This window comes from Myxine glutinosa, chromosome 1 (assembly GCF_964187855.1).
Source record: "Myxine glutinosa chromosome 1, kmMyxGlut1.1, whole genome shotgun sequence".
NCBI classification, from domain to species: domain Eukaryota; kingdom Metazoa; phylum Chordata; class Myxini; order Myxiniformes; family Myxinidae; genus Myxine; species Myxine glutinosa.
The window spans coordinates 91,750,406-91,894,584 of record NC_136261.1 but is presented as its reverse complement, the minus strand read 5'-3'; the positions used below and the strand labels follow the sequence as shown (position 1 = coordinate 91,894,584).

The following is a 144,179-nucleotide window of genomic DNA, read 5'->3' as shown; positions in this document are numbered from 1 at the left end:
GCTGTGATGGAGGTGCTGGCTCAGACCGTAAAGGAGGGTTTACCGTGGGAGTTGTTGTATGCAGATGATCTGGTGTTGATTGCGGAAAGTATGGATGGACTGAAGGAAAAGATGAACAAGTGGAAGGAATGTATGGAGACAAAAGGTCTGAAGGTGAATATCGGAAAGACAAAGGTGATGGCAAGTGGTAAAGCATGTGGTGAGGTGGAAAGAACTGGGAAGTGGCCGTGTGCTGTGTGCAGGAAGGGTGTCGGAGTGAACTCCATTCAATGTACAATGTGTGCTGAGTGGGTTCATCAAAAATGTAGTGGTCTGAGAGGGTCATTAACCAGTGTGGCAGCTACATTCAAATGTAAGGTGTGCACAGAGGGAGCTGCAGATGGAGGAAATGTTGAGTTGGATCTTGGAGACGGCGTGAAGCTGGAAGGTGTGAAAACATTTTGCTACCTCGGAGACATGCTGAATGGAGAAGGTGGATCAGACTCGGCAACGGTTGCTCGAGTGAGATGTGCATGGAAGAAGTTTCGGGAACTGAGTGGCGTGCTGATGAGGAGGAGAGTGTCGCTGAAGCTGAAGGGAAAGGTGTATGCTGCATGTGTGAGAAGTGTTATGATTTATGGGAGCGAGACATGGGTAATGAACGTAGAGCAGCAACGAAGGCTGGAAAGGGTGGAAATGCGAATGGTTCGATGGATGTGCGGAGTATCGTTGAGAGAGAGGAAGACAAATGATGAATTGCGAAAGATGATGGGAATATTGCCTGTGATTGATGCTGTGAAGAGGAACAGGTTGAGATGGTTTGGTCATGTATTGAGGAAGGATGAAAGTGACTGGTTGAGAAGAGTGATGGAAGTTAATGTAGAAGGAAGTAGAGGATGGGGAAGACCGAGAAAGACTTGGCTAAAGATGGTGGAAGAAGAAATGCGGGCAAGGGGGTTAACAAGGAGAGATGCAGAAAATAGGGCAAAATGGAGGAGATTGTCATGGGGACCGCAAGGCTAACCCCCGCTCTAGCAGGGAACATGGCCTTAAAATGCATGTTGTATTAATGATAGGCCAACCCCCACTCTAGCAGGGAAATGGCCTTAAAATGCATGTTGTTGTTGTTGTTGTATTAATGATCTCTCCGACTCTCTGGAAAATCCTCTCCATCACGTTGCTGATGACTCCACTCTCTGCCGCTCCACATCTCAACCCTCAGATTGGCAGGCAAAAGCCTCTTCACTCTGCAAAAAAAACCAAAAAAAAAACCACCTTTAGAGGCCATTTTCCCCCCGCAAGCGGGGGTTGGCCTTTTTCGGGGACCGTGGTTGTTGTTTTTCGGTCCCCTTTTTGAAGCAATGTTTTACGACCAGATGCCCTTCCTGCCGCCAACCCTTGTTGTCACCTTTTACGACAAGCAGGGAATTACCAGTGAACTGGTACTCAATTAGCCGACCTCGGAAGGATGACAGGCTGAGTCAACCCCCCTGGCGTTAATTCAGCGATCGACCGGGATTTGAACCCAGGATCCTCGGATCCTAAGCTGGCACCCTAGCCGCTAGCCCAACACCAGGGTTCTCTGCAGACCTGGATAAAATCACACACTGGTCAAACAAGTGGAACACGTCTTTCAATCCTGACAAATCTCACACTCTCACGATGTCTCTCCGAAAAGACCGTCTGGACAACCACCAACCATCCCATCCACTTTCTCAACAATCCTCTCCAAGAAGTTCTGTAACTCAACCTTTTGGGTCTTACTGCCTGCCATGATCTTTCCTGGGAAAAGGAAAGATGACATTTGAAAGCTGGCCTCCAAAGCCAGTCGCCATCTGGGCATCCTCAGTTGTGCGAAGCCCTTTCCGGGCACGTCTGAGCTCCCCACCACATACAAAGCTTTCATCTGCAGCTCAATGGAATACTGCTCTCTCTCCTCTGGGCTGGTGCTCCTGCGTCACACCGAGCTCGGCTTCACGAGGTTGACACCAAAGCATTCAGAATCATTGGTATCTCCCACGATGAAGCTGCGTCTGAGGGCCTATCGCTCGCTCACCACAGGCAGGTTGGTGGTGTTTCTGTCTTCTACCGACTCCTCTCCAGCCTTGCTCCCCCTGCTCTGTCTGTGCTTTGTCCCCTTAATATTCATGCAGGATGCACAAGATCTGCCAGCAACCCTCTGTTGGTGAAACTGCCAAAGTCAGCAAACTCCCACACTCTCTTCAAACTCTCTCCACCGTCCAGGTCTTTATAGGATCTGTCCACCACCATCTCTGGTCTCCCCCCATCCAAAACCTTGATCTTATCTACCCTTGTTAATACACCCCAAATCCACCTTTTTTCAATTTCTGACTTCTTTCCTGAAAGTCCAAGTCATGTCAGTTTGTTTTCTACCGTTTTATCCCCACTCCCGCTAGTCCACCCCCCCACCCCCACCAGCCCTCTCCCTTCCACAGATCAACCGATGTCCCTGTTCTCTACAGTTGTTGTGCTTGTGTGCTTCCCTCTCTCTCCCCGGCTCCCTTTATTGTGTTTTGTTTGATCGCACTTACACGAGCCTCGACTTTGTATTCAAAAAATAATAATAATAAAATAAAATAAAGTAGAATGGCATGCAGCAGCGCATCCTTTTGACGTCAAAAATAGTTGGTGGTTGAATTCAGTTCGCTGATATGAAAATCCTATTCAAAGGTCAAGTCAATCGGATGAATATTGATGACTTTATGCGAACTTGACATTTTGTTCCAAAAAAAACCAACGATAATAAAAAACAACAATCGGCTTCCAGCTTTTCATTTCATTTCATCTCAACGAATACAGTGACCCAAAATGCAAATTCTTAAAATTTCAGGTCAATTGGATGAAAATTTACGATTTTATGGGACACTGACATTTGACCTTTGTACCAAATTATTAATTTGTCTTTCACCAACATAACTGAAATAAAGTTATGTTGAAAGCTTGATGACAAAGCTCAAATGGTAAAAAAAACAAAAAAAAACAAACATGAATGAGCAAGTACATGGATACACCCTGACGCACACATACAAGCATGTCTCATACATCAAAGAAGCTGGCACATAATCTCCTCGTCACACCATCTCACTTTTTTTTTCCTTTTTTTTTTTTATACTGAATCGAGGCTCGTGAAAGAGCTGACAACCGCGAGGGAAAGACAGTACAGGGGGACAGCGAGGGAAAGACAGCACAGGGGGACCGCGAGGGACAGACAGCACAGGGGGCCCTGCGAGGGAAAGACAGCACAGGGGGCCCCGCGAGGGAAAGACAGCACAGGGGGACCCGCGAGGGAAAGACAGCACAGGGGGACCGCGAGGGAAAGACAGCACAGGGGGACCGCGAGGGAAAGACAGCACAGGGGGACCGCGAGGGAAAGACAGCACAGGGGGACCGCGAGGGAAAGACAGCACAGGGGGACCGCGAGGGAAAGACAGCACAGGGGGACCGCGAGGGAAAGACAGGAAAGTGGGACCGCGAGGGAAAGACAGCACAGTGGGACCGCGAGGGAAAGACAGCACAGTGGGACCGCGAGGGAAAGACAGCACAGGGGGACCGCGAGGGAAAGACAGCACAGGGGGACCGCGAGGGAAAGACAGCACAGGGGGCCCGCGAGGGAAAGACAGCACAGGGGGACCGCGAGGGAAAGACAGCACAGGGGGACCGCGAGGGAAAGACAGCACAGGGGGCCCGCGAGGGAAAGGCAGCACAGGGGGACCGCGAGGGAAAGGCAGCACAGGGGGACCACGAGGGAAAGGCAGCACAGGGGGACCGCGAGGGAAAGGCAGCACAGGGGGACCGCGAGGGAAAGACAGCACAGGGGGACCGCGAGGGAAAGACAGCACAGGGGGACCGCGAGGGAGGGGGACAGACAGGGGGACAGACAGGGGGACCGTGAGGGAAACACAGCACAGAGGGACCGCGAGGGAAAGACAGCACAGATGGACCGCGAGGGAAAGACAGCACAGAGGGACCGCAAGGGAAAGACAGCACAGAGGGACTGCGAGGGAAAGACAGCACAGAGGGACCGCGAGGGAAAGACAGCACAGAGAGACCGCGAGGGAAAGACAACACAGAGGGACCGCGAGGGAAAGACAGCACAGAGGGACCACGAGGGAAAGACAGCACAGAGGGACCGCGAGGGGAAGACAGCACAGTGGGACCGCGAGGGAAAGACAGCACAGAGGGACCGCGAGGGAAAGACAGCACAGAGAGACCGCGAGGGAAAGACAACACAGAGGGACCGCGAGGGAAAGACAGCACAGAGGGACCACGAGGGAAAGACAGCACAGAGGGACCGCGAGGGGAAGACAGCACAGTGGGACCGCGAGGGAAAGACAGCACAGTGGGACCGCGAGGGAAAGACAGCACAGTGGGACCGCGAGGGAAAGACAGCACAGTGGGACCGCGAGGGAAAGACAGCACAGTGGGACCGCGAGGGAAAGACAGCACAGTGGGACCGTGAGGGAAAGACAGCACAGTGGGACCACGAGGGAAAGACAGCACAGAGGGACCGCGAGGAAAAGACAGCACAGTGGGACCGCGAGGGAAAGACAGCACAGTGGGACCGCGAGGGAAAGACAGCACAAGGGCATCACAAGTGAAAGACAGCACAGAGGGCCCGCTAGGGAAAGACAGCACAGTGGGACCACGAGGGAAAGACAGCACAGTGGGACCGCGAGGGAAAGACAGCACAGAGGGACCGTGAGGATAAGACAGCACAGTGGGACCGCGAGGGAAAGACAGCACAGTGGGACCGTGAGGGAAAGACAGCACAGTGGGACCGCGAGGGAAAGACAGCACAGGGGGACCGTGGGGGAAAGACAGCACAGGGGGACCACGAGGGAAAGACAGCACAGAGGGACCGCGAGGGAAAGACAGCACAGAGGGACCGCGAGGGAAAGACAGCACAGAGGGACCGCGAGGGAAAGACAGCACAGGGGGACCGCGAGGGAAAGACAGCACAGGGGGCCCACGAGGGAAAGACAGCACAGGGGGACCGTGGGGGAAAGACAGCACAGGGGGATCACGAGGGAAAGACAGCACAGGGGGCCCCGCGAGGGAAAGACAGCACAGGGGGACCCGCGAGGGAAAGACAGTACAGAGGGACCGCGAGGGAAAGACAGTACAGAGGGACCGCGAGGGAAAGACAGTACAGAGGGACCGCGAGGGAAAGAGTACAGAGGGACCGCGAGGGAAAGATAGCACAAGGGCACCACGAGGGAAAGACCAACTTGTAATCACGGCTTCCACCCGCTACCTCCCCTAGTCGACAGACTCCAAAGAGGTTCATGCCTCTGGAGAACCGTGTGGATCCCTGAGCGTTTATGGGAGATTCCAGGACAACGTGGCTGGTAATTTGAGATGGAGCGAGAGGATAACCAAGGAGCAGAGACAAAGCCCAACGTCCACAAACTCCCCCCTCCCCCACATCCTCCCCCCGCCGCCCCACCCATCACTCTCCAAGTCGACGCTCCAAGACTGTTTCTGTCCCCGGAGGAATGGTGAGGACCGGGCTGCGAAGGAAATGCTGAAAAGGGCAAGGAAAAACACTTCGCTGACAAATACTACAGGCTTGGAGATCTGCGAACCCAAACAAGGCCTTGTGGTTGATTGCGTGCTGCATGCAGCCTCAGAGGAACGTTATGCAGAGAATCTATCGGCAAACAATGTTGACCCGCCAGGTCAGGGATCCCTGATGTGAGAAACTGCTTTTGATAGGCCGGAGGAGGGTGGGGAAAGGTAAGAGCCTGCGACAAACGAAATGTGTGTTGGAAATAAAGGAAAAGAAAACAAATTATTGGACACACCACGGTGTGGTGCTAATCTGTGCGGTGGCACTGAGCTCACCCCAAAGAATGAAACCTGCACCTCCTCTCCTGGGCAGAAAGACCAACTCACAATTGAATAGAGATTTGCACCAAGCCAATAGGCTATGGAGGTGCTACCCATCTCAAAAACTAAACTCAAGAAATTGAACCTTGGAGCATGGAGGAGGAGTCCATTTACTCTTCTGAAGTCTATTCACGACATCAACAGTGGGTGATGGCAAGTAGAGGAGCTACATTAATAGACCAGCTGAAGAAGACCAGTTTGACCACCAGAGCAGAGACAAATGAATGAAAGAATGAATGAATGATCATTTCAAGGCTTTTTTTTTTAGCCTTGTTATCCTTTAGCCTTGAGCAAGTTAGCCTTGCGGGCCCCATGACAATCATGGTTCCCTGTTTGAGAAAATGTTTTTTTTATGGCTGGATGCCCTTCCTGACGCCAACCCTTAGTCGCCTCTTACGATGCGCAGGGATACGGCGTACCTATTCTAAATCTGGGTACACACCGGGATCATTCATCCCAGCAAGCTGGTACTCAATTTGCCGACCTCAGAACAATGACAGGCTGAGTCAACATCCCTGGCGTTAATTCAGCGATCGACCGGGATTCAAACTCAGGATCCTAGGATCCCAAGCCGGCACCCTAACCGCGAAGCCAACACCAGGCTCAACTCACAATCAGAGACGGTGTAGGAGGATAGAATCACTCCCCAGGATAACACCACTCGAGAGTGATATTTTCCTCGGAAAAATTCACTCGAGTGGTTTTTATCTCAGGATGAAATCACTCCCCCGAGGATTTTAACACTCCCCCTAGGATTTTAACACTCCCCCTTGCAGGATCAAATGACTCCCCAGGATTATAACACTTCCCCAATATATTTTGTGATTTAAACAATATTTATTGCATGGTAATGACATGCAACCATGACAAAGTTAATGAATATGAACATAAAATGATAAATGAATTGATAAACAGGGCAGAATGATGTCCTTTGTAAACGTCTCTCCCTAAAAATAAAAATACAATGTTTTTCGCATCCCTGTATTAAACTGGGTAAATCAAACAAAGAAAAGTATAAATTTAACATTCAAATAACTATATATTTTGATATTAGAGCATTCGCAGTAATCATTACGATAAATTTACGATGTTTTATACTAAAAGGATATTTTCATTTCAACAGATAATGTCATTTTAAGTTACGTTCTCTAACTTTACCGCACTTTTAAGAAATATTAAATACCGTACGGGTTTTAAAATGTCTCAAACGTTTGTATATTGGCAAAGGTGTGTTCGTGTACTGATAACCAGGAAACAAGCGCTTCTGAGCAGTTCCGAGAACTGGATATAGGCGCTATATAAATGTATAGTATAATAATATTCACATATTTCACAAAATAAAGTTTAATCTAATAGATTTAAGCTATGTTAAATGACTATGTCTTAACTCAACACCTACAATATTTATTGCATTTCCGTACTGTAAACGTCCCAATGTTTCAGTGCTCATTCCATTCATATGTATTTCATTGACATGTTTGCACTGTACATTTGTGGAAATAAATATTGTTTCAATCATTTCGATAAGAATCCAAGAATCGAACTAAGTATGTTGTCAAGAGCATATATAGTGTTCCCATGGGTGCACAAAAGAAATCATACTCATTGTACTGTTATTGAATCGAATGAATGCATTTTAAATGAGGTGACAAACCTTCTTGTGCAGCCATTTATATTGATGAATTTAAGTTATTTCCATGTATCAATGTGAGGGGTTTAATGGAATAAACTTTGACTTGACTGGACTTGACTGTACTTTGACTATACAATGGCCAGATCATGAATACATGATATTCATCTTCAATGCATACACCATCATTAATGCACTGAGATTTAATCCTTAATTGGATTGAGTATAATCCAAGGTAAACTGGTCCACTTTTGCTCCAAGTGAATTAGGATGTTTTGACAAGACAGTTTGCCGATCACTTCATACTAATTGTCAATGATAACGTGAATTGCAGGCTTCCTATATCTTTTGTCTTACAAACTATACCATATCTTACAAACCATGCTCATTGGCGAAGTTATAGTGCTTTCAGTCAACATGAGTACGCGATTTCCTGGAGTGTTCTGACAGTGAGTATCTCAATCGAGGTCTTGTTAAGGAGGGGGGGGGGGTATGTATGTGTTGGAGAAGGGATGGGGGGGGGGGGTGGGGGTATTTTCATCTGTAATTCTATAAAAGTATGAAGCGGCTAATATTTATTTCACTCGATCTTCAATTATGGTTTTCGACGCGAAACGCACGTTCCTGTCTACTCAGGAATACCCTGCAATGTGCATTGGTGATCGTGGAAAGAAGTCAAACTTTCGACAGACAGCGGCAAACTTACAGTCATCAACTCAGAGTTGTTCCACAAGCGCAAGACTAAAACAAACAAGGAAAAGCAAGGTTTGTCCTAGTTTACTGACTATTGATGGACGTCTTTACAAAAATCTTTGTACTCATGTGATATTAAAAACATTCAATCTCAGTTGAAGTACGTCTAGCTATAGTTTATTGAATCATTTGAAAAATATGATCATAAATTAACTCATGTCTTCTTTTGTTGTATTGAAATAATGATGGGCTCAAATATAGTACATGTATTCAACAATTGAATATTAAGATCTGACAATATGATGCACATGCTCACACGGTATACACTAAAATACATAGTAAAAGCTCTGTTGATCATTGCAACGATATCTAACGTCCTGTGAGTTATATTTTCAAAGTAACTAAATATATCTTTCCATTCTTTCTGGGGGATTGACTTTATCCTAAAAGGGAGTGGTTTGATCCTGGAGGGAGTGTGTTGATCCTGACAGGGGGAGTGATTCTGTCCTAGGATAACTACACTCTCGAGTGTGCCAGTCCGAGGATTAGTTCACTCGAGTGATTTTATCTGAGGACAGAATCACTCCAGAGTGAGATTTTAGGGAAGTGAGAGAATCCTGCTACAACGGTGCCATCTAAATTTTTTCAAAAAGTTGTGTGAACGGTACATACAGTCACGTGAAACAGTAAGTACACCCCATGTAAAGTTTTGACTTTTTCAACATATTTCAACATACAGCTATTTGATCTTCATTTCAACAACGTTTAGATAAAGGTGATATAATATAACAAATATCATGAAACATTTACATTTTGTAGTCCATTGTATAATTTAAATTAACATAAATGCAAATTTCGCATGTGGAAAAAGTAAGTACACCCCGACATTTATCACTTCAAATACCTAAAATTAGAATCAGGTGCACCAGCTCAGATGCAAATGATTAGAACATCGTCAGAGACGATCTTGGAGGAACCTGTCTTATTTAAACCTCAGACATTTAGTTTGGTTTGCTCTTTGTTGTTGAAGTGTGCGGCGTCACCATGCCTGGATCAAAAGAGCTCTCTGAGGCCTTCAGAAAGAAGGTTATAGATGCCTACGAGTCTGGGAAGGGATTTAAAAAGATCTCCAAACAATTTGAAATCGATCATTCGACTGTCCGGAAGATCATCTGCAAGTGGAGAAGATTCCAAACAACTGCCAACTTGTTCAGGCCAGGCCGCCTCAGCAAGTTCAGCCCGAGAGCAGACCGCAAGATGCTGAAAGAAGTCTCGAAGAACCCCAGAATGTCATCACGGGACCTACAGGTAGCTCTTGCCACTGTCTATGTCAAAGTGCACGAGCCTATCATTAGAAAGAGGTTGCAGAAATTTGATCTACATGGGAGGTGTGCCAGGAGGAAACCTTTGCTGTCCAGAAAGAACATCAGGGCAAGACTAAAGTTTGTCAATGAACACCTAGGCAAAGACCAGCACCAGCACTTCTGCAACAATGTGCTCTGGACAGATGAGTCAAAGGTAGAGCTGTTTGGCCACAGCACCAGAAGAGATGTTTGGCGAAAACCAAAGACAGCATTTGACCACAACAACCTGATACCAACTGTAATGCATGGTGGTGGAAATATTATGGTTTGGGGCAGCTTTGCTGCATCAGGGCCTGGGCAGCTCACCATCACAGAATCCACTATGAATTCTTCATTGTACCAGAGGGTGCTTGAGAATAATGTGAGACCATCTGTCGAAAAGTTGAAGCTCAACCGAAGGTGGACCTTCCAACATGACAATGACCCTAAACATACCAGTAAATCCACCAAGGAATGGCTGAAAAGAAAGAAATGGAGGGTTCTGGAATGTCCAAGTCAAAGCCCGGGTCTAAATCCCATCGATATGTTGTGTGGGGATTTGAAGCGAGCTGTGCATGCAAGAAACCCCTCAAACATCGCACAGCTGAAAGAATTCTGCATGGAGGAGTGGGCAAACATTTCTCCCAGTCGATGTCAGAGACTGGTAGACAGTTGTAAGAAACGCCGACATGAGGTTTTTTCTGCCAAAGGAGGCAATACCACCTATTAGAGCCAAGGGTGTACTTACTTTTTCCTCATGCGAAATTTGCATTTGTGTTCATTTAAATTATACAATGGACGACAAAATGTAAATGTTTGATGATATTTGTGATGTTATATCACCTTTATCTATCAATATTGTTGAAATGAAGATCAAATAGCTGCATGTTGAAATATGTTGAAAAAGTCAAAACTTTACATGGGGTGTACTTACTTTTTCCACATGCGAAATTTGCATTTATGTTTATTTAAATTATACAATGGACTACAAAATGTAAATGTTTCATGATATTTGTTATTTTATATCACCTTTATCTATCAATATTGTTGAAATGAAGATCAAATAGCTGCATGTTGAAATATGTTGAAAAAGTCAAAACTTTACATGGGGAGTACTTACTTTTTCACATGACTGTAAATCCGAAAAAATATATATAAAAAATAAGAGATAACGGTGAAGGGGATGGGGAAACAGACCCGACTTGCAATCATGGACCGAATGAAAACACCAACACAATTGAATGTGATGAAAATGAGAACAGCGGATGATAACAAACAGAAGGACAGAAGGAAACAGGGAAGTGAAGGAGAGAGGGAGTGTAAGGATGATGAGGAAAAGCGAAGACTGGAATAAGAGTTGGCAAACAAAATAGTGGAGATGAGATTGCACCATTTGGGGAAAGACCACAAAAAAACGAGAAAACAACCGACGGACAAAAATGCTCTTTGGGTGACACCCAAATAAAAAACAAGGAATGTGGAGTAATCCATTAACCCATCTGCAAAAGTCTCAATATTCCAGTTCCAGAAAACGAATGGAAACATTATCCAAAAGCAATCACTGAAAATAATGAAGTAATCCCTGGCTCAGGTACAACCTAATTATCCCATCGAGCATAAAAAACGAAGCCTTGTGACCGGATATCATACTTGGGTACAACAACAGAAAAGAGGGCACTGCTAATTAGAGGTGTCAAGACCCAGCCAAATTGGCCTCAATAGCAAAGGACTCAAGAAAATGATGAAATAGGAAGATCGCAAAAAACAAAAGTGAAAAGACGAGGAGCACTGAAATTGTACCAGTGATTATTAGAGCAATGGAAATGGTTAAAAAAAAAAGAACCATGCAGAGATCTTTAAAATGATCTCTGGGAATATTACAACAAACAAACTGCAGTCGGCAGCTGTTTGGGGCTCAGTGACGATCCTCAAAAGAGCCCTCGGAAAAAAACTTTGAGAACAAGAAAACTTCACAACTTTGGCCGTGAAACATGGTTTTGGTTTCCTGAAGGGTGTAAAACATGATTATCATGATATATGGGTTTTATATGCATAGGGGACATGATTATCTACAATTTGTTAACATCTCTGTCTATCTTGAGTAAATATAGGTGCCTGTATGTAAAATTTAACAAATTAAGAAAGATCGCGAATCGCGTACACGACGAGCCAAATTAATATGATCACAACTCTTTTGTGTAAACCTTCAGATAATAACAACTGGGCATTTCTTATCCCCAATAGTCTCCTTGGGGGAAGGGTGGGGGGGACGATATGGAGACAAAACCAACGACTGCAAAACCCCATCTCCTGCTGTGCAGCGCAAGGGCTAATTATAGGATCCGCATCCGGATATTCCCCAAAATCGAACCGATACGTCCTTGTCACACATGCAACCTGTCCACAAAGTTTCGTCAGAATCCATCCATAATGTTTTGAGATATTCTGCTCACAGACAAACAGACAGGGGTGAAAACATAACCTCCAACCACCTTCGGTTGCAGAGGTAAAAATAAAAAATAAATCAAAGAACATAAAGGTGACTTCTTGACATGCGATGTTGTATTTAAAAAATAAGTCACGTCCCAGACTTGGGTGTTAATCCATCATCCTGAAAATGGAGACTGCGGAAACCACAGAGCCCGATTCCACAGAAACCAGAAACGTTGTCCCGGTGCACATTTTGGGATCCGAAAATCTTTTCACAGAAACTGGAAAGTTCCCGAATAACATTCTCCAAGTTGACGAAAATACTTCCCAAAAGAGAAGAACCTGCAATCTGGACATCTTGCGGCTTCGAAAAAGAATTCATAAATTTACAGAAGTCAGCATACATTGCAAATTGTAATTTCTCTTTGGAGAGAGAGAGGAGCTCGGTCCGCAATGCATCCGACTCAGTACAAGCTCGAATAACCATCCGATTCTCAATTCCAAGCTTATCGATCACTGCTTGGGCTGTTTCTGCTCTCAGGCCTTGGGACTTGAGCCATTCCAAGAAGCTCGCCATTTCACCGATGACCTGCCAGGGATACAATGCTTATGTTAATCACAGAAAAGTTATACATGTTATTTTCTTTCCTCAGTTTGGAATGTTTTGTGAGTTATTATCTTATCCAATTTGATCATGTCTCAAGCTAAATGGTAAACTTATCCAGCTTGATCACCACATTTAGACTGACAGTATATGAAAGAGACAGCCACACTCGCCTTTGAGCTGTGAAGCATGGTCACAAATAAATGATTTGCCAGTACATTATCCTGCTGAGCCCATAATAAGATAAGTATAATAAGATAAGTTGAGATAAGTTGGATCGGCCACCCTAATTCCATGCACCGGTGGAGTTTGAGGGGTGCATGGCTGGGGGGTGAGGGGGGGGCAATGCCCTGCCCTTAATTTGTTTCAATAGTTCACATTTAAGATAAAAACATCCCATATTTAAACGTGAGAAACAAAGCGAAACCGAACCAAAGTGCGTGAATTTATTCCCCCAGCCACGGCAAATATCGCGGTATTTGTATAGAGTGACGTGATTGGCTGCATCCTTTTTCAAATCAGATTAACAACTTTTGAAATTTGTAATTTTTCACAAAGGAAGCCATTTCCAAACAAAGCTTTTCTGCAATGAGACGGATTAGAAACTCTTTGTGCTCAATCATGGGTGAAGAAAGATTTTCTTCACTGACACTTCTTCACATAAAGCCTGGTGTTGACTTAGGCCTTAGCGGTTAGGGTGCCGGCATGGGATCCTTGGATCCTGGGTTCGAATCCCGGTCGATCGCTGAATTAACGCCAGGGGGGTTGACGCAGCCTGTCATCCTTCCGAGGTCGGCAAATTGAGTACCAGTTCACTGGTAATTCCCTGTGTGTCGCAAGAGGTGATTAACAGGGTTGGCGGCAGGAAGGGTATCCGGCCACAAAACATTGCTTCAAAAAGGGGACCACGGTGCCAGGAAAAGGCCAACCCCTGCTCTGCGGGGAAAAAGGCCTCCAAAGGTGGTTCTACACTTCTTCACATATAAGGCAATTTAACTGTGAAGCGCTAGGGGTATTTCCCCTATGTTTTATTTTCCTCTCACTGCCATTGTCTCAAAACGTGCACCAAAGAATCTCCACTTTCCGAGAAATTAAACTTTTCAGGTTCAACACACATAATCCTGTCATCTCTGAAACTTAGTTAAATGTAGCTGTCCGCAACAATGGATTAAATAAAATACAATAATAATAATAATAACAACAATAATAATAATAACAACTTCATTTGGTTCCTTATTTAAGACATTTAAGCCTTAAATACAAAGTGCTGCTTAAGTCAGTGGGATACTTGGGTTTGCTTCTGAGAACCATTCAGATCAATCCGAGTTGAGAGGCTGACTCGCAGAGTACCATTCAAAGTTGCTTTCAGTATATTCCTGGTTTTTGATTTTGTGCGAGTCACAAGTGAAATCCCTGACTCACACAGGTATGTGGTGGTGAAAGGTAACAGGAGCTTGATTTCCCACTCCAACTGAAATCCCTGCTACCGTAAATCCAAACTTAATATATCCAGGGTCGTAATTTCTGACGATGCGTTTCACCTCCTTTTAGCAACTCCTTAAGTTTCGCCACCATCATCGGTTTTTCTTTTCAGTTAAAGGTCCATGTTTGTCCAAATAAAATACAGCAAAAGTAAAATACAGCAGTTTACCTTTTCGTGTGAACACGAGATACCCGAGACACCCGAGACGTTCTTCATACCGGAAACACCTTCGATCAACCAAATACAGCCAATGGCGAAACTGCAAATACCGAATCCGCGAATGTTAAGGATGGAAACCCTCATGTCATTCCCTAATTCACCTTTAAACTCAATCTCTCCATATTTTCATTTTAAACAGCATCATTCCAATCACAAATTAATACAATAACAAAAATAGAATTTCTTTTTTGAGGTAAATTTTGCGAACACTCATGAGGTAAACTAATCACCTACCTTCTCAGGTGGGTATGATATCTGCGGACCACGTGGTTGCACCTTCCGACCCACCGATGGTCGTGGCCGACCGGTTGAGAATCTCTGACCTAAACGACTTGTTAGAGAAATAGTCCAACTTTAGTTTTGGATGCAGTAGATGGGACCGACATTTTTTTCGATACCAACGCGACATAGATCCCTCATCTATCCATCTACAACCTTTACAACACCTCCTCATTTGAAGGTGACATTGGATATACAAGTTAATTATAAAAACTTTCTGCCAGGTTTGTAGTTAAAAGGAAGAATGAGGTTTAACCATCGTTGTATGAAGTTTCGTGATGACGTCATATTAAACAATGCAGTGAATAAAACAAAACGAGTGAAAAACACTTCATTATATGAACAATCAAATACCTCAGCATACATTTAATAAAAACTCGTTTAACTTATCTTCATTCCCATCATCAACGAACAGAAAATTATTTTATCTTTAAATAAACGTTTTACAGATCTTTCTCAGTATTAACAATAAAATGAGAATCTCCCAACAAACCTCTACAGATCAGATTCGATTCGATCCGATAACGTGAACCTTGGTCACAGTAACAGTCACACCACGCGGTTCACAAGATCACCCGGAAGGTCTTCATATTTTGAAGACTGCATGTTTACGGATATCGTTCCTCTTCCTCTTTGTAAGAAGATTACAACGGGAAATTGCTGACGTTTGTGACGTCAGCAATTTGTACGCGCCGCCGCCGCCACATTACAGTGCAAAAAAAAGGTGAAGACAAAGAAGAAGCAGGAATGCAGCTTCCGTGTTGGGAATGAACCACGTGCGAGTGAACACTGCTCCGTCCGCAATGCCCAGGCCCCCAAATTCAATGGCGTCACGTAATCAGTGCAACCCGAGATCAAGAGAGATGAGAGATAACGCGAGACCGGTCGTGGTCCACATTGTTGAAAGATGAGCCCGAGGGTGGGTCTCACTTTACCCACAAAACATATCACCTTGTGAGTGGTGGTAAACACAGCGGAAAGGGAATGGTCCATCTCGAGGAAAGAAAGCATTGTCACGTGTTCATCGATTTTAAAAAACGTTTTTCCCTGATGTTTAACTGGACGAGACTATTATAAAATGAAGGGGGTGATGTTAGTGTTGGTAAAAAAGCAGGTTAAGTGGAATAATGAAAAACTCATTGAATGTAAACAAATGCAGCAATAATCACATTAATCTTACTATAATTCACCAAACACGATGAAATAACATTTACCGATATGAACAGTGATGTGGCTTTTGTTGAAATTCTACAAATACTGTTTATTCTACGTACCAGGAGAGAGTAGATCGACTCCTGACGAACTCTTCCTATATGAACGTGCGGCTCCGAAGTAACCAGGCAGCGTGTGCAACGCGACTGAGAAAGACGTGTAGCGGCCGCTTCCGTTTTGCAGAAATCAATCTTTTTTCAACATGGGCGCCATGTACTCTTTAGATTTTGATGATTTGCATGTGATATGATTCAACGGATGTTTATATGAATAGTTTAAAATAAAAAAAGGCTTCAATTTCTGATATTTGAACTTTTCATTTGGGCTTCCCAAATGAAGCTCCGCCCATAGGGTTGGTACCGTTGCAAGTATTCTATAATTGCTATTGTTAAGACATCGATATTGTTTATCAAATGCACATTATAATATATTGTACAATGACAAAAGAAGGTTCATTCGTAAATGTAATAACCCATGAGTTTGGTGGAACTTTGTGGTTTTTTAAAAATCAGAACTTCTGTCCCGAGGATGATGATGCAACCAAAACTACCCGAGCGGTGATGATGCAACCAAACTACCCGAGGATGATGATGCAACCAAACTACCCCAGCAGTGATGATGCAATCAAACTACCCGAGGATGATGATGCAACCAAACTACCCGAGGATGAATACGCAACCAAACTACATGAGGATTAATACGCAACCAAACTACCCGAGGATGATGATGCAACCAAACTACCTGAGCGGTGATGATGCAATCAAACTACCAGATGATGATGCAACCAAGCTACCCAAGGATGATTACGCAACCAAACTACCCGAGGATGATGATGCAACCAAGCTACCCGAAGATGATGAATTCGGCGACATTTTGGGCGCGAACAAGATGAGGTCTGGCGATCTGTGAATTGAATGCAAATCGGCGCTCAGCAGGACGAGGTGTTGAGCGGGAAATTTGGCAAATATTTAATTATTTGGCATGGGGGCGGTGTACTTTGAATGTATCTTTACTTGTTGTGCACCGCACCTTTCCGATGCCATCTCCAGGCATTGCAAATCGTCATTGCAGGGCACCGAAGGGGGCTCGGCAGTGACGCATGCTGAAAGGGAGTACTCAGTTTTCACTCGGGTTGTTTGTTTGTTTTTGTACACCGCACCTTTCCTATGCCATCTCCAGGCATTGCAAATCGTCATTGCCGGGCACCGAAGGGGGATCGGCAGTGACGCACGCTTAAAGGGAGTACTCAGTTTTCACTCTGGTTGTTTGTTTGTTTTCTTGCTTTCTTGTTTTTTTTTTTTCCGGACGATATCTCAGCTATCCTTTGAGCTAGGAAGCTGAAATTTCGGCACAGTAGTGAACAAGTCCTTTGTCAAAAAGTGTATTTTTTGTTTTTTGAATAATCAATGAATTGAGGAGTTATTTAATTATTAGCGATTAATTTATCAAGCGACAAAATCCACCCATAACTTTGCCCCCAACATCGACGGTATCCCAGTATCCACCTCCCCTCTCATCCGGAATCTTGGCGTCATCTTTGACCAAACCCTCTCCTTCGACAAATACACTAAACAGATCACAAAGACAGCCTTCTTTCACCTGAAAAACATTGCCCGTCTCCGCTCATCCCTCTCCTCCACGGCTGCAGAAACCCTCATCCACGCCTTCATCACCTCCCGTCTGGACTACTGCAATAGCCTCCTCTATGGTTCACCCTCAACAATCACCAATAAACTCCAATACATTCAGAACTCCGCTGCCCGTCTACTCACCCATTCCCAGACCCGTGACCACATCACCCCCGTCCTTTACAAGCTTCACTGGCTCCCCATCTCCCAGAGAATCCAGTACAAAATCCTCCTCTTGACCTACAAAGCCCTCCATAACCTGGCCCCATCCTACCTGGCTGACCTCCTCTCCAGACACACTCCCACCCGCAACCTCCCCTCTGCTGGTACCAACCTCTTGACCCCCCCCCCCCCCCATCCGGACCAAATTCAGATCCTGGGGGGACAGGGCCTTCTCCATCGCTGCTCCCACCCTCTGGAACTCACTACCTCACACCATCAGAGACTCCTCCTCACTCACCACATTCAAAACATCACTCAAGACCCACCTGTTCAGCACTGCATTCAACATTCAACCCACAGCATTTAACCCCTGACTATCACTTCTTCTTCTCCCTCCTTTTGCTTTAAATATTTCCCTGTTGATTCTTGTCTTTTTGCAATTGTTGTTTTCATGTTTTGTTATGCATTATGTTTTGCACTCTGTCAAAGCGCCTTTGGGCTTCATGAAAAGCACTATACAAAATAAATGAATTATTATTATTATTATAATTAAGTACTTATTTAATTAATCAAATTTCCTTTCTCTTCTGACCATTAACTCAGGCACCTTTTGAGTTAGGAAGCTGATATTTGGACATGCCAATGACCAGGTGATTTGGCTGCAAAGGCTATTTTTGATTTATTAATTAATCAATTAATCGATTAATTATTTAATTATTCGATTAATGACTAATTTTTTTTTTTTTTTAAGTTACAGATTCTGATGAAATGGTGGTGGTTTATGTGTTCTCTGACCGAATTGATTAATAATTTAATTTTTTTATGATTATTATTTATTTATTTTCATTATTAATCATTTATTTGTTTTCTTTCTCATTTGGCCAATATCTCAGGCACCTTTTGAGCTAGGAAGCTAATATTTGGACATGACAGTGACCAGGTGATGTGGCTATCAAGGATATTTTTGATTTATTGATTAATCATTTAATCGATTAATTATTTATTGATTAATCAATTAATTATTTAATCGATTAATTATTTAATTATTCGAATAATTACTAAAAAAAAAAAATAATCTGTTACAGATTCTGATGAAATGGTGGTGGTTTATGTGTTCTTTGACCGAATTGATTTATAATTTCATTTTTTTATGATTATTATTTATTTTTTTTAATTATTAATCATTTCTTTATTTTCTTTCTTATTTGGCCAATATCTCAGGTACCTTTTGAGCTGGGAAGCTAATATTTGGACATGACAGTGACCAATGATGTGGCTGTCAAGGATATTTTTGATCTATTGATTAATCATTTCATCGATTAATTATTTAATTATTCGATGAATAATCTAATTAATTAATTTTTTAAGTTACAGATTCGGATGAAATGGTGGTGGTTTATGTATTCTACGAGGCAATTGATGAACTATTTAATTTTTTCATGATTATTATTTATTTATTTTCATTATTAATCATTTATTTTCTTTCTCATTTGGCCAATATCTCAGGCACCTTTTGAGCTGGGAAGCTAATATTTGGACATGACAGTGACCAAGTGATGTGGCTATAAAGGCGATTTTTGATTTATTGATTTATCAATTAATGGATTCATTATTCAATGATTTGATTCATTACTTAATTGTTTTTAATTTAAATTACAGATTCGGGTGAAACGGTGGTGGTTTAGGTATTCTATTAGCCAATTGATTAATTATTTAATTATTTTATGATTATTATTTATTTATTTTCATTGTTAATCATTGATTTATCTCCTTTTTCATCTGGGTAATATTTCAGGTACGTTTTGAGCTGGGGAAGCTGATATTTGGAAAGACAGTGACCAAGTGATGTGGCTCTAAAATATATTTTTGATTTTTTGATTGATCAACTAATTGATTAATTAATTATTGATTTATCAATTAATTAATTTTTTCAATTAATGGCTTTTTTAATTAATTTTCAAAAAGTTACAGCTTCGGATGAAGCACTGGTGGTTTAGGTATGCTATTAGCCAATTGATTAAGAAAACATTTTATGATCGTTTATTTATTTATTTTAATTTCACAATTAATCAATCAATTATTGTACTCCTCTCCCTCCCAATTCCGTCTCCAAGTGGCTGCCATATTTACCCCTGCCACCGAAGGTGGATGGAGGTTGTGTTTTTGCCAATGTCTGTCTGTTTGTCTGTGAACAAGATATCTCAAAAAGTTGTGGACGGATTCGGACGAAATTTGGAGGAGAGGTAGCATATGTGACAAGGACGAAATGATTAGATTTTGGTGAAGATCCGGTTTCGGATCCGGCTGGTAGAATTTTTTTTTAATGATTCTGCACCATTGGGAGATAGGGCCAAAAACGATACATAGCAGGATATTTCAAAAAGTTGTGGACGGATTCGGACAAACTTGGTGGAAAGGTTGGATGTCTGACATGGAAGAAGTGATTCAATTTTGATGACGTTTCGAATCCGAATACGGATCAGATAATTTTAAAGTGATTTTTCACCATTGAGTTGTAGGGCTAAAATCGATAGATATCGATAAACACGATATCTCAAAAAAGTTATGGACGGATTTGGACGAAAATTGATGGACAGGTTGGGTGTGTGACAAGACAGAATCGATGCGATTTTGGTGAAGATGTGGATATGGATTCGGATACAAGTATTATTTAATTTCCAAAGTAATTCTTCACCATTGAGAGATCGGACCAAAAGCGATATATAACATGATATTTAAAAAATAATGGATGAGTTATGACTAAACTAGGTGGATGAGTTGGTTCAGTGACAAGAACAAGCCGATTCGATTTTGGTTCAGGTCCGAATCCAGATCTGGTCTATCAGTGCATACAAACATAAACTGTTTAGCCTGGCAGGGGTCGTTCTACCAAGTGCCGTTCTCGTTCACCATATTTTGGATAACGCAGCCTTAGGCTCAGGCATTATACATGGAAACGCAAATCGATTACAACCCGCCACGGAGGGAGGCAAAACGCTGATGCAGAGACCGGAAAGGACGTTAATGACACCACCCAGTCATAGCCATGGTGAAGCTCGTGACTGAAACACGCGAGGAAATCGTGGGAAATTGTGAGACTGCAGCCAAGAGGCAGGCTTGTCTTCGACTACGGAAAAGGGGTTTCCTGCAATAAGTGTCTTCAATTCGGTAAATTTGTTTCACCTTAACAGTTGATGAAGCACACCTGTAAAGAAATGATCTGTAAAGATGACACATCAGAAATGCTTTTACACACATTCACGTCAGAAATGCTTTTATTTTTATAGGCCTACACATTCACCTCAGAAATGCTTTTATACACATTCACGTCAGAAATGCTTTTTTTTTTTATAGGCCGACACATTCACCTCAGTAAAGCTTTTATACACATTCACCTCATAAATGCTTTTTTTTATAGGCCTACACATTCACCTCAGAAATGCTTTTACACACATTCACGTCAGAAATGCTTTTTAGCCGCGTCGCAGACGCTGCTCATAGAGTGCCCTCTGCTGTTGTTCTTGTTCTTGTTCTTGTTCTTCTTCTTCTTGTTCTTGTTGTTCTTGCAGAGAAGACAAAACCTCAAAGCTCCACCCATTCTGGGAACCATAGCTCCACCCATTGTGGGAGAGGCTTCATATAAACAAATATCCACCATTTTATTAACTCACATAGCTTTGAGGCCTGTTTTGTAGGCCTGTTGTGTCTTGCTCTCTCACACAGTTTTCTTTCAAATCAAATTCGATATATCATTTCATTTTTCACAGTCGCTAACATAGTTTTAGACTCGGTTGAAAAAAAACGGGAGGAAAATCCGATGAAAGTTGCCCTTTATAGAACGAAATGAATTCTCAAAGGCCTGTAACTTCAAGTCCATTGAGATTTTTTTTTTTAAATCGCGGCATGGTCAGTCATACACCGCCCGAAATAACAGACGGGAAAATGCCGAGATATATATATTTTGTTTAAATCGCGGCATGGTCAGTCATACACCGCCTGAAATAACAGACGGGAAAATGCCGAGATATATTAAAAATTCGTCCATTTGATGACAATCATCACGATGAAATATTTAATTTATACGTCGTCACAATAATGTGGAGAGAGGAGCATAGCTTCGTTCACGTGTCGCCACACACGGGAAATTGGCGTGATTTTTTTTTTTAAATTGCGGCATGGTCAGTCATACACCGCCTGAAATAACAGATGGGAAAATGCCGAGATATATTAAAAATTCGTCGCCACACGGGAAATTGCCGAGATATATTTTCACTTTGCACAAAAATAACATCAAGTAATCGAATCAATAGGAATGTCCTGTGCCTATAACATCGACGTTATAGGCACAGCTGCATCTCGGCATTGTGTAACATCGACGCGGCTTTTGTTTTAATTAAAACTTTTTGTACTTGTTTTTTTTATAGGCCTACACATTCACGTCAGAAATGCTTTTTTTTTGGATGAAATTGTGGTGGTTTACGTGTTCTCTGACCGAATTGATTAATAATTTGATTTTTTATGATTATTATTAATTTATTCTCATTATTAATCATTTATCTTTTATTGATTTTAATTATACAATCAATGAATCAATTAGTGTACACCTCTCCCTCCCAATGCAGCCTCTATGAGCTGCACTGCGGTATTGCCTGGCGCCGGAGGCACCCCGGCAATGCCGCGCTGTAGGATATTTAATTATTTGGCGTGGGGGCGGTGTACTTTGAATGTATGTGTACTTGGTTTTCTTTCTTGTTTGTTTGTTTGTCCGGGCGATATCTCAGCCATCCTTTGAGCGAGGAAGCTGAAATTTCGGCACAATAGTGAGCAAGTCCTTTAATCAAAAAACAAAAAATACCGTTTTTGACAATCAATTAATTGATGAGTTATTTTATTATTAGCGATTAATTAAGTACTTATACATTTCCTTTCTCTTCTGCCCATTATCTCAGGCATCTTTTGAGCTATGAAGCTGATATTTGGACATGCCAATGACCACGTGATTTGGCTGCAAAGGCTATTTTTGATTTATTGATTAATCAATTAATCAATTAATCGATTAATTATTTAATTATTTGATTAATGACTAAAGTTTTTTTTTAAGTTAAAGATTCTGATGAAATGGTGGTGGTTTATGTGTTATATTAGTGAATCGATTAATTGTTTCATTTTTTTATGATTATTATTTATTTATTTTCATTATTAATTATTTAATTATTTTCTTTCTCATCTGGGCAATATCACAGACCGTTTGAGCTAGGAAGCTACTATTTGGACATGACAGTGACCAAGTGATGTGGCTACAATGGATATTTTTGATTTATTGATTAATCACTTAATCGATTCATTATTTATTGATTAATCAATTAATTATTTAATTTTTATTAATGATTTATTTAATTAAATTTCTAAAAGATACATCTTCGGATGAAGCAGTAGTGGTTTAGTTATGCCATAAGCCAATTGATTAAGAAAATATTTTGTGATAATCTTTTATTGATTTTAATTATACAATTAATCAATCAATTATTGCACACCTCTCCCTCCCAATGCAGTCTCTATGAGCTGCACTGCGGTGTTGCCAGGCGCCGGAGGCGCCGAGGCAATGCCGCGCTGTAGGATATTTAATTATTTGGCATGGGGGCGGTGTACTTTGAATGTATCTGTACTTGTTCGATTAATGACTAAAAATTTTTTTTGGGGGGGAAGTTACAGATTCTGATGAAATGGTGGTGGTTTATGTGTTCTATGACCGAATTGATTAATAATTAAATTTTTTAATGATTTTTATTTATTTATTTTCATTATTAATCATTTACTTATTTTCTTTCTCATTGTCCCCAGTCTTTGGCCAATATCTCAGGCACCTTTTGAGCTCGGAAGCTAATATTTGGACATGACAGTGACCAAGTGATGTGGCTGTCAATGATATTTTTCATTTATTGATTAATCATTTAATCGATCAATTATTCATTGATTAATCAATTAATTATTAAAAATTTTTATTAATGGCTTCCTTAATTAAATTTTAAAAAGATGCATCTTCGGATGAAGCACAAGTGGTTTAGTTATGCTATTAGCCAATTGATTAAGAAAATATTTTGTGATCATTTATTGATTTTAATTATGCAATTAATCCATCAATTATTGTGCACCTCTCCCTCCCAATGCAATCTCTATGAGCTGCACTGCGGTGTTGCCGGGTGCCGGAGGCGCCGAGGCAATGCCGCGCTGTAGGATATTTAATTATTGGGCATGGGGGCGGTGTACTTTGAATGTATCTGTACTTGTTGTACACCGCTCCTTTCCCACGCCATCTCAATGCATTGCAAAACGTCATTGCCGGGCACCAAAGGGGGCTCGGCAGTGACGCACGCTGAAAGGGAGTACTCAGTTTTCACTCTGGTTGTTTGTTTATTTGTTTTCTTTCTTGTTTGTTTGTTTGTCCGGGCGATATCTCAGCCATCCTTTGAGCTCGGAAGCTGAAATTTCGGCACAATAGTGAGCAAGTCCTTTGTCAAAAAAGATATTTTTTGTTTTTTGATTAATCAATAAATTGATGAGTTATTTTATTATTCGCGATTAATTAAGTACTTATACATTTCCTTTCTCTTCTGCCCATTATCTCAGGCACCTTTTGAGCTATGAAGCTGATATTTGGACATGCCAATGATCACGTGATTTGGCTGCAAAGGCTATTTTTGATTTATTGATTAATCAATTAATCGATTATTTAATTATTTGATTAATGACTAAAAAAATTTTTTTAACGTTAAAGATTCTGATGAAATGGTGGTGGTTTATGTGTTATATCAGTGAATCGATGAATTATTTCATTTTTTTTTATTATTATTTATTTATTTTCATTATAAATTATTTATTTATTTTCTTTCTCATCTGGGCAATATCACAGGCACCTTTTGAGCTAGGAAGCTAATATTTGGACATGACAGTGACCAAGTTACGTGGCTACAAAGGATATTTTTGATTTATTGATTAATCATTTAATCGATTCATTATTTATTGATTAATCAATTAATTTTTTAATTTTTTTAATTAATGCCTTATTTAATTACATTTCTAAAAGATACATCTTCGGATGAAGCAGTAGTGGTTTAGTTATGCTATTAGCCAATTGATTAAGAAAATATTTTATGATAATCTTTTCTTGATTTTAATTATGCAATTAATCAATCAATTATTGCACACCTCTCCCTCCAAATACAGTCTCTATCAGCTGTACAGCGGCATTGCTGGGCCCCGGAGGCACCCCGGCAATGCTGCGCTGGAGGATATTTAATTATTTGGCCTGTACTTTGAATGTATCTGTACTTTTTTTCTTTCTTGTTCTGTTCCTTTTTCATCTTTTCAATAACATCGGCTTTCATCAAATGTACTTTAATGACATTAAGAATTTCTTCAAACATTGCTATTGTTTTTGTTTCCGCCATCGTCATGGGTACTCGAGAATTATACATAACAAGGGGCAACGAATATGATTCAACTATGCTCCCCTTCGCACAATTTTTATTTCCAATAATACCCCATGAAAACAACGTTGGTGTTTCGATAAACAGTTTTCTAATGTCACCTTGTGGGCGATTATGATCGAAATTATATTTAATCACAATGCGGTGAAAGGTAACCCCCTTATTCTTATAATATTGTGGTTTTTCAAAAATAATATTCTTTATATCAAAATTCGGGTAAGTCAATGCCATATACAGTCACGTGAAAAAGTAAGTACACCCCATGTAAAGTTTTGACTTTTTCAACATATTTCTACATACAGCTATTTGATCTTCATTTCAACAATATTGATAGATAAAGGTGATATAATATAACAAATATCATGAAACATTTACATTTTGTAGTCCATTGTATAATTAAAAAAAACATAAATGCAAATTTCGCATGTGGAAAAAGTAAGTACACCCCTACATTTATCACTACTTCAAACACCTAAAATTAGAATCAGGTGCACCAGCTCAGGTGCAAATGATTAGAACATCGTTAGAGAGGATCTTGGAGGAACCTGTCTTATTTAAATCTCAGACATTTAGTTTGGTTTGCTCTTTGTTGTTGAAGTGTGTGGCGTCACCATGCCAAGATCAAAAGACCTCTCTGAGGCCTTCAGAAAGAAGGTTTTAGATGCCTACGAGTCTGGGAAGGGATTTGAAAAGATCTCCAAACAATTTGAAATCAATCATTCGACTGTCCGGAAGATCATCGAGAAGTGGAGAAGATTCCAAACAACTGCCAACTTGTTCAGGCCAGGCCGCCCCAGCAAGTTCAGCCCGAGAGCAGACCGCAAGCTGCTGAAAGAAGTCTCTAAGAACCCCAGAATGTCATCACGGGACCGACAGGTAGCTCTTGCCACTGTTGATGTCAAAGTGCACGAGTCTACCATTAGAAAGAGGCTGCACAAGTTTGATCTACATGGGAGGTGAGCCAGGAGGAAACCATTGCTGTCCAGGAAGAACATCAGGGCAAGACTAAAGTTTGCCAATGAACACCTCGGCAAAGACCAGCACTCCTGGAACAATGTGCTCTGGACAGATGAGTCAAAGGTAGAGCTATTTGGCCACAGTACCAGAAGACATGTTGGGCGAAAACCAAACACAGCATTTGACCACAAGAACCTGATACCAACTGTAAAGCATGGTGGTGGAAATATTATAGTTTGGGGCAGCTTTGCGGCATCAGGGCCTGGGCAGCTCACCATCATAGAATCCACTATGAATTCTTCATTGCACCATAGGGTGCTTGAGGATAATGTGAGGCCATCTGTCGGAAAGTTGAAGCTCAACCGAAAGTGGACCTCGCAACATCACAATGACCCAAAACATACCAGTAAATCCACCAAGGAATGGCTGAAAAGAAAGAAATGGAGGGTTCTGGAATGGCCAAGTCAAAGCCCGGATCTAAATCCCATCGAGATGTTGTGGGGCTGTGGGGCTGTGGGGCTGTTGTGGGGGGATTTGAAACGAGCTGTGCATGCAAGAAACCCCTCAAACATCGCACAGCTGAAAGAATTCTGTATGGAGGAGTGGGCAAAAATTTCTCCCAGTCGATCTCAGAGACTGGTAGACAGTTATAAGAAACGGTCCCTGCCAACTGTCTCTCGGTCCCTGCTCTCAAATGTTGTGTTTGTGTCCTTCCCCCTCTCTCCCCATCTTGTCTACCGCTCCCGATGTTATTTGTTTTATGTGTCTGTTTGTCTTTCTGTGTGATTAATGTTCGCTCTTTCACGAGCCTCGATCTTGTATACAAAAAAAAAAAAAAAAAAAAAAAAAAAAAACTCCTACTTGAGGTTGTTTCTGCCAAAGGGGGCAATACCACCTATTAGAGCCAAGGGTGAACTTACTTTTTCCACATGCGAAATTTGCATTTATGTTTTTTAAAATAATACAATGGACTACAAAATGTAAATGTTTCATGATATTTGTTATATTATACCACCTTTATCTATCAATATTGTTGAAATGAAGATCAAATAGCTGTATGTTGAAATATGTTGAAAAAGGCAAAACTTTACATGGGGTGTACTTACTTTTTCACGTGACTGTATATATATATATTTTATATAGGGAAAGTATTTCTTTAAATCAATTTTTTATTTAAAAGTATTAATTTGTAATAGTAAGGAGTGAGAGTTCCTATATGGCGGGTCTACCGACCACGTGGATCTCGGATTGCGATGAGGTTCCTTGTTTGTCCACACCATGGGAGCTCTCATTCACCGTCACAAATGTTTGTAAACGTTCACAAGCTTACAATAATTCAATGTTCGCAAAATATTTTTTTAACCATTTGGGTAAAAAATTGGTTGTTGTAATTATTTTAGAAATTTTGGAAAATTGAGAAAATCATGAAAATTTGGAAAAATGACATCAGAAATTTTGAAAATCTTTTTTTTTTTTTTTTCGGAAAATCGTAAAATATGAAAATTGTAAAATATGAAAATTTGAGAAAATGATTCATTAACTCACTTCCGGTTTGTGGTCGGGTCATTCCCGGTTTGAGGTGAATTCGTTTCGGTTTTGGGGCACTTCCTCATTTTGATACAGATGGAGAATATACAACACACACACACACACACACACACACACACACACACACACACCTTATCTGTTATGTAGTGTGGATATCAACCTGTATAAACCAGTTTAAGCAATGTGGCAGCTACATTCAAGTGTGAGGTGTGCACAGAGGGAGCTGCAGATGGAGGAAATGTTGAGTTGGATCTTGGAGACGGCGTGAAGCTGGAAGGTGTGAAAACATTTTGTTACCTAGGAGACATGCTGAATGGAGGAGGTGGATCAGACTCGGCAACGGTTGCGAGAGCGAGATGTGCATGGAAGAAGTTTCGGGAACTGAGTGTTGTGCTGATGAGGAGGGGAGTGTCATTGAAGCTGAAGGGAATGGTGTATGCTGCATGTGTGAGAAGTGTTATGATTTATGGGAGCGAGACATGGGTGATGAACGTAGAGCAGCAACGAAGGTTGGAAAAGGTGGAAATGCGAATGGTTCGGTGGATGTGTGGAGTATCGTTGAGAGAGAGGAAGACAAATGATGAATTGCGAAAGATGATGGGAATAGAGCCTGTGATTGATGCCGTGAAGAGAAACAGTTTGAGATGGTTTGGTCACGTGTTGAGGAAGGATGAAAGTGACTGGTTGAGAAGAGTGATGGAAATGAATGTAGAAGGAAGTAGAGGACGGGGAAGACCGAGAAAGACTTGGCCAAAGATGGTCGAAGAAGAAATGCGGGAAAGGGGGTTAACAAGGGGATGCAGAAAATAGGGCAAAATGGAGAAGATTGTCATGGGGGACCGCAAGGCTAACCCCCGCTCTTGCAGGGAAAATGGCCTTAAAATGCCTGTTGTTGTTGTTGTTGTTGTTGTATAAACCACACGACAAACAGCGTTTCTTACCTGTTATGCACACGAAGCCAAAACTACTCCTCACTGACACATCCACAGTGATGCTTTATCACTCATATCGGTTTAACTACAAACATTTGATGTCGATTCTCGAGGTAAAACAAGTGCACAAAAAACGGAGTGTCAGGTATTCCCACAATTTGATGTGTAATGTTACTTCATTCCATAAATACTACAATGTATATCGGGAATAACAATGTACGAAATGGACAAACCTCAGTGGCAGCTCACAGCAAGTGGTTTGCAGTCTTAATAATCTATCATATAGTTTATATTACTGATACATTCGGCATGAACATGGCATCTTAAACACAATTACGGTGATTGCAGCATGATAACAGGTGATCTGGTTTAACATCTACGTGTTTGAAACTGCTGTAGTTATCTTGTAAATTGATAACCATTTCACATCCCAAGTGATGCTCGGCAGGACACCTGCAACATAGTGTTGGTACACTTTGGCCGACACGTCCCCATGACTAAATTACATTTCAACACGATGTGAGAACAACGACAAACTAGAAAGAGCAATCAGAGATTGCAGACCTTCGCCATGACGTGTTTTTAAAGCTTTTGTGGTCTCATGTTTTTCTATGAAGCGCTTTCGGAGATGTGGAGGTGCAGTTTTCCCAAGATGGCGCCTATACCACGTGACCTATGACGTTATAATTATTATTAAAAATTATACAGGTGGAGTTGCACCTGTGGTGAAAATTTATTGTCAATAGGACCAACGGTTGCAGAGAAGATCATATTTATTCTGTGCAGACAAATAAAAAGAGACAGACAGACAGGCAGACAAACAGACTCAAACGGAATACCCTCTCCTCAAGCGAGGGTAATAAATCACTGAATAACGATCATCCATCCATGGAAATAATATCAAACAATGAAATGTTTAAACCATTCGGTTCATTTGTAAAGATATTAAATAGATTGATTCATCTGTACGATGTCAAATAACGACACAGGGAAATCTCGTTACGTTTGTGCCTTAAAAAAATACTCATATATCGAGATAAATGTTTTTATTGAGTTAAAATAAATAAGTTTTAGAAAGTTATTGATGTAAAGAGGAGTTTTTGAGATAAACAATATGATACAGCTGGGGCCAGGTTGTCTGACCCTGTAAGGAAGTTTTAAAACCGGTTTAACATTTTCATTGTACCTGGTAATTATAATCTCCATTGAGACAATACAAAGCATTGGCAACGATTGTTTGTCTTTGGCAAAACAAGCTGCGTTTCATTGTACCTGTTTCAGGTGGTCAAATCAACTCAGTGTGTGGTCTGGAACAAACATTGTCAACTCTATCCAGATTATCTACATCACAGTAAGACACAATAAACTGTTTCTAAATTATAATTTTTGGGAGACGACGTGTCCCTCCCACCTATGGGAATGAATGGTTTTGCTCACGTGACCTATGGGGGATGGGCTTACCTGTGTTTCTTTTCCCTCCCAGTAGATGATAAATGTTGCTTCTGGGACACCTCCGTTTAACATGGGAAATCCCTATCTAATGTCATTTACCCCCTTGCCTTTTTCAAAAATCATAAACACCTCTATTTCTCCCTCTATGAACCTATAATCCTTCTCACTTTATGAACCTATAATCCTTCTCACTTTATGAACCTATAATCCTTCTCACTTTATGAACCTATAATCCTTCTCACTTTATGAACCTATAATCCTTCTCGCCTTATGAACCTATGATTTTCTTCCTTTATGAACCTATAATCCTTCTAGCCTTATGAACCTATGATTTTCTTCCTTTATGAACCTATAATCCTTCTAGCCTTATGAACCTATGATTTTCTTCCTTTATGAACCTATAATCCTTCTAGCCTTATGAACCTATGATCCTTCTCACTTACATGTAATTTTTACCCTATTCCCCCACTAGCCCCTTAATGTAGTTCCTTAGACCACTCTACTAATGAGCCTATAAATATATTATCTCTTTCTAACTTTTTAAAGAGTTCCATTCTCCTATAGAACTCATCCCCATCAAGTATATTTATAAAGTATACAGGTTCCTTAACCTTTTGTTGTGAAAGTATAAAGTGGTATGTTTCATGGAGGGTTCTTGTTTGACCTCCTCTCCCACATACCATTTTAAAATTATAATATTTATTATCCGATTGATAACCATTAAAGTTCTCACTCCACTCTAATATATTTTTCTTCCCGCCCTCCATTACCCCACTTAACAAATGAATACATTTATCCGTCTTGAGAACCTTCTGACCAGTGATTCTCTCAACCTCTTGAATCTGAAATTTTTCACATTCGTTATGTTTTCCATTTATATACCAAGGTTGATTACACCTCCACTCTTTAGTCTGGTTGATACTTGGTTCTGTCATTTATATAATAGTAAAAAAGGTGGCAGTAGCCCGTTAAAATCCCTAACCCCCCTTTTTAACTTATCACTTATATATATCTTATCACTTATATATCTTATCACTTATATATCTTATCACTTATATATCTTATCACTTATATCTTATCACTTATATATCTTATCACTTATATATCTTATCACTTATATATCTTATCACTTATATATCTTATCACTTATATATCTTATCACTTATATATCTTATCACTTATATATCTTATCACTTATATATCTTATCACTTATATATCTTATCACTTATATATCTTATCACTTATATATCTTATCACTTATATATCTTATCACTTATATATCTTATCACTTATATCTTATCACTTATATATATCTTATCACTTATATATCTTATCACTTATATATCTTATCACTTATATCTTATCACTTATATATCTTATCACTTATATATCTTATCACTTATATATCATCACTTATATAGCTTATCACTTATATCTTATCACTTATATATCTTATCACTTATATATCTTATCACTTATATATCATCACTTATATATCTTATCACTTATATCTTATCACTTATATATCATCACTTATATATCTTATCACTTATATATCATCACTTATATATCTTATCACTTATATATCTTATCACTTATATATCATCACTTATATATCTTATCACTTATATATCATCACTTATATATCTTATCACTTATATCTTATCACTTATATATCTTATCACTTATATATCTTATCACTTATATATCTTATCACTTATATCTTATCACTTATATATCTTATCACTTATATATCTTATCACTTATATATCATCACTTATATATCTTATCACTTATATATCATCACTTATATATCTTATCACTTATATATCTTATCACTTATATATCATCACTTATATATCTTATCACTTATATCTTATCACTTATATATCTTATCACTTATATATCTTATCACTTATATATCATCACTTATATATCTTATCACTTATATCTTATCACTTATATATCATCACTTATATATCTTATCACTTATATATCATCACTTATATATCTTATCACTTATATCTTATCACTTATATATCTTATCACTTATATATCTTATCACTTATATATCTTATCACTTATATCTTATCACTTATATATCTTATCACTTATATATCTTATCACTTATATATCATCACTTATATATCTTATCACTTATATATCATCACTTATATATCTTATCACTTACATATCATCACTTATATATCTTATCACTTATATCTTATCACTTATATATCTTATCACTTATATATCTTATCACTTATATATCTTATCACTTATATCTTATCACTTATATATCTTATCACTTATATATCTTATCACTTATATATCTTATCACTTATATACTTATATAACCATAAGGGAGACTATCAATTCCATTTTCTAAAATAAACCTCATCATCAAAAGCCCCCAATGCTTTCTTATTCACCTCTTCTGAATATAATTGATGTTTATAACTTCTTATTCCATTAATCTTTCTAAACTCTTCTTTCTTTGTTGTTAAACAGTTATAATAATCCTTAAAGTTTATTGTTTCTTTAATGACATTTTTCTTTACACCTTTTAACTTCTTATCAGTCTTTTCAACGTTATTCACAATGTATTTATAAGCATAAGCCTTCGACCTCAATCCCACAAATTCACTCATAACATTTCCTCCCAATTCATCCTTGAACTTTCCAATCACCTTTTTATTTTTAGAAGAGAACAACTCACTCTCTGGACTGTAATTACTTGTATCATAGATATTAATGTCCTTTTTCATGTCTGAATAAACATCATCAGTATTAATTTTCAAAATAAAACTATCAGTATCCATATACAACAATGACACATTATCCTTATACTTTGATTTTAGATTAATATAAAAGTAATCATACATTAATGACTTTGACAAGTCAAGAATTGATGTTCCAATGTAAATAGGTTTGTCCATTTCAATACTCTCTTTAACCAAATGGATCGCACAAAAGTTCTCAGTAAAGACCTCAGCTCTAGTAAAACTCGGTCTATTAATTAATTTTGATGCTTGTTCCCAAGATGTTGCTAGTCTGATATTTTGTCTTTTCCTCACATTCTCCATGGTCTTACCAAAGACCGCATTATTCATCAATTTATAAAAGTCTTTCTCAAAATTTGTTTTTGACTCTGTTCTTCTTTGTGTATTAAAATCAATGTACCCCTTTAACCAATGACTTTGATTGAACTTTAGAACCCTGTGGATCTTCTCTACTCTTAGACCTTTTGATAAATATTGTCGCAAATTTCTTTGGTGTAGTACATAATTTTTCTTGTTATATAATGTAGTAAGTAATTTTTCTGTTGATTCACCTATATCAAATGATCGTTGATAATCACTCAACCATTCTTTCTTTGGACTTTCTTTCTCACAAGCAAATGGAAGATCTTTATGTTTGATATGAAGTTCTTCAGGATATTTTAAATCGACCTCAAAATAATAACCAACCTTTGAATCATCCAATTCTTTTTGTGTAGAGATACATACATCTTGTAAAACCTTTGTGTAGTCTTTTTCCTTTACCCATATTAGTTTCCCATAAGGAAGAGCTTGAGACATTGCCCAGCCATACAAGTTGTTTGCGTCATAGTACATCAAGTAAGAACTCTCTTTCGTTGAATCATAATTTGGAAGATATTTGTTATTTGCTTTTGCGTATTTGCTCGAGCATACTTGTGAAATTCCACCTCTTTTTGCCTTTTCAATCATCAAAAGCATATCGACATCGGTTATCAAATCCAAAACTTGTTTTGTCATTTTCAACATCGCGCTCCAAGCCAATCCAGGTGCTGTGTAGTAGTGAGCAGGATCCAATCCATATCCAGTGCGACAAACAGATCTAAAGGCTTCAAATACATCGGCCAATAAAAGCACATCAGTTTTGAGATACAAATCGTGATACTCGCCAAGATTCTTGATGTTATATTTTTCCCAAACATTTTGTGCATGTGTCAGGTAGCTGATTTGTTACTGCATAAGCTCTGTTATAAATGTTGTTTGACTGATTTGTTACTGCATAAGCTCTGTTATAAATGTTGTTTGAAAATGTTATTTCATCTATCTATAATTCCATTAATCTCTGTATGTGTGTATGTTTGTCTGTGACCGCTGTTTCTCGACAACCACGGGTCCGATATACTTTAAACTTGCCAGGTATATTGCTGGGGACCCGAGGATGTGCCTTTTCAAGGTTTCATATTAATCGGACAAGTACTTACCGAGCTATGTCCAAAAAACGATTCAACCAATCAGAGAGCAGCGAGCTATCGCGTGTGCCGAACATGGCGAACACACTCTGCCTCGGACGGCACATTTGAGAGCGTATTCATTTATTTCACGTTGGCAAACTATGTTGGCGTTAAACTATGTTTTAAAACTAATTAAAACTAATTTGCGATTCTTTCGCTTTCCTGCGCGTTTGTGCACGCTATGGCGATTTCTTTACCAAACTCCGCAAGCCGTTCGCTTTGGACCAAACCATTTCATGTAAATAGAGGGGGGGGGGGTTCTGTGGTCGTTGCGAATGGACCAAACCATTTCATGTAAATAGAGGGGGGGGGGATTGTCACTGTACTCGCAAGCCGTTCGCCGTTCGCTTTGGCGTTGCGAATGGACCAAAACCTTTCATGGACCAAACCATTTCATGTAAATAGAGGGGGGGGGATTGTCACCGTACTCGCACCCACGTACCCACGTACCCACGTACGGGCATTGCACCCACGTACGGGCATGCCCCAGTAGTTAATAAAAAGGTTTTCGCTTTGCCATAGTTTAAAATGAGAAAATACTCGCTTCATCTGTGCAGAACAGATGGCTTCGTTGTATACGTGCGTTCTTTACAGGCCAGATAGCCTGGTCATAAAACTCTCTCCTTGATCCTCAAACGGCGCCTCGAGCCGCGGGCAGGAAGGCGGATTATATGTGTGTGAAATGTGAACCTTACGTAGGATGCTTGGATTGTAGACATAGGCCTTTTTGGTAGACTGTTAAAACATTAACTATATTTCGTATAATCAAAGTGACGCTTGAGTTACGATAAATATGCTCTGGATTTAAGTTTAAATGAGAAAGTGAGCTGAAAGGTACATTCAACACCTGGAACTCATCAGAACGCCCTCATACATTTTATGGTCTTATCAGGACCAGGAATGCAATCCCCCTTCAGTGAGTTATATTTCCTGTCACCTCGGAGCCTTGAAAACACATCTGGTCCGGATCCTAACGGTGCGTGCTTCACTCCTCCAAGACGAAAGGACGGATGACGGTGGGGAACATGGCCCACTGGGGATGACGGTGGGAGGACCCTTTGCCAGTTCCTTTGTCCTCCCGGACTCTAGCGGAGATTCTCTGATAAAGCGTGTCCCTATATAAATGAACTGCGAATCGATGTGTCTTTAGGAAGGTTGACATGGCATGATGTTCCTTCATGCTGTAGACGTCTTCGTTTTCCTCACAGCTGTGTAATTGGTATTTAATAAAAGTTTGTCATTCTCAATCTGTTGGTGGAATTCTGTTACGATCAAGGAGTCCCTCCCGACATTTTATGGTGCCATGACTCGGATTGCAGCAGCGAGAGGACGAGAGGAGCGGACCCCGAACGACAGGAGGGAGGCTGCCTGAGACCTTGGCCGGCACGCTGATTTGTTTTAAGGTGAGCATTGTCTTGTATTAAAGGGCTACTTTTCCAAATTCGAACCTCCCTCCCTCGAACGGGTTCAGTCCGCTCCCTTGTCATCTGCCCTGCCTGCTCTCCGAACGAAAATTGTAAGTAAAGGCTATTTTCAAGCCTCAGTATGACAAGCCTTTGTTAAATTCACCAGGATAACGTTAAGGATAGAATTTGCGCAGGATAACATTAAGGATAACGTTAAGGGTAGAATTTGCGCAGGATAACAGTAAGGATAACGTTACAGTTAGCAAGGAGGAGGGGGAAATGTGAGGTCGGACAGCCATAAGGCTGCGCCGGTGGCCAATAACTTTCCAGGAAGGATCAGCCCAGAGACAAGATGGGGTATGCCATTGCATGCCAGGGAAAGAAGGGCTGTGGCTAACGTAGAGGGCCAAAGGAACATGGCCAGGAATAGGGAAACGCGCAGGTACCAGACAAGCTGGACAAGAGGGTAGTGACGACTACTAGGTCAAGCCAGGAAGCTCTAGACAAAGTTCTAGACAGGAGGGCAGGAAAGGAGCTAAAACTTTAGGGACAGAGGGAATAAGCAGCAGAAATCCAGGTAGAAAGAACGGAAGTGGGTTTTGAAATATTGAAAATTGAAGCAGGAGCTGCATTGTAGGAATTTGAAGCTTCAGAGCCAAAGGAAGCAAGCAGACAAAGTTCAGGATAAACAATCAGGGAGGTAGTTAAGCAAGCAAATAAGCGGCTGATGCCTCTGGTCCAAGATCCGGACCAAGACCCCCCACCCCCCCAAGACCTGAGCTCAGTCCCGGGGCTCTAGGCAACACCCCAACACCCCCCGCCCTGCCATACCATTTCCACCTCAACCCACCCCGTCCAACCCGTCCCAAAAATCCTTTTTCCTTGAATGAGAGACGTAATATGAATGAACAAAGATTGTACATGGGAGTGGCTGGAGGAGGGGCATGATTTGAGTCGATCTGGTGTTCGCGCGACGTCTGGGAGACTCACTGGTATACGAATGAGGAATGAATGTATATTGGGATATTAATTGACGTGTGTATCTGGCCAATGTATTTGTCTGTATGACATATGCAAAGCAGAGGGTTTCGGTGTGAAGCTTTGTAAGTGGTCTGCTTGACATGCAGGAAATCCAGGCCGGGAATGTCGATTTTAGCGTCTATCCGAGGGACCAGGTGAGGTCCTTAACTGAGTCTGGATTTTCATTTGTTTGGGAGTGTTTGGGAGCGATTTGATATAAATCGGGTCAGGAGAGCACTCGGAGGAACGTTGATATGAAGTGGTTTCTTGGAGATGGTTACAAGATGGGTTGCCTTTGCCTTTCGAGCGGCAGTCGGGCAGAAATTTGGAGTTTGTTGAATTAAATCCAGAATTTGAATCGAATCGTATGTTTGACTTGAATTGAAGAGTTCATTCAATGACAGAGTGAAGAATTCAGTCAACTCAACTGAATTCAGAAGTTGAATTTAGAATACGGAGTTTGCTCAGAGTGCAGGTGATAACCTGCCTACTCAAAAAGGATGTGCCCCGCACGGTGGGAGGTCCGTGAATGGTTGACAAAAGGTTTCTTGAATTGCCTGCAGGAATTATGCGATTAACGAGTATATTGTGTATTGGTGACTTGTGGATTGTATGAGTATATCCCTGAGGCCGATGTGACCTTGGGAGTAAATGGGTCGTGTAATGAGAAAGATTACAGTTTTGCTGGTGTGAAATTATGTCATGGTGTGAAATGCGTTCAGAGGTGCGAAATACACACCTTTGATCTGAAGGGAGAGCGGAGGTTGTGGTTTCATTGCTGTGTCTGTCTGTGGAGTTATATTTCTGAGGCATGGATTTCAAGGAGGAGGTGTGTGCCCTGAGAAGATTGTGGGTCGTGGATTGGGCACTCTGGGTGGGCACTGGCGGCTGCAGTTGTGTGGGCGCACAGGAGAGTGCAGGGGGAGTGGGCGCGAGGAGGTGTGTTGATGAAGTGTGCGAACGAGGAGGGACGTGCGAAAAGTGTGCACCAGGTAGTGAGGGTGCTGCATGGTAGAGCACGCCTCCCACGGAAGTTCCTGGGCGGATTGTTGACGGTTGTTTGATTCGTAGGGTGTTAGCATTTTGCAATGTGGAGCCTCAATAATGGTCGTTTGTCTGTCCGGATGTGGAGTTCTTGCAGGGGCGGGATGTCGCCGGACTTGTATTATTTGTGGGATGAAAGCGCTGGTTACCCCAATTCGACGTTTGTACCACCTTTCTTCGTTTGAAGTTTGACCTTTTGAAGTTTATTTGACCTTTGTTCGAGATATGCAAGAGAAAGAGGTCAGAGGTAATTCACTAACCTTGGAAGAACGACAGGCTGAGCCAATCTACTGGGTGTTGCTTTAACGGCAGGATATAGAACTTAAATCTGGAAAGAAAGGACATATATTGTTGGTTAAAACTGAAATCATGTACGTAATTAGTGAACAGAGAATATCGAGTTCTGTTTTTTGTTGTTGTGGTTGTCGTTGACGTCTCAATAGGTGATTCAGGGGACTCAAGAAATAAACAGATTTCCGGTGCCGACCGGAAGCGTCAGGTACAGTATGCTTTGAATTTAATTTAACCGGGCCGAGTACAGTGACGTGTTTGATCGAGCTCTGGGGATAGTCATGTTAAATGGAGGATATTTGGGAGGATGCAAAGAGATGCAATTAACATGGATTAAGTTGTGGTATCAAGAGGTGGGTGCCCAGGTGTATTGTGGTTATTATAACTTGCTGATTATGGGGGGCGCACCAAGTAGAGATCGGGTTGCATGGTGGAGCATGCATGGAGCATGGAGCTTGGTGGAGCTTGGAGCATGCATGGAGCATGGAGCAGGGTGGAACACCCCGTGTAGTTGGAGGTTGCAATTGCGTGAAATGCAGTGAACATGCCCGACTTTTGGCTTTGCGAGGCTCCAGATAGAAGTTGGCATTTCGATAGTGTGGATTATATTGTGCCTGTCTGGAGAGGTGATGTCCTGTGCTGAGGCTGGTGACACGCCTCTGTTATTTGTCTGTCTGTCTGTCTGATTGTAAGTCAGTGGTACGATCCTATGGAGGGCTAATTGAGTGCTCAGGCGTCATTGTTCCATGGAGGTAAGGTGTGAAATATAGCATAAATAAGCTATAGGTAATGGAAATATGGCAGTGTAAGCTCGCTGAGGAAGAGTTACCTGTAGTAGGGGACGTAACAGATTGGTGGATTATAATGACGGGGGAGCGCAATAGTATAAGAGGCGACTGGGAAGCGCAAGTCTCAGAAGGGAGTAGTCAGCTTAAATGATGCAGTGTGTGGGAAGGAGGTGATGAAAGCATGGATGAGGGTTTCTGCAGCCGTGGAGGAGAGGGATGGACGGAGACGGGCGATGTTTTTAAGGTGAAAGAAGGCTGTCTTTATGATCTGTTTGGTGTATTTGTCAAAGGAGAGGGTTTGGTCAATGATGATGCCAAGATTCCGGATGTGAGGGAAGGTGGATACTGGGAAACCATCAATGTTGAGGGCAGAGTTATGGGTGGTTGAGGTCGTTGTTGGTTGTTGTTGATCTGAAGCCAGGATTTTATTTCAGTGATGCAGTTTGTCAGGATAGAGCGGGTTGTGGTGATTGAGCCATTGTAGATGTCATCAATTTTGCTTTGGATGAATGAAAGGAAGGAGATGCAGTTGTCTACTGTGAATGACAGGTGGTGTGTGTTATCGTTGTTGTCTTGGAAGTTCAGTTGTTGACATAGTCCGGAGTGCTCTAATTTGCACAGGGAATGACAATTGGGATGACAATTGAAAAGAAAAAATTGAGTAAGTTCCAAGTTTTGTTTTGTTGATCTGGGGACAAGCTAGTTTGATGGGTACCTTGGGGTCTTTGGCGTGTCTATGTGTTTGTCTGTCTGTTACACTTGAATGTAATGTTACACTCTTGAATGGGTTTTCATGAGACGAATTTCAGACATAACAACAGTGAGAATCTATTTTGAGCGAATCACAGTGGGTGAGAAAAACATTGTGTGTGACCAGACACCAGAACTGACCAGAATTGGAATTGGAATTGACCAGACAGTAAGACATATTTCCAATAAATAGACCAGGTTATTTCTATTATTTGTTTATTCGCGAAAATAAATAAATAATAGGGGGAGGTTAATGGAGGTTAATGGTGGTTTGTTTGTGGTAATTCTAGTTGAAACTCTAGCTGAAATAATTTTCGTTTATTTTTTATTTATTATTGATGTAGGAAACAGGCAAATGGGATGCTGAGAGAAGGATTAGAGAAAATTGGATTGAATTTAAAATCGAATATTGGATAAAATTGGATCCACTTGGAAAAAGTGGATTAGGAAATTGGTGACCAGGTGTTCCCAGGGCGCTTGTGGACCAGGTGTTCCACCAGAGGAAAAAGACCAGGTGTTCGTGGAGCACTTCACCTGCAAGAACGCCCTGGAAAAGGTGGACGGAACCATTCCAGGTATTGCCGACTACACCAACCGCTGTCTTTTGCGAGGGCAAGACCTCGTGGATCCACACCACACATTGTAAGTTGGCCCTACCCACACCCACCGTCACACAGGATGGGGCAGGAGCTGCACAGACATATAGGACTAATTACACTTGCACTGCTAGGATTATACCACCTCGCCAGCACAGCGCCCACCACCCCACACCTCAAGTGGGCGGACATGGTGGCATATGTTGAAGAATTATATGAAAACCTAACCTCTAAGTCTCACGTCCATTATCAAAGCGTTACTTGGGGACAGAAGATAAACGTACCATGTTGTCTAATACCACCAAAGGACCCCCCATGGATATATATAATGTGGAGGGCGGAAAGGACAAATCCAAACGGAACGAAGTCAACACAAGTTGCCCTCTCTCGTTGGAGGCAAGTAAAACGGGAGGAAAGGTTGGACCAACAGTAAGTTCCGCCAGAGCAGGATTCGAATGGGGAAAAGGTCCGAACATTTTAACCACGGACGCTTTACTAGAAAGAAATACCACCCTGATTTTGATATGTGAAGTTACGACCATACAATTATTGACTCCCCGACCACCATGCATTGAATACATACTCACGCCGCACCCCCAGGACAAGGCCCCAAAGAAGGGTGAAAACACATATTGGAAAGTGGCAAGAGAGGTGGCGACAATTCAAAATAGGACACACTGCTGGTCGTGCATGCACTTTCCCCAAGCAGGCACCACAGGAATACACATGATAGTGTTACCTCTGTCCCTCAATGACCTTTGCTCACAACCTATCGATTCCCCATGTTTAGTCACCACGCTGGAAAGAGAAGGGGTTGGCAACGGCAAGAGTTGCAATCGACAATTTAATTATCGCCCTTCAATGATTGCCCATGTGGCCGAGAGGCCTGCCCCCATCTGGGTCAAACCACAGAAAGGGATGGTCTGCCTCCAGGGTTCCGGCCACTTGCTTATGGGAGAATCAGAATGCGCCTCCACTCTCCCCGGGAAGCTGGGACAAGGGAGCGCTGGGATTACATTACGAATAGTACTGCAAGATAAACACAACCACAACATAACGGCTATAACATTCTCTAGGGGGGTTAGTAGGATTAATGGGGTGATAAAGGGACTCCAGTGCTTATCCACCCACCTGGTCCCACCCCATGGGACAATGTTTATATGCGGCGACAAGGCTTACCCCTATTTACCAAATAATTGGGGGGGGCACATGTTATCTTGGTTCAGTCCTTCCTGACATTGAGATACTGGATGAGCTAGACCCAAAGTCCTTGGACAGGCGACATAAGAGGTCAGTCATGAACGAAGATGGAACCACTAAACTACACGGGAGCCTATGGGAAAAGGTGTTAGGTTTCTTCTTCCCAGGTGCGGGCACAGCCATGAACAGCTTCCGGATAGATAAATTGGCTTTGGCCCTAGAAAAGGTGGCAAACGACACCGCTACGGCTCACGACATACTATTGGACACGGTAGTTCACATGCGTACAATGGTGATGCAGAATCGGGTGGCTTTGGACATGCTCCTGGCAGAGAAAGGAGGGGTATGCGGAATAATAGAGGGAAATGTTGCACTTACATACCTGATCCATCCGAAGGAGTGTCAGCCGCAATAGTGAGACTATGGGAAACTAGCCACGCCCTGACGATCGATCGGATCGCGCGCGAGAACTCTTATAAATTTAGCTGGCTCACTGACTGGTTCCGGGGATGGACAGGCACTATAGTGAAGTGGTTATTGACCGCACTGGCCGTGATAATCGGGGTAGTAATTTGGGGGGCACTAATGAAATCTTTAGTCCTCCTCTGTATGAGAAAGTACTTTACAGGATGGAAAATGAAGAAGCCGCCGACAACGACTATGGTTCTGACCACAGAGGCCGTCGACCTGAATGGGTCCTTCAACAAGGCAGATGTGACCGGCGCTTCAGAAGATTGTATTGATTTTTGTGATGACTGTGATACTTGTGTTGAAAATCCCTTGTGGGAACTGGCTGCTGCCTGTATTGATGTTTGTGATGACTGTGATACTTGTGTTGTAAACCCCTTGCGTGTACTGGCTAATGCCTCTTATGTATTACAAGCTCACAGCGGTACACCCCCTTCCGACCCAACTATGGATCTGATTGCGACGCTGGGTCTGGCAGTCGAGGGACCCGACATGGATATCCTAGACCCGCAAGCCGACCAGGCATCCATGGGAGACTTTGACATAAAGGAAGTCCCTCTCTTTGCTTCAAATGTTTCGGATCTCTTTGCTTCAAGTGATTCGGATTTTAACGCTCTGTACCCTGACCAGGAACATGAAACACAAGATACTGACAACATTATGTATTCCCCAGAACAGCAGCACGTGAGAGATCTCATGGGCATGATCGTTGATTAACTTCGAAGATCTGCAAGGACCGCGTCTGCAAAGGGTGGGGGGAGCAAGTTCCGCAGGGGAGGTGGTTGGCCCCCTGGCGGGGCAGAACCTCATCTGGACCAGACGCCTTCGTTGTGGATCCGAAACGTTAATGGACTTTCATGTTCTGAGCCCTCAGGTTCCAAGCACGCACCACACGACACGTTCCCCAAATGCACGGGCGAGGCGCTATGGGCGCACGGTACGCCCTTGGGAGATACCCGCATTACACGATTGTCTTTCAATAAAGCCCGATGCGGCATGTTGTCTCTTGAGATACTTTGTCTCGACGAGACAAGAGGAAGGTTAATTGTCAGGTAGCTGATTTGTTACTGCATAAGCTCTGTTATAAATGTTGTTTGACTGATTTGTTACTGCATAAGCTCTGTTATAAATGTTGTTTGAAAATGTTATTTCATAGTTAATAAAAAGGTTTTCGCTTTGCCATAGTTTAAAATGAGAAAATACTCGCTTCATCTGTGCAGAACAGATGGCTTCGTTGTATACGTGCGTTCTTTACAGGCCAGATAGCCTGGTCATAAAACTCTCTCCTTGATCCTCAAACGGCGCCTCGAGCCGCGGGCAGGAAGGCGGATTATATGTGTGTGAAATGTGAACCTTACGTAGGATGCTTGGATTGTAGACATAGGCCTTTTTGGTAGACTGTTAAAACATTAACTATATTTCGTATAATCAAAGTGACGCTTGAGTTACGATAAATATGCTCTGGATTTAAGTTTAAATGAGAAAGTGAGCTGAAAGGTACATTCAACACCTGGAACTCATCAGAACGCCCTCATACATTTTATGGTCTTATCAGGACCAGGAATGCAATCCCCCTTCAGTGAGTTATATTTCCTGTCACCTCGGAGCCTTGAAAACACATCTGGTCCGGATCCTAACGGTGCGTGCTTCACTCCTCCAAGACGAAAGGACGGATGACGGTGGGGAACATGGCCCACTGGGGATGACGGTGGGAGGACCCTTTGCCAGTTCCTTTGTCCTCCCGGACTCTAGCGGAGATTCTCTGATAAAGCGTGTCCCTATATAAATGAACTGCGAATCGATGTGTCTTTAGGAAGGTTGACATGGCATGATGTTCCTTCATGCTGTAGACATCTTCGTTTTCCTCCCAGCTGTGTAATTGGTATTTAATAAAAGTTTGTCATTCTCAATCTGTTGGTGGAATTCTGTTACGATCAAGGAGTCCCTCCCGACATTTTATGGTGCCATGACTCGGATTGCAGCAGCGAGAGGACGAGAAGAGCGGACCCCGAACGACAGGAGGGAGGCTGCCTGAGACCTTGGCCGGCACGCTGATTTGTTTTAAGGTGAGCATTGTCTTGTATTAAAGGGCTACTTTTCCAAATTCGAACCTCCCTCCCTCGAACGGTTCAGTCCGCTCCCTTGTCATCTGCCCTGCCTGCTCTCCGAACGAAAATTGTAAGTAAAGGCTATTTTCAAGCCTCAGAATGACAAGCCTTTGTTAAATTCACCAGGATAACGTTAACGATAGAATTTGCGCAGGATAACATTAAGGATAACGTTAAGGGTAGAATTTGCGCAGGATAACAGTAAGGATAACGTTACAGTTAGCAAGGAGGAGGGGGAAATGTGAGGTCGGACAGCCATAAGGCTGCGCCGGTGGCCAATAACTTTCCAGGAAGGATCAGCCCAGAGACAAGATGGGGTATGCCATTGCATGCCAGGGAAAGAAGGGCTGTGGCTAACGTAGAGGGCCAAAGGAACATGGCCAGGAATAGGGAAACGCGCAGGTACCAGACAAGCTGGACAAGAGGGTAGTGACGACTACTAGGTCAAGCCAGGAAGCTCTAGACAAAGTTCTAGACAGGAGGGCAGGAAAGGAGCTAAAACTTTAGGGACAGAGGGAATAAGCAGCAGAAATCCAGGTAGAAAGAACGGAAGTGGGTTTTGAAATATTGAAAATTGAAGCAGGAGCTGCATTGTAGGAATTTGAAGCTTCAGAGCCAAAGGAAGCAAGCAGACAAAGTTCAGGATAAACAATCAGGGAGGTAGTTAAGCAAGCAAATAAGCGGCTGATGCCTCTGGTCCAAGATCCGGACCAAGACCCCCCACCCCCCCAAGACCTGAGCTCAGTCCCGGGGCTCTAGGCAACACCCCAACACCCCCCGCCCTGCCATACCCTTTCCACCTCAACCCACCCCGTCCAACCCGTCCCAAAAATCCTTTTTCCTTGAATGAGAGACGTAATATGAATGAACAAAGATTGTACATGGGAGTGGCTGGAGGAGGGGCATGATTTGAGTCGATCTGGTGTTCGCGCGACGTCTGGGAGACTCACTGGTATACGAATGAGGAATGAATGTATATTGGGATATTAATTGACGTGTGTATCTGGCCAATGTATTTGTCTGTATGACATATGCAAAGCAGAGGGTTTCGGTGTGAAGCTTTGTAAGTGGTCTGCTTGACGTGCAGGAAATCCAGGCCGGGAATGTCGATTTTAGCGTCTATCCGAGGGACCAGGTGAGGTCCTTAACTGAGTCTGGATTTTCATTTGTTTGGGAGTGTTTGGGAGCGATTTGATATAAATCGGGTCAGGAGAGCACTCGGAGGAACGTTGATATGAAGTGGTTTCTTGGAGATGGTTATAAGATGGGTTGCCTTTGCCTTTCGAGCGGCAGTCGGGCAGAAATTTGGAATTTGTTGAATTAAATCCAGAATTTGAATCGAATCGTATGTTTGACTTGAATTGAAGAGTTCATTCAATGACAGAGTGAAGAATTCAGTCAACTCAACTGAATTCAGAAGTTGAATTTAGAATACGGAGTTTGCTCAGAGTGCAGGTGATAACCTGCCTACTCAAAAAGGATGTGCCCCGCACGGTGGGAGGTCCGTGAATGGTTGACAAAAGGTTTCTTGAATTGCCTGCAGGAATTATGCGATTAACGAGTATATTGTGTATTGGTGACTTGTGGATTGTATGAGTATATCCCTGAGGCCGATGTGACCTTGGGAGTCAATGGGTCGTGTAATGAGAAAGATTACAGTTTTGCTGGTGTGAAATTATGTCATGGTGTGAAATGCGGTCAGAGGTGCGAAATACACACCTTTGATCTGAAGGGAGAGCGGAGGTTGTGGTTTCATTGCTGTGTCTGTCTGTGGAGTTATATTTCTGAGGCATGGATTTCAAGGAGGAGGTGTGTGCCCTGAGAAGATTGTGGGTCGTGGATTGGGCACTCTGGGTGGGCACTGGGGGCTGCAGTTGTGTGGGCGCACAGGAGAGTGCAGGGGGAGTGGGCGCGAGGAGGTGTGTTGATGAAGTGTGCGAACGAGGAGGGACGTGCAAAAAGTGTGCACCAGGTAGTGAGGGTGCTGCATGGTAGAGCACGCCTCCCACGGAAGTTCCTGGGCGGATTGTTGACGGTTGTTTGATTCGTAGGGTGTTAGCATTTTGCAATGTGGAGCCTCAATAATGGTCGTTTGTCTGTCCGGATGTGGAGTTCTTGCAGGGGCGGGATGTCGCCGGACTTGTATTATTTGTGGGATGAAAGCGCTGGTTACCCCAATTCGACGTTTGTACCACCTTTCTTGTTTGAAGTTTGACCTTTTGAAGTTTATTTGACCTTTGTTCGAGATATGCAAGGGAAAGAGGTCAGAGGTAGTTCACTAACCTTGGAAGAACGACAGGCTGAGCCAATCTACTGGGTGTTGCTTTAACGGCAGGATATAGAACTTAAATCTGGAAAGAAAGGACATATATTGTTGGTTAAAACTGAAATCATGTACGTAATTAGTGAACAGAGAATATCGAGTTCTGTTTTTTGTTGTTGTGGTTGTCGTTGACGTCTCAATAGGTGATTCAGGGGACTCAAGAAATAAACAGATTTCCGGTGCCGACCGGAAGCGTCAGGTACAGTATGCTTTGAATTTAATTTAACCGGGCCGAGTACAGTGACGTGTTTGATCGAGCTCTGGGGATAGTCATGTTAAATGGAGGACATTTGGGAGGATGCAAAGAGATGCAATTAACATGGATTAAGTTGTGGTATCAAGAGGTGGGTGCCCAGGTGTATTGTGGTTATTATAACTTGCTGATTATGGGGGGCGCACCAAGTAGAGATCGGGTTGCATGGTGGAGCATGCATGGAGCATGGAGCTTGGTGGAGCTTGGAGCATGCATGGAGCATGGAGCAGGGTGGAACACCCCGTGTAGTTGGAGGTTGCAATTGCGTGAAATGCAGTGAACATGCCCGACTTTTGGCTTTGCGAGGCTCCAGATAGAAGTTGGCATTTCGATACTGTGGATTATATTGTGCCTGTCTGGAGAGGTGATGTCCTGTGCTGAGGCTGGTGACACGCCTCTGTTATTTGTCTGTCTGTCTGTCTGATTGTAAGTCAGTGGTACGATCCTATGGAGGGCTAATTGAGTGCTCAGGCGTCATTGTTCCATGGAGGTAAGGTGTGAAATATAGCATAAATAAGCTATAGGTAATGGAAATATGGCAGTGTAAGCTCGCTGAGGAAGAGTTACCTGTAGTAGGGGACGTAACAGATTGGTGGATTATAATGACGGGGGAGCGCAATAGTATAAGAGGCGACTGGGAAGCGCAAGTCTCAGAAGGGAGTAGTCAGCTTAAATGATGCAGTGTGTGGGAAGGAGGTGATGAAAGCATGGATGAGGGTTTCTGCAGCCGTGGAGGAGAGGGATGGACGGAGACGGGCGATGTTTTTAAGGTGAAAGAAGGCTGTCTTTATGATCTGTTTAGTGTATTTGTCAAAGGAGAGGGTTTGGTCAATGATGATGCCAAGATTCCGATGTGAGGGAAGGTGGATACTGGGAAACCATCAATGTTGAGGGCAGAGTTATGGGTGGTTGAGGTCGTTGTTGGTTGTTGTTGATCTGAAGCCAGGATTTTATTTCAGTGATGCAGTTTGTCAGGATAGAGCGGGTTGTGGTGATTGAGCCATTGTAGATGTCATCAATTTTGCTTTGGATGAATGAAAGGAAGGAGATGCAGTTGTCTACTGTGAATGACAGGTGGTGTGTGTTATCGTTGTTGTCTTGGAAGTTCAGTTGTTGACATAGTCCGGAGTGCTCTAATTTGCACAGGGAATGACAATTGGGATGACAATTGAAAAGAAAAAATTGAGTAAGTTACAAGTTTTGTTTTGTTGATCTGGGGACAAGCTAGTTTGATGGGTACCCTGGGGTCTTCGGCGTGTCTATGTGTTTGTCTGTCTGTTACACTTGAATGTAATGTTACACTCTTGAATGGGTTTTCATGAGACGAATTTCAGACATAACAACAGTGAAAATCTATTTTGAGCGAATCACAGTGGGTGAGAAAAACATTGTGTGTGACCAGACACCAGAACTGACCAGAATTGGAATTGGAATTGACCAGACAGTAAGACATATTTCCAATAAATAGACCAGGTTATTTCTATTATTTGTTTATTCGCGAAAATAAATAAATAATAGGGGGAGGTTAATGGAGGTTAATGGTGGTTTGTTTGTGGTAATTCTAGTTGAAACTCTAGCTGAAATAATTTTCGTTTATTTTTTATTTATTATTGATGTAGGAAACAGGCAAATGGGATGCTGAGAGAAGGATTAGAGAAAATTGGATTGAATTTAAAATCGAATATTGGATAAAATTGGATCCACTTGGAAAAAGTGGATTAGGAAATTGGTGACCAGGTGTTCCCAGGGCGCTTGTGGACCAGGTGTTCCACCAGAGGAAAAAGACCAGGTGTTCGTGGAGCACTTCACCTGCAAGAACGCCCTGGAAAAGGTGGACGGAACCATTCCAGGTATTGCCGACTACACCAACCGCTGTCTTTTGCGAGGGCAAGACCTCGTGGATCCACACCACACATTGTAAGTTGGCCCTACCCACACCCACCGTCACACAGGATGGGGCAGGAGCTGCACAGACATATAGGACTAATTACACTTGCACTGCTAGGATTATACCACCTCGCCAGCACAGCGCCCACCACCCCACCCCTCAAGTGGGCGGACATGGTGGCATATGTTGAAGAATTATATGAAAACCTAACCTCTAAGTCTCACGTCCATTATCAAAGCGTTACTTGGGGACAGAAGATAAACGTACCATGTTGTCTAATACCACCAAAGGACCCCCCGTGGATATATATAATGTGGAGGGCGGAAAGGACAAATCCAAACGGAACGAAGTCAACACAAGTTGCCCTCTCTCGTCGGAGGCAAGTAAAACGGGAGGAAAGGTTGGACCAACAGTAAGTTCCGCCAGAGCAGGATTCGAATGGGGAAAAGGTCCGAACACTTTAACCACGGACGCTTTACTAGAAAGAAATACCACCCTGATTTTGATATGTGAAGTTACGACCATACAATTATTGACTCCCTGACCACCATGCATTGAATACATACTCACGCCGCACCCCCAGGACAAGGCCCCAAAGAAGGGTGAAAACACATATTGGAAAGTGGCAAGAGAGGTGGCGACAATTCAAAATAGGACACACTGCTGGTCGTGCATGCACTTTCCCCAAGCAGGCACCACAGGAATACACATGATAGTGTTACCTCTGTCCCTCAATGACCTTTGCTCACAACCTATCGATTCCCCATGTTTAGTCACCACGCTGGAAAGAGAAGGGGTTGGCAACAGCAAGAGTTGCAATCGACAATTTAATTATCGCCCTTCAATGATTGCCCATGTGGCCGAGAGGCCTGCCCCCGTCTGGGTCAAACCACAGAAAGGGATGGTCTGCCTCCAGGGTTCCGGCCACTTGCTTATGGGAGAATCAGAATGCGCCTACACTCTCCCCGGGAAGCTGGGACAAGGGAGCGCTGGGATTACATTACGAATAGTACTGCAAGATAAACACAACCACAACATAACGGCTATAACATTCTCTAGGGGGGTTAGTAGGATTAATGGGGTGATAAAGGGACTCCAGTGCTTATCCACCCACCTGGTCCCACCCCATGGGACAATGTTTATATGCGGCGACAAGGCTTACCCCTATTTACCAAATAATTGGGGGGGGGGGCACATGTTATCTTGGTTCAGTCCTTCCTGACGTTGAGATACTGGATGAGCTAGACCCAAAGTCCTTGGACAGGCGACATAAGAGGTCAGTCATGAACGAAGATGGAACCACTAAACTACACGGGAGCCTATGGGAAAAGGTGTTAGGTTTCTTCTTCCCAGGTGCGGGCACAGCCATGAACAGCTTCCGGATAGATAAATTGGCTTTGGCCCTAGAAAAGGTGGCAAACGACACCGCTACGGCTCACGACATACTATTGGACACGGTAGTTCGCATGCGTACAATGGTGATGCAGAATCGGGTGGCTTTGGACATGCACCTGGCAGAGAAAGGAGGGGTATGCGGAATAATAGAGGGAAATGTTGCACTTACATACCTGATCCATCCGAAGGAGTGTCAGCCGCAATAGTGAGACTAAGGGAAACTAGCCACGCCCTGACGATCGATCGGATCGCGCGCGAGAACTCTTATAAATTTAGCTGGCTCACTGACTGGTTCCGGGGATGGACAGGCACTATAGTGAAGTGGTTATTGACCGCACTGGCCGTGATAATCGGGGTAGTAATTTGGGGGGCACTAATGAAATCTTTAGTCCTCCTCTGTATGAGAAAGTACTTTACAGGATGGAAAATGAAGAAGCCGCCGACAACGACTATGGTTCTGACCACAGAGGCCGTCGACCTGAATGGGTCCTTCAACAAGGCAGATGTGACCGGCGCTTCAGAAGATTGTATTGATTTTTGTGATGACTGTGATCCTTGTGTTGAAAATCCCTTGTGGGAACTGGCTGCTGCCTGTATTGATGTTTGTGATGACTGTGATACTTGTGTTGTAAACCCCTTGCGCGTACTGGCTAATGCCTCTTATGTATTACAAGCTCACAGCGGTACACCCCCTTCCGACCCAACTATGGATCTGATTGCGACGCTGGGTCTGGCAGTCGAGGGACCCGACATGGATATCCTAGACCCGCAAGCCGACCAGGCGTCCATGGGAGACTTTGACATAAAGGAAGTCCCTCTCTTTGCTTCAAATGTTTCGGATCTCTTTGCTTCAAGTGATTCGGATTTTAACGCTCTGTACCCTGACCAGGAACATGAGACACAAGATACTGACAACATTATGTATTCCCCAGAACAGCAGCACGTGAGAGATCTCATGGGCATGATCGTTGATTAACTTCAAAGATCTGCAAGGACCGCGTCTGCAAAGGGTGGGGGGAGCAAGTTCCGCAGGGGAGGTGGTTGGCCCCCTGGCGGGGCAGAACCTCATCTGGACCAGACGCCTTCGTTGTGGATCCGAAACGTTAATGGACTTTCATGTTCTGAGCCCTCAGGTTCCAAGCACGCACCACACGACACGTTCCCCAAATGCACGGGCGAGGCGCTATGGGCGCACGGTACGCCCTTGGGAGATACCCGCATTACACGATTGTCTTTCAATAAAGCCCGATGCGGCATGTTGTCTCTTGAGATACTTTGTCTCGACGAGACAAGAGGAAGGTTAATTGTCAGGTAGCTGATTTGTTACTGCATAAGCTCTGTTATAAATGTTGTTTGACTGATTTGTTACTGCATAAGCTCTGTTATAAATGTTGTTTGAAAATGTTATTTCATAGTTAATAAAAAGGTTTTCGCTTTGCCATAGTTTAAAATGAGAAAATACTCGCTTCATCTGTGCAGAACAGATGGCTTCGTTGTATACGTGCGTTCTTTACAGGCCAGATAGCCTGGTCATAAAACTCTCTCCTTGATCCTCAAACGGCGCCTCGAGCCGCGGGCAGGAAGGCGGATTATATGTGTGTGAAATGTGAACCTTACGTAGGATGCTTGGATTGTAGACATAGGCCTTTTTGGTAGACTGTTAAAACATTAACTATATTTCGTATAATCAAAGTGACGCTTGAGTTACGATAAATATGCTCTGGATTTAAGTTTAAATGAGAAAGTGAGCTGAAAGGTACATTCAACACCTGGAACTCATCAGAACGCCCTCATACATTTTATGGTCTTATCAGGACCAGGAATGCAATCCCCCTTCAGTGAGTTATATTTCCTGTCACCTCGGAGCCTTGAAAACACATCTGGTCTGGATCCTAACGGTGCGTGCTTCACTCCTCCAAGACGAAAGGACGGATGACGGTGGGGAACATGGCCCACTGGGGATGACGGTGGGAGGACCCTTTGCCAGTTCCTTTGTCCTCCCGGACTCTAGCGGAGATTCTCTGATAAAGCGTGTCCCTATATAAATGAACTGCGAATCGATGTGTCTTTAGGAAGGTTGACATGGCATGATGTTCCTTCATGCTGTAGACGTCTTCGTTTTCCTCCCAGCTGTGTAATTGGTATTTAATAAAAGTTTGTCATTCTCAATCTGTTGGTGGAATTCTGTTACGATCAAGGAGTCCCTCCCGCCACATGTACATAATCTTTATCAGATATATGACTGTTGTTTAATTTGTTATCGAAATTTTCTTTTAAAGGAAGTTGTGTTTCATTGAATCTCTCAAATGAGTCCATATAGTCATAGGGGTAAATTCCCTTTTGTGTTAGAAAATCTTTATCTGAAAAATACTCTGAAAGACATGGAAACTCTTTTAGATTTTGAACCAAGTTAGCCAATGGACTTGCCATGAATTTAAATGTATCAAGATATCTGATATGAGTAATAGGAGATGTGTGAATTGTTTTTGTGAATGAAATGTATTTCTGATCCGTGTTAGGAATTGCTGAAATGTGTCCAGATGTCTTTGAAAGTTCATTAATAAATAGATGCGTATCATAATGAGCGTTGTTATGAAGAAAGACAGGAATGAAAGAGGAGAGTTAATAATTAATATTACAACTTTGATGAGCTGGACCTCTATATTTACCAGTGAGATGACAATGATCTCTAACCTTTAGACCTTCACCAATTTTTTCCTCACAAATATGACAAACATTGTTTTTTCTAAATTCCCTTTTCTGTTCACTCGTCAAGGACATTGGTTTATTAGTTTCTCTCATTATCTTGGTTAATCGGACACAGTCTTTTTCTAGTCGTTTCACAAACTCCTCTGGGGTATTTGAGCCTCTATACTCCTCTAACTTGTTATATTTATCACCAACGGATGATTTGATACAATAACAAAAACCGCAAGGAGTATGTTTTTGATATTTATTTGTGTATGATTCTTTTGGATCTGGAGAAGCAGTATCTATTATTTCTAGAATACTTTCAAAATCAGCATATAAAACAAATGGATGTTTGAGCTTTTTCTTTTCATCTTTGAATGTGATATTTGAGCCTTCTTTAGGCATATTGTTTACCGTTGATTTATGTTCACCACAATAATTTGAATGTTTATCTAATCTTTCTTGTGTATGGAAGAAGTTAAGACAACGCAAACAAATATAGATTTTATTTGTTCTTTTACATACTTGTGGTTTTATTAATTTAGCAATATCTTTAATGGATGTATAATGTGAATTTTCCTCTGAATTAAAATATAGAAGATTAATATGAGTTTGTTTACAATTGTCAGAAAGCTTTAAAACCTGAATGCTGTTTGTTTCTGTTAGACCATAAACATTAACTGATAAATTATTTATCTTTTCAAATTTAGGAATATCATTTGAAGCCATAGGAAACTTTAGATCTTTCGTATTTAATGTATTCTCATATTTTTTATAATGAGATACTCTTTCATCATGAAAATGTGGAGGATGTAAGTGTGCTAGAATAGACCAGAGAAAACATTTATTGTCTTTATTTTTGATATTGATAACTGCTTTTCTATTTTTGATAACCCTGGGTAAATCAATGTAGGAAGAAGCTTTTAGAGGATCTGATTTAAGAATATGAATGTCGATGTAAATAATTTTTCCTATATTGAATCCACTTCCTACGATTGAATTATCCACATCTTGCTCTTGTTTAATAAGTTCATCATAGACTCCTGATGTTTTAAAATCTTGATATGAAGATATAAAGTGTGGCTCAGTTCTCATGTATGGTGTATCTATAAATCCTTCGTCCTTTGTCATTTCTAATTTCGGCTAAAGATGGTGGAAGAAGAAATGCGGGCAAGGGGGTTAACAAGGAGAGATGCAGAAAATAGGGCAAGATGGAGAAGATTGTCATGGGGACCGCAAGGCTAACCCCTGCTCTGGCAGGGAAAATGGCCTTAAAATGCATGTTGTTGTGTTGTTGTATGTGGTTCGCTATGTATGTATGTATGTTTATATGCGATGAAAACGTCTTCTTATTCTTCAAATAAAATTACCACCCTTTTAATTGCGTTAAAACTGCTGAAACCTCTCAGACCTTTGATGACCCTTTAATTCCCCCCAAGACCCTTCAGACCCCAAATACCCGAAGCCCCAAATGACCCTGAAGACCCAAAACACCTCAAAGACCCAAAATACCCTTAAAGGCCCAGAGGATCCAAAAGACCCTGAAGACCCAAATGGCCCTGAAGACCCAAAACACCATGAAACCCAAAATACACCGAAATGGTCAAAGATGCCTACCCCTCTGAAACGACGTGTGGTGAGGCATGCGGAGCTCGCCGAGTCACGCTAGTTCTCATTATGGAGAATTGTCAAAAAATTGATGCCAAAAACTCAAATGGTAACAGAACTTAATCTCTCAATCTGATCTTTGATCTCATCGTGCTTCTTTCAGGGCCTAACTTAGGTTGTCAGTTTGCAATTATTGTCTCTGTCCTTGCCATGTATCTAGCCAAGTTCCATTTGAGTTTTTGATTGTGATGAGTGTTTAGGAATTTTGTTTTCTTTCTGATTTTGTTGTTTTTCTTGTCCCTTTTTGGTTATGCTCAGATGGCATCTTTCCATGGAAGTTTGAACATTAATTTTTACTCGATATTTGCTGTAGTCCGTATTTTATTGCCATGTGTGATATGGGGAGAACACCCTTGTTGTAAAATTGTTTAACAGAAGAAGACTCCTGCCTATGTTTTTCATGAAACTTGAAATTGTGAAGGGTTTCTCAATAAAGAGAGGTCCTCAAAGCACAAATGCACTGCCTGTGTTATTGTGAATATGTAATGGCACATTATGATCATTTATCAGTCAGTGCAGAGTTTGGAGTTGTCCATATCTCCGTAAGTGATCCTGACAATGCAAGAGGTGTTCACCAAACCAGTTGAAAACGTTGCATAGCATTTACTATCTTGACATGACTGCACTTCATGCCATCACTGATTGCTGCCAAGCAGCTCGGTTACACAGGTCCCAATGTGGAAGGCCACACAGCTGGTTGCTACCACATGTTTCTCAAAATCAATGGTAATGCATTGTTAATGGAGGAAATCCTTTGAACACAGACGTCCAAAGAAGAGAGGAGGGGAACAAACTCTTCCCCCCACCCCCTCCCAAAAAGCTTGAGATTCAAGTCGATGTGGCCACTGACCAGACCAAGCAGTAAGAATTATTCCAAAAAAAAAATCCCAAAAACAGATCCTTGCAACTACAAACCAATCAGTCTGCTCCCAATCATCAGCAAGGTCATGGAATCCATCATCACTTCTGACATTAAATCCTTCCTCTTCTCCAATGGTTTGATCTCTGATCATCAATATGGATTCAGACCAGGCCACTGTTCTCTGGACATGCTGCATCTGCTGTCTCAACAATGGATGGAGGTCCTCAATGCCAAACAGGAAATCAGAGCCGTCTCCCTTGACATATCTTGTGTTTTCGATACGGTCTGGTACCCCGCCCTGCTCACCAAACTCTCCTCTGATGGTATCCATGGAAATCTCCACGCATGGCTCAGGGATTTTCTCCTGTCATATTAAACGTGGGGCTTGTCGAAGAAAAACCACTTCAAAATAGGTTCAAAAGTACAATCTATTCGTAACACAGTGACAGCATCCAAATAATAATAAAATAATATCGTGCACATGAGACGAAATAACAACAGTTCGCCGAGCAAAGCATGAAGCAATTTATTCTGCCTCCTGATTGTGGAACCCGATTTAAATACTCGCTACTTCAAAGGCTGATGTGATTGAAGAGACACAGCTGCATGGCCTTGTCGGGGCTGTGGTCTTGATAATGAGGAGTGAAACACAGAAGGGACATTCAAGTCTCGACAGCAAGAAGATTAATGCACCAGAGAAAACATTTGAGATGCTAAAGCATATTTTACTTGAGAACTGCAACATACTGTGATGTCATATCCTTTTTCCGGGCTCTGCCACCTGTTGGGCGCCCGGAGGGCTTTTTCCTGTATGTCACATCCAGAAATAAACCGCTGTTTGGACGCTTGCTTTGTATCGCTGAATCACATCACCCTGTCATGTGACCAGATCCTCAGCTCTGATTGGTATACGTTTGAGGGGACATACATACAGACGGACAAACACTGTTCTAGATGGCTTTGCCCGATGGACGATGCCATAAAAAGTTTCACTCTCTCCCCTTCTGGCCAGCACTGTTCTTGGTCAGTTTGTCACAGTGTGGGTCTTTTGTTTACAAGTGGATGAGCACAAGCATCAGGCATATTTGTTGTTCTCCCATGAAGAAACTGCGTGTGGCGACAGTCAGTACACATGGAAACTGGTCCCTCCTCTCGATTCTGCACATTCACGTTCGCTGTACAGCCATGTGAAAAAGTAAGTACACCCCATGTAAAGTTTTGACTTTTTCAACATATTTCAACATACAGCTATTTGATCTTCATTTCAACAATATTGATAGATGAAGGTGATATAATATAACAAATATCATGAAACATTTACATTTTGTAGTCCATTGTACAATTTAAATAAACATAAATGCAAAATTCGCATGTGGAAAAAGTAAGTACACCCCTACATTTATCACTACTTCAAATACCTAAAATTAGAATCAGGTGCACAAGCTCAGGTGCAAATTATTAGAAAATCATTAGAGAGGATCTTGGAGGAACCTGTCTTATTTAAACCTCAGACATTTAGTTTGGTTTGCTTGTTGTTGTTGAAGTGTGCGGCGTCACCATGCCTAAATCAAAAGAGCTCTCTGGTGCCTTCAGAAAGAAGGTTATCGATGCCTTCGAGTCTGGGAAGGGATTTAAAAAGATCTCCAAACAATTTGAAATCAACCATCCGACTGTCCGGAAGATCATCTGTAAGTGGAGAAGATTCCAAACAACTGCCAACTTGTTCAGGCCAGGCCGCCCCAGCAAGTTCAGCCCGAGAGCAGACGCAAGATGCTGAAAGAAGTCTCGAAGAACCCCAGAATGTCATCACGGGACCTACAGGTAGCTCTTGCCACTGTTGATGTCAAAGTGCACGAGTCTACCATTAGAAAGAGGCTGCACAAATTTGTTCTGCATGGGAGGTGTGCCAGGAGGAAACCTTTGCTGTCCAGAAAGAACATCAGGGCCAGACTAAAGTTTGCCCATGAACACCTCGGGAATGACCAGCACTTCTGGAACAATGTGTTCTGGACAGATGAGTCAAAGGTAGAGCTATTTGGCCACAGTATCAGAAGACATGTTTGGCGAAAACCAAAGACAGCATTTGACCACAAGAACCTGATACCAACTGTAAAGCATGGTGGTGGAAATATTATGGTTTGGGGCAGCTTTGCTGCATCAGGGCCTGGGCAGCTCACCATCATATAATCCACTATGAATTCTTCATTGTACCAGAGGGTGCTTGAGGATAATGTGAGGCCATCTGTCGGAAAGTTGAAGCTCAACCGAAGGTGGACCTTGCAACATGACAATGACCCTGAACATACCAGTAAATCCACCAAGGAATAGCTGAAAAGAAAGAAATGGGGGGTTTTGGAATGGCCAAGTCAAAGCCCGGATCTAAATCCCATTGAGATGTTGTGGGGGGATTTGAAACGAGCTGTGCATGCAAGAAACCCCTCAAACATCGCACAGCTGAAAGAATTCTGCATGGAGGAGTGGGCAAAAATTTCTCCCAGTTGATGTCAGTGACTGGAAGACAGTTATAAGAAACGCCTACTTGAGGTTGTTTCTGCCAAAGGGGGCAATACCACCTATTAGAGCCAAGGGTGTACTTACTTTTTCCACATGTGAAATTTGCATTTATGTTCATTTAAATTATACAATGGACGACAAAATGTAAATGTTTCATGATATTTGTTATATTATATCACCTATATCTATCAATATTGTTGAAATGAAGATGAAATAGCTGTATGTTGAAATATGTTGAAAAAGTCAAAACTTTACATGGGGTGTACTTACTTTTTCCACATGCGATATTTGCATTTATGTTTATTTAAATTATACAATGGACTACAAAATGTAAATGTTTCATGATATTTGTTATATTATATCACCTTTATCTATCAATATTGTTGAAATGAAGATGAAATAGCTGTATGTTGAAATATGTTGAAAAAGTCAAAACTTTACATGGGGTGCACTTACTTTTCACGTGACTGTATATATTCTTGGGAAAAATGGCAGGGGCATAGAAAAGGCCTCTCTCTCCATATCGTATGTGCTATGTGGCAAAGTAGAGAAAAGAAGGAGCATTCCATAATTTGTCGAAAACGCGAAACAATAGAAAATAAGTTACATTCAAAAAATCTCGTGTGCATGCTAGACTTTCCTTTTTCTTAGGAGGAACCAAGCACTGCTCTAGAAAAGTTCATATAAATGGGCGCCCCACATGTCCAGGTTAAAACCCATCAGTACGTAAAGTTTTCTGTGTACCTTGAAAACGAAAACGTGTCAGATAATGTGCATGTGTGTGATAAATTTGTTTAAAAAAACTTATAAATTTAGTATGTTTGTATGTACTATGTCCCAACCAATTTCAGACATGTTGGGTGTGATGTATTCTCTGGGACAAGTGTTGGACGAGCGCGATGTGTGTACACATAGGCAACAATTGGATTAGATGAAAGAATTGTAGGGTGCAGTGCGGCCTATTTTACCAATCCCTTTTGAACCATAATTGCACATTATATAAACTTGCAAGTGTTGACATTGCAGACATATTGGACAAACGTGATATGTACATGATGAACACTGATAATAAGTAGAGATGATGGATGAATTGCATCTGGACACCTACTCTGTAATAGAACAGAAAATTTATATTATGTTTGGCATTTCAATTTATTTTTTTTTACTGAAAAAGACCACGAAGAGGTTCCTTTGAAACCATGAGACTGTAACTGCATTGAAAATACATTTACTTTTTCATATAGCTGTATGAATCAAATTGGCGCTGCTTTACATGAACTTTTTAGTGCAGTGCTTGGTTCCTCTGAAGAAAAAAGGGAGTCCAGCATGCACACAAGATTTATTGAATGTCCCTTCTTTTCTATTGTTTGACATTTCCGACCAGCGATGGAATGTGGCTTATTTTGTATAGTTTACCACATGGCACATACCATATAAAGGGGTATTTTCTGTGCTCCTGCCATTTTTCCCAGGAATTGTTGTGTAGATCATGCTCAATAAATTGAAAACTGATCGGACAAAGCATTGTACTTGTGAAATTATGACATCATAATTAAGGCACCAATGATATCATCATTAACACTTATTCTCCATGTTGAGTTATTTACAATGAGCCACGTTTCAATTTTTTCCATTGAGCGGTTTTGGAGATATAGAGGTGCAACGGTTTTTGTTTTTTTTCCATGATGGCGACTTCTACCACGTGACATTTGACGTCGTACTTATTAAAAAATGATATTGAAGGAGGCAATCTTATGATGAAAATTTCCTGTTCTTCGGACCAACAGTGGCAGAGAAACAAAATTAATACTGAGTGGATCAAGCATTATACTTGTTGAATTATGACGTCACAATGAAGACACTCGATGACATGATCATTAACATAGTATTGCCCATTGGGACTACTTGACAATGAGCCATGTTTAAATATTTTCCATTGAGCGGTTTGGGAGATATGGAGGGTCAAGTTTAGTGATGGACATTATATATATATTTTTTGTAAAACATTCGAATACAAGGAGGGAATAACTCTCCGGATATGACGTAACAGATTACCGCTCCTCGGCCAGGAAGTGCTTGACTGGGTGCCAGTTGGACGGTGACTGTGATGCAATTCAAAGAAAAGGTGGATGAATTCGATGTTTTGCAAACTGTTTATGGTAAGAGTTTCGTTTTTACCTCGTTGTAAATACCAAACGAGTAGAGATACTGTTGAAGGAAAAACTCAAGAATACATGCAAGTTCGACCCTTACAAGATTGAACTATTTATGACAAGCTGAACCATGTGCACATAAACAGGAGATGCAAATCACAATGGAAATTCTGATCTGTTCTGACGACGTCTCTCAGCGCAGACTTTATACAGGATCATGACCGCAGGTGGGAGGGTGATGGCAGAGGCCATCACCCATCATCATCAAGGTGATAAATGTTGCTTCTGGGACACCTCTGTTTAACATGGGAAATCCCTATCTAATGTCATTTACCCCCTTGTCTTTTTCAAAAATCATAAACACCTCTATTTCTCCCTCTATGAACCTATAATCCTTCTCACCTTATGAACCTATGATTTTCTTCCTTTATGAACCTATAATCCTTCTAGCCTTATGAACCTATGATTTTCTTCCTTTATGAACCTATAATCCTTCTAGCCTTATGAACCTATGATTTTCTTCCTTTATGAACCTACTAGGACGTGCCCGTACGTGGGTGCCCGTTCCTTGCCAAAAAAAAATCAAAAAAATTTTTGCCAAATTTAAATCAAGTTTACCTCCCTGTCTTTGCTAGCCATGACATTCGATGCCATTGACCATTGCCACTCCTACGCCACGGTGAGGCGACAGGGTAGGATTTGTAGGAGACCTGAAAGTGCAGTGTCAGTATGTATTCCATGTTCGAATTGTTGTAGTTTTAAAATAGTTTAAAAAAAAAAAGGTTTGCAAAGCATATCACCAAATTGAAACAGAATTGAAACAGAGCAGAATTCGTTATTATTATTATATTATATTACTACAAATTATTACAAATTATTACATTACAAATTTTATTCGTTAATGTTAATTCCCTGCCATCACCCTCTGCCATCACCCTCTGCCATCACCCTCCCATCACCCTCCCATCACCCTGCCATCACCCTCCCATCACCCTGCCCCATCACCCTGCCCCATCACCCTCCCATCTCCCCCCCATCACCCTCCCATCTCCCCCCCATCACCCTGCCATCTCCCTCCCACCACCCTCTGCCATCACCCTCTGCCATAACCCTCTGCCATCACCCTGCCATCACCCTGCCATCACCCTGCCATCACCCTGCCATCACCCTCTGCCATCACCCTCTGCCATCACCCTCTGCCATCACCCTCTGCAATCACCCTCTGCCATCACCCTCTGCCATCACCCTCCCATCACCCTGCCATCACCCTCCCATCACCCTGCCATCACCCTGCCATCACCCTGCCCCATCACCCTGCCATCACCCTGCCCCATCACCCTGCCCCATCACCCTCCCATCTCCCCCCCCCCATCACCCTCCCATCACCCTCTGCCATCACCCTCTGCCATCACCCTCCCATCACCCTGCCATCACCCTGCCATCACCCTGCCCCATCACCCTGCCATCACCCTGCCATCACCCTGCCCCATCACCCTGCCCCATCACCCTGCCCCATCACCCTCCCATCTCCCCCCCATCACCCTCCCATCACCCTCCCATCACCCTCTGCCATATCACCCTGCCATCACCCTGCCATCACCCTCTGCCATCACCCTCTGCCATCACCCTCTGCCATCACCCTCTGCCATCACCCTCTGCCATCACCCTCTGCAATCACCCTCAGCCATCACCCTCTGCCATCACCCTCCCATCACCCTGCCATCACCCTCCCATCACCCTGCCATCACCCTGCCATCACCCTGCCATCACCCTGCCCCATCACCCTGCCATCACCCTGCCATCACCCTGCCCCATCACCCTGCCCCATCACCCTCCCATCTCCCTCCCAAACAAAGAATAATAAAAATTGTCTACATGTACATTGTACACACCTTTATGTCGTTAGCACCTCTTCATAAACAACATTGCAGAGGAAACGGCGCTTCTTCTTTGTTTCCTCATCCTGGGCAAGAATGCGGAGGCTGCTGGATCTGCCAACCCTACAGGCCGCCACGTAGAACTGGCAATGGCTGAAGAAGTCTCTTGGGCAGAAGATCCCAACATGGTGTAGCGACTGCCAAAAGAAGTTGTGCACTTATTTTGATGAATTCTTTTCGTAACAATTTTTCTTCAATCTATCTATATCAATAAATAAATAATAAGAATTGTCCACATGTACACACCTGTATGTCGTTAGCAGCTCTTCATAAACAACATTGCTGAGGAAACGGCACTTCTCCAGGAGACCCTAACATGGTGTACGACTGGCAAAAGAAGTTGTGCACTTTTTTTGATGAATTCGTTTCGAAACAATTTTTCTTCAAGAAATAAATAATAATAAAAATTGTCTACATGTACATTGTACACACCTTTATCTCGTTAGCACCTCTTCATAAACAGCATTGCAGAGGAAACGGCGCTGCTTCTTTGTTTCCTCGTCCTGGGCAAGAATGCGGAGGCTGCAGGATCTGCCAACCCTACAGGCCGCCACGTAGAACTGACAATGGCTGAAGAAGTCTCTTGGGCAGAAGATCCCAACATGGTGTAGCGACTGCCAAAAGAAGTTGTGCACTTATTTTGATGAATTCTTTTCGAAACAATGTTTCTTCAATCAATAAATAAATAATAAGAATTGTCCACATGTACACACCTGTATGTCGTTAGCAGCTCTTCATAAACAACATTGCTGAGGAAACGGCACTTCTCCAGGAGATCCTAACATGGTGTACGACTGCCAAAAAAAGTTGTGCATTTTTTTTGATGAATTCTTTTCGAAACAATTGTTCTTCAATAAATAAATAATAATAAAAATTGTCTACATGTACATTGTACACTCCTTTATCTCGTTAGCACCTCTTCATAAACAACGTTGCTGAGGAAACGGCGCTTCTTCTTTGTTTCCTCGTCCAGGGCAAGAATGCGGAGGCTGCTGGATCTGCCAACCCTACTGGCCGCCACGTAGAACTGACCATGGCTGAAGAAGTCTCGTGTGCAGAAGATCCCAACATGGTGTAGCGACTGTCCTTGGGATTTATTCACAGTCATGGCAAAGCAGGGTCGTACCGGAAACTGCCGACGCCGCAGAGTGAACGGGAACATGTTGTCAGATGGACTCAAGGTTATGCGTGGAATGAGCAATGTGCGTCCAGAATTGACACCCATCACAGATTGTGCAACCAACAGATTTGGAAGGATCTGAAGTATGATGTACCTTGAGCCATTGCAGTGCCCGCTTTGCTGGTCGAAGTTTCGCAGCAGCATGATTACCATACCCACCTTGAGAGAGATTCGATGTGGCGGCATACCAGATGGACAGAGGGTGTTCAGGAACTCAGGCGGATACAAATGATCACCCTCAGATTCCACTGTATCGACGCTACAGCAAACATGTTCCTCCCCTGGAAATATGGTCGTCATGTAGGCATTTATCTGATCGACTTCGGAAATTGGTCGGACATAGTATAACACGCTCGCATAGCCACTTGGGGTTGCTAATGTTGTTATGCAAGTCTTCGTACACCCAAGTGACAATATCCTGAAGTTTTTCACCTGGAAGAATGAGCGGTTCCCTGAGCTCAATAGCAAATTCACCCTCTTCTGGATTGACAGGAATCTTCCCTTCACCCAGATCCAGCAGGAATTTTGCAAAATCAGATTCGTCCTGTTGTTCTCCAGCACCCTGCATGATCCTCATGTTTACTCTGAGACGAAGTATCTGCACTTTTCTCCACAGGTATGAGCTCTTGAAGCACCTTCCAACTATGTCAATACGGCTACCGTGTGGCACAACAGTAAGGATCTGCCTCCAGTCACCACTGAAAACCATTGCGATGCCGCCAAATGGTTCCTCTGAGCCCCGAAGCCACTGGAATGTTCGATCTGCTGCCTCCAATGCGCGACGATCCATCATTGAAACCTCATCCACCACCATTAGATTAGTCATGCGTATGAGTGCTGCAGTGGTGTCATTTTCACTGATGTTGCAAGTGGACTCATCAGTGAGAATGAGAGGACACTTGGTCCTACTATGGAAGGTGGCCCCTTTAGGCAGCAGCGTAGCTGCAATACCACTTGCAGCAGTTGCAAGAGCCACTTTGCCCATTGCTCGCACTTTGTTGAGTATATGAGACAATGTGAATGTTTTCCCAGTCCCACCACTTGCATCAACTGCAAGCATGCAGCCATGTCCGTGTTCCACACTCCGCATCACTTTCTTCGACAACAACGCGCTGCTCGTCATTAAGAAGGCACTCTGTTTGAGCGATGTGAGCCTCAAGTTCTCCTATATTGTGCACTGTTTCGTGCTCGATGACGCGCGGAATGCGAGACTGGAAATGAACTGGTTCAGGCTCAGGAAGGCCAAAGGTCTTACTGAGCGAAAAGCCGTGGCACTCAACTTTGTTCCTCAGCTCTAGTAGCACTGCACTCACAATGCGTCCATTTGGTTCATTCACACCTGCTTCACGCATGAAGTCCTCGCACAGCACATACTTGTGCCTTTCCCAGAACTGCACGTGGTTGCCTCTGAGAACGAATATGAGCATGTTGGCAAATACTTCGCGGACTGCAGGGCCAAATGCAATATTTGCAGCCTCTTCCATAACAGAATCCACCTCCTGGTCATTGTCAACGATGCCATATGCAATGCAGGCTGCCAGATAGGTCTCCATGACCCTACCACCAACACGACGGAGATCCTGAAAGCATGTGGGGCCAGGCACGCGGTACAGTAGCATGCGGAGATAGTACAACTCGGCAGTATGTGAGTTGACGGGAATAATGGGGAGCCGCCCAACCGTATCAGCCTTATGGTTATCCTGGAAACTCAGCCTTCTCTTCCGCAATTGAAACCTTTTCCTCAAGTAGGTGAAGTGTTGGAATACATCGGGATATAGAACATGACGCATGTGTGGATGGAGATTCATGGCTTCGAAAAAGGCGGTGAGGGTTGTTGCAGGGGGTCCTGACTCTGCCACGTTCTGTACGGCACCTTCGTCATTGAACGTGATCACCTGCTCATCCTGTAGATGGAGTGCCAGCATCTCGACTGGTGGGTACTTGCGTTGAATGGGGAAATCGTATATGCGCCAGTATCCCTCAGATGCGGTGATGTAACACCCTAGTTCGTAGCGTGCCACTTCATCATGTCGTAATGCCTCTCGCATCCTCTCATGAGGCTCTAGTCTGACCAGGCACTGGTCCGGGCCCTTTTCAAGGTATTTGTACAGGTACTTGACACAGGTGACAGCACAGACGATCTCAAGGTTGATGTGAGCATCGTACCTGAGGACAATATATGGATTGTAAGGCACAACCCATGCATTGTTAACTAATACGTTAGCACCGCCTCGTATTGTCTTCATGATGGGATCACCAGGTGCTGCTTCTGCCCGTCTTCTGTACAGGGGATAGGAGTCATCAGAGAAGCTTGTCGTTTGTCGTAGGGCTTTGGGATAGTCCTTTGTGCACTTCCGGTCTGCCATGCAAGGGCTCAAGATGTTCCATTCCCCACATGGGCCGTGAATCATGTGTGATGTCACGATACGGTGTAGTTCCGGATTTGTGAGTCTGTCAGGAATCTCAGCAGAGACCACGCGATCGACATCTGCTGGTGTTCTGGGCTTGTCGCGAGGTACCACGGTCAGGAGCATGTGTATATGGGGAAGGTGACGCTTTTGCGTTTCCTTCACCATCACGTAAGCGTCCACATGCCCCAAGATGTCATGCTTGAGGATGTCTGCGAGGAGTGCTTCCACCTTCATATGAAACACCCGGGCGATGATATCAGGTCTTGCATTGGGTGGCTGACCCTCAAAAACCGATTCTTTAATTTCTGGCCACTTTGGGTTGCAGGTGAATGTTAGGAAAAAGTCTGGTTTTCCCTTGACTCGGACTAAAGCCATTGCATCCTGAAACTCTTTGGCATACCAACGTGGCGACCCATAAATTGACGGTGGCAGAATGGTGAGGCGTCCAGGTAGCACCTCAGCATCACTGTTCAACGCATCAACGATGATCTTATACTTTTCTGCCTTAATTGACTTCTGGTTGCAGCGAATCCAATTGAGACGGTGTGACTCAATTTTTGCCATCATGTCGCATACGTACTGCTGTGTCAACCTTCCACCACGAAGCAGTAGATTGAAGTGATGAGTAGGATCACGTACTTGTAGATGGTAGCGGTAGAAAGTTGTTGGCGTTGTCCCTGCCAACTCAGTGTGGTACCCCTGAGAGCCGCAGGGTAGCAGAAGTATGTATGATAGTGGGTCATACGCTGGATGCATGGCGTCTATTGTCTGTAAACCTCCTCCTCTGAGGTGAACAGCGACTGCCAGCCTTCCAAACTGCTCTGTTGTCATTGCCCCTGGAGCAATGACAGCCACATCGCTGTCTGGTGAGGGAAGGTTGACGGTACCATGATGAAGGTCTCGGCGCCGCGTGCGACCTGTTAACACAATATTCAGTTCATTGGTGCTATCATTATGAACCACATACTCAATGGCTGATTTGAATTGCTGGACGTATGGGTTGCACTCATGAATGGCCTGTTGTGCTCTTAGCAAAAACTGTTCATTCAGGCCACTGTTCGAGGTGTGGGCACGACGATAATCCAGCTCATGGGCTGGATCGTGAAAGTAGATCTGAGCAAAGCGTGGGGTACAACCCAGATCGGCAAGAGGAGCACCAATGTAATGGTAAACCTTACCTTGTATGCGCACTCCAGGATTGAAGCCAGGCATACGTATCTCTCGGACACCGATACTTGCCATTGCCAGCGCGTTGTTGTACTGTTTCGCGTGCTTCACAAAGGCCTGGTTAAGGAAAAGGTTTTTAATAGCATCTGGAGGTTGTGATGGAATTGAACCGGGTTTTGGATTCGTAGGATCATGCATAAGATCGACCTTGCCATCGTTGCAGCAAAATCCTCTTCTCTCCTCATTCCACACCAAAGCAGCACAATGCGAGCATTTAGTGCATTGAAATATTGAGGTCCTGCTCAGCGCGTGCCTGTACTCACCATGAAGTACCTCTCGGAAGAAATCGGTATCATCGTATCGAGCAAGGTTGCGATTGTCATGGCGAGCCTGCTCTAGTCTCACACGGTGTACATCCTGATGGCGCAGGGCATCCCTTACTTGCCGGTCTTCTCGCTGGTGAGGGATTTCTTCTGCACGACGCCTTGTCTCGTGTCCAGTGTTGTCTGCCAAGCGAGCAGTCCGTTCCTCATCCGTTTCTTCTGCACGACGACTTGTTATGCGTCGAGTGTTGTCTGCCAAGCGAGCAGTCCGTTCTTCATCCGTTTCTTCTGCACAACGACTTGTTATGCGTCGAGTGTTGTCTGCCAAGCGAGCAGTCCGTTCCTCATCCGTTTCTTCTGCACGACGACTTGTTATGCGTCGAGTGTTGTCTGCCAAGCGAGCAGTCCGTTCTTCATCCGTTTCTTCTGCACGACGACTTGTTATGCGTCGAGTGTTGTCTGCCAAGCGAGCAGTCCGTTCTTCATCCGTTTCTTCTGCACGACGACTTGTTATGCGTCGAGTGTTGTCTGCCAAGCGAGCAGTCCGTTCTTCATCCGTTTCTTCTGCACGACGACTTGTTATGCGTCGAGTGTTGTCTGCCAAGCTAGCAGTCCGTTCTTCATCCGTTTCTTCTGCACGACGACTTGTTATGCGTCGAGTGTTGTCTGCCAAGCGAGCAGTCCGTTCTTCATCCGTTTCTTCTGCACGACGACTTGTTATGCATCGAGTGTTGTCTGCCAAGCGAGCAGTCCGTTCTTCATCCGTTTCTTCTGCACGACGACTTGTTATGCGTCGAGTGTTGTCTGCCAAGCGAGCAGTCCGTTCTTCATCCGTTTCAGCTGCACGACGACTTGTCACGCGCGTAACGTCGCGTGTCAGGCGAGCAGCTCGTTCTTCGGCAGATTCCATTGCGCGTGCACGCCGTGCTGCTTCGTTCCTTCGTTCTCGTAAACGACGACTCGATTGGGGCATTGTCTTTATCTACAATCTATCTATAAGATAGACAGTAAGTATATAGACGGTAAGTATAATATAGATAAGATAGAATAGATAGATCTAACAATAAGACAGTGGGAAGATCCAATCGAGACAGTAAGTCGGCACTTTCGTAAGGCCGGAAGTGAAGTCCTCACTGTCCGGAAGTTCGCATGTCGCAGTTACGATTATTCGCCATTGAGTGTTAATGCCCAATTATTCAATTAGCGCCAACGTATTTTGGCTGTTTGCAATTTAAGCGCAAGGAATCAATCAATTCAATGAAAAAAATGAAAAGGAAAAACATTAATAGCCTGCGCAACAACGCGTTCTGTGATTGGCTGCCGGAAGTGAAGTCTTCACTTTCCGGAAGGTCGCAAATCGCAGTTACGATGAATCGCAAATTAGTTTTAATTAGTTTTAAAACATAGTTTAACGCCAACATAGTTTGCCAACGTGAAATAAATGAATACGCTCTCAAATGTGCCGTCCGAGGCAGAGTGTGTTCGCCACGTTCGGCACACGCGATAACTCGCTGCTCTCTGATTGGTTGAATCGTTTTTTGGACATAGCTCGGTAAGTACTTGTCCGATTAATATGAAACCTTGAAAAGGCACATCCTCGGGTCCCCAGCAATATACCTGGCAAGTTTAAAGTATATCGGACCCGTGGTTGTTGAAAAACAGCGGTCACAGACATACAAACATACAAACATACAAACAAACAAACATACACACAGAGATTAATGGAATTATAGATAGACTAGGGCATGCCCGTACTATATCTATATCTAAAATTATATCCCCCCCCTCTATTTACATGAAATGGTTTGGTCCAAAGCGAACGGCTTGCGAGTGGTGACAATCCCCCCCCCCTCTATTTACATGAAATGGTTTGGTCCAAAGCGAACGGCTTGCGAGTGGTGACAATCCCCCCCCCTCTATTTACATGCAATGGTTTGGTCCAAAGCGAACGGCTTCCGGAGTTTGGTAAAGAAATCGCCATCGCGTGCACAAACGCGCAGGAAAGCGAATGAATCGCAAATTCGTTTTTATTAGTTGTAAAACATAGTTTAACGCCAACATAGGTTGCAAACGTGAAATAAATGAATACGCTCTCAAATGTGCCATCCGAGGCAGAGTGTGCCCGCCACGTTCGGCACACGCGATCGTTCGCTGCTCTCTGATTGGTTGAATCGTTTTTTGGACATAGCTCGGTAAGTAATTGTCCGATTAATATGAAACCTTGAAAAGGCACATCCTCGGGTCCCCAGCAATATACCTGGCAAGTTAAAAGTATATCGGACCCGTGGTTGTCGAGAAACAGCGGTCACAGACAAACAAACGTACAGACAGAGATTACTGGAATTATAGATAGATAATCCTTCTAGCCTTATGAACCTATGATCCTTCTCAGTTACATGTAATTTTTACCCTATTCCCCCACTAGCCCCTTAATGTAGTTCCTTAGACCACTCTACTAATGAGCCTATAAATATATTATCTCTTTCTAACTTTTTAAAGAGGTCCATTCTCCTATAGAACTCATCCCCATCAAGTATATTTATAAAGTATACAGGTTCCTTAACCTTTTGTTGTGAAAGTATAAAGTGGTATGTTTCACGGAGGGTTCTTGTTTGACCTCCTCCTCTCCCACATACACAACACACAACATGCATTTTAAGGCCATGTTTCCTGCTAGAGCGGGGGTTAGCCTTACGGTCCCCATGACAATCTTCTCCATTTTGCCCTATTTTCTGCATCTCTCCTTGTTAACTCCCTTGCCCGCATTTCTTCTTCCACCATCTTTAGCCAAGTCTTTCTCGGTCTTCCCCGTCCTCTACTTCCTTCTACATTAACTTCCATCACTCTTCTCAACCAGTCACTTTCATCCTTCCTCAACACATGACCAAACCATCTCAACCTTTTCTCTTCACAGCATCAATCACAGGCAATATTCCCATCATCTTTCGCAATTCATCATTTGTCTTCCTCTCTCTCAACGATACTCCGCACATCCATCGAACCATTCGCATTTCCACCCTTTCCAGCCTTCGTTGCTGCTCTACGTTCATTACCCATGTCTCGCTCCCATAAATCATAACACTTCTCACACATGCAGCATACACCTTTCCCTTCAGCTTCAGCGACACTCTCCTCATCAACACGCCACTCAGTTCCCGAAACTTCTTCCATGCACATCTCACTCGAGCAACCATTGCCGAGTCTGATCCGCCTTCTCCATTCAGCATGTCTCCGAGGTAGCAAAATGTTTTCACACCTTCCAGCTTCACGCCGTCTCCAAGATCCAACTCAACATTTCCTCCATCTGCAGCTCCCTCTGTGCACACCTTACATTTGAATGTAGCTGCCACACTGGTTAATGACCCTCTCAGACCACTACATTTTTGATGAACCCACTCAGCACACATTGTACATTGAATGGAGTTCACTCTGCCACCCTTCCTACACACAGCACACGGCCACTTCCCAGTTCTTTCCACCTCACCACATGCTTTACCACTTGCCATCACCTTTGTCTTTCCGATATTCACCTTCAGACCTTTTGTCTCCATACATTCCTTCCACTTGTTCATCTTTTCCTTCAGTCCATCCATACTTTCCGCAATCAACACCAGATCATCTGCATACAACAACTCCCACGGTAAACCCTCCTTTACGGTCTGATCCAGCACCTCCATCACAGCTACAAATAGTAGTGGACATAGTACCGACCCCTGATGCACTCCCACCTTCACCTCAAACTCACCACTGTTCCCGTCCTTCGTCCTTACAGCTGTGCGTGCTCTTTTGTACACTGCCATCACTACTCTGATCAACCATTCCTCCACTCCTAACTTCCTCAATGCCCATGTCAATACTTTGCGTGGAACCCTATCGAATGCTTTCTCCAGATCAACAAACCCAAAAAACAACTTCTTCCTCTTATCCATGTACTTCTCCTGCAACTGCCTCACAATGAAAAGCGCATCTGTCGTTCCTCTTCCTGGCATAAATCCAAACTGCATTTCGTCGATCTTCACTTTCTTCCTTATCCTCCTCTCCAACACCCTTTCCAATACCTTCATTCCATGCTCCAATAACTTTATCGCTCGGTACGAGCCACACTCCAGAGGGTCACCTTTCCCCTTGTATAGAGGGACGAGGGTACTCAGTTCCCAATCCACTGGAATGCGGCCTTCTTTCACCACCAAATTACAGATCTCTGTCATTCTCTTCACACCCCAACTTCCTGCTGCCTTCAACATATCTCCCACAACTCCCGTCGGCCCTCCCGCTTTTCCACTCTTCATTGCTTTTATCGCTTCCTCAACTTCCTTCTCAGTTATCTTCTCTGCCGGTCCTAAAACTGGGTTACTCTCTATGTTTCCATCCCATTCATTCTCTGTATTCAACAGCATTTCCATATATCTTTTCCATCTTCCATTAATTCCATCTGGGTCGACAACAATTTGTCCCACTTCATCCTTCAAGCAACTCACCCCCATCACATCACACCTCTCTTTCGCTATCTGCTTTGCAATCCTGAATACTGCTTTCTGACCCTCTTCCGAATCCAAGCGTTCTCCGAACATTTTCCTACATGCCTCCTCCGCCTTTGCTACCTCTTTCTTTGCAGCCTTCCTGGCTGCCTTATAACTTTCATGCTCTGCTGTTTCTGCTCCCGTACCCTTCGCCTTCTGCCACTCTTTGAACTTCTTCCTCTTCTCATCAATCCTCTTTCCAACCTCAACATCCCACCACCATGTTTCCGAGTGCCTCGGTGGTCCTTTTGTCCATCCACATACCTCACCAACGGCTCCCAACAGACTAGCTTTCATTGACATCCAACCACTTTCAAGCTCAACCACATCATCCTCTACCCTACTCAGCCTCTCTTTTAATACCTCCATTACTGTCACCTCTTTCAACCTCCACACCTTCATTCTCGGTTGGTACTTCACCCGCCGAGCTCTCCTCGCACCTTTCACCCTTATGTCGCAGACAACCAAGTGGTGCTGTGAAACAGCCTCCTCCCCCAGGATCACCTTTGTGTCCCGTAGGTGCCCCCTATCTCGCCGACGCACCATCAGGTAGTCAACGGTTGTCGTTGACCCACCTGACGTGTATGTAACAAGCTTATTGTCCTCTTTCTGGAACTGAGTATTACAAATCAACAAATCAGCTCCATCAGCAAACTCCAAAATCCTTTCACCTTCTCCATTTCTCACACCATATCCGTAACCCCCATGAACTCCCTCAAAACCATCCATACTCCTTCCCACATGTCCATTCAGGTCTCCTCCCACCACAACAACTTCCTCATCTTTCACGTTTTCCATCAGCTTCTCTATCGCACACCAGAACTTGTCCTTCTCTTCATCGCTTCGACCAACCTGCGGAGCATATCCCGAGATGACGTTCACCAAGAGCTTTCCAATCATCATTTTCACCATCATCAACCTATCACTCACTCGAGTCACACTCACCACACTGTCTACAAACTCCTCAGAAAACAGGACACCAACACCATTCACACCCTCCGGGCACCCTTTCCACACAAACTTGTATTTCTGTCCCTGCCTACCCTTCACCATTCTCACACCACTTCCCTTCCATCTCGTCCCTTGCACACAACATATGTCCACTCTTCAACATACTCTCCCACATACCATTTTAAAATTATAATATTTATTATCCGATTGATAACCATTAAAGTTCTCACTCCACTCTAATATATTTTTCTTCCCGCCCTCCATTACCCCACTTAACAAATGAATACGTTTATCCGTCTTGAGAACCTTCTGACCAGTGATTCTCTCAACCTCTTGAATCTGAAATTTTTCACATTCGTTATGTTTTCCATTTATATACCAAGGTTGATTACACCTCCACTCTTTAGTCTGGTTGATACTTGGTTCTGTCATTTACATAATAGTAAAAAAGGTGGCAGTAGCCCATTAAAATCCCTAACCCCCCTTTTTAACTTATCACTTATATATATATCTTATCACTTATATATATCTTATCACTTATATATCTTATCACTTATATATCTTATCACTTATATACTTATATAACCATATGGGAGACTATCAATTCCATTTTCTAAAATAAACCTCATCATCAAAAGCCCCCAATGCTTTCTTATTCACCTCTTCTGAATATAATTGATGTTTATAACTTCTTATTCCATTAAGCTTTCTAAACTCTTCTTTCTTTGTTGTTAAACAGTTATAATAATCCTTAAAGTTTATTGTTTCTTTAATGACATTTTTCTTTACACCTTTTAACTTCTTATCAGTCTTTTCAACGTTATTCACAATGTATTTATAAGCATAAGCCTTCGACCTCAATCCCACAAATTCACTCATAACATTTCCTTCCAATTCATCCTTGAACTTTCCAATCACCTTTTTATTTTTAGAAGAGAACAACTCACTCTCTGGACTGTAATTACTTGTATCATAGATATTAATGTCCTTTTTCATGTCTGAATAAACATCATCAGTATTAATTTTCAAAATAAAACTATCAGTATCCATATACAACAATGACACATTATCCTTATACTTTGATTTTAGATTAATATAAAAGTAATCATACATTAATGACTTTGACAAGTCAAGAATTGATGTTCCAATGTAAATAGGTTTGTCCATTTCAATACTCTCTTTAACCAAATGGATCGCACAAAAGTTCTCAGTAAAGACCTCAGCTCTAGTAAAACTCGGTCTATTAATTAATTTTGATGCTTGTTCCCAAGATGTTGCTAGTCTGATATTTTGTCTTTTCCTCACATTCTCCATGGTCTTACCAAACACCGCATTATTCATCAATTTATAAAAGTCTTTCCCAAAATTTGTTTTTGACTCTGTTCTTCTTTGTGTATTAAAATCAATGTACCCCTTTAACCAATGACTTTGATTGAACTTTAGCACCCTGTGGATCTTCTCTACTCTTAGACCTTTTGATAAATATTGTCGCAAATTTCTTTGGTGTAGTACATAATTTTTCTTGTTATATAATGTAGTAAGTAATTTTTCTGTTGATTCACCTATATCAAACGATCGTTGATAAATCACTCAACCATTCTTTCTTTGGACTTTCTTTCACACAAGCAAATGGAAGATCTTTATGTTTGATATGAAGTTCTTCAGGATATTTTAAATCGACCTCAAAATAATAACCAACCTTTGAATCATCCAATTCTTTTTGTGTAGAGATACATACATCTTGTAAAACCTTTGTGTAGTCTTTTTCCTTTACCCATCTTAGTTTCCCATAAGGAAGAGCTTGAGACATTGCCCAGCCATACAAGTACTTTGCGTCATAGTACATCAAGTAAGAACTCTCTTTCGTTGAATCATAATTTGGAAGATATTTGTTATTTGCTTTTGCGTATTTGCTCGAGCATACTTGTGAAATTCCACCTCTTTTTGCCTTTTCAATCATCAAAAGCATATCGACATCGGTTATCAAATCCAAAACTTGTTTTGTCATTTTCAACATCGCGCTCCAAGCCAATCCAGGTGCTGTGTAGTAGTGAGCAGGATCCAATCCAGGTGCTGTGTAGTAGTGAGCAGGATCCAATCCATATCCAGTGCGACAAACAGATGTAAAGGCTTCAAATACATCGGCCAATAAAAGCACATCAGTTTTGAGATACAAATCGTGATACTCGCCAAGATTCTTGATGTTATATTTTTCCCAAACATTTTGTGCATGTACATAATCTTTATCAGATATATGACTGTTGTTTAATTTGTTATCGAAATTTTCTTTTGAAGGAAGTTGTGTTTCATTGAATCTCTCAAATGAGTCCATATAGTCATAGGGGTAAATTCCCTTTTGTGTTAGAAAATCTTTATCTGAAAAATACTCTGAAAGACATGGAAACTCTTTTAGATTTTGAACCAAGTTAGCCAATGGACTTGCCATGAATTTAAATGTATCAAGAAATCTGATATGAGTAATAGGAGATGTGTGAATTGTTTTTGTGAATGAAATGTATTTCTGATCCGTGTTAGGAATTGCTGAAATGTGTCCAGATGTCTTTGAAAGTTCTTTAATAAATAGATGCGTATCATAATGAGCGTTGTTATGAAGAAAGACAGGAATGAAAGAGGGGAGTTGATAATTAATATTACAACTTTGATGAGCTGGACCTCTATATTTACCAGTGAGATGACAATGATCTCTAACCTTTAGACCTTCACCAATTTTTTCCTCACAAATATGACAAACATTGTTTTTTCTAAATTCCCTTTTCTGTTCACTCATCAAGGACATTGGTTTATTAGTTTCTCTCATTATCTTGGTTAATCGGACACAGTCTTTTTCTAGTCGTTTCACAAACTCCTCTGGGGTATTTGAGCCTCTATACTCCTCTAACTTGTTATATTTCCTTTCTTGAGGATATTTTTATTACATGCAGAACAGTGTTTTGTTTCCTTCTGAATAGGAGATAGTAGTATAGGTGAAGTAGATTAAATGTGTGTTTGTTAGTTTTAAGGTGTCTTTTGTATTGTTTATATTCTTGTTCACAAACGTTGCAATACGGGGCTTTGATCATATTTATTTATAAAGTAAAATTATACTTAAAACAAAGTGCCTTTTTTAGAGGCTTTTAAAAAGATGAAACTGTGCTTAAAGTAAAACACCTTTGAGCTTTTCAACTCGTTTTATGTATATAACTTTACTTAAAGTAAAACACCTTTGAGCTTTTCAACTCGTTTTATGTATATAACTTTACTTAAAGTAAAACACCTTTGAGCTTTTCAACTCGTTTTATGTATATAACTTTACTTAAAGTAAAACACCTTTGAGCTTTTCAACTCGTTTTATGTATATAACTTTACTTAAAGTAAAACACTTTTGAGCTTTTCAACTCGTTTTATGTATATAACTTTACTTAAAGTAAAACACCTTTGAGCTTTTCAACATGTTTTATGTATATAACTTTACTTAAAGTAAAGCGTCTATGTATTAGCCAGAAAGTTTAGATACTCTAGTTCATCAATTTCAATTTCACTATCTGAGTCATCAATAAAGCTACTCTCATAACTATCATTTGAACACAAACTATTAGTATCATAACTATCTTCAGATCCTAGACTCTCAGTATAATAACTCTCAGAGTATTGACTGTTAATATCACTCATTTACATACCATTAAACTTCCATCAATATCTATATATTTTCTTTCATTAGAACGAATAACCACAATATTTTTTACATTAAATGTTATTTTCAAATAATCTCTAATAATCAGAGTACGGAATGATAGTTCACCACTAATATTCATATTATTAATTTCACCCACATCTTTGGGTCTATTAAAGAATATACAAATGTTTCCTCTAGAATCGTTGATGGTCTTATCATTCATTTTCAAAGCTTCTTTATCAATGACCTTTTCAAGCTTTGAGTAAATTGTTAGTAGTAGTGGAGAAACTTTTGTCAAATTTACTTTAATAGAGTTATTCATTAACATAGCTTGTCCCATAAATTTAATAAAAGGACACATGTTATTCTCCATGATGGGTTTAATCCAAAAATTTCCATATTTATCTTTGTTCAATTTAACATCTTTGACATATTTTTCTATATCTTCCACCGAAGTAGAGATTGATTGAAATTTGTCTTTTGTGTTTTACTTTAAGCACAGTTTCATCTTTAAAAAAGCCTCTAAAAAAGGCACTTTGTTTTAAGTATAATTTTACTTTATAAATATGATAAATTCTGAAGGATATTTAGAATTTCCAGACTCTCCATATGATAAATTAGAAATCTGCCACCATTGTGGTAGAATAGGGCTTAATAATGAGGGTTCATACAAACAATGTATTTTCTGTGATTTAATTTTAATTAATGATAATAAAAAATATAGAAAAATATATAACTCTTTTAAATTAGAACCAAAAATGAATTACTTTACAAGATTAATAAGAGAGATGAATGTTAAGTATTATGGTGATAATACACCATTTCTTACAAGGGAAGAGACTATTTGTATTGAGGAAATGTATAAGGGTTTAATGATATTTATTATTCAAAATAATTTCAATGGAAATGTTAATACAAGATACTATATAAACAAAATAATGGATTATTTTGAAATTAAACCTGAACTCAGGATAAAATATAGAGTTTCTCAAAAAACTCAAAAAAAGTTAGATGACTTGTTTTCCAAATATATAAATGAATGATTTTTTACCCGTTTGGGAAAATAAGATAAAATTTAATAACCATCAAAATCTTCCAAATTCATTGAGATGTCTAATAGTCAGTTCAAGCGGATGTGGAAAAACCTGTTTACTTTTAAAGATGCTCCTTAGTCCTAATTTTTTAGATTATGATAATTTAATAATTTTTACAAAGTCAAGTTTTCAACCCGAGTATCAACTACTCTCACAGGGTTTTAATGCGGGTCTTAAAAAGGAAGACATTATCGGTTTATTTAAACTTCAAAACAAACTAAATGATTATAATATTGATAATATAATACAATTATTTTGTGATACACAGAAATCAAAATCAAAACCAAAACCCATAACTTGTATTCTCAGTGATAATACGGATGATATACCTTCACCTCAAGATTTAGATAAATCAAAAAAGAACCTCGTTATCTTTGATGATTGTGTTAATGAGAGAAACCAAACAGTAATGGATAGCTACTATACAAGAGGGAGACATTCTTCTTGTAATTGTATTTATCTTAGTCAGTCATATTTTCAACTCCCTCGGCGCTCAATAAGAAACAATGCTAATACTTTTATTTTATTTAAGTTAAATTCAATAGATACAAATAATTTTTGGAGAGATAATTGTTCTACATTATGTAGTAAGAAGGAATTTGAAAATAATATGAAACACACGATTGGAAAATATAAATATATTGTTGTGAAACAAGATGAGATACTAAATGATATTTTTCAATAAATAAATACAGAAAATGAATACCGAAGAAAGAGTAAGAAAGTTTAAAGAACATCAAGAGTTGGTTTCAAAAGTTGTAAAGCAACAGGAAGACATAAATAAGAAAAGGAGACAGAAACTAACTGGTGAAGAAGCCTTTGAAAGAAAACAAGAGAAATTTTTTAAACCACTTTTAAAAACTTAACAAACGATTTCACCTACAGTTCCCATGGTAGAATTTACTCCGAAAAAATTTCAAATGCTCAAAGATTTTAGTCAAATGACAGAGCAAGAACTTGGAGAATTAGAATATGATGATGAAGGATTATTTCGGCATCTTGAGAAGGTAAATAAACTTTCCAATTATATTGTAGAAGCTCTTCAAAACAATGAATATTTGAAGGGTTCAAAAACCAGAGCAGGTCTCATTCCAACAGAAGAACCAGCACAGTTCCATCTTGTGAAAGAAAAGTTATTGATATTTAATGATAAATTGGTGTTCTTAAGTTCTGACCAACCAAATGTTGAATTAACCCCAACATTAATGTTTCTTCTAACAAAAGATGGACATGCTAATTCACCTTATTTTGATGAACCGCTTGATATGGAAAGAGAGGAAGATAGAGAGTATATCGAGTTGCTAAACGCACTTGATTATGGAGTTTCTGTTGCTGGTAAAAGTAAGAAGAATGAGAAGGAGAAACATATTATTGATGCTTTAAGTAAGCTTGGTTCGGGTGTTAGTTTTCTTCCAAATAACCCATCACAATTAGTTAATAGGTTATTATTGTTGTGAGGTAGTAAGAAGGCTGGAAACAACAATTGTTTTAATGAAGCATCCGCCATTTTAGATCAGTTGATGAATATGAAAATAATTAATAAATGTCAATACAAAGATATTTTATTAGATATTAAATAAGATGAGAAGCACAATTCTTAGTTTTAATTTCACAACGAGTGATTACACAGCTTCATTCCCTTACCCACTACAACTTGACCCCACAAAAGAATATGAGGCTTCTTTGTTGTCAATGGAGACTTACAATACCCTTTTTAATATCACAGAGAAAAACAACAAGTTTAGTTATAATCCAGGAAGTGGATATAAAACTATAACCGTTTCACCCGGTGCTTACGAGATTTCTCAAATATCTTCAGAAGTCTCTCGCCTTATGAAAGAAAAAGGTGATGAGCCAAAAAATATTGTCATAGATATTCAAAAACACACTTCAAAATCAACTATTAAACTTAAAAATAATTATAAAGTTGATTTCACGATTGAAAATTCGTTCAGAGAGCTATTGGGTTTCTCTTCTAAAAAGATTGAAATTAACGGGACGTCTTACAGTGATAATGTCATTCAAATATCCTCCGGTATAAATTCAGTATTAATTCATTGTGATTTGATTGATGGTGCTTATAACGATGGAATAAGAACAAATACAATATTTTCATTCAGTGCATACTCAACCCCGATTGGTTATAAATTTAATATGGAACCAAAAAATCTTGTCTATTTACCTGTGTCAGGAAAAACCATATACAGAGTAAATTTTAGGATAACCGACCAAGATAATCGTATGATATCCTTTAATGATGAAATTATATCCATCAGAATTCACCGACGTGAAGTTTTTCAATAAATAAATAATGGTTATTGTGAGAAAACACGAGTTGGGAAAATATAAAATAATTACAGGGGATGGGATGTTCCTTTCACCATACTATAAGGGTGAAGGTATGTTTCTTGGTAGAGGATACTATAAACCAAAGAGACAATGGGGTGTGGGACATCAATTCAGAAATAAAGGAGATGGGATAATTGATACTCTAATGGGTATTGGTTCAACCATCCTTAAACATAAAGACCTAATTGGTTCAACTGCTTCAGCCGTGGGCTCAGTTGCGGGTGCTATAAAGCATATAAAAGATGCTCAAAAGGAGTCTCATAAATTACAAGCAATCAAAGAAATAAAAAAAGGTAAAACTCAACTATCTTCACAAGAACGACAAAAAATCATTAAAATACTTGGGTCAGGGTTTCAACGATTTTAATGCTATATAAATACAAGTATGGAAGCGATTGATAGTATCTATGATTTGGATGATACGATTATCATTTCAAACTCTACTAAAAAGGAAGACTATTTTAAGGTAAATGCTATAACAGGAACAGACTGGAATTCAAACGGAACAAAAAGTTTTGAAATAAATAATCAACAAACTTACTTGAATATAGCTGATAGTTTCTTGCTGTGTAAATTTAAATTCACTAAGGCTGCGAATAATACTAATGCTACACTCGTAAATGATTTCTTCTGGAAAATGTTTGATAGTGTCCGCCTGTATATTGGAACACAAGAGGTTGAAGCGGTTGATTATGTCTCTGCTATATCTGAAATGATGAAATTTACACTATATTCCTTTAGTGATAGAATGGGTAAGGGAGCTGTTGAAGGTTTTATTCCTGATATGTCAACGGGAACAAATGCTGACCCTGGTTATAGTCAAAGGAAGTCAATGTTTAATGATGATACAAAAGCAGAGAATAGTTTTACCGTAGCAGTACCTCTGAAAGGTATATTTGGATTTTGTGATTATGATAAAGTTTTGTATGGTCTTAAAATTAGATTTCAACTACAAAGGAATGATAATGTAAATAGATTGCTTTTTGGGGCTGAAAATGCTTTTGGCGACAATAATAAATTTGTTATTAATGATTTGTGTTGGTATATTAGTGAATATACTCCTAATCTTAAAATGGAAGAGATGTTAAATAGAAGACTTAACTCAAAGAAACCGCTAAATGTATCATACCTTAAAAGAAGATGTCAACACGTTAAACTGGAACACACTACCTACACTTGGAATTTGGGTGTTCTTGAAGGAAAGCCACGATACCTATGGCTCATTTTTAAGAAACCAGATGGAGAGGAGGGTACTGATAAGAATAATGCGCTGAGTGATAATGCTAAGGTGAAACAACTTCGGGTTTCTCTTGATGGAACATTTTATCCGCGAGATAGATTGGAAATTGATTGGGAAAAAAATGATTATGCGGAAGCCTACAAGTCTTACCAAAAGGTGTGTGAAAGCAACGGTAATAATGAACCTATTTTGGATATGGTTGCGTTTCAAAAACTTTATACAATCTACACAATTGACCTGAGTTCTCAAAAGGAAACTATAAAGTCTAATAGAGTGGATACTTCTCTATACATTGAAAGAGGAGAGAATGAAGAAGTTGATGCTTATTGTTTGCTTTTGGAGGAAACAGAATTATAGATTAATACAGATAATGGTGTTATGATTAATATCACATAGGTTTTTTCTCATAAATAAATGAGTAGGAAAGAACTGGTATATGTTAATCAAATCAATCTTAATAAATTAACATCTTGTATTCAAAATCAAAAGCCTTGTATTATTAACGTTAATACAATTCAAAGAAAAGGAGCAGTAAGAATTGATGTTTTACTCACAAGAGAGCAGGTAAAAACACTAAATGATGCTGGTTCACTTAAAATTAAAATGACAAAACCTATGTTAAAGAAATATTCAATACAAGAGGGAGGATTTCTCCCGTTTCTAATTCCTTTATTTGCTGGTTTAAGTGCGGCGGGAGCATTGACTGGTGGTATTTCAGCAGCGGTAAAAACTGCTAACGAAAGGAAGGCACAACTAAAAGCTCAAAAAGAATTGGAAAGACATAACAAGGAGTTGGAGAAACAAATTAGTGGAAGTGGTGTAATTGGGGATTTTGCTCAAAAACTTGAAAGTCTACCTGATAAAGCGAGATTGTTAGTTGGAGATATGCTTTCCTCTATCGCTCAAGCGGGTGTTAAACTAACTAAAAGGGGTAATGGGTTATATCTTTCTCATAAATAAATGGATAAATGGTTTAAACAATTTGGAAAGAATACAACGTCAAATATAGAACTTACTAAATATTGTAAAAAACAAAAAATTGATAATGTGGTTATTTGTATGAGAGATGAATTTAAAAAGTTGTCCAAGAATACAATGAATATTATTATGAATTTAGACACAGAATGGTTCTCATTGGGTTTGTATTCATAATAGTCAGGATAAATATTATTTTGATAGTTATGGTATGCCACCGCCTGTTGAAGTAATACAATTCTTACAGAATGGTGTTTATCAAACATTTCAAGTTCAAGAAATTAATTCTAAATGTTGTGGTCAATTATGTTTATATGTATTATTTCAACTCAACAATAATGAAAATTTTTATGATATCATTTTTAATCTAATATAAATGACTTATGTTGGAAAAGATGGTTCTATCTTTGGAAAATCCTTTCAGGATATTGATTTATCAAATTATTATACAAAGGCACAGGCTGAACGACAAAAATATAGTGTTGCGGATATGAGGACTGTATTTATTTATTGTGTGCTTTATTATTATTATTGTTTATTCTGCGCCTCCTGCCTCCGGAGTTGTGTAAAGATAAAAAGGGCATCTCGGTAGTTATTCCATAAACACCACATTGCAGGACCCGATAAAACCCTTGTTCAGTAGCTTATATCTTATTATGTGTCTTAGGGTAAGGCTGTGTCTCCCATTAAGTTAAATACTCCATTGCACCGAGTGAAATAAGAGTAGATTCCCTTCATTCCCATTCCCAAAACCTCCATTTCCCCTTTCGTCATTGCCAGGCCTCAATTGCCATTGCCAATTACATCCCCTCCAATTGCCGCCATTGACCACGAGGCAGGGTCGGAGGAGAAGGGCGTGTCTCCACCTCGTCATAGAGGGGAGGAGTGAGCCAGCCCCGAACAACCAACCGAGCATGAGGGGTTTGGTTTGAGAGGGCGGAGGAAGAGCGTTTGGGGGAGGTTCGAAAAGGTTGAGGGGCGGGGCCTATATAACCCACCGCGGGGCGTTCCCCGAGGAGACAAGCAGATGAGTCCAAGAGAGGAGCTGAAAGGCTGAGCTGAGCTGCGTGGTGAGGTACAAAAGAAAGAGATGAGCTGAAAGGCTGAGCAGGGCGCGTAGAGAGGTCCATGACAAGAGCTGAGTTGGTCGTCAGGGGTGGTCAGTGGTTGCGTTGAGTGGTTATGTTGAGTTGTCGGTGGAGAAAGAGTGGTTGGACCAAGAAAGAGAGAGGAGAGAACCCGTCACGCCAGACCCCCCACCAGCGCGTCGGCTCCACCAAGCAGCTCCGACCCGTGATTCCGCGCACACGACAGGATCGGTGGCATCAGCGGCCGTCGAGGTCCAGCCCGGCGTCCCGTGCAGGATCAAGCTCCAGCCAGCTCCGTGCCGTCCTCCCCCTCCAGGCACACACCTCCTTCCAGCCAATCCACTCTGCAATTCCCCGCGTGAGTCTGTGTCTTTGTTTGTTCTGTCCTGGGTAGTAAGTAATCCTGTTAGATAAGCTAGTATTTTCCCTGTGTCTCTAAAAGCTTCTGTATATTATTTTATTATCTTTCCTTCTCCTTGGTTACTTTGAGCCTGTAAATAATAATAAATAGTAATCGTATTTCAAACCTTTCTTTGCCTTCGTCTTCCTTTTCTTCACATCCGTATCGTCTTAGTCTTTTCCCGATTGAATAGCGGTGGCGCGATACGGCCAATGTTTGGGTAAATCAGGTGAATCGGGGAAGAACAGTTCGGCCACGGTTATACCTCCGCTCGGTAAAAATAACATCCTAATCCGCGGACCGTAACAATAGTATAAGTAAAAATATTAATATGAAGAATACTTCTAAATTAATCAATTATCCAAACCCTACAGATGCGAATAACTTAATTAGATTCAGTGATTTGTCACAATATATATTGTTGCGGATATGGGATTTGCATCCATCCATATCCGCTTGTAAATATTCCCCTATTTCCTCAATACTTACCAACTATCCCCAATCCCCCATTCCCTAGTCCCATTTTCTGTAAACAACACTCTGTAGACCCGACCTCCCACTATTTCCCCCATCAAATGTCGCACCCAGGTTCACCGCATCTCATGTAAGACAACTATAGGACATCGTGCTAGTTATTCTTAGTCTATGTCAGTTAAGGACTCGTTTCCATTAATTCTGACTCTTCGTTGCACCAGAATGTGATTGTATGGCACCGTTAGGAAGTTTAGGACCTCCCAATACCTCCCCGCAGCTCTTCCTCACGGTTCAGCAACAACAACACCAACAACAACAGCAGCAGCGGCGAGCACGGGGAGTGCGCGTCCTCACTCCGGCTTGGTTGGTATGGGGTGTTGGGAGGGCACCAGGCCTTTCCAACGAGCCGCCATCGAACATGTGCTCGACGGGGTTACCAAATAGGGGCTCCCTGTCAGCTCCTCGTCAAGGGCGGAGCCCGGTAACCCCCGCACCCAATGGGAGCGGCGGACCGGTCCCATCTGGGGCGGAGCCAACCAGCCGAGGGCGTGTGACTCCCCGCTGAGCATGCGCAGGAAGAGGGAGGTGACATCAGATGCGCGCTGAGCTTGGAGAAAGAAAGACGCCACCTCCGAGCGCTGTGAGGCCTCCCTGCAACTTCTGGACCGTGCTTGATCCTGTCCCCGAGCCAAGGTGCACCTTGTGCTATCGAACTACCTGTCCTTCCTGCCATCAATCCCTGTGTAAGTCAGCCTTGTCCCGTTTGTCTGTGGTCTGTCTGGGATAAAATAAGATTGTATTTAAGTGCCCATCTCTTCTGTGTCTTTTACCTCACTCTACCTTGTAATCTACCCCTTTTCCCCACCACTAATTATATCCTCCTCCGGAGGTCTTGAGAACTGTACCCCTTGCGTCGTTTCATCTATCCCAGTCGTTGTGTCCTTTCCATCATTGATTTAGCGTAGCGCGATTTGGCCAACGTTCGAGTGGAATCGGGTGAGTTGGGGAAGAATCGGGGGAACTGTTAGGTCGCGGTGGACCATCCGCTCGGCCCATCATAACATCTAACCGCGATCCGTAACAATTGGTGTCGAGGAGTGAGATACGAGGCCCGAAGCGTGCTTAACGCGCTCAAAATTACAAGCAGTTGGAAATTGTTTTGTTTTAAAAGGAAAACCCGAATTTTGAAAGTCGCGCTATGGCAGATCAAGACGGCTGGGTTCCGGTAGAGGAGAGTGAGGCAGGGTCGATCCAGGACCAAATTGAGGGACATGAGGAGAGCGAAGCAGTGAGGGCGGCAGGTTTGCAAAATGGCGTCCTGGCGCACGAGGTTACGGGCGCGCAAAATGGCGCCTCGCACATGGCTACGGTGGCCGCACCCGCTGCACAAGTGGGAGGAATGGCCCAAATGCAGGCCCTCATGGAGCAATTTATGGTACAAATGCAGGCGTCCCTCAACCTGCAGAAGGACGAGATGAGGGCTGATAGTGAGCGATTGGGGGGCAGAATGGGGGGCAAAATGGGAGAAATGGGGGAACGGTTAGAACAAAAGATGGGGTCCAATAGCGAGAAATTGAGGAATGACATGGGGGCCCAGATCGGAGGGTTAGGGAGTAGAATAGAGGGATTAGACAATAGATAAGGGGAAATAAAGGAGGGGTTAACGGGGGTAGAAAACAGAATGGCCGCTCAAGAGAATCAAATGGAAGGGATGAAAAAGGGGTTAGAGGGGGTTAGAAAACAGTATGGAAGGCAAATTGAGGGACATGAGGGACCAAGCGGAAAGGGAAGTTAAAAAAATGGGGCAGCAGATAGAGGGGGTCAGAATGGGGGTAGAAACTAAATTGGATGCTCACAGGGAGGAAATGGAGCAGATGAGGGTGGCATCTGGGCAGGAGATGCAAGTGATGGGAGAAGAGATCAGAAGAGGTGTGAGTGAGGAGGTCGGAGGAGTGCGCGAGGAGGTGAGGCACTGTAAGGAGCGCATGGAGAAGGAGGTGAGAAAGGGGACTGTAAAATTGCAAGGTGGTATAGAGGAGTTGACGCTGGGAGTAGAACAACTGACAGTGGGACAAAAGGAGTTGGGGGACCAGGTAAAGAAGAACACAGCGGTAATAGAGGGTTTAAAATCGACACAGAAGGAGATGAAAAAGGACGTAGGGGTAATTAAAAAAGAGTGTCAGACGGTACATGAGGACCTGACGAGGAAAATGAACAAGGTGGTAGAGGTGATGGAGGTTAAAGAGCGGGAGGTGCGGGAGCACATAGAAAAAAATAAGGTGGAGTTAGAGGAAGAACTTAAGGGGGCGCACGAGGAGATGAAGGAGGTGAAGCAGAAATTAGAAGAAGTGGAAGAAGGGGTGAGCGAAATTAAGAAGCAACGGAGAGACGATAAGAAAGAGATAAAGGAGGAAGTAAAAGAATTGGTCCAAAGTCTGTGTTCGGATCGTGATGATGTGCTCATTAACCGGATGAGGGATTCGCAGGTGATGGAGGAGAAGCGAAGAGAAAGAGGACCCGGTGTAAGTGGTGACCAATATGGTCGTGCGTATGATGCGCCAGGTGATTTAATAAGCTTGGGGGTCGAGATAGACCCGGATGTTCGTGAGAGGCCAAGAGTGAGGTGTATGGCTGGTCCGGAGGGTATGGAACGAGGGTGCGAGCGAGAGGGTCCGGTGATGGGAGAGGTGCGAGGTGTGAGTGAGCAAGGTTGTGGTGGTATGGAATGGGTAGCGGGTTGCGGAAGTGTGACCCATGCATCGACACCAACAGGGGGGTAGTTTTTAGAGGGACAGGGGAGGCACGGGAGCCCCTTGGGGGTAATGTACTGTGGGGGCCCGGCCGGTTCGGCCCCGCGCTGACCCCGCAAGGGGCGACGCACGGGGTCCGGCAGGCAGGCAACGACTCGCATACGAGGTGGTCCCACAAGGTCCCACTCGCGCCGTATGACGGCAAGAGTGATCTACGCGCGTACCTGGCGCAGTTTGACTGTGTGTGTAAGGGCAACGGTTGGGGTGAGGACGAAGGTGGAGTACACCTGGTGGCCGCATTGCACGGCGCGGCGGCGGAGGTGCTGACGGCATTACCACCGGGTGCTCTCACCCTGCCAGCCCTCCGCGATGCCCTAATTAATCGATTCGGCATTGAACAGCAGAGCAAGCTTGTTAAAGCTCAGCTCGTGCTGCGAAAACGCAAGCCCCAGGAAGCCATCGGGGAACTTGCCCACGACATTCGCCGCGCAGTGGGGATCGCACATGCTAACATGGCAGCGGATTCCCGGGAAAGCCTGGCACTGGACCATTTTATCCAGGCCCTCCCGGATATTGAGCTCCGGCAACAGCTCGCCATGTGGCGCCCGCAGACTCTGAGCCAGGCGGCTGATGCTGCAGCCCGTTGGGAAGCAGCGAGGCCCCTGGCCCGGGGGAGCGAGCGTCACGCAGTGGCGGTCCGCCAGGTGGGACCCCCGATGGAGGGAGGACCCCCTTGGGGGCTCGCCCCCGACGTGAGTCCTGACCTGGCGGGCATGGTCCGGAGGCTGGTGGACCAGCGCCTGGCGGGACCTGGACTATGGCAGGCGGCCCCGGAAGTGGCCCGCGGTGGACCACGAGCGGGTAATCCAATTCGGACCTTCAGGGGGGGGAATTTGGAATTCCGGAGACAAGCACCTTATCAGGTGAGGTGCTATACTTGCAACCGTCTGGGTCACCTGGCGCGGCACTGTCGAGCCACGCGCCGGGATGATCCCCGGCGGTTGAGGTCCTTAACTCCGCCCAGGGGGGAGCGGGTTAGCTGACCCCAGACACCCCCCCCCCCCCCCCCCGCCGCCAGACCCCGGGAAACTAGAAGGCCTTACACCGGCGAGCAGGCGCCCCCGTGGATTGCCTAGGCTTTAGATGCCGAGGCGGGACCCAGTACCTCTGAATAAGGGGGGCTTATTAGTGCCAGAGGACTGGGGGATTGATGAGCGATGGGCCCGGTAGGTAAGGGTGGCATCCCTGCCACCCTTCCCATGAAGGGGGGCAAAGGGAGCACTATGTTTATGGGGTTTATGGCAGTGAAAACTAGCCCGGGTGGGTTAGGATATTGTGTGTAGGGATCTAGCGAAGATGACATTAGGCAACGTTAAGGTTAGTTAGTGACAAGGATACCTGTAGAGGGGACGCAGGTAGATTAGAGTGGATGATAATGACGAGGGAGCGCAATAGTTTAAAGGGACGACTGGGAAGCGCAAGTTTCAGAGGGGAGTAGTTAGATGAGATGATGCTGTGTGAGAACTGGACAGGTGTGTGGAGCAGTGTATGAGTAGTGAGTGTTGTGGATCAGCGCGAATGCGCTTGGGGGAGAGAAGGGTGCAGGCGGCACCAAGTATGAGAGCACAGGTGTGCAAGTGCAGGTGTGTGGAATATATGGAGCAGAGAATGAGTGGTGTGGAGAGAGTTGGAGTAAGTGGTACGGAGTGGTGTGCATGGTGCGAAGGTGTGGATGGGGGAAGAGTGGACCCCTTTTCACGAGTACCCGGGGAGGGTAGTTTAAAGAATAGTTAGAAGGTATAGGTAAATTGTGGTTGGATATTGGCATTTGTGGTGCGGATGCAGAATGGTATTGTGGATGGGTGCATTGGTGTGGTGAAATTGGCTGGTCGTGTGGCCTGTTAGTATGAGTGTGAATGGTTGGGCACTCCTCCACTGTTAGATGTCGGCCAGGTGAGGCCGCAGGTGGGCTCTGGGAGCCGTTAGTGTCAGTGGGTGCCTGAGGATCCCGGGTGTGGATCGGGCAGGCCGTGCCAGAGAGGGCACTGAGGGGGTGAGAGTGCGAGAGGGCCTTCCCCAGTTAGTTAGGTTAGGGTGAGGAGCAGGTGAGCTCGGTAGGCAACAACAGTGGTGGAGGGGTGCAGGTGGGCGGACCAGCTAGGAGCGTCACACGACCCAGCCACCGAAATTGTGCGGGGGCACCGAGTGATGAATCGGGGGAGTGAGACCCCAACTTGAGAAGCACCACAGTTTGGTCAATGGGAATTGGTTTTTAGAACCCATAGTGTAAGTTGGCCAATGGATTGGCAGGGAAAGACCCCGGGTAATGTAAAGTTGTTAAAGTCATTTAGGAAATAGTTAGGATTGATGAACCTGTCGCACCATACGCAGCCACTTACCTGAGGTGATGATGATGACTCCACACCTGTGTTCCTTTGTTTTGTGTTGCAGGAAATGAGAATTGCTGTTTGGATTTGTGAGACGCATCACGACGTGGATAAGACATTGGGGTGATTCCATCTCTCCCTCCTTAGGAGGGACTGATGATGAATTGGTGATGGCAGATGTTGATGTTGAGTTGGAGATGGCAAATTTTGATGAGAGTTGGAAATGGCAAATTTGATTGGTTAGGAGGGAGAGAAGACGAATTTGGTTTATGGGAGGAACGGGGAAGACAGTAGGGACGTTTGTTGATGTGTAAAGTAGATGTTTATGGGTAGTGTTGTGTTTTGTGGATACAGTAAGGGGTAAGGGAGGGGCAATGTAGGTTACCTGGTGGGGGGGGGGGGGCGTACGGTAGGAACGTACCTGTCTCACCTGGTTCCCATGTGCCCCCAGTGTGCATTACCTTGCATTGCGTGCACTTTTGCACCCTTACCACCTTACTCACTTGTCTTCTTTTGTCTCCCACCTCCGAGGATCTGGCTTTGGGGCAGAGAGAGAGAGGAGAGAGAGGTGCTGGCTCCGCAGTTGTGGGCCTGTACTTCCGCTGCTTGCTGCCTGGATCGATGCACCATATGGACCGCAATTTTTGTGGCCGCCCACAATGGACCGCAGTTCTTTTGCAGTCAAGCACCACCCGTGGATGGACCTCTGGGTCAACGTGGCACCTATGCCATACAGGTGAACCACTTTTAGTTGGCCCCCCTGACGGCCACAATTTAGAAATGGACGCGGTTGGCGCCTTTCTTTATTTCTAAAGAAGCCAGAAGGCCAAGTGCACTCCATGAAGGCAAGACCAGCGGCAGAACATCGGCCGGCTGCGACACCACCGGTGACCAGGGACACTTGATTGTGCATTTATTATTGAACACTTTAATGGTGCACCGGATGGTGCTGACTGTGCATAAGGGGGTGGTGCTTTTGGTGCTTGGACGGGGTGCTCTGCACATTATTAAAGGCCGTAGGGCCACAGGGCACTCGTGGGTTGGTGTATCGATGCTGGCATGCGTGCTCTCTCTCTATGCATAACATCTGCATGTGTTCCTCAAAGAACAGGTCCTGGATCGTAGTGTAAATATCAGTGTAGTCTTGTGTAAATGATGCTCCCTACCGGCTGTATGTTTAGTTTGAGGATGCTTTCCGCGATTCGGTTATCCTGTGGGTGTGTTTCTGTTAGGAGAAGGGTGCAACGTCGCAGGGGGACATATTTACTCATTTGTGAACATCTGTAAAACTGTCGCACTCAGGGTTGAGTTAATAGTAGAGGGAACTACATCTGAGTGCCACAATAAAGTAGGTAAAAATTTATCGGGTCGGGACGCCCTGAGGTAGAGAAGGGTGCAATGTTGCGGATATGGGATTTGCATCCATCCATATCCGCTTGTAAATATTCCCCTATTTCCTCAATACTTCCCAACTATCCCCAATCCCCCATTCCCTCGTCCCATTTTCTGTAAACAACACTCTGTAGACCCGACCTCCCCCTATTTCCCCCATTAAATGTCGCACCCAGGTTCACCGCATCTCATGTAAGACAACTATAGGACATCTTGCTAGTTATTCTTAGTCTATGTCAGTTAAGGACTCGTTTCCATTAATTCTGACTCTTCGTTGCACCAGAATGTGATTGTATGGCACCGTTAGGAAGTTTAGGACCTCCCAATACCTCCCCGCAGCTCTTCCTCACGGTTCAGCAACAACAACACCAACAACAACAGCAGCGGCGAGCGCGGGGAGTGCGCGTCCTCACTCCGGCTTGGTTGGTAGGGGGTGTTGGGAGGGCACCAGGCCTTTCCAACGAGCCGCCATCGAACATGTGCTCGACGGGGTTACCAAATAGGGGCTCCCTGTCAGCTCCTCGTCAAGGGCGGAGCCCGGTAACCCCCGCACCCAATGGGAGCGGCGGACCGGTCCCATCTGGGGCGGAGCCAACCAGCCGAGGGTGTGTGACTCCCCGCTGAGCATGCGCAGGAAGAGGGAGGTGATGTCAGATGCGCGCTGAGCTTGGAGAAAGAAAGACACCACCTCCGAGCGCTGTGAGGCCTCCCTGCATCTTTTGGACCGTGCTTGATCCTGTCCCCGAGCCAAGGTGCACCTTGTGCTATCGAACTACCTGTCCTTCCTGCCATCAATCCCTGTGTAAGTCAGCCTTGTCCCATTTGTCTGTGGTCTGTCTGGGATAAAATAAGATTGTATTTAAGTGCCCATCTCTTCTGTGTCTTTTACCTCACTCTACCTTGTAATCTACCCCTTTTCTCCACCACTAATTATATCCTCCTCCGGAGGTCTTGAGAAGTGTACCCCTTGCGTCGTTTCATCTATCCCAGTCGTTGTGTCCTTTCCATCATTGATTTAGCGTAGCGCGATTTGGCCAACGTTCGAGTGGAATCGGGTGAGTTGGGGAAGAATCGGGGGAACTGTGAGGTCGCGGTGGACCATCCGCTCGGCCCATCATAACATCTAACCGCGATCTGTAACAATATATTTAAATAAAACAGCACGTTTTGTTAAACAAGTAAAATTTACAACCACAACACCCGGTTATACTGACCATACACCTTTCCTCATTCAATTTAACTATCTGCTTACAATTGAATTTTATAAAGAAGGACATATAGTTAATATGCGAATCAATAAATGGGAGTATGATATGCCTGATTTAAGGTATAATTGGTATTTTTCAATAAACTTAGAAGACCTACATGATTTGAATCAGTCTCGTAAAGAAGAATATTATCCGCTTGGTGAGGATAAGGATTTATGTGGAAGTACAATTAGTAAACAACAAATACATGATTTTAAGAAAAGAAAAATATATGATAGTATAGCGATGGTTAACATGACAAAGAAGGAAGGTAATGAGATAAGGATAGAAAGCCGAGGAATACAAACCGATTTGGTCGTGGGAAGATGGGGTGGTATTACCTGTTATAATATTAATCTCACATATATTTCTGATACATAAATGGCAGGAAAAAGACTACAAGAGAATTATAATTTTTGTATTCAGGGATACCTACAAGAAAAGGGTGCTCGGTATTACATACCTTATGATTTGGAGCATATACATGGAAATTTTGTCATTAAAAACTGGCCATATACTGATATTGCTAAACCCACAAATAGAGACTTGTTTAAAATATTAAATAAAAATGAACTTCTCAAAGTTATGAAATATAAAACTCTTTTAGAAACAGTCAACAAATCTTATTGGTATCCTATTATGAGAAAAATAATTATAGATACAAGAATATCTCAAAATCCAGATGAGTATATGTATAATATTCTTTGGGGCTCAAGCTCAAGGGTAGCAAGGGATGAGGAAGGAGTTAAAGAAGAGAAGGAGGAAGGAGTTGAAGAAGAGGAGGAAAGAGAGAAGGAGGAGAAGGAGGAGAAGGAGGAAAGGGAGAAGGAGGAGAGGGAGAAAAAGGAGAAGGAGGAGAAGGATGAAAGGGAGAAAAAGGAGAAGGAGGAGAGGGAGGAAAGGGAGAAAAAGGAGAAAAAGGAGGAGGAGGAGAGGGAGGAAAGAGAGAGGGGGGAAAAATATAAAAATATGACCATTCCTAAGATTAATGAAAGATTGAAGTTATTACGACAAATAAATCAATCTCAACGCACCGAAGAGGAAAATAAAGAACTAATGACTCTTATGAAGATATTGGTTTTTAAATTTGCTATAATAAATTCAGAGAGCAGATATAAAACATATAGTTGATGATGTTGGTGTTATTGACTTTAGTTAGTTTTATTTGTAAATAAATGGAGGAGAGAGTGAAGGCATTCCTAAGGATTCTTTATGTTTTAAAAATCAAGATAGAAATGTATATGTTGAAAACCCAAAAGGCTTTGGCACTATGTAGGACTTTTTCTCATAAATAAATATGAGTTATTGTCTCAAATGTAAAAAGAAAACTAAATCTAAAAATATCTCCTTTGTTAAAGCTAAAAATAATAGTTTATCAAAAAGGAATATGTCAAGTGTGTGGCTCTAAAAAGTGCCAATTCATCTCTCCTAAAAGTGGAGGAGACATACAAAAGTTTTTGTCAGGAAGTAAATTTACAACAACTGGAATTCCAGGGGAACTACATCTACCTGGATATTCTTTCTGTGGTCCTGGAACAAACCTGGATAAAAGATTAGATGAGGCTGACAATCCTAAACCTTGGTCTAATCCTACAAATAGGGTTGACGAAGTGTGTATGAAGCATGATATTGCTTATGGGAAAACCACTACGTTGACTGAAAAACATAAAGCCGACAGAGAAATGTTGTATAATTTGTCTTTGATACAAAATCCAACCTTGAGAGAGAAGGTTGATAGGTTTATTGTGAGAAATTTGATAAATGCTAAATTGAAACTTGGCCTTGGTTATTCACCCTCAAAAAACTATTAGGCTCTAATGATGTCATCAAGACTGAGGAGCTTTTGGCTGATGAATTACATAAACCTATAATCACAAAGTTTAAAAGAAGGAAAGTTTATTCTAAATACACCGATTACATATGGTCCGCTGATTTAATCGAACTAAAAAATGATAAGGGATACAAGTATGCTTTAACCGTTATTGATTTGAGGAGTAGATTTGCTTGGGTTGTTCCTTTGAAAAACAAGAGAGGTTATACTTTGATGTTCGCCTTCCAACAGATATTTAATAAAAGTAAAAGAAAACCAAAGAAACTGTGGACCGATGAAGGAACAGAGTTCTATAACAAAATATTTATGAAATTTCTTAAGGGGGAGGGTATTAAATTATACAGCACCTTTAATGAAGGAAAAGCAGTTGTTATTGAGCGTTTTAATCGTACTTTAAAAGAGAAATTATATAAAAAATTCACACAACTCGGTTCCCAAAAATGGGTGTATTTTATTCAGGATATTGTAGATAATTACAATAATACAGTTCATTCATCAACAAAATCAAAACCATCAGAAACATTTACAAAATTAGAATATGAAAAGGAGATTAATTTGAGAAAGCCCAAGCTCAAAGTTGGTGATATTGTAAGAATATACAGATGGAAAAGTCATTTTGAGAAAGGTTATACAAAGAGATGGACTAATGAATTATTCAAAATCGTTGATGTAATGGATACTATGCCTTGGACTTACAAATTATATGATATGAATTGGGAAGAAATCTTGGGTTCATTTTACTCACAAGAATTACAAAAAACAAAACTGATAATTCATTAAACAACAACCATCCATACTTTCATCCACCCAGATTACCTAATTTAATTAGTAGTAATAAAAAATATTAAATAAATAAATAAAAATCATAAGCCACACCCACACAGACCCCACCCACAAACCCCACCCACACAGACCCTGCCCACACAGACCACACCCACACAGACCACACCCACACAGACCACACCCATCATCCCCCACCCCTGTGCACCCCCATCCTTGATCCCCCCCTCATCCCACCCCCACCTTCCCCACACACACACAAGGGGAGGGGAGGGGTGGGATGAGGGGGGGATCAAGGGTGGGGGATGCACGTTCCCATCTTTTTTCCTTTATTCTCTTTTTATAATTAAGAATTAAAAAATTGTATACAAAGCAAATATAATCTTCCATAAATACAGTTTCTTCCAAGGCATCATGAGGTATAAATACAGTTTCTTCCAAGGCAGTCCAACAGAATGTTGTCTCCCATGTTGGCTTCACCAACACCTTCACACCTATTGGCTGTTTGGCCAATGGTGATAAAAATTGCATTGGTTGTGTCTGCAAGGCACAAAAGGGATGTTAAATTAAGTCAACTAACAACAGTACCCGCCCATATCCCAAATATCACACACAAATCCGTTAGATCATCATTATCAAATCACATCGCAGCAGTATCTTACTATAATTCACCAAACACACACAAACACACACATACACACATTGTAAGATGGAAATTTTAAACTCACATGGGCAGGAAATGAGTTGACACTCCTCCCAACTATCATCTCTGCTATTGATCTATCATCATCCTTCGGAACTCCAGGTAATTCTGTAAGGGGTTCATTCAGATCCTCCCTTTGTTGGTGATAATCATTGGTTTCATCATCAAAGTTCATGTTGTTTGGTTGGCTTTTAATGCTGAAATAAAACAAACAGTTGACATTTAAATACCAACTCACTGGTGATATCAAAATCGCAAGACAGTATCCAAGTATCAACCAAACCGTTTAATAACACACATACACACAGTATCAAAGTTTGTGAAGAATTAATTATATATCTTACCTCAAATCCCAGGTCTTTATGAAGTCATCGATCTCATCTATTATCTCTGCTATTGATCTATCATCATCCTTCGGAACTCCAGGTAATTCTGTAAGGGGTTCATTCAGATCCTCCCTTTGTTGGTGATAATCATTGGTTTCATCGTCAAAGTTCATGTTGTTTGGTTGGCTTTTAATGCTGAAATAAAACAGTTGACATTTAAATACCAACTCACTGGTGATATCAAAATCGCAAGACAGTATCCAAGTATCAACCAAACCGTTTAATAACACACATACACACAGTATCAAAGTTTGTGAAGAATTAATCATATATCTTACCTCTCACATAACATCCCAAACAAGGTGTTTAATTCATTGTCAGTCATTTGTTCATTTGTAGAGACAACTTTGGGTAATATTAATGGGTGAGAGAGGCTGTCCAAACATTCAACCATCTCATTATGAAGACCCCTCCGAACTTCAGTGAATTCTGTAAGCGTTTCATTCAACTCCTTCCTTTGTTGGTGAAAATCATTGACTTCATTTTCAACATCAATCACCAGGTTTGATTTATTTTGTGTCTGCAAGGCACAAAATGGATTTTAAATTAAATTCACCAAACACAGTATTTGCCTGCTGTGTCATCCCAAAACCACATGAGGGCAGTCTAGGACCATAAATGAGAAACTCCATTTTTCCAAACAACTCACATGAGCAGGAAATGGGTTGACACTCCTCCGGTCGTCGAAGTTGTGAAATCCCTGGGTTTCATCAAACTTCATGTTGCTTGGTTGGTTTTTCATGCTGGAATAAAACAAACAGTTAGTTAAAGGAAATAACACACAGCTCACTTTGCAACCAGCTGCTCCTTTAACACACAGTTATTCAACCACCAACTTTGATAAAAAGGAGAAAATTAATGGATTGAAGTTTGTGAATAATTAATTATATCTCTTACCTCTCGCATAGAATTTCAAACAAGGTGTTTAATTCGTTGTCAGTCATTGGTTCTGTTGTTGAGACAACCTTGGAGAATATTAACGGGTGAGAGAGGCTTTCTAAACACTCAACCATCTCATTATGAAGACCCCTCCGAACTTCAGTGAATTCTGTAAGCGTTTCATTCAACTCCTTCCTTTGTTGGTGAAAATCATTGACTTCATTTTCAACATCAATCACAAGTTTTGATAAAGATAAACTGTAAAAGAGAAAAAACAATAATTATTGAGAGGCTGTTAATGATGTTCCATATAAGACAATGAATAATTAATCGAGAGAACAAAAAAAAAAACTTACCTGTCTTCTGATAAAGCTTCATCCTCCATCCTCCAGAGAAACATAACGTGTGTTTAAAAAAGCAAGGTGTGGTTAGAGCCTTTATAGGCAAGGCTGAGTCATTGGCAAGGCTGTCATTTCCTGTGCCACGTTGGCAACTGGCTCAACAAAAGATGATGCAATGTTTCGCCATAAATGATAGAACCAAGTATGAGCCAGACTAAAGAGTGGAGGTGAGAAGGATTATAGGTTCATAAAGGAAGGAAATCATATGTTCATAAGGCTTGAAGGATTATAGGTTCATAAAGGAAGAAAATCATAGGTTCATAAGGCGAGAAGGATTATAGGTTCATAAAGGAAGAAAATCATAGGTTCATAAGGCGAGAAGGATTATAGGTTCATAAGGTGAGAAGGATTATAGGTTCATAGAGGGAGAAATAGAGATGTTTATGATTTTTGAAAAAGACAAGGGGGGTAAATGACATTAGATAGGGATTTCCCATGTTAAACGGAGGTGTCCCAGAAGCAACATTTATCACCTACTCCTCCCACCTGCGGTCATGATCCTGTATAAAGTCTGCGCTGAGAGACGTCGTCAGAACAGATCAGAATTTCCATTGTGATTTGCATCTCCTGTTTATGTGCACATGGTTCAGCTTGCCATAAATAGTTCAATCTTGTAAGGGTCGAACTTGCATGCATTCTTGACTTTTTCCTTCAACAGTATCTCTACTCGTTTGGTATTTACAACGAGGTAAAAACGAAACTCTTACCATAAACAGTTCGCAAAACATCGAATTCATCCACCTTTTCTTTGAATTGCATCACAGTCACCGTCCAACTGCCACCCAGTCAAGCACTTCCTGTCCGAGGAGCGGTAATCTGTTACGTCATATCCGGAGAGTTATTCCCTCCTTGTATTCGAATGTTTTACAAAAAATATATATATAATGTCCATCACTAAACTTGACCCTCCATATCTCCCAAACCGCTCAATGGAAAATATTTAAACATGGCTCATTGTCAAGTAGTCCCAATGGGCAATACTATGTTAATGATCATGTCATCGAGTGCCTTCATTGTGACGTCATAATTCAACAAGTATAATGCTTGATCCACTCAGTATTAATTTTGTTTCTCTGCCACTGTTGGTCCAAAGAACAGGAAATTTTCATCATAAGATTGCCTCCTTCAATATCATTTTAAAATAAGTATGACGTCAAATGTCACGTGGTAGAAGTCGCCATCATGGAAAAAAACCAAAAAACGTTGCACCTCTATATCTCCAAAACCGCTCAATGGAAAAAATTGAAACGTGGCTCATTGTAAATAACTCAACATGGAGAATAAGTGTTAATGATGATATCATTGGTGCCTTAATTATGATGTCATAATTTCACAAGTACAATGCTTTGTCCGATCAGTTTTAAATTTATTGAGCATGATCTACACAACAATTCCTGGGAAAAATGGCAGGAGCACAGAAAATACCCCTTTATATGGTATGTGCCATGTGGTAAACTATACAAAATAAGCCACATTCCATCGCTGGTCGGAAATGTCAAACAATAGAAAAGAAGGGACATTCAATAAATCTTGTGAGCATGCTGGACTCCCTTTTTTCTTCAGAGGAACCAAGCACTGCACTAAAAAGTTCATGTAAAGCGGCACCAATTTGATTCATACAGCTATATGAAAAAGTAAATGTATTTTCAATGCAGTTACAGTCTCATGGTTTCAAAGGAACCTCTTCGTGGTCTTTTTCAGTAAAAAAAAAAAAAATTGAAATGCCAAACATGATATAAATTTTCTGTTCTATTACAGAGTAGGTGTCCAGATACAATTCATCCATCATCTCTACTTATTATCAGTGTTCATCATGTACATATCACGTTTGTCCAATATGTCTGCAATGTCAACACTTGCAAGTTTATATAATGTGCAATTATGGTTCAAAAGGGATTGGTAAAATAGGCTGCACTGCACCCTACAATTCTTTCATCTAATCCAATTGTTGCCTATGTGTACACACATCGCGCTCGTCCAACACTTGTCCCAGAGAATACATCACACCCAACATGTCTGAAATTGGTTGGGACATAGTACATACAAACATACTAAATTTATAAGTTTTTTTAAACAAATTTATCACACACATGCACATTATCTGACGCGTTTTCGTTTTCAAGGTGCACAGAAAACTTTACGTACTGATGGGTTTTAACCTGGACATGTGGGGCGCCCATTTATATGAACTTTTCTAGAGCAGTGCTTGGTTCCTCCTAAGAAAAAGGAAAGTCTAGCATGCATACGAGATTTTTTGAATGTAACTTATTTTCTATTGTTTCGCGTTTTCGACAAACTATGGAATGCTCCTTCTTTTCTCTACTTTGCCACATAGCACATACGATATGGAGAGAGAGGCCTTTTCTATGCCCCTGCCATTTTTCCCAAGAATATATAGTCACGTGAAAAGTAAGTGCACCACATGTAAAGTTTTGACTTTTTCAACATATTTCAACAAACAGCTATTTGATCTTCATTTCAACAATATTGACAAATAAAGGTGATATAATATAACAAATATCATGAAACATTTACAATTTGTAGTCCATTGTATAATTTAAATAAACATAAATGCAAATATCGCATGTGGAAAAAGTAAGTACACCCCCATGTAAAGTTTTGACTTTTTCAACATATTTCAACATACAGCTATTTCATCTTCATTTCAACAATATTGATAGATATAGGTGATATAATATAACAAATATCATGAAACATTTACAATTTGTAGTCCATTGTATAATTTAAATGAACATAAATGCAAATTTCACATGTGGAAAAAGTAAGTACACCCTTGGCTCTAATAGGTGGTATTGCCCCCTTTGGCAGAAACAACCTCAAGTAGGCGTTTCTTATAACTGTCTTCCAGTCACTGACATCAACTGGGAGAAATTTTTGCCCACTCCTCCATGCAGAATTCTTTCAGCTGTGCGATGTTTGAGGGGTTTCTTGCATGCACAGCTCGTTTCAAATCCCCCCACAACATCCCAATGGGATTTAGATCCGGGCTTTGACATGGCCATTCCGAAACCCCCCTTTTCTTTCTTTTCAGCTATTCCTTGGTGGATTTACTGGTATGTTCAGGGTCATTGTCATGTTGCAAGGTCCACCTTCGGTTGAGCTTCAACTTTCCGACAGATGGCCTCACATTATCCTCAAGCACCCTCTGGTACAATGAAGAATTCATAGTGGATTATATGATGGTGAGCTGCCCAGGCCCTGATGCAGCAAAGCTGCCCCAAACCATAATATTTCCACCACCATGCTTTACAGTTGGTATCCGGTTCTTGTGGTCAAATGCTGTCTTTGGTTTTCGCCAAACATGTCTTCTGATACTGTGGCCAAATAGCTCTACCTTTGACTCATCTGTCCAGAACACATTGTTCCAGAAGTGCTGGTCATTCCCGAGGTGTTCATTGGCAAACTTTAGTCTTGCCCTGATGTTCTTTCTGGACAGCAAAGGTTTCCTCCTGGCACACCTCCCATGCAGATCAAATTTGTGCAGCCTCTTTCTAATGGTAGACTCGTGCACTTTGACATCAACAGTGGCAAGAGCTACCTGTAGGTCCCGTGATGACATTCTGGGGTTCTTCGAGACTTCTTTCAGCATCTTGCGTCTGCTCTCGGGCTGAACTTGCTGGGGCGGCCTGGCCTGAACAAGTTGGCAGTTGTTTGGAATCTTCTCCACTTGCAGATGATCTTCCGGACAGTCAAATGATTAATTTCAAATTGTTTGGAGATCTTTTTAAATCCCTTCCCAGACTCGAAGGCATCGCTAACCTTCTTTCTGAAGGCACCAGAGAGCTCTTTTGATTTAGGCATGGTGACGCCGCACACGTCAACAACAAGCAAACCAAACTAAATGTCTGAGGTTTAAATAAGACAGGTTCCTCCAAGATCCTCTCTAATGATGTTCTAATAATTTGCACTTGAGCTTGTGCACCTGATTCTAATTTTAGGTATTTGAAGTAGTGATAAATGTAGGGGTGTACTTACTTTTTCCACATGCAAATTTTGCATTTATGTTTATTTAAATTGTACAATGGACTACAAAATGTAAATGTTTCATGATATTTGTTATATTATATCACCTTCATCTATCAATATTGTTGACGTGAAGATCAAATAGCTGTATGTTGAAATATGTTGAAAAATTCAAAACTTTACATGGGGTGTACTTACTTTTTCACATGGCTGTACAGCGAACGAGAATGTGCAGAATCGAGAGGAGGGACCAGTTTCCATGTGTACTGACTGTCGCCACACGCAGTTTCTTCATGGGAGAACAACAAATATGCCTGATGCTTGTGCTCATCCACTTGTAAACAAAAGACCCACACTGTGACAAACTGACCAAGAACAGTGCTGGCCAGAAGGGGAGACAGTGAAACTTTTTACGGCATCGTCCATCGGGCAAAGCCATCTAGAACAGTGTTTGTCCGTCTGTATGTATGTCCCCTCAAACGTATACCAATCAGAGCTGAGGATCTGGTCACATGACAGGGTGATGTGATTCAGCGATACAAAGCAAGCGTCCAAACAGCGGTTTATTTCTGGATGTGACATACAGGAAAAAGCCCTCCGGGCACCCAACAGGTGGCAGAGCCCGGAAAAAGGATATGCCATCACAGTATGTTGCAGTTCTCAAGTAAAATATGCTTTAGCATCTCAAATGTTTTCTCTGGTACATTAATCTTCTTGCTGTCGAGACTTGAATGTCCCTTCTGTGTTTCACTCCTCATTATCAAGACCACAGCCCCGACAAGGCCATGCAGCTGTGTCTCTTCAATCACATCAGCCTTTGAAGTAGAGAGTATTTAAATCGGGTTCCACAATCAGGAGGCAGAATAAATTGCTTCATGCTTTGCTCGGCGAACTGTTGTTATTTCGTCTCATGTGCACGATATTATTTTATTATTATTTGGATGCTGTCACTGTGTTACGAATAGATTGTACTTTTGAACCTATTTTGAAGTGGTTTTTCTTCGACAAGCCCCACGTTTAATATGACAGGAGAAAATCCCTGAGCCATGCGTGGAGATTTCCATGGATACCATCAGAGGAGAGTTTGGTGAGCAGGGTGGGGTACCAGACCGTATCGAAAACACAAGATATGTCAAGGGAGACGGCTCTGATTTCCTGTTTGGCATTGAGGACCTCCATCCATTGTTGAGACAGCAGATGCAGCATGTCCAGAGAACAGTGGCCTGGTCTGAATCCATATTGATGATCAGAGATCAAACCATTGGAGAAGAGGAAGGATTTAATGTCAGAAGTGATGATGGATTCCATGACCTTGCTGATGATTGGGAGCAGACTGATTGGTTTGTAGTTGCAAGGATCTGTTTTTGGGATTTTTTTTTTTGGAATAATTCTTACTGCTTGGTCTGGTCAGTGGCCACATCGACTTGAATCTCAAGCTTTTTGGGAGGGGGTGGGGGGAAGAGTTTGTTCCCCTCCTCTCTTCTTTGGACGTCTGTGTTCAAAGGATTTCCTCCATTAACAATGCATTACCATTGATGTTGAGAAACATGTCGTAGCAACCAGCTGTGTGGCCTTCCACATTGGGACCTGTGTAACAGAGCTGCTTGGCAGCAATCAGTGATGGCATGAAGTGCAGTCATGTCAAGATAGTAAATGCTATGCAACGTTTTCAACTGGTTTGGTGAATACCTCTTGCATTGTCAGGATCACTTACGGAGATATGGACAACTCCAAACTCTGCACTGACTGATAAATGATCATAATGTGCCATTACATATTCACAATAACACAGGCAGTGCATTTGTGCTTTGAGGACCTCTCTTTATTGAGAAACCCTTCACAATTTCAAGTTTCATGAAAAACATAGGCAGGAGTCTTCTTCTGTTAAACAATTTTACAACAAGGGTGTTCTCCCCATATCACACATGGCAATAAAACACGGACTACAGCAAATATCGAGTAAAAATTAATGTTCAAACTTCCATGGAAAGATGCCATCTGAGCATAACCAAAAAGGGACAAGAAAAACAACAAAATCAGAAAGAAAACAAAATTCCTAAACACTCATCACAATCAAAAAACTCAAATGGAACTTGGCTAGATACATGGCAAGGACAGAGACAATAATTGCAAACTGACAACCTAAGTTAGGCCCTGAAAAAAGCACGATGAGATCAAAGATCAGATTGAGAGATTAAGTTCTGTTACCATTTGAGTTTTTGGCATCAAATTTTCGACAATTCTCCATCATGAGAACTAGTGTGACTCGGCGAGCTCCGCATGCCTCACCACACGTCGTTTCAGAGGGGTAGGCATCATTGACCATTTCGGTGTATTTTGGGTTTCATGGTGTTTTGGGTCTTCAGGGTCATTTGGGGCTTCGGGTATTTGGGGTCTGAAGGGTCTTGGGGGGAATTAAAGGGTCATCAAAGGTCTGAGAGGTTTCAGCAGTTTTAACGCAATTAAAAGGGTGGTAATTTTATTTGAAGAATAAGAAGACGTTTTCATCGCATATAAACATACATACATACATAGCGAACCATATACAACAACACAACAACATGCATTTTAAGGCCATTTTCCCTGCCAGAGCAGGGGTTAGCCTTGTGGTCCCCATGACAATCTTCTCCATCTTGCCCTATTTTCTGCATCTCTCCTTGTTAACCCCCTTGCCCGCATTTCTTCTTCCACCATCTTTAGCCAAGTCTTTCTCGGTCTTCCCAGTCCTCTACTTCCTTCTACATTCATTTCCATCACTCTTCTCAACCAGTCACTTTCATCCTTCAACACATGACCAAACCATCTCAACCTGTTCCTCTTCACAACATCAATCACAGGCTCTATTCCCATCATTTTTCGCAATTCATCATTTGTCTTCCCCTCTCTCAACGATACTCCGCATATCCATCGAACCATTCGCATTTCCACCCTTTCCAACCATATAACGTTATACCATATACGAACCATATACGTTTGCTCTATTATAATAAATAGATATGGAGAACCGGATTAATAAATTTTACATTTATTTTTAAAGCCGTCATTTTCTTTAAACTTGGTTTGAGGATGCGGATGGGCTTAGCATTTTGAGATTTTTCTTGCCTTCTGAAACCAGTTTGCAATCATTGTTGTGGACATTCTGGTGACAGCCAACCTTACGGCTTTCATCAAGGGGCTCCAGGGGTGCCGGCTGGTTGTCAAGGGTTAAAGATGGTACTCTGAGAAGTTGCGTTTACAAGGTACATGCCCAAACCTGTACGCTTTCACTATAGCTTTCTCCCTACTGGTTCACTGAATAACTTGCCAACTGCTGCAGATCGCTTACTCCAGCATGGGTTGCAGTGTGGAAGTTCAAGATCAGTTTAGAAATGAAATCCTTGTCACAAATACAACATTTGTAAGGATGCTCTCTTCGGTTGTTATTTCCATAGGCGAGTACTAGGAGGTGGGAGGAAGTTCTCCCAGAACTCAAAATCTCCACCTTCTTTTTTGGATCAGAAACTTCATTGTCATCGTTTCGTTCCAAAGGCTCCTTTTAGAATCCTCAGTGAACAACTGACAGCCTTGACCTGCAGCTTCTTTGTCATTATATTCTCCAGAATGCTTTTTAAGTACTCAGTTTGGGTTTTCTTGATCATCTGGATTCCCTGTTGCTCTGACTATCACTGGTACAATTTCAGGTTTCTTCAATTTTGAAATCCTCTGAACCTCATTTTTCATATTGAGGTATTTCAGATTTCAGCTCTCTTGTATGGATCTTCATATGTGATTTCAAATTGCTTTTTTGAGAGACAACTTTATCACATATCAAGCAGTTGTAAGGTCGCTCCCCTGTGTGGATCCTCAAGTGCGATTTCAAACTGCCGGTATGAGAGAAACCTTTATCACATATCGAGCATTTGTAAGGACGCTCGCCTGTATGGATCCTCATATGTGATTTCAAATAGGTGCTATGAGAGAAACCTTTATCACATATCGAGCATTTGTAAGGACGCTCCCCTGTGTGGATCCTCAAGTGCGATTTCAAACTGCCACGATGAGAGAAACCTTTATCACATATCGAGCATATGTAAGGTCGCTCTCCTGTATGGATCCTCAAATGTGATTTCAAATCGCTGTTTTGAGAGAAATCTTTGTCACATATCGAGCAATTGTAAGGTCGCTCCCCTGTGTGGATCCTCAAGTGCCATTTCAAATTGCCTTTACGAGAGAAACCTTTATCACATATCGAGCATTTGTAAGGTCGCTCTCCTGTATGGATCCTCATATGTTCTTTCAAAGCATCTTTTCGAGAGAAACCTTTATCACATAACGAGCATTTGTAAGGTCGCTCTCCTGTATGGATCCTCATATGTAATTTCAAATTGCTTTTTTGAGAGAAACCTTTATCACATATCGAGCATTTGTAAGGTCGCTCCCCTGTGTGGATCCTCAAGTGCCATTTCAAATTGCCTTTATGAGAGAAACCTTTATCACATATTGAGCATTTGTAAGGTCGCTCTCCTGTATGGATCCTCATATGTAATTTCAAACTGTTGCTGTGAGAGAAACCTTTATCACATATCGAGCATTTGTGTGGACACTCTCCTGTATGGATCTTCATATGTAATTTCGAATTGCTTTTTGTCAAGAAACCTTTATCACAGACAGAGCACTTGTGGGGGTGTTTTCCAGTGTGGATCCTCATGTGTATTTTGATTTCACTCAAAGCAAAATCCATTCTGCACACATTACACTTATAATGTATTCGCCTTTTTTGAACCTTTTTGTTTTTGTTTAATTTCATATTAATCTTGGTGCTGCGAGGCCCAGACATGCCCTTGCATTTTATGGAAAGCAAGTCTTGATCCCGTGATTGTTTCTTCAAAAAAGGATTCTTCTTCACTGTCAAGCAGTGACTGGACCTTCTTTGTCCCATATTCGTTTTGAATTGTTCTACAGAAACAAAGAACACTCATAAGAGATTTCCTTTTTTGACAAAATCAAAATGCAAAACATTTAACACATTTCCGAAAATTATATATTTTCTCAACACAAAAGATTGGATGTTAATTTGTTACGTTTCCACTCACCAGTTGCAAAACAGGAAGCACTTCCGTTTGTCATGTGAATATCGTCTGAACCTTCCTTTGCAGGACATTTTGAATCTTCTGTGACAGATGAATCCTTGTTGTGTTGTCTGCCTTCCACATTTACAGGATAGACATCACCTGTGTACAAATCAGCGTCAGTCTTTTGAGGGGAAATGAGATTGAGAGCCATCTTGAGAGTTCATAGAACATGTTACATCATGGAATGTGTTCTTCAATTTAAATATAATAATGAAGTTAAACATTGATAAAAAGAAAAATTCTGGATGTTAAGCACCATTGAAGCAGTCTTCTACATCACCCATATTCACCACCCTTTTCAACATGTCCAAGTACTGCTAAACTGGAGGTTAGTGGAAGTAACAAGAAGGCAATTTGTGTTCAACAGTGTTCAAGTATTTAATTCAATTTAAATGAAATAAAGATTGTAAAATTCGTCAAACAAAACTTCTGGAATTTACTGGCGTTAACAAATTCTCAAAATTTCCTTTAACAAAGCTAGAACCAAGTGTGGGTATATCCTCGGGAGAGCCAGGAAATAATATATCTCTACTCTCAAGACTGAACAGTGAACTCTCAATCCTGTCTACCTCATCCAAGTCCTGGTGGCTTCAGGTCAAATGTGTTTGTGGTGTTTGTTCCCCTTCCATCCCCTCTATTGCCTCAAAAGGCTGCACACCTGCCACTGCACATGAAAAAGATGAAAGCCTCAACTCTATATTTGCCGAAATATATTGTGTCCCAAACCCACCTCTCTCTTTTACCACCTTAACCAGTTGTACCCAGCTGCTCCTGGATTCTGTGTCCTTCCCTCCCGACAATGTGGAGAAGTTTCTTTCAAACCTCGACTCTGATTCCACAACTGAACCAGAGGGAATTATCCCACGGGTCCCAAAATCCTGCTCTGCTGAGCCATCACACCACACCCTCTCTCTGTTCTCTTCACCCTCTCTTTTGCTCCATGTCATCTGCCATCTGCTTGGAAATCAGACAACATTACCGCTTTCCACAAAAAGGTGCAAAAACATATTCCTGCAACGGCTGACCAATCAGCCTACTTACAATCATCAGCAAGGTCATGGAATCCATCATCGTTTCTGATATTAAATCTTTCCTCTTCTCCAGTGGCTTGATCTCTGATCATCATTTTGTATTCAGACCAGGCCACTCTTCACTGGACATTCTGCTTCTGCTGTCTCAACAATGGATGGAGGTCCTCAATGCTAAACAGGAAATTAGAGACATCTCCTTTGACATATCCCGTGCCTTCGATATGGTCTGCCACCGCGCCCTGCTCACAAAACGCTCCTCCTATGTTATCCAAGGAAACTCCCACGCATGGCTTGCGGACTTCCTCTTCGGTCGCAGTCAACATATGGCCCTGAATGGAATTCTCTCATCTCCCCTTCCTGTCCAGGCTGGAGTTCCTCAAGGCAGTGTTCCGGGCCCTGTGCTTTTTTTGGTATTCATTAATGATAGGCCAACCCCCACTCTAGCAGGGAAATGGCCTTAAAATGCATGTTGTTGTTGTTGTTGTATTAATGCTCTCCGACTCTCTGTCAAATCCTCTCCATCACGTTGCTGATGACTCCACTCTCTGCCGCTCCACATCTCAACCCTCAGATCGGCAGGCAAAAGCCTCTTCACTCTCTGCAAAAAAAACCAAAAAAAAAAAACACCTTTAGAGGCCATTTTTCCCCCGCAAGCGGGGGTTGGCCTTTTTCGGGGACCGTGGTTGTTGTTTTTCGGTCCCCTTTTTGAAGCAATGTTTTACGACCAGATGCCCTTCCTGCCGCCAACCCTTTTTGTCGCCTTTTACGACAAGCAGGGAATTACCAGTGAACTGGTACTCAATTAGCCGACCTCGGAAGGATGACAGGCTGAGTCAACCCCCCTGGCGTTAATTCAGCGATCGACCGGGATTCGAACCCAGGATCCTAGGATCCTAAGCTGGCACCCTAGCCGCTAGCCCAACACCAGGGTTCTCTGCAGACCTGAATAAAATCACACACTGGTCAAACAAGTGGAACACGTCTTTCAATCCTGACAAATCTCACACTCTCACGATGTCTCTCCGAAAAGACCGTCTGGACAACCACCAACCATCCCATCCACTTTCTCAACAATCCTCTCCAAGAAGTTCTTTAACTCAACCTTTTGGGTCTCACTGCCTGCCATGATCTTTCCTGGGAAAAGGAAAGATGATATTTCAAAGCTGGCCTCCAAAGCCAGTCGCCATCTGGGCATCCTCAGTTGTGCGAAGCCCTTTCCGGGCACGTCTGAGCTCCCCACCACATACAAAGCTTTCATCTGCAGCTCAATGGAATACTGCTCTCTCTCCTCTGGGCTGGTGTTCCTGCGTCACACCGAGCTCGGCTTCACGAGGTTGACACCAAAGCATTCAGAATCATTGGTATCTCCCACGATGAAGCTGCGTCTGAGGGCCTATCGCTCGCTCACCACAGGCAGGTTGGTGGTGTTTCTGTCTTCTACCGACTCCTCTCCAGCCTTGCTCCCCCTGCTCTGTCTGTGCTTTGTCCCCTTAATATTCATGCAGGATGCACAAGATCTGCCAGCAACCCTCTGTTGGTGAAACAGCCAAAGTCAGCAAACTCCCACACTCTCTTCAAACTCTCTCCACTGTCCAGGTCTTTATAGGATCTGTCCACCACCATCTCTGGTCTCCCCCCATCCAAAACCTTGATCTTATCTGCCCTTGTTAATACACACCAAATCCACCTTTTTTCAATTTCTGACTTCTTTCCTGAAAGTCCAAGTCATGTCAGTTTGTTTTCTACCGTTTTATCCCCACTCCCCCTCCTCCACCCCCCACCCCCACCAGCCCTCTCCCTTCCACAGATCAACCGATGTCCCTGTTCTCTACAGTTGTTGTGCTTGTGTGCTTCCCTCTCTCTCCCCAGCTCCCTTTATTGTGTTTTGTTTGATCGCACTTACACGAGCCTCGACTTTGTATTCAAAAAATAATAATAATAAAATAAAATAAAGTAGAATGGCATGCAGCAGCACATCCTTTTGACGTCAAAAATAGTTGGTGGTTGAATTCAGTTCGCTGATATGAAAATCCTATTCAAAGGTCAAGTTAATCGGATGAATATTGATGACTTTATGCGAACTTGACATTTTGTTCCAAAAAAAAACAACGATAATAAAAAACAACAATTGGCTTCCAGCTTTTCATTTCATTTCATCTCAACGAATACAGTGACCCAAAATGCAAATACTTAAAATTTCAGGTCAATTGGATGAAAATTTACGATTTTATGTGACACTGACAACATTTGACCTTTGTACCAAATTATTAATTTGTCTTTCACCAACATAACTGAAATAAAGTTATGTTGAAAGCTTGATGACAAAGCTCAAATGGTTAAAAAAAAACAAAAAAAAAAACATGAATGAGCAAGTACATGGATACACCCTGACGCACACATACAAGCATGTCTCATACATCAAAGAAGCTGGCACATAATCTCCTCGTCACACCATCTCACTTTTTTTTTCCTTTTTTTTATTTATACTGAATCGAGGCTCGTGAAAGAGCTGACAACCGCGAGGGAAAGACAGTACAGGGGGACTGCGAGGGAAAGACAGCACAGGGGGACCGCGAGGGAAAGACAGCACAGGGGGCCCCGCAAGGGAAAGACAGCACAGGGGGTCCCACGAGGGAAAGACAGCACGGGGGGACCCGCGAGGGAAAGACAGCACGGGGGGACCGTGAGGGAAAGACAGCACGGGGGGACCGTGAGGGAAAGACAGCACAGGGGGACCGCGAGGGAAAGACAGCACAGGGGGACCGCGAGGGAAAGACAGCACAGGGGGACCGCAAGGGAAAGACAGCACAGGGGGACCGCGAGGGAAAGACAGCACAGGGGGACCGCGAGGGAAAGACAGCACAGGAGGACCCCGAGGGAAAGGCAGCACAGGGGGACCGCGAGGGAAAGGCAGCACAGGGGGACCGCGAGGGAAAGGCAGCACAGGGGGACCGCGAGGGAAAGGCAGCACAGGGGGACCACGAGGGAAAGACAGCACAGGGGGACCGCGAGGGAAAGACAGCACAGGGGGACCGCGAGGGAAAGACAGCACAGGGGGACCGCGAGGGAAAGACAGCACAGGGGGACCGCGAGGGAAAGACAGCACAGGGGGACCGCGAGGGAAAGACAGCACAGGGGGACCACGAGGGAAAGACAGCACAGGGGGACCGCGAGGGCAAGACAGCACAGGGGGACAGACAGGGGGACAGACAGGGGGACAGACAGGGGGACCACGAGGGAAACACAGCACAGAGGGAACGCGAGGGAAACACAGCACAGAGGGACCGCGAGGGAAACACAGCACAGAGGGACCGCGACGAAAAGACAGCACAGAGGGACCGCGAGGAAAAAAAAGCACAGTGGGACCGCGAGGGAAAGACAGCACAGTGGGACCGCGAGGGAAAGACAGCACAGTGGGACCGCGAGGGAAAGACAGCACAAGGGCACCACGAGGGAAAGACAGCACAGAGGGACCGCGAGGGAAAGACAGCACAGTGGGACCGTGAGGGAAAGATAGCACAGTGGGACCGCGAGGGAAAGACAGCACAGTGGGACCGCGAGGGAAAGACAGCACAGTGGGACCGCGAGGGAAAGACAGCACAGTGGGACCGCGAGGGAAAGACAGCACAGAGGGACCGCGAGGAAAAGACAGCACAGTGGGACCGCGAGGGAAAGACAGCACAGTGGGACCGCGAGGGAAAGACAGCACAGTGGGACCGCGAGGGAAAGACAGCACAGGGGGACCGCGGGGGAAAGACAGCACAGGGGGACCGCGAGGGAAAGACAGCACAGAGGGACCACGAGGGAAAGACAGCACAGAGGGACCGCGAGGGAAAGACAGCACAGAGGGACCGCAAGGGAAAGACAGCACAGAGGGACCGCGAGGGAAAGACAGCACAGGGGGACCGCGGGGGAAAGACAGCACAGGGGGACCACGATGGAAAGACAGCACAGAGGGACCCGCGAGGGAAAGACAGCACAGGGGGCCCCGCGAGGGAAAGACAGCACAGGGGGCCCCGCGAGGGAAAGACAGCACAGGGGGCCCCGCGAGGGAAAGACAGCACAGGGGGACCCGCGAGGGAAAGACAGCACAGGGGGACCCGCGAGGGAAAGACAGCACAGGGTGAACCGCAAGGGAAAGACAGCACAGGGGGACCCGCGAGGGAAAGACAGCACAGGGGGAACCGCGAGGGAAAGACAGCACAGGGGGACCGCGAGGGAAAGACAGTACAGTTGGGACCGCGAGGGAAAGACAGTACAGTTGGGACCGCGAGGGAAAGACAGTACAGAGGGACCGCGAGGGAAAGACAGTCCAGTTGGGACCGCGAGGGAAAGACAGTACAGAGGGACCGCGAGGGAAAGACAGTACAGAGGGACCGCGAGGGAAAGACAGTACAGAGGGACCGTGAGGGAAAGACAGTACAGAGGGACCGCGAGGGAAAGACAGTACAGAGGGACCGCGAGGGAAAGACAGTACAGAGGGACCGCGAGGGAAAGACAGTACAGAGGGACCGCGAGGGAAAGACAGTACAGAGGGACCGCGAGGGAAAGACAGTACAGAGGGACCGCGAGGGAAAGACAGTAGAGAGGGACCGCGAGGGAAAGAGTACAGAGGGACCGCGAGGGAAAGACAGCACAAGGGCACCACGAGGGAAAGACCAACTTGTAATCACGGCTTCCACCCGCTACCTCCCCGAGTCGACAGACTCCAAAGAGGTTCATGCCTCTGGAGAACCGTGTGGATCCCTTAGCGTTTACGGGAGATTCCAGGACAACGTGGCTGGTAATTTGAGATGGAGCGAGAGGATAACCAAGGAGCAGAGACAAAGCCCAACTCCACAAACTCCCCCCTCCCTCCCCGCCCCCACATCCTCCCCCTCCCCCCCCCCCCCGCCCCCACATCCTCCCCCCGCCGCCCCACCCATCACTCTCCAAGTCGACGCTCCAAGACTGTTTCTGTCCCCGGAGGAATGATGAGGACCGGGCTGGGAAGGAAATGCTGAAAAGGGCAAGGAAAAACACTTCGCTGACAAATACTACAGGCTTGGAGATCTGCGAACAAAACAAGGCCTTGTGGTTGATTGCGTGCTGCATGCAGCCTCAGAGGAACGTTATGCAGAGAATCTATCGGCAAACAATGTTGACCCGCCAGGTCAGGGATCCCTGATGTGAGAAACTGCTTTTGATAGGCCGGAGGAGGGTGGGGAAAGGTTAGAGCCTGCGACAAACGAAATGTGTGTTGGAAATAAAGGAAAAGAAAACAAATTATTGGACACACCACGGTGTGGTGCTAATCTGTGCGGTGGCACTGAGCTCACCCCAAAGAATGAAACCTGCACCTCCTCTCCTGGGCAGAAAGACCAACTCACAATTGAATAGAGATTTGCACCAAGCCAATAGGCTGTGGAGGTGCTCCCCATCTCAAAAACTAAACTCAAGAAATTGAACCTTGGAGCATGGAGGAGGAGTCCATTTACTCTTCTGAAGTCTATTCACGACATCAACAGTGGGTGATGGCAAGTAGAGGAGCTACATTAATAGACCAGCTGAAGAAGACCAGTTTGACCACCAGAGCAGAGACAAATGAATGAAAGAATGAATGAATGATCGTTTCAAGGCCATTTTTTTTTAGCCTTGTTATCCTTTAGCATTGAGCAAGTTAGCCTTGCGGGCCCCATGACAATCATGGTTCCCTGTTTGAGAAAATGTTTTTTTTATGGCTGGATGCCCTTCCTGACGCCAACCCTTAGTCGCCTCTTACGATGCGCAGGGATACGGCGTACCTATTCTAAATCTGGGTACACACCGGGATCATTCATCCCAGCAAGCTGGTACTCAATTTGCCGACCTCAGAACAATGACAGGCTGAGTCAACATCCCTGGCGTTAATTCAGCGATCGACCGGGATTCAAACTCAGGATCCTCGGATCCCAAGCCGGCACCCTAACCGCGAAGCCAACACCAGGCTCAACTCACAATCAGAGACGGTGTTGGAGGATAGAATCACTCCCCAGGATAACACCACTCGAGAGTGATATTTTCCTCGGAAAAATTCACTCTAGAGTGGTTTTTATCTTAGGATGAAATCACTCCCCCCAGGATTTTAACACTCCCCCTAGGATTTTAACACTCCCCCTTGCAGGATCAAATGACTCCCCAGGATTATAACACTTCCCCAATATATTTTGTGATTTAAACAATGTTTATTGCATGGTAATGACATGCAACCATGACAAAGTCAATGAATATGAACATAAAATGATAAATGAATTGATAAACAGGGCAGAATGATGTCCTTTGTAAACGTCTCTCCCTAAAAATAAAAATACAATGTTTTTCGCATCCCTGTATTAAACTGGGTAAATCAAACAAAGAAAAGTATAAATTTAACATTCAAATAACTATATATTTTGATATTAGAGCATTCGCAGTAATCATTACGATAAATTTACGATGTTTTATACGAAAAGGATATTTTCATTTCAACATATAATGTCATTTTAAGTTACGTTCTCTAACTTTACCGCACTTTTAAGAAATATTAAATACCGTACGGGTTTTAAAATGTCTCAAACGTTTGTATATTGGCAAAGGTGTGTTCGTGTACTGATAACCAGGAAACAAGCGCTTCTGAGCAGTTCCGAGAACTGGATATAGGCGCTATATAAATGTATAGTATAATAATATTCACATATTTCACAAAATAAAGTTTAATCTAAAAGATTTAAGCTTTGTTAAATGACTGTGTCTTAACTCAACACCTACAATATTTATTGCATTTCCGTACTGTAAACGTCCCAATGTTTCAGTGCTCATTCCATTCATATGTATTTCATTGACATGTTTGCACTGTACATTTGTGGAAATAAATATTGTTTCAATCATTTCGATAAGAATCCAAGAATCGAACTAAGTATGTTGTCAAGAGCATATATAGTGTTCCCATGGGTGTACAAAATAAATCATACTCATTGTACTGTTATTGAATCGAATGAATGCATTTTAAATGAGGTGACAAACCTTCTTGTGCAGCCATTTATATTGATGAATTTAAGTTATTTCCATGTATCAATGTGAGTGGTTTAATGGAATAAACTTTGACTTGACTGTACTTTGACTATACAATGGCCAGATCATGAATACATGATATTCATCTTCAATGCATACACCATCATTAATGCACTGAGATTTAATCCTTAATTGGATTGAGTATAATCCAAGGTAGACTGGTCCACTTTTGCTCCAAGTGAATTAGGATGTTTTGACAAGACAGTTTGCCGATCACTTCATACTAATTGTCAATGATAACGTGAATTGCAGGCTTCCTATATCTTTTGTCTTACAAACTATACCATATCTTACAAACCATGATCATTGGCGAAGTTGGTGTGCTTTCAGACAACATGAGTACGCGATTTCCTGGAGTGTTGTTCTGACAGTGAGTATCTCAATCGAGGTCTTGTTAAGGAGGGGGGGGGGGGGGGGGTGGGGGTATTTTCATCTGTAATTCTATAAAAGTATGAAGCAGCTAATATTTATTTCACTCGATCTTCAATTATGGTTTTCGACGCGAAACGCACGTTCCTGTCTACTCAGGAATACCCTGCAATGTACATTGGTGATCGTGGAAAGAAGTCAAACTTTCGACAGACAGCGGCAAACTTACAGTCATCAACTCAGAGTTGTTCCACAAGCGCAAGACTAAAAGAAACAAGGAAAAGCAAGGTTGGTCCTAGTTTACTGACTATTGATGGACGTCTTTACAAAAATCTTTGTACTCATGCGATTTTAAAAACATTCAATCTCAGTTGAAGTACGTCTCGCTATAGTTTATTGAATCATCTATCTATAATTCCAGTAATCTCTGCGTGTTTGTTTGTACGTTTGTCTGTGACCGCTGTTTCTCGACAACCACGGGTCCGATATACTTTAAACTTGCCAGGTATATTGCTGGGGACCCAAGGATGTGCCTTTTCAAGGTTTCATATTAATCGGACAATTACTTACCGAGCTATGTCCAAAAAACGATTCAACCAATCAGCGAGCAGCGAGTTATCGCGTGTGCCGAACGTGCCGAACACACGCTGCCTCGGACGGCACATTTGAGAGCGTATTCATTTATTTCACGTTGGCAAACTATGTTGCCGCTATGTTGGCGTTAAACTATGTTTTAAAACTAATTAAAACTAATTTGCGATTCATTCGCTTTCCTGCGCGTTTGTGCACGCGATGGCGATTTCTTTACCAAACTCCGGAAGCCGTTCGCTTTGGACCAAACCATTTCATGTAAATAGAGGGGGGGGATTGTCACTGTACTCGCAAGCCGTTCGCCGTTCGCTTTGGCTTTGCGAATGGACCAAACCATTTCATGTAAATAGAGGGGGGGGATATAATTTTAGATATAGATATAGTACGGGCAATGCCCTAGTTTGAAAAATATGATGATCATAAATTAACTCATGTCTTCTTTTGTTGTATTGAAATAATGATGGGCTCAAATACAGTACATGTATTCAACAATTGAATATTAAGATCTGACAATATGATGCACATGCTCACACGGTATACACTAAAATACATAGTAAAAGCTCTGTTGATCATTGCAACGATATCTAACATCCTGTGAGTTATATTTTCAAAGTAACTAAATATATCTTTCCATTCTTTCTGGGGGATTGACTTTATCCTAAAAGGGAGTGGTTTGATCCTGGAGGGAGTGTGTTGATCCTGACAGGGGGAGTGATTCTGTCCTAGGATAATTACACTCTCGAGTGTGCCAGTCCGAGGATTAGTTCACTCGAGTGATTTTATCTGAGGACAGAATCACTCCAGAGTGATATTTTAGGGGAGTGAGAGAATCCTGCTACAACGGTGCCATCTAAATTTTTTCAAAAAGTTGTGTGAACGGTACATACAGTCACGTGAAACAGTAAGTACACCCCATGTAAAGTTTTGACTTTTTCAACATATTTCAACATACAGCTATTTGATCTTCATTTCAACAACGTTTAGATAAAGGTGATATAATATAACAAATATCATGAAACATTTACATTTTGTAGTCCATTGTTACATATTTATGTGAATGTATGTGAATTACTATTCAGGTCTTTGCTTATCAATGTGTAGTCGATTAAGGGTTGTTGTGATTAAAGGGTCAGGAGCCCTTCTGGGAAAAAGGAGACCGGAAACGGAAGAAGAAAAGACACGAGGTCCGGGAGAAGCGACGATTCTTCTTCTTCCTCACCCAGCTCCGAAGAGAGTTGGGATCGATATTGAGCAGCGTGGAAAAGCTGCGTTCCCAAGCCTGTCTGGCGAGAGGAGTTACCGGGACGTGTAACTACCCTTTTGACATGTCAAGTTGCCGTGGGGCCGTGCACAGACCCAGCGTCCGGCACAGTTCGCCGCACCGTCTACAAGGACGCGTACGGGTCGCACTTTGGGGCCTCGCGCGCGTTGCAAGCGGCGCTTGCTTTGCCCGCTTTGCTTGGCCAGGAGGTGTGCGCTGCAGCCGTGGTTCCCGGTACGGTACGTGCCCGGTGGAAGCACGTCCGCCCGGGGTTCGTTCAACCGCCCGTGTGCGGCGAAGCCGACCATAACCTTGTTCAGGAGGGGCCCAGAGACATTGTGAGGGACAGAGACCAAAGGGGTCGTGAGTACCCAAGGGGTCGGGAGTGGGGAAAGGGGACACACATATATAAGATGGCCATCTTAATCATCTCGGGGATTGATTGTTGATTGTGGATTGCTGATGGTTGTTGATTGTTGATTCCTTGGGGGAATATATTATTGATTACTCGGATTTCCTTGGTGTGGGGTTTCTTATGGACTGGAATTCATCTTGATTGCGTTACGAAAGCGTATAAATCATATATCTTTCTGGCGGGGTGCCTCCCACGGTCCGGGGGTCACCGAGACCAGGTAGTTACCGGGAGGACCACGTAACAATTGTATAATTTAAATTAACATAAATGCAAATTTCGCATGTGGAAAAAGTAAGCACACCCCGACATTCATCACTTCAAATACCTAAAATTAGAATCAGGTGTACCAGCTTAGATGCAAATGATTAGAACATCGTCAGAGACGATCTTGGAGGAACCTGTCATATTTAAACCTCAGACATTTAGTTTGGTTTGCTCTTTGTTGTTGAAGTGTGCGGCGTCACCATGCCTGGATCAAAAGAGCTCTCTGAGGCCTTCAGAAAGAAGGTTATAGATGCCTACGAGTCTGGGAAGGGATTTAAAAAGATCTCCAAACAATTTGAAATCGATCATTCGACTGTCCGGAAGATCATCTGCAAGTGGAGAAGATTCCAAACAACTGCCAACTTGTTCAGGCCAGGCCGCCTCAGCAAGTTCAGCCCGAGAGCAGACCGCAAGATGCTGAAAGAAGTCTCGAAGAACCCCAGAATGTCATCACGGGACCTACAGGTAGCTCTTGCCACTGTCTATGTCAAAGTGCACGAGCCTATCATTAGAAAGAGGTTGCAGAAATTTGATCTACATGGGAGGTGTGCCAGGAGGAAACCTTTGCTGTCCAGAAAGAACATCAGGGCAAGACTAAAGTTTGTCAATGAACACCTAGGCAAAGACCAGCACCAGCACTTCTGCAACAATGTGCTCTGGACAGATGAGTCAAAGGTAGACCTGTTTGGCCACAGCACCAGAAGACATGTTTGGCGAAAACCAAAGACAGCAATTGACCACAACAACCTGATACCAACTGTAATGCATGGTGGTGGAAATATTATGGTTTGGGGCAGCTTTGCTGCATCAGGGCCTGGGCAGCTCACCATCACAGAATCCACTATGAATTCTTCATTGTACCAGAGGGTGCTTGAGAATAATGTGAGACCATCTGTCGAAAAGTTGAAGCTCAACCGAAGGTGGACCTTCCAACATGACAATGACCCTAAACATACCAGTAAATCCACCAAGGAATGGCTGAAAAGAAAGAAATGGAGGGTTCTGGAATGGCCAAGTCAAAGCCCGGATCTAAATCCCATCGATATGTTGTGTGGGGATTTGAAGCGAGCTGTGCATGCAAGAAACCCCTCAAACATCGCACAGCTGAAAGAATTCTGCATGGAGGAGTGGGCAAACATTTCTCCCAGTCGATGTCAGAGACTGGTAGACAGTTGTAAGAAACGCCGACATGAGGTTTTTTCTGCCAAAGGGGGCAATACCACCTATTAGAGCCAAGGGTGTACTTACTTTTTCCTCACGCGAAATTTGCATTTATGTTTATTTAAATTATACAATGGACGACAAAATGTAAATGTTTGATGATATTTGTGATGTTATATCACCTTTATCTATCAATATTGTTGAAATGAAGATCAAATAGCTGCATGTTGAAATATGTTGAAAAAGTCAAAACTTTACATGGGGTGTACTTACTTTTTCCACATGCGAAATTTGCATTTATGTATATTTAAATTATACAATGGACTACAAAATGTAAATGTTTCATGATATTTATTATTTTATATCACCTTTATCTATCAATATTGTTGAAATGAAGATCAAATAGCTGCATGTTGAAATATGTTGAAAAAGTCAAAACTTTACATGGGGTGTACTTACTTTTTCACATGACTGTAAATCCGAAAAAATATATATAAAAAATAAGAGATAACGGTGAAGGGGATGGGGAAACAGACCCGACTTGCAATCATGGACCGAGTGAAAACACCAACACAATTGAATGTGATGAAAATGAGAACAGCGGATGATAACAAACAGAAGGACAGAAGGAAACAGGGAAGTGAAGGAGAGAGGGAGTATAAGGATGATGAGGAAAAGCGAAGACTGGAATAAGAGTTGGCAAACAAAATAGTGGAGATGAGATTGCACCATTTGGGGAAAGACCACAAATATACGAGAAAAGAACCGACGGACAAAAATGCTCTTTGGGTGACACCCAAATAAAAAACAAGGAATGTGGAGTAATCCATTAACCAATCTGCAAAAGTCTCAATATTCCAGTTCCAGAAAATGAATGGAAACATTATCCAAAAGCAATCACTGAAAATAATGAAGTAATCCCTGGCTCAGGTACAACCTAGTTATCCCATCGAGCATAAAAAACGAAGCCTTGTGACCGGATATCATACTTGGGTACAACAACAGAAAAGAGGGCACTGCTAATTGAGGTGTCAAGACCCAGCCAAATTGGCCTCAATAGCAAAGGACTCAAGGAAATGATGAAATAGGAAGATCGCAAAAAACAAAAGTGAAAAGACGAGGAGCACTGAAATTGTACCAGTGATTATGAGAGCAATGGAAATGGTTAAAAAAAAAAGAACCATGCAGAGATCTTTAAAATGATCTCTGGGAATATAACAACAAACAAACTGCAGTCGGCAGCTGTTTGGGGCTCAGTGACGATCCTCAAAAGAGCCCTCGGAAAAAAACTTTGAGAACAAGAAAACTTCACAACTTTGGCCGTGAAACATGGTTTTGGTTTCCTGAAGGGTGTAAAACAAGATTATCATGATATATGGGTTTTATATGCATAGGGGACATGATATTATCTACAATTTGTTAACATCTCTGTCTATCTTGAGTAAATATAGGTGCCTGTATGTAAAATTTAACAAATTAAGAAAGATCGCGAATCGCGTACACGACGAGCCAAATTAATATGATCACAACTCTTTTGTGTAAACCTTCATATAATAACAACTGGGCATTTCTTATCCCCAATAGTCTCCTTGGGGGAAGGGTGGGGGGGACGATATTGAGACAAAAACCAACGACTGCAAAACCCCATCTCCTGCTGTGCAGCGCAAGGGCTAATTATAGGATCCGCATCCGGATATTCCCCAAAATCTAACCGATACGTCCTCGTCACACACGCAACCTGTCCACAAAGTTTCGTCAGAATCCATCCATAATGTTTTGAGATATTCTGCTCACAGACAAACAGACAGGGGTGAAAACATAACCTCCATCCACCTTCGGTTGCAGAGGTAAAAATAAAAAATAAATCAAAGAACATAAAGGTGACTTCTTGACATGCGATGTTGTATTTAAAAAATACGTCACGTACCAGACTTGGGTGTTAATCCATCATCCTGAAAATGGAGACTGCGGAAACCACGGAGCCCGATTCCACAGAAACCAGAAACGTTGTCCCGGTGCACATTTTGGGATCCGAAAATCTTTTCACAGAAACTGGAAAGTTCCCGAATAACATTCTCCAAGTTGACGAAAATACTTCCCAAAAGAGAAGAACCTGCAATCTGGACATCTTGCGGCTTCGAAAAAGAATTCATAAATTTACAGAAGTCAGCATACATTGCAAATTGTAATTTCTCTTTGGAGAGAGAGAGGAGGTCGGTCCGCAATGCATCCGACTCAGTACAAGCTCGAATAACCTTCCGATTCTCAATTCCAAGCTTATCGATCACTGCTTGGGCTGTTTCTGCTCTCAGGCCTTGGGACTTGAGCCATTCCAAGAAGCTCTCCATTTCAGCGATGACCTGCCAGGGATACAATGCTTATGTTAATCACAGAAAAGATACATGTTATTTTCTTTCCTCAGTTTGGAATGTTTTGTGAGTTATTATCTTATCCAATTTGATCATGTCTCAAGCTAAATGGTAAACTTATCCAGCTTGATCACCACATTTAGACTGACAGTATATGAAAGAGACAGCCACACTCACCTTTGAGCTGTGAAGCATGGTCACAAATAAATGATTTGCCAGTACATTATCCTGATGAGCCCATAATAAGGTCATAAGTTGCATCGGCCACCCTAATTCCATGCACCGGTGGAGTTTGAGGGGTGCATGGCTGGAGGGTGAGGGGGGGCAATGCCCTGCCCTTAATTTGTTTCAATAGTTCACATTTAAGATAAAAACATCCCACATTTAAACGTGAGTAACAAAGCGAAACCAAACCAAAGTGCGTGAATTTATTCCCCCAGCCACGGCAAATATCGCGGTATTTGTATAGAGTGACGTGATTGGCTGCATCCTTTTTCAAATCAGATTAACAACTTTTGAAATTTGTAATTTTTCACAAAGGAAGCCATTTCCAAACAAAGCTTTTCTGCAATGAGACGGATTAGAAACTCTTTGTGCTCAATCATGGGTGAAGAAAGATTTTCTTCACTGACACTTCTTCACATAAAGCCTGGTGTTGACTTAGGCCTTAGCGGTTAGGGTGCCGGCATGTGATCCTTGGATCCTGGGTTTGAATCCCGGTCGATCGCTGAATTAACGCCAGGGGGGTTGACGCAGCCTGTCATCCTTCCGAGGTCGGCAAATTGAGTACCAGTTCACTGGTAATTCCCTGTGTGTCGCAAGAGGTGATTAACAGGGTTGGCGGCAGGAAGGGTACCGGCCACAAAACATTGCTTCAAAAAGGGGACCACGGTGCCAGGAAAAGATCTCGCGAGATCTTGGAGACGGTGGTCAGGGGTTTTCGACGGTCCACACGGTCTCCACGTTTTTCAAAGTTAAGTCTGTTCACAATTGTATTTTGTCGAAACTGTATTTATCGTTCGGTGTGTGAACTTATAGTGTCCCCCTTGGAAGTTTCTTGGTGTTTATCTTTCATATATTAATCGCTTGTTTGCCGCGTCGCGAGCAAGGCCTTGCAGCCTCAGGCTTCCCCCGTCGAAGGTTGTTCATTCCTTCGCTGTTTTGCTCGCTTTTTTGATTTCCCCTTCTCCACCAAGCTTCACCAAACATCTACTATTTGTCTAACGTTGTAACCCCCACACCCCCCCCCCCCCCAAAAACAAACAAAAAAAAACAAACAAAAAAACTTTTATTTCCCTTTCTCCTCGTGTGCTTTTGCCTCTGCCCACGTGCGCTGTCTCGCCCCGCCCCCATTTTCCCCTTGCCTTCCACCTTTTGCCCTGTTCAAGTGACTCGTGGTCGTCGCGCTAGGCTTCCTCTCCCCATTGGTATTTTTGTGAATATACGATTGTTCTTCACAGTTCTGTTTAAATATGTTTCAACTATCCCCTTCATTGTTTTATTCAGTGGTTTATTACAACACGCTGTTTTTCTTCTTATTTAAAAGGCTCCTTTCAATTTCCTCTTCATCTCATTCCATTTCAAAAAAATATTCAATCTCTTATGATTCCAAATCACTCCATGCTCTAAATTCTCATTCATTCCATCCCTCCTCCATCGTTCTTAAACGAATCGCTAACTTGAAAATCACAACAAACCCAATTTGTTATATACTAGGGCATGCCCGTACTATATATATGCCCGTACTATATATCTATCTAAAATTATATCCCCCCCCCTCTATTTACATGAAATGGTTTGGTTCATTCGCAACGCCAAAGCGAACGGCGAACGGCTTGCGAGTACAGTGACAATCCCCCCCCTCTATTTACATGAATGGTTTGGTCCATTCGCAACGACCACAGAACCCCCCCCTCATGCAATGGTTTGGTCCAAAGCGAACGGCTTCCGGAGTTTGGTAAAGCAATCGCCATCGCGTGCACAAACGCGCAGGAAAGCGAATGAATCGCAAATTCGTTTTTATTAGTGATACGAATTGAATTGGGAGAAATTGGGAGATGAATGAATTGGGAGAAATAATGCGCATAAGAAATCGAATTACGTACCGTAATGGCGGTCAGCTCGTAACGCGCTCAGCTCCGCTCGTCTCACATCGGCCACGCCTACGCAACAAAGCGTTCTGTAATTGGATGCCGGAAAGCGTGCTGCCGGACAGTCGTCACTGTCCGGAAGTTCGCAAATCGCAGTTAGGATGAATCGTTTTAATTTAATCGCAGTTTGAATTCGTTTTAAAACATAGTTTAACGGCAACATAGTTTTCCAACGTGAAATAAATGAATACGCTGTCAAATGTGCCGTCCGAGGCAGAGTCCGATCGCCACGTTCGGCACACGTGATAGCTCGCTGCTCTCTGATTGGTTGAAGCGTTTTTTGGACATATCTCGGTAAGTAATTGTCCGATTAATATGAAACCTTGAAAAGGCACATCCTCGGGTCCCCAGCAATATACCTGGCAAGTTTCAAGTATATCGGACCCGTGGTTGTCGAGAAACAGCGGTCACAGACAAACACACAGACAGACACACACACACACAGAGATTACTGGAATTATAGATAGATGTGCATCTTTCATTAATCATCCACTTTCTAAACTCCCACCTTGCCCCTCCCCTTCAAATCTCCCCCCCAACCATCCCTCCCAAATTCTCCCTCCTCCCACCTCCTTCTCAAAGCTGCCTCCTCCCCACTTCCTCTCCCTCCTATGTCATACCCCCACCTCCCCCAACCTTCTACTTTCCTCTGCCCCCCCTCAAACAAACTCTCACTGTGCCTCATTCCATCACCATCAAACCTTTCGTCCTCCTCATCCTTCCCTTTCTTGTAACTCCTCTGTAATCTCTGACACACTATCAACTGCTCTTCCTACATCCCCCTCTCACCCTTCATCTGACCCTAACCCTCCCCTCCCCTGTCCTGCACCCGATGCTCCCCATCTCTCCTCACTAACGGTATGGACCTCAAACATCCGGGGCCTTCGCTCAAACCTGATTGATCTCTCCATTCAGGTTGCTTCTGAAAATCCAGACTTGATCTGCTTAACAGAAACTTTCCTCCTTCAAGATGTCTCTGATTCCTTAATATCTCTTCCTGGTTACTCCCTCCTCCGGTACGATAGACCTGATCCTCGTCCTGGTGGTGGGGTGGCTATCTTTATCAAAAACTCTCTTCCTCACTCTCCCTGCACTGCCCTCTCTCCACCCCACCCACAGGAGTACCTCTGGCTACGGCTTCCTCTCCGCTCCCACCTTTTGTTCATATGTGTTCTGTACCGTCCTCCAAACAGTGATGACTCCATTTACATTTCTCTGTCGGACAACATGGACCAACTTCTATCAACTCATCCAAACTCTCTCTTCCTCATATGTGGTGACTTCAACTGTCATCATGCCAGCTGGCTGGGTGTGGGTTCATCTCTCACCAGCCATGGCACCTCAGCAAAGGACTTCTGCGACTCATTGGGACTGACACAATCTGTCAATTTCCCAACCCGGATCTCAGTCAATGGAGTATCTTCTCTTCTGGACTTGGTTATGACTAACTTCCCTGCAAATGTCTGCTGCTCTTCTTCTGCTCCAATCGGTTCTTCTGATCATGTGCTTGTTAAAGTGGACATCTCACTGGCCATTCTCAGAGAGCCTCCTCAGCGCCGACGAGTCTGGCATTTCACTCAGGCCGACTGGCACGGTCTGCAAGCAGCCATCAATCAACTGGACTGGTCTCCCATCTCTAATGCCTCTGACATCAATTCTTCCTGGGAATTCTTCCAAAGCAAACTGCTCTCTCTCATGCACAGATTTATCCCATCTCGTCTTCAGTTGTCTTACCCTTCCTCCCGTCCATGGTACACTGAATCTTGTGGTGAGGCAGTTGCCCTGAAACAACTTGCCTTTGCCTCTTGGAAGGCAAATCCAACTGAAGGCAATCTCAGTTCCTTCCACCAAGCTCGAAACAAGTGTGTTTCTACCCTCAGGAGTGCCAGGAAGCACTATCTCTCCACACTCAAGTTTGAACTCTCAAACCTGTCTCCTTCCTCCAAATCCTGGTGGCGTCTGGTCAAATCCGTTTCTGGTGTTTGTTCCCCCTCCATCCCCTCCCTTACCTCAAATGGCTACACAGTTGACACCGCACGTGACAAAGCCGAATGCCTCAACTCTGTGTTTGCCTCAAAATCTTGTGTCCCAAACCCATCTCTCTCTGTTCCCACCTTTCCCAGTCGAACCAAACTGCTCCTGGGCTCTGTGTCCTTCTCTCCTGACAAGGTGGAGAAGTTTTTATCAAACCTCGACTCTGATTCTGCAACTGGCCCAGATGGCATCAGCCCTCGGGTCCTAAAATCCTGCTCTGCCGCTCTATCTCACCCTCTCTCTGTTCTTTTCACCCTCTCTTTTGCTCAAGGTCATCTGCCAGCATCTTGGAAATCAGCAAACATTACCGCTTTACACAAAAAAGGTGCAAAAACAGATCCTTGCAACTACAGACCAATCAGCCTGCTCCCAATTATCAGCAAAGTCATGGAATCCATCATTGCTTCAGATATCAAATCCTTCCTCTTCTCCAATGGCTTGATCTCTGATCATCAATTTGGATTCAGACCAGGTCATTCTACTCTGGACATGTTGCTTCTGCTGTCTCAACAATGGATGGAGGTCCTCAATGCCAAACAGGAAATCAGAGCTGTCTCACTTGACATATCACGTGCCTTCGATGCAGTCTGGCACCCAGCTCTGCTCACCAAACTCACCTCCTATGGTATTCAGGGAAATCTCCACTCATGGCTTGCGGATTTCCTCTCTGGTCGTAGGCAACGTGTGGCCCTGAATGGATTTCTCTCATCTTCCCTTCCTGTTCTGGCTGGAGTTCCCCAAGGCAGTGTTCTGGGCCCTGTGCTATTTCTGGTCTTCATCAATGACCTCTCCGACTCTCTGGAAAATCCTCTCTATCTCTTTGCTGATGACTCCACTATCTGCCGCTCCATTCCTCATCCCTCAGATCGGCAGTCTGCAGCCTCCTCACTCTCTGCAGACCTGGACAAAATCACAGACTGGTCAAACAAGTGGAACATGTCTTTCAATCCTGACAAATCTCACACTCTTACAATGTCTCTCCGAAAGGACCGACTGGACAACCCTCCCATCTACTTTCTCAACAATCCTCTCCAAGAAGTTCTGTCGCTCAAGCTTTTGGGTCTCACTATCTGCCATGATCTTTCTTGGGAAAACCACATTTCCAAGCTGGCCTCCAAAGCCAGTCGCCGACTGGGCATCCTCCGTCGTGCGAAGTCCTTCCTTGGCACACCTGAGCTCCTCACCACATACAAGGCTTTCATCCGCAGCTCAATGGAATACTGTTCCCCCCTCTGGGCTGGTGCTCCTGCCTCACACCTTGCTCGGCTTCACGCTGTTGAGGCCAAAGCTTTCAGAATCATTGGAATCTCCTGCGATGTAGTCAACTCCGAGGGCCTTTCACTCACTCACCGCAGGCAGGTTGGTGGTCTTTCTGTCCTCTACCGACTCCTCTCTGGCCTTGCTCCCCCAGCTCTCTCTGTGCTCTGTCCCCCAAATATTCCTTCAGGTCGCACAAGATCTGCCTGCAACCCTCTTATGGTTAATCTGCCAAAGTCTAGGCTCTCTGCTCACCTTCACTCTTTCATTCCCCTTTTCTCCCGCCTCTGGAACAAACTCCCCCACTCCATTCAATCCCACTCCTCCCTCCAGGTCTTTAAAACAGCTGTTCACCACCATCTCTTATCTTCCCCCATCGAAAACATTGATCTTTTCTACCCCCGGTAATTCACCCCAGAGTCCTTGCAGCGTTCATATGTTTTATTCCTCTCCCACTTCCCCCCAAGTCCTCCCGATGTCCCTGCTCTCAAATGTTGTGTTTGTGTCCTTCCCCCTCTCTCCCCATCTTGTCTGCCGCTCCCCTTGTTTTTTGTGTTTTGTGTGTCGGTTTGTCTTTTTTGTGATTATTGTTAGCTCTTTCACGAGCCTCGATCTTGTATACACAAAAAAAAAAAAAAAAAAAAAAAAAAAGCCAACCCCTGCTCTGTGGGGAAAAAGGCCTCCAAAGGTGGTTCTACCACTTCTTCACATATTAGGCAATTTAACTGTGAAGCGCTAGGGGTATTTCCCCTATGTTTTATTTTCCTCTCACTGCCATTGTCTCAAAACGTGCACCAAAGAATCTCCACTTTCCGAGAAGTTAAACTTTTCAGGTTCAACACGCATAATCCTGTCATCTCTGAAACTTAGTTAAATGTAGCTGTCCGCAGCAATGGATTAAATAAAATACAATAATAATAATAATAACAACAATAATAATAATAACAACTTTATTTGGTTCCTTATTTAAGACATTTAAGCCTTCAATACAAAGTGCTGCTTCAGTCAGTGGGATACTTGGGTTTGCTTCTGAGAACCATTCAGATCAATCCGAGTTGAGAGGCTGACTCGCAGAGTAACATTCAAAGTTGCTTTCAGTATATTCCTGGTCTTTGATTTTGTGCGAGTCACAAGTGAAATCCCTGACTCACACAGGTATGTGGTGGTGAAAGGTAACAGGAGCTTGATTTCCCACTCCAACTGAATCCCCTGCTACCGTAAATCCAAACTTAATATATCCAGGGTCGTAATTTCTGACGATGCGTTTCACCTCCTTTTAGCAACTCCTGAAGTTTCGCCACCATCATCGGTTTTTCTTTTCAGTTAACGGTCCATGTTTGTCAAAATAAAATACAGCAAAAGTAAAATACAGCAGCTTACCTTTTCGTGTGAACACGAGATACCCGAGACGTTCTTCATACCGGAAACACCTTCGATCAACCAAATACAGCCAATGGCGAAACTGCAAATACCGAATCCGCGAATGTTACGGATGGAAACCCTCATCATTTCCTAATTCACCTTTAAACTCAATCTCTCCATATTTTCATTTTAAACAGCATCATTCCAATCACAAATTAATACAATAACATAAATACAATTTCTTTTTTGAGAGTTAAACTAATCACCTGCCTTCTCAGGTGGGTATGATATCTGCGGACCACGTGGCTGCACCTTCCGACCCACTGATGGTCGTGGCCGACCGGTTGAGAATCTCTGGCCGAAACGACTTGTTCGAGAAATAGTCCAACTTTAGTTTTGGATGCAGTGGATGGGACCGACATTTTTTTTCGATACCAACGCGACATAGATCCCTCATCTATCCATCTACAACCTTTACAACACCTCCTCATTTGAAGGTGACATTGGATATACAAGTTAATTATAAAAACTTTCTGCCTGGTTTGGAGTTAAAAGGAAGAATGAGGTTTAACCATCGTTGTATGAAGTTTAGTGATGACGTCATATAAAACAATGGAGTGGATAAAACAAAACGAGTGAAAAACACCTCATGAAATGAACAATCAAATACCTCAGCATACATTTAATAAAAACTCGTTTAACTTATGTTCATTCCCATCATCAACGAACAGAAAATTATTTTATCTTTAAATAAACGTTTTACAGATCTTTCTCAGTATTAACAATAAAATGAGAATCTCCCAACAAACCTCTACAGATCAGATTCGATTCGATCCGATAACGTGAACCTTGGTCACAGTAACAGTCACACCACGCGGTTCACAAGATCACCCGGAAGGTCTTCATATTTTGAAGACTGCATGTTTACGGATATCGTTCCTCTTCCTCTTTGTAAGAAGAATACAACGCGAAATTGCTGCGTTTGTGACGTCAGCAATTTGTACACGCCGCCACATTACAGTGCAAAAATAAAGGCGAAGACAAAGAAGAAGCAGGGACTGCTTCCGTGTTAGGAATGAACCACGTCCGAGTGAGCACTGCTCCGTCCGCAATGGCGGATTAACGCACGTGCATAATGGTCATGTGCCCAGGGCCCCCAAATTCAATGGCGTCACGCAATCAATGCAACCCGAGATCAAGAGAGATGAGAGATAACGCGAGACCGGTCGTGGTCCACATTGTTGAAAGATGAGCCCGAGGGTGGGTCTCACTTTACCCACAAAACACATCACCTTGTGAGTGGTGGTAAACACAGCGGAAAGGGAATGGTCCATCTTGAGGAAAGAAAGCATTGTCACGTGTTAATCGATTTTAAAAAACGTTTTTCCCTGATGTTTAACTAGACGCGACTATTATAAAATGAAGAGGGTTATGTTAGTGTTGGTAAAAAAGCAGGTTAAGTGGAATAATGAAAAACTCATTGAATGTAAACAAATGCAACAATAATCACATTAATCTTACTATAATTCACCAAACACGATGAAATAACATTTACCGATATGAACAGTGATGGCTTTTGTTGAAATTCTACAAATACTGTTTATTCTACGTACCAGGAGAGAGTAGATCGACTCCTGACGAACTCTTCCTATATGAACGTGCGGCTCCGAAGTAACCAGGCAGCGTGTGCAACGCGACTAAGAAACAGGTGTAGCGGCCGCTTCCATGTTACAGATTCGGCGCACACTCTTCACACATAAACGTGCGACTTGGACGTGTAGCGGCCGCTTCCGTGTTACAGATTCGGCGCGCACTCTTCACACATAATCGTGCGACTGAGAAAGACGTGTAGCGGCCGCTTCCGTTTTGCAGAATTCAATCTTTTTTCAAAATGGGCGCCATGTCCTGTTTAGATTTTGATGATTTGCATGTGATGTGATTCAACGGATGTTTATATGAATCGTTTAAAATAAAAAAAAGCCTTCAATTTCTTATATTTTACCTTTTCATTTGGGCTTCCCAATTGAAGCCCCGCCCATAGGGCGGGTACCGTTGCTCGTATTCTATAATATTGCTATTTTTAAGACATATCGATATTGTTTATCAAATGCACATTATAATATATTCTACAATGACAAAAGCAGGTTCATTCGTAAATGTAATAACCCGTGAGTTTGGCGGAACGTTGTGGTTTTTTTAAAATCAGAACTTCTGTCCCGAGGATGATGATGTAACCAAACTACCCGAGCGGTGATGATTTGACGACCCGAGGATGATGATGATGATGATGCAACCAAACTACCCGAGGATGAATACGCAACCAAACTACCCGAGGATGATGCAACCAAACTACCCGAGGATGAATACGCAACCAAACTACCCAAGGATAATTACGCAACCAAACTACCTGAGGATGATGATGCAACCAAGCTACCCGAGGATGATTACGCAACCAAACTACCTGAGGATGATGATGCAACCAAGCTACCCAAGGATGATTACGCAACCAAACTACCTGAGGATGATGAATTCGGCGACATTTTGGGCCCTAAAAAGATGAGATCTGGCGATCTATGAATTGAATGCAAAACGGCGCTCAGCAGGACGAGGTGTTGAGAGGATCGAGGTGTTGAGAGGTCGGGACAGGGTGTTGAGAGGGTCGGGACGAGGTGTCGAGAGGGTCGGGACGAGGTGTCGAGAGGGTCGGGACGAGGTGTCGAGAGGGTCGGGACGAGGTGCCGAGAGGGTCGGGACGAGGTGTCGAGAGGGACGGGACGAGGTGTTGAGAGGGTCGGGACGAGGTGTTGAGAGGGTCGGGACGAGGTGTTGAGAGGGTCGGGACGAGGTGTTGAGAGGGTCGGGACGAGGTGTTGAGAGGGTCGGGACGAGGTGTTGAGAGGGTCGGGACGAGGTGTTGAGAGGGTCGGGACGAGGTGTTGAGAGGGTCGGGACGAGGTGTTGAGAGGGTCGGGACGAGGTGTTGAGAGGGTCGGGACGAGGTGTTGAGAGGGTCGGGACGAGGTGTTGAGAGGGACGGCACGAGGTGTTGAGAGGGACGGCACGAGGTGTTGAGAGGGACGGCACGAGGTGTTGAGAGGGACGGCACGAGGTGTTGAGAGGGACGGCACGAGGTGTTGAGAGGGACGGCACGAGGTGTTGAGAGGGACGGCACGAGGTGTTGAGAGGGACGGCACGAGGTGTTGAGAGGGTCGGGACGAGGTGTTGAGAGGGACGGCACGAGGTGTTGAGAGGGACGGCACGAGGTGTTGAGAGGGACGGCACGAGGTGTTGAGAGGGACGGCACGAGGTGTTGAGAGGGACGGCACGAGGTGTTGAGAGGGACGGCACGAGGTGTTGAGAGGGATGGCACGAGGTGTTGAGAGGGACGGCACGAGGTGTTGAGATGATCGCACTTTGACGACGCTCGGGTTTCGTGTCAAATTCCGAGGTAGACGAGGTAGAGCCGTGGAATGAATCCATGTGGTGGATCCGTCCATGGAAATTGATGAAATTAAGCACTTAGCGCACAGTGGAGATATCGACCCTCAAAGATCCTGTAGATGGCTCAGCACAATCACGAGCAAACATCTCAACATGGGTGTCTTGTCTTGAACTTTATTCTTCTCACAATAAAACGCTCGCACACCGTAAGAAAGTTACGAACTCCTATTGACACCAAAGAAACGATGACGGTGCAAACAAAATACCAATAGTTAGAACAATGTCACATTATCTGATATACACCTCGACAGTTCAACTTTCCAATTGACAGAGACAAAGAGCATGAACTCAAAACCACGTGGTTTGGGCCCAGAAACGTGGCTGAGGAGAGAACTTAAACTAAATAATACTAAAGTTTGATATTAAAAACCCTTGAAACCACAAAATACATTGTTCCATAGATGTCCGACATATTTATACACTGAATTATAATGAAGGAATACCTTGTTACCTCTTTATTCTGGGCTCCAAAGACGAGTTTCCTTGCTTAGATTCGGCGGCTTCACGTTCAAAGACGTTTGGCGAATGAATAAAAGACGTTTGGCGAATGAATAAAAGCCGTTAGACATACTTTCGAACATGGTCTAAATAATCACACACGTGCATTACAAGGTATTCCAATGCATAACTCTGGGCCTGACAAACACATATTGTTGTAACAGAGTGTTCCAACTAAAGTATATAGACACAAATCAGTGGTAATACACAGCACTATTTCCTGATTACGTATGTACACAAACTTGTGAGTTGTGATGCGGTCCTCGCCAAGAACACTGCGCTGTATGACCGGAAGTGCGTCATAAATTAATCAAGATACCGGTTGATTAAATTTAACGTTACCAGTTGCAGTTCAAATAAAATTTTAATATATCATATAATAATGAAGTTATATTTAACAACTAGTAACAGTAAATATAATTATGTGATGTTATCATTTACACCGATCCCTCTGAACCCACGTGTGGTGAGGAGCCGAGCTACGTCACTCGTCAGTTTAATTAAAACTTTGATTGACGGATCTTCAAACATTGAAGCATTTCTTATGACTGTCTCCATGCTAAACCTGGTGTTGGTTTAACGGTTATGGTGGAGGGCTTGGGATCCTAGGGTACTGTTTGAATCCCGGTCAGCCGTTGAATTAACACCAGGTGGGTTGACTCACCTGTCATCCTTCCGAGTTCGGCAAAATGAGTACCAACTCCCTGGGTCCTCTCTGAAGGAGATTGGTGGCAGGATTTGCACTCAGACTGCTGTAAAACACCACATTATGTAACACACACAGTGGTGTGTGTCGGGATGGTGCTGAGGTCACTTTGATCACTTGACAGAGTGTGAGTGAGTGTCAGTCATTGAGGGAGTGAGTCAGTCAGTGAGTGTGTATATGAGTAGTAAGTGAGTGAGTGTCAGTCATTGAGGGAGTGAGTCAGTCAGTGCGTGGGTCACTTTGACTAACTCACCAACATATAGAATAAACCAGGGTCTCAATGCAATCTGTTCGTTTCCATGGTGACAGACAGCTTAGAGTACTTCAAAATAATTTTATACTTACATTATTTGCAGTAAGTTAATTATTTAGTTAAGTTATTAAGTTATTATAGTTATATAATTAAGTTATTATAATTATATATTATAAAGTTATTATAATTAAGTTATTTACATTAAGTATCGAACAAGCCCGGCTACGCCGCTGTTAGACTTTCGGTCTTGTTTTATTTGTTTACATAGACGAGGCTCATGGAAGAACAAAAAGTTTATTGTAGAGTGATCGCCAAGTGGTTCAAGCACACAAGCAAGAACTTCAGCAAAACCGTTGGTACGGAACGGCTGGCTTGGCAAGCGATAGCAAGCTGCTCGGGAACTGAACACAAGCTGCACAGACCGAAGACCTTTTTCTGATCCTGCCGCTTGTGTAATGAACAAAGTTAATTTAGGGTGATGTTCAACTATTTTCACCTTTTGGTATCTCCGCAACCGAAGGTGGATGCAGGTTATGTTTTCACCCCTGTTTGTCGGTTTGTTTGTTCGTGAACAGAATATCTCAAAAAGTTGAGGACTAATTCAGATGAAATTTGGTGTACAATTTGTGTGTGTGACAAGGACGGAAATATCAGAAAACACAAGGAAGAACTGATTCAATTTTGGTGAAGATCCGGATCCGAATCCGGGTCGGAGAATTTTTAAATTTTGTAAGTTCTTCTTCACCAATGAGAGTTCAGGCCAAAAACGATATATTACAGCACGATATCTGAAATAATTGTGGACTAATTATGACGAAACTTGGTGAATGAGTTGCTAAGCGACAAGAACAAGCGATTAGATCTTGGTTTAAGTCGAATTCAGTGTCCGATCTTACAAAACATAAGGTGTTCACCTGGTGTAGGTATGCTCTCCACCGAATGCCGTTCTAGTTGAGCTGTGTTCGCTTTTCAACATCGCTGGAGTAGTTTTGTTTCACCTTGGGACAGGTGTTCTGATTTTAAAAACCGCAACGTTCCGCCATGATCACGGGTTGGTCCATTTACTCATGAGGGATGTTTTGTGTGCAATATACTCATGAGGGATGTGCAATATATTATAGTGTAGATTTGATGAACAATATCGATATGCATTAACATTAGGAATTATACAATTTTTATTGTGGTTTTTGTTGCATTTGTATACATCAAACGTTGTTATTATTTTACTAAACCTGCTTTTTCTACTAATACTCACCTCATCTCCTAATTTTGTGATAGTCCTGTCCAGGTAAACGTCAGGAAAACGTTTTTTCATAGATTCATCACGTGACAGTGCTTTCTTTCCTCGAGACGTAGCACTCCCTGTGTGCTGTCTTTATCACCACTCACAAAGTGATTGTTTTGTCAGCAAAGTGAGACCCACCCTCGGTCTCATCTCGAAAGATTTATGAATCTCGATTGGTGATCTCTCATCTCTCCTGATGTGGGGTTGCATTGGTTGCATGACGTCATTAAATTTGGGGCCCTGGGCACTAAGGTGGTCCAAAAAACATCGATCTCTCCGATTTTGATGCTCTACTGGATTGTTGTTAGAAATGGTCTAAAACATTCACCCACCAAATATTTTCGCTCAATTCCATCTAGAAACTCATACACACTTCAATTGAAATATGGCGTTTTTCACCAAATTTGGCTAAATGAGAACAATCCAATAGCAACCTAGGTGGAAAAAGTACATGCACTATTGTACTAAGCCATTTTGTGGTTCATGAGTCATGACTTTTTGCATGCGCTTGCGCCTGTGTGTGAAATCATCATGGTCGAAACATGTTTGACAATGCTTGAAACATGTTTGAAACATGTTCATACATGTCTGACATGTTTCGACCATGAGGACTTCACAGGGGTATGTACCATCAATGACATTATTTAGGAAACAAGTACAAAAAGTTTTAATTAAAACAAAAGCCGCGTCGATGTTACACAATGCCTAGATGCAGCTGTGCCTATAACGTCGATGTTATAGGCACAGGACATTCCTATTGATTCGATCACTTGATGTTATTTTTGTGCAAAGTGAAAATATATCTCGGCAATTTCCCGTGTGTGGCGACGAATTTTTAATATATCTCGGCATTTTCCCGTCTGTTATTTCAGGCGGTGTATGACTGACCATGCCGCGATTTAAAATATATATATCTCGGCAATTTCCCGTGTGTGGCGACACGTGAACGAAGCTATGCTCCTCTCTCCACATTATTGTGACGACGTATAAATTAAATATTTCATCGTGACGATTGTCATCAAATGGACGCATTTTTAATATATCTCGGCATTTTCCCGTCTGTTATTTCAGGCGGTGTATGACTGACCATGCCGCGATTTAAAAAAAAAAAATCTCAATGGACTTGAAGTTACAGGCCTTTGAGAATTCATTTCGTTCTATAAAGGGCAACTTTCATCGGATTTTCTTCCCGTTTTTTTTCAACCGAGTCTAAAACTATGTTAGCGACTGTGAAAAATGAAATGATATATCGAATTTGATTTGAAATAAAACTGTGTGAGAGAGGAAGACACCACGGGCCTACAAAACAGGCCTCAAAGCTATGCGAGTTCATAAAATGGTGGATATTTGTTTATATGAAGGCTCTCCCAGAATGGGTGGAGCTATGGTTCCCAGAATGGGTGGAGCTTTGAGGTTTTGTCTTCTCTGCAAGAACAAGAAGAACAAGAAGAACAACAACAACAACAACAACAGCAGAGGGCACTCTGCACAGCAGAGCGTCTGCGAAGCGGCTAAAAAAATATTTCTAAAGTCTTTGTAAGTCATTAAAATTGACCAAAATGACAAATTTATATGTTGAGTGTGTATGAGTTTATAGATGACTCAGATGCAAAATATTTTTTGGGTGAATGATTTAGACCATTTCTAACAATAATCCAATGGAGCATCAAAATCCAGATAAAAGTGATTTTTTTGGCATTTTTGGACCACGTACTGGGCACGTGCCCATTGTGCCTGTGCGTTAATTGGCCACTGCAGTGTCAGGGAGTGAGTCAGTGAGAGAATGAGTGTGAGTCAGTGAGAGAATGAGTGTGAGTCAGTGAGTGAGTGTGTGAGTCTGTGAGTGAGTTGCATCAGTCATTGAGTTGAGTGAGTCAATCAGTGAGTATATGAGTGAGTGAGTATGTATGTGAGTAAGGGAGTGAGTCAGTCATTGAGTGAGTGAGTCAGTCAGTGAGTGTGTATATGAGTGGTAAGTGAGTGAGTGAGAGTGAGTGTCAGTCATTGAGGAGGTGAGTCAGTCAGTGCGTGGGTTTTTTGAGTGAGTTTGTATGTATGTGAGTGAGGGAGGGAGTCAGTCATTGAGTGAGTCAGTCAGTCAGTGAGTGTGTATATGAGTGAGTGAGTGAGTGTCAGTCATTGAGGAGGTGAGTCAGTCAGTGCGTGGGTTTTTTGAGTGAGTTTGTATGTATGTGAGTGAGGGAGTGAGTCAGTCATTGAGTGAGTCAGTCAGTCAGTGAGTGTGTATATGAGTGAGTGAGTGAGTGTCAGTCATTGAGGGAGTGAGTCAGTCAGTGCGTGGGTATAAGAGTGAGTTTGTATGTATGTGAGTCAGTTATTGAGAAAGTGAGTGTGAGTGAGTCAGTGAGTTGACTGAGTGAGTGAGTGAGTGAGTGAGTGAGTCCACAAACACTTCAATCATTATTACTTGAATCAAACACACGATTTTGACCAAACTGACCACAGGCTGTATACCTGATACCGAATAAATCTGGATTGATTGATCACATCAAAACCTACACTCATTGGGGGGGGGGGTGAATATTGGGGGGAAGGGGTGCATATTGGAGGGGGGGGGGTATTTAACCAACTCGTCCATTGTTTGGATTAAATAATGTCGATATTCGTCAGTGTATGACTACGGTTAATCCATAACGCTCTGTAAACTGAATGACATTGAGGTTCAGGCCCTTTGGGATACTGGTTCCCAGGTAGGCAAAGCAAGCAGAGACTGGCCACAAGATAACTTGCCAGATACCGTTGTAAGACCAGTGGAAGAAATCCTACAGGATGGATTGTGATTAAAGGCTGAAAATGGAAGCCACATTCCATTTGAAGGAAGGTTTGAAGCAGAGTTTAAGCTTAAAAACGGTGGCAGAGGAGAGTCCATTTTAGTCCATGTTTTGGTCAGCAAGGGACCGGTGAGAGACCCAATAATTGTCTTCAACGTCATGTCAGAGTTGATGGTTCAGAACAAGGCCAAGTCTGACGATATAGTATAATACCACCGGAGTCATTCATTTATTTGTTTCCGGAACTGAGCCGATCACAAATACAGACAGTCAACGAGAATGTGCAGAATCGAGAGGAGGAACCAGTTTCCATGGATACAGGCCGTCGCCATACTCAAGTTTTTCCTGGGAGAACAACAAATATCCATTATGTTCGTTCTCATCCACTTGCAGTCAAAAGACCCACACTGTGAGAAACTGACCAAGAACAGTGCTGACCAGAAGGGGAGACAGTTAAACCTTTTTTTATACTTAGTCTCGGCTTCTATGAGAGCTAGAACATGGAACCTATGCTATCTCCGAGGGCCTTTCACTTAATCACCGCAGGCAGGTTGGTGGTCTTTCCGTCTTCTACCGACTCCTCTCCGGCCTTGCTCCCCCAGCTCTCTCTGGGCTCTGCCCACCAAATATTCCTGCAGGTCGCACAAGATCTGCCTGCAACCATCTTATGGTTAAACTGCCAAAATCAAGACTCTCTGCTCACCTTCACTCCTTCATGCCTCTTTTCTCCCGCCTCTGGAACAAACTCCCTCACTCTCTTCAATCCCACTCCTCCCTCCAGGTCTTTAAAACGGCTGTTCACCACCATCTGTACCCACCATTCCCAGTCGTACCCAGCTGCTCCTGGACTCCGTGTCCTTTCCTCCTGACAAGGTGGAAAAGTTTCTGTCAACCCTCGACTCTGATTCTGCAACTGGACCTGACGGCATCAGCCCACGTGTCCTAAAATCCTGTTCTTCCGCTCTTTCACTCCCTCTCTCTGTTCTCTTCACCCTCTCTTTTGCTCAAGGTCAACTGCCATCTGCTTGGAAATCAGCCAACGTCACTGCTTTGCACAAAAAGGTGCAAAAACAGATCCTAGCAACTACAGACCAATCAGCCTTCTCCCAATTATCAGCAAAGTCATGGAATCCATCATTGCTTCGGATATGAAATCTTTCCTCTTCTCCAATGGCTTGATCTCTGATCATCAATTTGGTTTCAGACCAGGTCACTCTACTCTGGACATGCTGCTTCTGCTGTCTCAACAATGGATTGAGGTCCTCAATGCCAAACAGGAAATTAGAGCTGTCTCCCTCGACATATTACGTGCCTTCGATACAGTCTGGCACCCCGCTCTGCTCACCAAACTCTCCTCCTTTGGTATCCATGGAAATCTCCACGCATGGCTGGTGGACTTCCTCTCTAGTCGTCGTCAACGTGTGGCCCTGAATGGGTTTCTCTCATCTCCTCTTCCTGTTCAGGCTGGAGTTCCCCAAGGCAGTGTTCTGGGCCCTGTGCTTTTTCTGGTCTTCATCAATGATCTCTCTTTTTATTCATCAATCATCATTATCAATCAATGATCATCAATATTATTATTATATATATATCAATGATCTCTCTGACTCTCTTGAAAATCCTCCCTATCTCTTTGCTGATGACTCCACTCTCTGCCGCTCCATTCCTCATCCCTCAGATCGGCAGTCTGCAGCCTCCTCACTCTCTGCCGACCTGGACAAAATCACAGACTGGGCAAACAAGTGGAACATGTCTTTCAATCCTGACAAATCTCACACTCTTACGATGTCTCTCCGAAAAGACTGACTGGACAACCCTCCCATCTACTTTCTGAATAATCCTCTCCAAGAAGTTCTGTCACTCAAGCTTTTGGGTCTCACTATGTGCCATGATCTTTCCTGGAAAAACCACATTTCCAAGCTGGCCTCCAAAGCCAGTCGCCAACTGGGCATCCTCCGTCGTGCGAAGTCCTTCCTTGGCACACCTGAGCTCCTCACCACATACAAGGCTTTCATCCACAGCTCAATGGAGTACTGCTCTCCCCTCTGGGCTGGTGCTCCTGCCTCACACCTAGCTCGTCTTCACGCTGTTGAAACCAAAGCGTTCAGAATCATTGGAATCTCCCGCGATGACGCTATCTCCGAGGGCCTTTCACTTAATCACCGCAGGCAGTTTGGTGGTCTTTCTGTCTTCTACCGACTCCTCTCCGGCCTTGCTCCCCCAGCTCTTTCTGGGCTCTGTCCCCCAAATATTCCTGCAGGTCGCACAAGATCTGCCAGCAACCCTCTTCTGGTTAAACTGCCAAAATCAAGACTCTCTGCTCACCTTCACTCCTTCATTCCTCTTTTCTCCCGCCTCTGGAACGAACTCCCTCACTCTCTTCAATCCCACTCCTCCCTCCAGGTCTTTAAAACGGCTGTTCACCACCATCTCTTCTCTTCCCCCATCCAAAACCTTGATCTTTTCTACCCCCGCTAATTTCACCCCAAAGCCACTTTTTTGAGGTGACTTTTGACTTCTTTCCTGGAAGTCCTTGGTGTCCTTGCGTTTTATACCTATCCTGCCTCCCCCTAGGCCCTCTCCCTCCAAAAACATCTCCCGATGTCCCTGCTCTCAAATGTTGTGTTTGTGTGCTTCCTCCCCTTCTCTCCCCATCTTGTCGACCGCCCCCCTTTTTATATACTTTGTTTGCTTGTTTGTTTGATTTGTTTGTTTGATAAATGTTAGCTCTTTCACGAGCCTCGACTCTGTATACAAAAATATATATATATATATAATAAGGGGGGCAGGGGACAACATGGGGGGAGAGAGGGAAGTACAACAACAGATGGGAACAGGGACATCGGGAGATCTGTGGAAGAGAGAGGACTGGGGTGGAGTCTATGGGATAAACAAGATGGACATGTCAGGGGACATTTTAGTCAGGATTCAAATCGGAATTTGAAGGTGTATCTGAGGTGGATTAACGGGGGTATAAAATATCAAGGTTTTGGATGGGGGAAACATGAGATGGTGACGAACAGCGTCCATTGTTTGGATTATTCCTGCAGGATTCAAAATATCCCTGCAGGACGCACAAGATCTGCCAGCAACCCTCTTCCGGTGAAACTGCCAAAATGAAGACTCGCTGCTCACCATCACTCCTTCATTCCTCTTTTCTCCCGCCTCTGGAACAAACTCCCTCACTCTATTCAATCCCACTCCTCCGTCCAGGTGTTTAAAACAGCTGTTCACCACCATCTCTTATCTTCCCCCGTCCAAAACAATGATCATTTCTACCCCGTTAATGCACACCAAATGCACATCTTTCAATCTCCGACTTCATCCCTGAAATTCCATGTTGTGTCAATTTGTTTTGTACAATGTACCCCTTCCCCCCTCCCCCCAACCCTCTCCTTTCGAACAGATCTCCCGATGTCCCTGTTCTCTACTATTGAGCTTGTGTGCTTCCCTCTCTCTCCCCATCTTGTCTCCCCCTCCCTTCATTTGTGTTATGTCCGTTTATGTTTTTTTTGTGTTTGATATGCTCGCTCTTAAACGAGCCTCGATCTTGTGTACAAAAAAAGAAGCTGTTTTAAATACATGGAGGGAAGAGATGGATTGAAGAGAGTGCGGGAGTTCATTCCAGAGGCAGAAACAGAGGCATGAAAGAGTGAAGGTCAGCAGAGAGTCTTGATTGTGGCAGTTTTACCAGCACAGGTTTACTGGTAGACCTTATGCATCCTGCAGGATTATTTGGAGGACAGAGCACAGACAAAGCCTGGGGTGCAAGGCCGGAGAGGAGTTGATAGGAAAGAATGACAGCCATCAAATATTTGGCAAGAGCTAATATGTAGTTTTTGCTGAAAAATGGAGACCCAGAAATGCACAACCTATAATGTACCAGTGTGATATTAATCATGTGGTCACCGGTTTGAAGTTTGCAATCCTGGTGCATTTTAGGGTGTCCACATGACTTGTGTTTCATGTATTATTTTTCGAGTGGAAAAACACCGCTGGGGTTAAGATTGTCCAACAACCCAGCACCCCACCCTCCGCTTCCCTCTCTTCATCACAATGTCGAAACAGCATAAACACAGTGCACAATTTGATTGAGAATCAGCACTGGGCCAAAGGGAGAGAGAGAAAGGGAGAGATGGATTGATGGGCACAAGATCAAAGTGACAACAGAGTATGAGAGATTTGACAGTGCTGTGTGTTGTTGAAGGAGCTCGGGCTCCCACGTCGATCGGAAGAATGGACGCGACAAAAAGCTGGAATTCGTCCGAGTTGCTTTATTCAAACAAAACACTCAGGTACTCTGAAAAGCCCGTTTATCGGGCAGCAATATATATACACACATTATCCCGGAGCGTTTGCCCAGGAAAGGCGAGAGGGGGCGTGGCCGAGCGTCCCGACCGAGGCCTGGCAAGTTGAGCGCGGCCTGCCCGGGCGTCCTGGACGAGCCCGGCATGGTGATCGCTCCGCGTCCTTGATAGGTGCAAGGCGATTGTGAAAACCCAGCGGTAGCCGCGACACACGTCCCCCCAGAATCGACTTGCACCGGCAGGGTCAATTTGAGGGGGGTCCTGATGACCTGGCCAAAGCGACCCCTGGCGGGTCGTGGGGGGGGGGGGGTCCAGTGTGGTGGTGGGCGGTCGAGTGGGGGGCACCGTGGATGGGGGGCGGCCTCGCTGTGGCGGAAGGGCCACCCGTGGTGGTTGGTCGACGTCCACGTGCACCGGCTTGAGGCGGTCCACCGCAATCCGGTCCGACCTGCCGCCGATGTCGATGACGAACGACTTGTCGTCCCGTCGCAGGACCCGGAAGGGCCCGTCGTACGGCGGCCGGAGTGGCCCCCGATGTGCGTCGTGACGCACAAAAACATACTCCGCTGTGCGAAGTGCTGGGGGGACGTAGGACTGGGGGTCACCGTGGTGGGATGTTGGCACGGGGGCAAACCGTCGGGCGGCCTCCTGGAGGTCCGAGCGCTGGTGAGCTGCGGACCAGGGACTGGTAGCGTCGGGCACGAATTCGCCCGGGACGCGTAGCGCCTGGCCGTAGACAAGCTCGGCGGTGGATGCCTGGAGGTCCTCCTTGGGGGCCGTGCGGAGGCCCAAAAGGACCCACGGCAGCCGGTCGGCCCAACCGCCATCTTGAAGGCCGGCCATGAGCGCGGCCTTCATTGAGCGGTGGAATCGCTCGCACAACCCATTTGCTTGGGGGTGGTAGGCCGTAGTATGGTGGAGCTTGACCCCCAGGTTGCGGGCGACCGCGCCCCACAGCTCGGAGGTGAACTGTGGTCCGCGGTCTGATGAGGTGTCCGCCGGTGCGCCGAAGCGGGCAACCCAGGTGGCGATGAAAGCCTGCGCCACGTCGGCGGTGGTGGTGGAGATGAGGGGAACGGCCTCCGGCCACCTGGTGGTCCTGTCCACCATGGTGAGCAGGTGTGTGAACCCCCGTGACGGGGGGAGGGGCCCACCTGATCCACGTTGACGTGGTCGAAACGTCGTTTGGGCACGGTGAAAGGTGCCAGCGGGGCCTGGGTGTGTCGGTGGACCTTGGCCCGTTGGCAGGCTGTGCAGGTGCTGGTCCAATCGCGGACGTCCCGACGAAGGCCGTGCCAGACGAATCGCGCCGACACCAGCTTCTGGGAAGCTTTCCGGCCCGGGTGGGAAAGGCCGTGGGGGGAGGCGAAGATGCGGCGTTGCCAGGTGACGGGCACGATGGGGCGAGGCTGGCCTTGGGAGACGTCGCAGAGCAGGACAGTGTCCGCGAAGGGGATGTCAGCCAGGCGGAGGCCCGTGTCCGCCGCCCGGAGGGCTTGCACTGTGGTGTCGGTGGTTTGGTCCGCCGCCATAAGCGCGAAGTCCACGCCCAGGTGGACCGCGTTCGCGCTGGCCCGGGAAAGACAGTCGGCCACGGCGTTGTTTTTGCCGGTGACGTGCCGGATGTCCGTGGTAAACTCCGACACGGCGGAGAGGTGGCGCTGTTGGCGGGCCAACCACGGCTCCGTGACCTTGGCCATTGCATAAACCAATGGCTTGTGGTCAACGAACGCCGTGAAAGGTCGGCCTTCCAGGAGGTGGCGGAAATGGCGGACGGCCAGGTGTAGACCGAGGAGCTCACGGTCAAACGTGCTGTATTTGAGCCCGTTCGGCCGGAGCTGCCGGCTGAAAAAAGCGAGTGGCTGCCAAACCCGTTCACCCATTGCTCATGAACGGCGCCCACCGCGTAGTCGGAGGCATCCGTGGTGAGGGCGATGGGAGCATTGAGCACCGGGTGAGCGAGCAGTGTTGCGTCGGCGAGGGCCCGCTTTGAGCTTTGGAAGGCCGCATCAATTGCTGCGGACCAGGCGATGTCGTGCTTGGCCGGCTTGCCCCGGAGGGCTTCATAGAGGGGCCGCATGAGTTGATCAGCGTGGGGCACGAAGCGGTGATAAAACATTCACCATTCCCAGGAATTCCTGCAGGGCCTTTATGGTGCGGGGACGCGGGAACGTGGAGATGGCCTCGACCTTGGTTGGCAGTGGCACGGCCCCGTTCTTGGTGATGTGGTGGTCCAAAAAATCAACGTCCGTTATGCCGAAGTGGCATTTGGCCGGGTTGACGATGAGGCCGTGCTCGCTGAGGCGCCCGAACAGTGTTCGGGGGTGGAGGAGGTGCTCGGCCCGGGACGTGCTGGCGACGAGGATGTCGTCCAGGTAAACGAAAAGGAACGGCAAGTCATGCAGCACGCCGTCCATCAAGCGCTGGAACGCCTGAGCCACGTTCTTGAGACCAAACGGCATCCGTAAGAATTCGAATAAGCCGAACGGCGTGATGACTGCCGTTTTAGGAACATCGGCCACCCTGACAGGTACCTGGTGATATCCCCGTATGAGATCAATTTTCGAAAAAATGACCGGTCCCGCCAGACGGGCGGAGAAGTCTTGGATGTGCGGGATCGGATACCTGTCGGGGGTGGTAGCGTCGTTAAGGCGGCGGTAGTCACCACATGGGCGCCAGCCGCCCCCTGGCTTTGGGACGATGTGTAGTGGCGAAGCCCACGCGCTATCGGAGAGCCGCACGATGCCGAGGTGTTCTAAAGCGTCGAACTCGGCTTTGGCCACGGCGAGCTTGGCTGGGTCGAGGCGGCGGGCTCTGGCATAGACCGGCGGGCCCGTGGTTGGTATGTGGTGCTCGATCCCATGCCGTACTGCGTCGGCCTAAAACGTTGGCCGGGTGAGGGACGGGAACTCCGTGAGCAGGCGAGCAAACTCGTTCGCCGCCGGGAGGGCGCATGTCAGCTCGGTCGGCACGGAGCTGCTCAATGTGCATACCAGGGAGCTGAAGGTTTCGGCATTGATTAAACGACGCCGTTGGACGTCCACCAGCAGTCCGTGTGCGCAGAGGAAGTCGGCGCCTAGCAGAGCCACGGGCACGTTTGCGGTTACAAACGTCCAAGCAAAGCGTTGGCCGCCGAAGCAGAGGGTGACGTTGCGCGGGCCGAAGGTGAGGATGGCCGATCCGTTGGCCGCAACCAAGGAGGGGCCGCAAACCGCGGACTGCCTGTCCTGGTCAGAGGCGGGTATGACGCTCAGTTGGGCGCCGGTGTCGCACAGGAAGCGCCGTCCGGATGCTTTATCCGTGATGAACAGTAAGTTGCCCGTGTGGCCGGCGCTCATGGCTGGAAATGAACGCCGGCCTGGCCGTTTCCCGGCCTGCCGAAGGTGCACGGGGGTCGGCATGTCCGGGCCTTCTGTCGGAACCTGGCATGATAGTAACACCATGCTTGGTCAGGTGGAGGCCCCGGTCGTCGTGCTGGAGGTGGTCGGCTCGGTGTAGCGGCCGCCAATTGCGTCGGCAGTTCGGTCGTCGACCGTGCCGGGTGTTCGGGCGCCATGGGTGTTGCGTCGGACGGCGGTGGGCCCCAGGTCGCTGCTGCGATGCGCTGGCCTGCGGCGGAGATCTTGTCGGCTTCCCTGGCAAGGGCACGGGGATCCGTGATCGTCGTGCTTGCCAGGGCGAGGCGTACTGGGCTAGGCAGCTGACGGAGGAACAGCTCCCGGAACAGGAATGCCGGAGAGTGCTCGCCGAGCAGCGAAAGCATGTAGTCCATTCGCTCGGAAGGGCACGTGTCGCCGAGCTCGGGCAGGTCGAGCAGGCGCCGTGCGCGTTCCGCCGATGGGAGGGCGAAAGCGTCGAGGAGGAGCTTTTTAATCACGCCGTATTTGTCAGCGGCTGGCGGGCTCTCGAGGAGGCTCAGGGCGCGGGCCACGGTGGCTGAACCGAGCGCTGCTACCACATGGTGGAAGTGGGTGTCGTCGGCCGTGATGCCTCGCAGGGCGAACAGGGAGTCCGCCTGTGCGAACCAAACCGCCGCGTGAGCCTCCCAGAAGGTAGGCAGTTTAAGGGCCACTGCCGTGTCCATGTCGGTAGGTCACCAATGAAGGAGCTCGGGCTCCCACGTCGATCGGAAGAATGGACGCGACAAAAAGCTGGAATTCATCCGAGTTGCTTTATTCAAACAAAACACTCAGGTACTCTGAAAAGCCCGTTTATCGGGCAGCAATATATATACACAC

The 144,179-nt window shown here is 43.5% G+C and overlaps 1 protein-coding gene and 1 long non-coding RNA gene across 2 annotated transcripts; both read right to left on the bottom strand.

Annotated features, from left to right (window-relative positions):
* Nucleotides 1-62,059: 62,059 nt before the first annotated feature.
* On the bottom strand, nt 62,060-130,607 carry LOC144891366 (uncharacterized). The gene is made up of 3 exons (XR_013622887.1): nt 130,555-130,607; nt 62,288-62,368; nt 62,060-62,188 (listed from the first exon to the last, which is right to left on the bottom strand). It is a non-coding gene; the product is annotated as an uncharacterized LOC144891366 (long non-coding RNA).
* On the bottom strand, nt 101,965-105,363 carry LOC137425380 (uncharacterized). Its single transcript, XM_078774669.1, has 2 exons — nt 105,232-105,363; nt 101,965-105,094 (listed from the first exon to the last, which is right to left on the bottom strand). Exons 1-2 carry the CDS (start codon nt 105,263-105,265, stop codon nt 103,869-103,871), a joined length of 1,260 nt encoding a protein of 419 aa, XP_078630795.1. The 5' UTR covers nt 105,266-105,363; the 3' UTR covers nt 101,965-103,868.
* Nucleotides 130,608-144,179: the final 13,572 nt, after the last annotated feature.

Bases quoted from the DNA above. Each gene is read 5' to 3' on its own strand.
- LOC137425380 (XM_078774669.1), bottom strand. From the start codon at position 105,265: ATGACAAACGGAAGTGCTTCCTGTTTTGCAACTG. The intron at 105,095-105,231 runs GTGAGTGGAAAC...TTGTTTCTGTAG, and splicing joins TGCTTCCTGTTTTGCAACTG to AACAATTCAAAACGAATATG.